This window comes from Dendrobates tinctorius, unplaced genomic scaffold, assembly GCF_039654945.1.
Source record: "Dendrobates tinctorius isolate UK_male_01 unplaced genomic scaffold, ASM3965494v1 ptg000501l, whole genome shotgun sequence".
Classification (NCBI taxonomy): Eukaryota; Metazoa; Chordata; class Amphibia; order Anura; family Dendrobatidae; genus Dendrobates; species Dendrobates tinctorius.
Window position 1 is genome coordinate 748757 of NW_027362160.1, and position 139435 is coordinate 888191.

Genomic DNA, 139435 nt, shown 5'->3' on the forward strand with positions numbered 1-139435 from the left:
CTGTGGTTAGTTATAACATAATATAATTACCCTCCATCCCATAGTCCCGTGCCCATATACCCATCATACATAGCCTCCATCCCATAGTCCCGTGCCCATATACCCATCATACATAGCCTCCATCCCATAGTCCCATGCCCATATACCCATCACACATCCTCCATCCCATACTCCAGTGCCCATATACCCATCATACATATCCTCCATCTCATAGTCCCATGCCCATATACCCATCATACATCCTCCATCCCATAGTCCAGTGCCCATATACCCATCATACATCCTTCATCCCAAATTCCCGTGCCCATATACCTATCATACATATCCTACATCCTGTTACCACGGCTGGTCAGGAGACAAATCTCCAGGAGTGGACCCTCTGGACCGTGGCACCGTGGGGACCCGGGCGAGCTGCCAGATGGAGCCAACCCCTATATAGGGATCATTAGGAGCAGGCCCAGGGGTTCGGGTACCACGGTAGCCGGTACCGAGAGGGGCGGCTCAGGACGGACTGGAGTAGGACTGAAGGACTGGAGTGTGGATAGCAGGGTGGAGCAGGAACATCGGAGGCAGGACTGGAGTAGGACTGAAGGACTGGAGTGTGGATAGCAGGATGGAGCAAGAACACCGGAGACAGGACTGGAGTATAGATAGCTGGACCCACGGAGCACCGGACTGCGGGGCTACTGCAGGGACCATGGAAGGCAGGACTGCGAGGCTACTGCAGGAATCACTGAAGACAGGACTGCGAGACTGCAGAGAGCACACGAGGAAGCAGGGCCCAGTGTGCTAACAAACACAATGATCAGGCGCCTCCCTCGCTCTGGGGAACGGCCTGATATGGCCCTGTCAGGTCTGCCATTGGTCCGTAGGTGCCTCCAGGTCAGGGCATTGCCAAAGCACAAGTAGCAGGAGGGAGGCACTGCCTATGGCGCATGCGCATTGCATGCAGAAACCCCGTCGGCCGCCAACCTGTCAGAAGGGACCGCCGTGGCTGTCGGGCGGCGTGGGAGCGGAGGCCGGGTGAGTATGCGGTGGCGGCGTGACAGTACCCCCTCCCCTAAGCCGCCCTCCCCTGAGATTAGCAAAAAATCTCTTGATACAGGGAGCATGGATATTCTCCCGAGGTTCCCAGGATCTCTCCTCAGGACCGAAGCCCTTCCAGTCAATAAGAAAGAGTCCTACCTCTAACCCTCTTCATGGCGATGATGTCCTCCACCTCAAAGACATCATCAGCACCAACCGGCTGAGAACCAGGATCAGACACGGAATGGAAGCGATTCAGTACCACAGGTTTCAGGAGAGAGACGTGGAAGGTGTTCGGGACCCCGAGCGAAGCAGGCAACCTCAATTTGTAGGCGACGTCATTGATACGTCCAATAATTTCTAACGGACCGATGTAGCATGGACCCAACTTGTAAGAAGGCAGTTTCAACAGGATAAATTTGGACGAGAGCCAGACTTTGTCCCCGATACGATACGGTGGGGAATCCAATCTCTTCTTGTCGGCATAATTATTCATCCAATCAGCGGCCCTCTTGAGTGACGTGTTGGTCTCAGCCCTGATCTTGGAAAATTCAGAGGACAAGGCGTTGGCCGCGGGTACCTCGGAGGCAGGGGTTATCGGAAGGGGAACACTAGGATGTCTGCCAAACACAATGAAAAACGGAGACTTGGCCGAGGACTCGCCAGCATGGTTGTTATAGGTGAACTCTGCCCAGGGGAGTAAGTCAACCCAGTCGTTCTGGTGGGCGTTGGAGAAATGACGAAGGTACCCAGTCAGCGTCTGGTTGGTACGCTCCACCTGACCGTTGGACTGTGGATGGTGGTAGGCAGAGGAGAAGTCGAGGGAAACGTTCAGGAGCTTACAAAGTGCCCGCCAGAACTTGGAGGTGAACTGAACCCCTCGGTCAGACACAATGCGTTGAGGTAGTCCATGGAGTCTGAAGATCTGATGGATGAAAACTTTGGCCAACTCAGGAGCCGAGGGGAGACCGGGCAGTGGGACAAAGTGGGCCATCTTGGAGAAACGATCCACCACCACCAAGATGACTGTACAGCCAGAAGAATGGGGTAGGTTGGTGATGAAATCCATGGCAATGTTTTCTCAAGGAACCGCAGGGATGGGCAACGGAAGCAACAAGCCAGACGGAGGTCGTCATGGCACCTTGTTTTTTGCACAGGAGGGACAAGAGGCCACGAAATCGAGCACATCTTGGCGAAGCGTGGGCCACCAGTAGTGACGCGTGATAAGGGCAAGGGTCTTCTTAGTTCTGGCATGGCCGGCCAGTCTGGAGGAGTGCCTCCATAGAAGGACCTTTAGCTTGAGTTTCTCAGGCACAAGAGTCTTGCCAGGAGGTGGCGGAAGCCAGTTCACTGGAGCCACTGTGATGATTCTAGTGGGGTCAATGATATGCGAAGGTTCCTCCACTGTTTCGTGTGGCTGGAAGACCCTGGACAGAGCGTCGGCTTTGGTATTCTTGTTGCCGGGGCGGAAACGGAGCTCGAAGTCAAATCGGGCAAAAAAATAAGGACCATCTAGCCTGACGAGGGTTTAGTCTCTGGGCAGACTAGAGATAGGCCAAATTCTTGTGATCCGAGAAGATTACAAAGGGATGGACAGCCCACTCCAGGAGATGACGCCATTCCTCTAAGGCCAACTTTATGGCCAGGAGTTCCCGGTCACCAATCGAGCAGTTACACTTGGATAGAGAGAAAGCCTTAGAGAAGAAGCCAAAGGGGTGCAGACGACCGGAGGCGGCTTTCTGGGACAATACTGCCCCGGCACCTGTCGATGAAGCGTCCACTTCGAGTACAAAGGGTCGATTGCTCTCGGGACGATGCAGCACCGGGGCCGTGGAGAAAGCCTGTTTTAGGGTCTGAAAGGCCTCCTCCACCTCAGGAGTCCAATCATTGGGAGTGGTCCCTGTAACGCGTTCTACCAAGCTGGGGTACCTCTTTCAGTACCACCCCGTGTTTTCGGAGGTCCGCTCTGCGTTGGCTGGAGTCTGAATGAATGACGCTGGCTGGAATTCCTTTGTTACATGGGCGCATATAAAAGATCACTGCTTCTCCACGTATTTCCAGTCTGACAACACTTTACTCACAGGACACAGAATATATCACACAGATACAGAGGGCCGGCCAATAGAAAAGCGGCAGGCCAGACATACATTACAAATGCCGCAGGTGGCCGGAGCCTGCCGATGTTTACTGTGGGAATTACAAAGGTGGGGGGAGGGCGGACAAAAGGAGAATATCGTGTCCCCTCTGCCCAGGGTCGCAGCCTGTGAACTGATGCATTAGGGACATGCATCTCACATGGAACCTATTATACATACATATAACTGCACAACATATTCTGGGTGCTGAGTGGTTCTGTAACACGTAACAGTCCCTTTACGGGTGAGAGCAGAAATAGGTCTGGTTATTGCGGAAAAGTGAGAGATGAATTGCCGGTAATAATTGGCGAATCCGAGAAACCGTTGTATCGCCCTTACTCTGATGGGGTGAGGCCATTTGAGAATGGAAGTCAACTTCTCGGGATCCATCCTTAACCCAGCGTCGGAGATAATGTATCCCAGAAACGGCAGAGAGGTCTGTTCAAAGAGTTATTTCTCTATCTTAGCATACAGGCTATTCTCCCGAAGACGCTGTAACGCCAGGCCGACACTCTTCCTGTGGGACGAGAGATCCGGAGAGAAGACGAGGATGTCGTCCAAGTACACGACCACGCAGGAGTACAAGAGGTCCCAGAAGATCTTGTTGACGAACTCTTGAAACACCGCAGGAGCATTGCAGAGACCAAAGGGCATGACCAGGTTCTCGTAATGGCCGTCTTCCACTCGTCACCTGCGCGGATACGGACCAGATTATAGGCTCCCCTGAGGTCTAGCTTGGAGAAGACCCGAGCCCCTCTGAGGCGGTGAAACCGCTCCGGAATGAGTGGAAGAGGGTACCTGTTCTTGATGGTAATCTCTTTCAAGCCCCTATAGTCAATGCACGGCCGTAGAGATCCGTCCTTTTTCTTGATGAAGTAAAACCCGGCTCCCGCGGGCGAGGAGGATTTCCGTATAAAGCCTTTGGCGAGGTTCTCCCGGACGTACTCGGACATGGCTACGGTCTCTGAGGGAGACAGGGGGTAGATTCTGCCCCTTGGGGGGGGTTGAACCGGGACTAGTTCAATTGGGCAGTCAAAAGGCCGGTGTGGAGGAAGAACCTCTGCTTCCTTCTTATCAAAGACATCAGCGTAGGAACTGTAGGCTGAAGAAAGGCCCGGAAGATCTGGAGGTGGCCGAGGAGCGTCCGCTAGACGGACAGGAATCAGACAGCGAGCTTGGCACGGGTGCCCCCAGTGGAGTATTTCCCCTGAAGACCAGTCAAGAACAGGCTGATGAGTCCTTAACCATGGAAGACCGAGTAGAATCCCATGGGAGAGCTTGGGCAGAACGTAAAAGGCTATCTTCTCTCGATGTAAGGCTCCGACTTGCAACTCCACTTCCTCAGTGACCAAGGTGACGGTCTCCTGTAGCGGTTTGCCATCCACTGTGGCAATCAGGCGAGGATTACATAGGGTAACCACGGGAATCTGGTATTTGTCCACATCTTCACTCCGGATGAAGTTACCTGCCGAGCCCGAATCCACATAGGCCACCTCAGACCCACGTCTCTCCCCTGAAACCAAAACAACATATATGGTAATAGGTGGTTGAGAGGAATCATTAGCACCTAGGGAGGCCTCTCTTACCTGACCAAGGTGGAGGAGTTTCCCTGTTTCTCAGGACACGTACGGACAAAGTGTGACGAGCCTCCGCAATAGAGGCATAGACCTTGTGCCCGCCTCTCTCTCCGACGCAACTCGGCCAACTAGAGGCGATCTACCTGCGTGGATTCGACCGAGGAGGGAGATGAGGACCCGACAGGATGGGGACTGACAGACCGGATGGACAACGAAACTGGCCTGGTGGACCTCCTGTCTCTAGCTGACTCCCGGGAACGCTCCTGGAAGCGTAGGTCAATGCGGGTGGCCAGGGAGATAAGGTCCTCCAAGGTGGTCGGGGTATCCCGACCTGCGAGTTCATCCTTTATTCTGCTCGAAAGGCAGCGCCAGAATGCCCCTACCAAAGCCGCGTTGTTCCAGCCGAACTCAGAGGTGAGAGTGCGAAAGCGGATCGTGTAATGCCCGACCATGAGCGAACCCTGATGTAGGTTAAAAAGAGACTCAGAGAGGCTAACCGACCCGGCCTGTCGAAAACCCTGCGAAAAGTATCCCAGAAGACCGGAAGACTCGAGACAACGGGATCGTCACGTACCCAGAGAGGATTCAGCCAAGACAGGGCCTCTCCCTCCAGATAGGACATAATGAAGGCCACTTTGGCCCGGTCAGAGGGATATTGCTGAGGCAACCATTCAAAATGAAGGCTACACTGATTTAAGAACCCCCTGCAGAGTTTTGGATCACCAGTAAACCACGGCGGCTTGGCGAGGCGGGGTGCCGAGAGAGCTGTAGACACGGGGGAGGAGTCGGAATCGCGGCGGCAGACTGGAGGACCGACAAGCGGCTATCAAAGGAGGCCATGTAACTCAGAATATGGGCTTGAGTATCTCGTTGCTGACCCAGCTCCTGTTGAAGACTGACAAGTTGAGTGGCATTTCCAGGATCAGCCACCTGCAGGCCCGACAAACGGGTGTCCGTAGACTTCATGACGGACATGATGCGTCCCTGATTCTCCCGCAAAAAGAGAAACTCCTTTTGGGTAGCAGCAGTAGTACCGGCGGAGTCCATGGCCTGATTGTACTGTTACCACGGCTGGACAGGACACAAATCTCCAGGAGTGGACCCTCTGGACCGTGGCACCGAGGGGCCCCGGGCGAGCTGCCAGGTGGAGCCGACCCCTATACAGGGATCGTTGGGAGCAGGCCCAGGAGTTTGGGTACCACGATAGCCGGTACCGACAGGGGCGGCTCAGGACGGACTGGAGTAGGAGTGCGAGACTGAAGCGTGGACAATAGAGCGGGATCACTGGAGACTGGACCGGAGTAGAACTGCAGGACTGGAGCATAGACAGCAGGACTGGAGTAGGACTGGAGTGTGGATAGCAGGATGAAGCAGGAACACCGGAGGAAGGACTGGAGTAGGACTGAAGGACTGGAGTGTGGATAGCAGGATGAAGCAGGAACACCGGAGGCAGGACTGGAGTAGGACTGAAGGACTGGAGTGTGGATAGCAGGATGGAGCAGGAGCACCGGAGGCAGGACTGGAGAAGGACTGGAGTGTGGATAGCAGGGTGGAGCAGGAACTCTGGAGGCAGAACTGGAGTAGGACTGAAGTACTGGAGTGTGGATAGCAGGAACACCGGAGACAAGACCGGAGTATAGATAGCTGGACCCACGGAGCACCGTACTGCAGGGCTACTGCAGGGAACACGGAAGGCAGGGCAGTGAGGCTACTGCAGGAATCACTGAAGACAGGACTGCGAGACTGCAGAGACTGCAGAGAGCACACGAGGAAGCAGGGCCCAGTGTGCTAGCAAACACAACGATCAGGCGCCTCCCTCAGGGGAACGGCCTGATATGGCCCTGTCAGGTCTGTCATTGGTCCATAGGTGCTTCCAGGTCAGGGCATTGCCGGAGCACAAGTAACAGGAGGGAGGCGCGGCCTATGACGCATGCGCATTTCATGCAGAGACCTCGTCGGCCGCGAGCCTGTCAAAAGGGACCGCCGTGGCTGTCGGGCGGCAGCGGTGTGGGAGCGGAGGCCGAGTGACACATCCCATAGTCCAGTGCCTATATACCCATCACAAAGCCTCCATCCCATAGTCCTGTGCCCATATACCAATCATACATATCCTCCATCCCATAGTCCAGTGCCCATATACCCATCACACAGCCTCCACCCCATAGTCCAGTGCCCATATACCCATGATACATCCTCCATCCCATAGTCCCGTGCCCATTATACCTATCATACATCCTTCATCCCATAGTCCCGTGCCCAAATACCTATCATATCCTCCATCCCATAGTCCCGTGCCCATATACCCATCATACATATCCTCCATCCCATAGTCCCGTGCTCATATACCCATCATACATATTCTCCATCCCATAGTCCCGTGCCCATATACCCATCATACATCCTTCATCCTATAGTCCCGTGCCCATATACCTATCATACATCCTTCATCCTATAGTCCCGTGCCCATATACCTATCATATCCTCCATCCCATAGTCCTGTGCCCATATACCCATCATACATATCCTCCATGCCATAGTCCCGTGCCCATATACCCATCATACATCCTTCAACCTATAGTCCCGTGCCCATATACCCGTCATACATATCCTCCATCCCATAGTCCCGTGCCCAAATGCCCATCATACATCCTCCATCCCATAGTCCCGTGCCCATAGACACATCATATATATCCTCCATTGCGTAGTCCAGTGCCCATAGACCCATCACACAGCCTCCATCCCATAGTCCAGTGCCCATATACCCATCATACATCCTCCATCCCATAGTCCCGTGCCCATAGACACATCATACATATCCTCCATTGCATAGTCCAGTGCCCATAGACCCATCACACAGCCTCCATCCCATAGTCGAGTGCCCATATACCCATCATACATTCTCCATCCCATAGTCTCGTGCCCATATAGCTATCATACATATCCTCCATCCCATAGTCCCATCATACATATCCTCCATCCCATAGTCCAGTGCCCATATACCCATCATACATATCCTCCATCCCATAGTCCCGTGCCCATATACCCATCATACATATCCACCATCCCATAGTCCCGTGCCCATATACCCATCATACATATCCTCCATCCCATAGTCCAGTGCCCATATACCCATCACACATATCCTCCATCCCATAGTCCAGTTCCCATATACCCATCATACATATCCTCCATCCCATAGTCCCGTGCCCATATACCCATCACACATATCCTCCATCCCATAGTCCAGTTCCCATATACCCATCATACATATCCTCCATCCCATAGTCCAGTTCCCATGTACCCATCATACAGTCATGGCCAAAAGTTTTGAGAATGACCCAAATATTATATTTTCACATGATCTGCTGGCCTCTGGTTTTTATGTGTTTGTCAGATGTTTTTATCACATACAGAAATATAATTGCAACAATATTATGAGTAACAAAAGGTTATATTGACAGTTAGAATGAGTTAATGCAGCAAGTCAATATTTGCAGTGTTGACCCTTCTTCTTCAGGACCTCAGCAATTCTCCCTGGCATGCTCTCAATCAACTTCTGGATCAAATCCTGACTGATAGCAGTCCATTCTTGCAAAATCAATGCTTTTAGTTTGTCTGAATTTGAAGGTTTTTGTTTGTCCACCCGTCTCTTGATGATTGACCACAAGTTCTCAATGGGATTAAGATCTGGGGAGTTTCCAGGCCATGGTCCCAAAATCTCTATGTTTTGTTCCCTGAGCCATTTAGTTATCACCTTTGCTTTATGGCAAGGTGCTCCATCATGTTGAAAAAGACATTGTTGATCGCCAAACTGCTCTTGGACGGTTGGGAGAAGTTGCTCTCGGAGGACATTCTGGTACCATTCTTTATTCATGGCTGTGTTTTTAGGCAAGACTGAGAGAGAGCCCATTCCCTTGGCTGAGAAGCAACCCCACACATGAATGGTTTCAGGATGCTTGACAGTTGGCATGAGACAAGACTGGTGGTAGCGCTCACCTCGTCTTTTCCGAATAAGCCGTTTTCCAGATGTCCCAAACAATCGAAAAGGGGATTCATCAGAGAAAATGACTTTACTCCAGTCCTCAGCAGTCCACTCCCTGTACCTCTTGCAGAATATCAGTCTGTCCATGATGTTTTTTCTGGAGAGAAGTGGCTTCTTTGCTGCCCTCCTTGAGACCAGGCCTTGATCCAAGAGTCTCCGCCTCACAGTGCGTGCAGATGCACTCACACCTGCCTGCTGCCATTCCTGAGCAAGCTCTGCACTGCTGGTAGCCCGATCCCGCAGCTGAAACACTTCTAAGAGACGGTCCTGGCGCTTGCTGGTCTTTCTTGGGCGCCCTGGAGCCTTTTTGGCAACAAGGGAACCTCTCTCCTTGAAGTTCTTGATGATGCGATAGATTGTTGACTGAGGTGCAATCTTTCTAGCTGCGATACTGTTCCCTGTTAGGCCATTTTTGTGCAGTGCAATGATGACTGCACGTGTTTCTTTAGAGATAACCATGGTTAACAGAAGAGAAACAATGATGCCAAGCACCAGCCTCCTTTTAAAGTGTCCAGTGGTGTCATTCTTACTTAATCATGACAGATTCATCTCCAGCCCTGTCCTCATCAACACCCACACCTGTGTTAATGGAGCAATCACTGAAACGATGTTAGCTGGTCCTTTTAAGGCAGGGCTGCAATGATGTTGAAATTTGTTTTGGGGGATAAAGTTCATTTTCTAGGCAAATATTGACTTTGCAAGTAATTGCTGTTAAGCTGATCACTCTTTATAACATTCTGGAGAATATGCAAATTGCCATTAGAAAAAATGAAGCAGTAGACTTTGTAAAAATTAATATTTGTGTCATTCTCAAAACTTTTGGCCATGACTGTACATTCTCCATCCCATAGTCCCGTGCCATATACCGATCATACATATCCTCCATCCCATAGTCCCGTGTCCATATACCGATCATACATATCCTCCATCCCATAGTCCCATCATACATATCCTCCATCCCATAGTCCAGTGCCCATATACCCATCATACATATCCTCCATCCCATAGTACCGTGCCCATATACCCATCACACAGCCTCCATCCCATAGTCCAGTGCCCATATACCCATCATACATTCTCCATCCCATAGTCCCGTGCCCATATACCGATCATACATATCCTCCATCCCATAGTCCCGTGTCCATATACCGATCATACATATCCTCCATCCCATAGTCCCATGCCCATATACACATTATACATATCCTCCATCCCATAGTCCCGTGCCCATAGACACATCATACATATCCTCCATCGCATAGTCCAGTGCCCATAGACCCATCACACATATCCTCCATCCCATAGTCCAGTTCCCATATACCCATCACACAGCCTCCATCCCATAGTCCAGTGCCCATATACCCATCATACATATCCTCCATCCCATAGTCCAGTGCCCATATACCCATCACAGCCTCCATCCCATAGTCTCGTGCCCATATACCTATCATATCCTCCATCCCATTGTCCCGTGCCCATATACCCATCATACATATCCTCCATCCCATAGTCCCGTGCCCATATACCCATCATACATCCTTCAACCTATAGTCCTGTGCCCATATACCCATCACACATCCTCCATCCCATAGTCCCGTGCCCATATACCCATCATATATCCTCCATCCCATAGTCCCGTGCCCATATACCCATCATACATATCCTCCATCCCATAGTCCCGTGCCCATATTCCCATCATACATAATCTCCAACCCATAGTCCCGTGCCCATAGACACATCATACATATCCTCCATCGCATAGTCCAGTGCCCATATACCCATCACACAGCCTCCATCCCATAGTCCAGTGCCCATATACCCATCATACATTCTCCATCCCATAGTCTCGTGCCCATATAGCTATCATACATATCCTCCATCCCATAGTCCAATCATACATAGCCTCCATCCCATAGTAAAGTGCCCATAGACCCATCATACATATCCTCCATCCCATAGTCCCGTGCCCATAGACCCATCATACATATCCTCCATCCCATAGTCCAGTGCCCATATACCCATCATACATATCCTCCATCCCATAGTACCATGCCCATAGACACATCATACACATCCTCCATCCCATAGTCCAGTGCCCATATACCCATCACACAGCCTCCATCCCATAGTCCAGTGCCCATATACCCATCATACATTCTCCATCCCATAGTCCCGTGCCCATATACCAATCATACATATCCTCCATCCCATAGTCCCGTGTCCATATACCCATCACACAGCCTCCATCCCATAGTCTCGTGCCCATATACCTATCATATCCTCCATCCCATAGTCCCGTGCCCATATACCCATCATACATATCCTCCATCCCATAGTCCCGTGCCCATATACCCATCATACATCCTTCAACCTATAGTCCTGTGCCCATATACCCATCACACATCCTCCATCCCATAGTCCCGTGCCCATATACCCATCATATATCCTTCAACCTATAGTCCCGTGCCCATATACCCATCATGCATCCTTCAACCTATAGTCCTGTGCCCATATACCCATCACACATCCTCCATCCCATAGTCCCGTGCCCATATACCCATCATACATATCCTCCATCCCATAGTCCCGTGCCCATATACCCATCATACATATCCTCCATCCCATAGTCCCGTGCCCATATACCCATCATACATATCCTCCATCCCATAGTCCCATCATACATATCCTCCATCCCATAGTCCAGTGCCCATATACCCATCATACATATCCTCCATCCCATAGTACCGTGCCCATATACCCATCACACAGCCTCCATCCCATAGTCCAGTGCCCATATACCCATCATACATTCTCCATCCCATAGTCCCGTGCCCATATACCGATCATACATATCCTCCATCCCATAGTCCCGTGTCCATATACCGATCATACATATCCTCCATCCCATAGTCCCATGCCCATATACACATTATACATATCCTCCATCCCATAGTCCCGTGCCCATAGACACATCATACATATCCTCCATCGCATAGTCCAGTGCCCATAGACCCATCACACATATCCTCCATCCCATAGTCCAGTTCCCATATACCCATCACACAGCCTCCATCCCATAGTCCAGTGCCCATATACCCATCATACATATCCTCCATCCCATAGTCCAGTGCCCATATACCCATCACACAGCCTCCATCCCATAGTCTCGTGCCCATATACCTATCATATCCTCCATCCCATTGTCCCGTGCCCATATACCCATCATACATATCCTCCATCCCATAGTCCCGTGCCCATATACCCATCATACATCCTTCAACCTATAGTCCTGTGCCCATATACCCATCACACATCCTCCATCCCATAGTCCCGTGCCCATATACCCATCATATATCCTTCAACCTATAGTCCCGTGCCCATATACCCATCATGCATCCTTCAACCTATAGTCCTGTGCCCATATACCCATCACACATCCTCCATCCCATAGTCCCGTGCCCATATACCCATCATACATATCCTCCATCCCATAGTCTAGTGCCCATATACCCATCATACATATCCTCCATCCCATAGTCTAGTGCCCATATTCCCATCATACATATCCTCCATCCCATAGTCCCGTGCCCATATACCCATCATACATATCCTCCATCCCATAGTCCCGTGCCCATATACCCATCATACATATTCTCCATCCCATAGTCCCGTGCCCATATACCCATCATACATATTCTCCATCCCATAGTCTAGTGCCCATATACCCATCATACATATTCTCCATCCCATAGTCTAGTGCCCATATTCCCATCATACATATCCTCCATCCCATAGTCCCGTGCCCATATTCCCATCATACATAATCTCCATCCCATAGTCCCGTGCCCATATATCATATATCCTCCATCCCATAGTCCAGTGCCCATATACCCATCATACATATCCTCCATCCCATAGTCCCGTGCCCATATACCCATCATACATATCCTCCATCCCATAGTCCCGTGCCCATATACCCATCATACATCCTCCATCCCATAGTCCAGTGCCCATATACCCATCATACATTCTCCATCCCATAGTCTCGTGCCCATATAGCTATCATACATATCCTCCATCCCATAGTCCAATCATACATATCCTCCATCCCATAGACCCATCATACATCCTCTATCCCATATACCCATTATGACACCATCATCACCATGGCAACCGTTATGACATAACCGTCACCATTGCAACCTACTACGACATCATCGTCGCCATGACAACGATTATGATATCATAATGAGGGGCGGGGCTTGATACATATACATACACTCATTTAGAATATTTCACTTTAAAACTATGTGTACTGGATTTAGAACATTTCTCTATGTAAAGCTCCTGTTATTAGCGCCCTGCATTCGGATGCTCGGTGTCAAAAATCGGATTGTACTCGCTTAAAAAACGCATGACACTCACGACACTCGTCCGACTCTCCTGCATCAAAATCAGACCAATTTTTAAATCGCTAGTGTGTCTCCAGCCTCACAGTGTATGTAATGATGGTGTGAGATCAGACGCCCAAGGTCATTTAACCCCTTAGAAACATCAGTTACTGGTTCAGATCTGTGACTATCGGCTGTCTGCCCACCTTGATGCCAGTTCTGATGCCCAGGCCCCGTCTGCTCCAGGCTGGAGGCTCCGGGCTGTGATGTGCGGCTCCTGTTCTATATGTCTGCACTGTGAGAGCAGTGGCCCAATGTCATTTAACCCTTTCTTCAACGCTCGTTAATGCCCATTTTTGTGCCTGTTATATAGTTTTTGTAGCTGTTTTTAAATGTATTCACATCAGCGCTCCTCGCTGCATTGAATGTTATTATTGTGAGGATTATTTTTTGTTGTTAAATCTATAAAAAACAGGAAAAAACTGACGATTAAGAAACCAACTTTAGCCTCATTTGCACAACACAAGAGCAGCAGCTAGAGGGCGCTGGCGGTATGAGCCCTCCTCTACCTCCTCGTCTTCTTCGCTGCCCATCTGGAGACATCACCAAGCTCAGTGAGCAAGGCCGAAAAAAGCCCTGTCTCCCTCCAGTTCACCCTATATTCCGTCAGAATAAATCCCCAGATCTCCGTCCTTCTAAAGAACCTAATCACTGTAAGATACAATATTGTTACGCTCCAGGAAGACATCCAGGCCTCTTTTGATCCCCTCAGCTGAGTTCGCCATCACCACCTCCTCAGGCAGGGAATTCCAGATTCTCACTGCCCTAACAGTAAAGAATCCTCTTCTGTGTTGGTGGAGAAACCTTTTCTCCTCCAGACGCAGAGAATGCCCCCTGGTGAACGTCACCTTCCTTGGTATAAACAGATCCTCGGAGAGATATTTGTATTGTCCCCTTATATACTTATACATGGTTATTAGATCGCCCCTCAGTCGTCTTTTTCCTAGACTAAATAATCCTAATTTTGCTAATCTCTCTGGGTATTGTAGTTCCCCCATCCCCTTTATTAATTTTGTTGCCCTCCTTTGTACCAGCTCTAGTTCCATCATATCCTTCCTGAGCACCGGTGCCCAGAACTGTACACAGTCCTCCATGTGCGGTCTAACCAGAGATTTGTACAGAGGCAGTATAATGCTCTCATCATGTGTATCCAGACCTCTTTTAATGCCCCCATGATCCTATTTGCCTTGGCAGCCGCTGCCTGGCACTGGCTGCTCCAGGTAAGTTTATCATTAACTAGGATCCCCAAGTCCTTCCCCATGTCAGATTTACCCAGTGGTTTCCCGTTCAGTGTGTAATGGTGATATTGATTCCTTCTTCCCATGTGTATAACCTTACATTTATCATTGGTAAACCCCATCTGCCACCTTTCGGCCCAAGTTTCCATCTTATCCAGCTCCATCTGTAGCAGAATACTATCTTCTCTTGTACTGACGGCATTACATAGTTTTGTATCATCTGCAAATATCGATATTTTACTGTGTAAACCTTCTACCAGATTGTTAATAAATATGTTGAAGAGAAGAGGTCCCAACACCGACCCCTACGGTCCCCACTGGTCACAGCGGCCCAGTTAGAGAATATACCATTTATAACCCCCCTCTGCTTTCTATCACTCAGCCAGTTACCCATTTACACACATTTTCCCCCTGACCCGGCATTCTCAGTTTGTGTACCAACCTCTTGTGTGGCACGGGATCAAACGCTTTGGAAAAATCAAGATCTACCACGTCCAATGACTCACCTTGGTCCAGTCTATAGCTTACCTCTTCATAAAAACTGATTAGATTGGTGACCGGAGCGATTCCTCATAAACCCATGCTGATATGGCGTTACACAGTTATTCTCAGTGAGATAATCCAGAATAACATCCCTCAGAAACCCTTCACATATCTCACCAACAAAAGAGGTTAGACTTACTGGCCTATAATTTCCAGGTCACTTTTAGAGCAATTTTTGAATATTGGTACCACATTTGCTATGTGCCAGTCCTGTGGAACAGACCCCGTCGCTATAGAGTCTCTAAATATAAGAAATAATGGTTTGTCTATTCCATTCCTTAGTTCTCTTAGTACTCGTGGGTGTATGCCATCCGGACCCGGAGATGTATCTATTGTAATCTTATGTAGCCGGTTTCGCCCCTCTTCTTGGGTTAGATTGGTGACCCCTAATATCGGGTTTTCTTTGTCTCTCGGCATTTCAGTTTCCACCGTGAAGACCGTGGAGAAGATGTGTAATATATTCGCTTTTTCCTCGTTATCTACAACCGTTCTTCCCTCACAGTTTTATAAGGCTCCTACACTGTCACTTATGATTCTCTTACTATAGATATAGGTGAAGAACAGCTTGGGATTAGTGTTACTCTCCTTTGTGCTTCTCTGTTTCCTTTTTGGCAGCTGTAAATAGTTTTTTAGATAAAGTATTTTCCCCCCTATAGTTGTTAGATCCTCAGCGGGGCCGTCCTGCTTTAGTAGTAAATGCTTTCTTGTTTCTGGTAATTGCCCTCTTACTTCTTTGTTTGGCCACATTAGGTTTTTCCTATTTCTTGTCCTTTCATTCCCACAAGGTATAAACCGCTTACAGCGTCTATTTAGGATGTTCTTACACATTTCACATTTATTTTCTGTATTCTTATTTCTGAGGACATTGTCCCAGTCACCAGATTGAGGACATCTCTAAACTGGTCACACTTTGCCTTCCTAAGGTTCAGTGTTTCTGTGACTCCCTGACAAGTCCCCCTAGCGAAACACAAGTGACACTGTACAATATTGTGGTCGCTATTTCCTGCAGATCTGTTACTCTGTCAGGTCTGTTAGATAGTATTAGGTGTAAAGTGCTGCTCCTCTGGTCGGATTCTGCACCAATTGTGAAGGATAATTATTCTTGGTTATTAGCAGAAACCTGTCGCCTTTATGGGTTTCGCAGGTCTCTGTTCCCAGTTTATATCCGGGTAGTTAAAGATCCCCATAACAAGGACCTCATTATTGGCTGCAGCTTCATCTAGCTGGGGCCTTTCTGAGAACACATTTCACACCTTCTGACTCTTCTAAGAGAGATGCCAATTGCAGCTTGACACTATCTATCTATGAGAAAGGTTACCCCAAGAGTTTTCAGAGAAAATAATGTTTTCATTGGTAGAGTCGCCATGGTCCAGTCACAAACCAGCAATTAGAATATTAACATGAGGCTGGCCTAGAAATCGGATCTCTATGTCAAATCTATAAATTAGGCCTTTATACAAAGAAAGATTTTCACAGTAAGGGGCGTCTAGGCTGATGTGTTCCAGCTCATATTCCCCCCCCCCCCTCACGGACAGAATACCAGAATGCAAAGTTCGATATATCTAAGTTTTCTACTTTATTTTATCTCTGTTTTGCATATTTGTATGTCACTTTTTATTTCCATATTTTTATATCTTTTTATTGTAAGCTCTGCACCATTTCTATTAAAGCTTAAAACGTTAATAAGTCTGAACCTTGTTGCTGTAATGAATCCACAGCCTTAGAGTGTGCGCTCCTGGTGATTGGCGGACAGTAGTAGTATTTTGCTATACTGTAAGGAGAGGCTTTGCCGGCTGCTCCGGGTCCCAATTCTTCTCTCCCTGTGGGGGTCTTGGCTGGGACAAGTGGTGCGGCTCCTGGACTGGTGAACATTGTGTTTTCTCTTGCAGACACCCCCAGCTCGGCTCATGGATCGTGTCCACACAGCAGAGACGGGACAGACTAACGGACAGAAGGGAGCCTGCACCTCCATTGTACACGGCAGATGTTCCCTGACCACCTCTGTAGGACAAGGAGCTGAGGATGTCACAGTTCAGGCCTGTAATGTTTCCCACCAGGGTGACCCCACAATGCAGAGACCACCAGCCTTCTTTCATCGCCCACAATCCTCCAGGCACATGGCCGGCTCGGAGTTCTGCACCAGTTATGACCACAACTCCCAGGAGTCCTGGAGATGTCTGTTATTCTGTTATTCTTTGTTAGAAAATAATTTCCTGAGCATAGATTTATTCCGTGACTTCAGATCTGTTGTGTTCCTACGGAGCAATTCCACTGGCGGGGCGGCAAAAGAGTGCGAGCGGCCACGCGATGGCATGCGGTCCCCAATGAATAAGGTCACTGAGAAGCTTGAGGGATCATTAGCGTCCAAAGTGGCCGTCACTTTCTGATACAGCACTGTAAGAAAGAAAGTTCTGTGAGCAGTAGGAAAAGGATGCACAAATCACCGAGAAGAAGGCCGGGAAATCGCCGACGATCTCCAGTGCTGGAGAGGACGGGAAATGAGTGATGTCGCTGCTGATCTCTAGTGGTGGACAGTTTCTATATCTCACCTGAGCTGAAGGACTGTGACCTCCTCCTGGTGGTGGCGTTATTCTCAGGGTCGGCGTCATCAGACATCACGAATCCTCCTGGCACATAATGACACTTTAGTGTGGGAACTTCTATTAACAAACAGAGTTGAAACATTTCCTGCATTGTTATATCCCAGTATTGTTTGTTCCCAGTATCAATGCGCACACGGCACTCGTTCCCAGTATGGGCGCGCACGACGCCAGCTCCCATTATCGTCACAAACACAATGCCAGTTTCAGCACGCACAGTATGGGACTTGCACTACGCCAGGTTCAGGTATGGGCGCGAGCCCAATGTCAGCTCCCAGTGTCGGCATATTTATGACGCCAGTTCCCAGCATTGGCGAGTGTAGTATAGCAGTTCCCAGTATGGGCGTGCACGACATCCGCTCCCGGTATCGGAGAGTGCATGACGCCAGCACCCAGTATAGGCACGATCAGAATGACAGTTCCCAATATGGGCAACTGCACAATGCCAGCATCGGTGCACGCATGACGCCGGCTCCTTGTATCGGCGTGTGTACGACACCAGTTCCCAGTATTAGTGCGTGCAGGACGCCATTTCCTAGTATTAGTGAGCGCAGTATGACAGTTCCCAGTGTTGGTCACGTGGACGTCGCCAGTTCCCTGTATCGGCCTGTGCTCTATGCCATTTCCCAGTATCAGAGGGTACACTTGGTCAGTTACCAGTATCGGCGAGCGCAATATGACAGTAACCAGTATCGGCACCTGCAAGATGCCAGTTCCCATTATCGCCAAGAGCAGTATGACAGTTCCCAGTATCAGTATGCGCAGGATGCCAGCTCCCACTATTGGTGGGTGCACGATGCTAGCTCCCAGTATCAGCACGTGCATGACGCCAGTTCCCAGTATCGGCGCGCTCAGCATTACAGTTCCAAGTATAGGGCATGCACGACACCAGCTATCAATGTTGGCATGCGCACGATGCTAGCTCCCAGTATCGGCGAGTGCATGACGCCAGTTCCCAATATCCTGTGAGCGCAGTATGACGCCAGTTTCCAATATCTGTGAGCGCAGTATGACAGATCTCAGTATCAGCGCGTGCATGACGCCAGTTCCCAGTATCGGCGCGCTCAACATTACAGTTCCAAGTATATGGCATTCACGACACCAACTCTCAATGTTGGCATGCGCATGATGCTAGCTCTCAGTATCGGCGAGTGCATGACGCCAGTTCCCAATATCCTGTGAGCGCAGTATGACAGTTCCCAGTATCGGCAGGCGCATGACGCCAGTTTCCAATATTGGTGAGCGCAATATGACAGTTCCCGGTATCGGCACGTGCATGACGCTGGTTCCCAGTATCGGCGCACGCGATGTTCCATTTCTTTGACCGTGTACCTGCTGTATAATTTTCTCTGGGTGTTCGGACTCTCTTCCTATGATACATGGAAACTCAATGATCACAGCCACCCCATCATCTCGAACAGAAAATATCAGGGTATTTCACTATTAAAATATAGAAAACTACAAGGCTAGCTCCTCCACGATCTCTAGGGAAGAGTCCGGGCTCCTCCCTGCATCGCTTCATTCATCCGATGTTGTTGCCATGAGTTCTGCTTCTATTGTGTCATGGTTTGCTGGTGAGTGGGTTGGGTGTGTTAAGGGTTAACCCGGATGGCCTCCTTTTGGTTTTCTGTGAGGCTTTTTATAGCCTCATTGTGGGACCATCCTTTGTTGGTTATACTTTGACCCTTGGCTGAGTGTGGTGACCCCTATGTGCCTGTGTTCTAACGTGTTTGTACGGTTCTGTCCCCCATTGTGAGATTACCTTTTGATTCTGAACTGTGTATCTGCTTCTCTGGTTTTCTGACTCCTGCTACGTCCCTGACTATTCCTGATTAGCCTGCTCCTTGTGTACTGACCTCGGCTTGTCTCGGATTTCGTCTCCCTCTGGTGCCCCGTCCTTTCCCTAGTGTCCGGTGGCCCCCTTTCGCCTCTCCTCCGCTCCAGGGTCCCTGTAGCATCCTGCCCTCATCTCCAGCAGCAGGATGCTAAGCCCCACCCCCCGTGGTCACGTGACTGCAGGTCCTGTCAGTACACTCACCACCAGGAGTTCTGCTCACTCCAGTCCTGCTGTATTGCTGTCATCTTGCCCAGCTCCCGGATGCTGTAAGTACAGCTGTCACTGTAACGTCCGTCTGCGGTTCTGGGCTGCAGCCAGACAACACCCTGAGAAACACTGACACCCTGTACCCCTATACAGGGATCTGGATTTACAACAGAGCCCAGGAGGTAGCTGTCTGAATATGAGCAGCAGCCAGAGCAGGACGGTCGTCAGGGAAGTACAAAAACGGCAGGCAATAGCAGAGTCAAATTCAGGTCAAGGTCAGAGTCAAAAACCAGGAGGGCAGCAGAGGTACAGAATCATTAGGAAGTAGCAGAGTCAGAATATCCAGGCCAAGGTCACAAACCAGGAGAGTAGCATAAGTACAGAATCGTCAGGCAAAAGAGGGGTCAGAAATCCAGGCTGAGGTCAGAGTCAAACAGAAATCAGGAACAGGCTAGATGGTGATGCAGTAACCTCTTGACGACTGACAGAGGGGCGGAGCCTGCGCCCACCAGATGCCTGCGCAGGAGCCACTTCTCTGTCACCACCATAACTCACGGGCAAACCACGGTGCCTCCCAGTGGCCGAGGCAGGAACAGCCGTCCCCGAGTCTGTCGGCGAAGTGGCGGTCTGGCGCCTCCTAGTGGCTGCGACCGGAACAGCAGGCCCCAAATCTGACGGAGACGTGACAGTACCCCCCCTTCCAAGTGGGGCCTCCGGACCCTCAAAACCTGGTAGTGCCTTGGCATGGATGTCCCTCGCAGGGACCCAGGACCTCTCCTCCGGGCCGTAGCCCCTCCAGTGTACCAGATACTGTACGGACCCTCTTACAAGGCGGGAGTCAAGGACACCCTGGACTTCATATTCCAAGGACCCTCCGACTGAAACGGGAGGAGGCGGGGACGGGACAGGGTGAATTGGGGAGCGATACAACTTGAGGAGAGACTTGTGGAAGACATTGGGTAATTTGAAAGACTGAGGGAGTTTTAAACGGAAGGCCACCGGGTTAATCACCTCTATAATCTCGTATGGACCAATAAATCTGGGACCCAGTTTGACAGATGGTACTTTAAGCTTGATGTTTTTGGTGGAGAGCCAAACCTTGTCTCCAACTCCCAGGTGCGGTCCTTTGGATCGCCGTTTGTTCGCTGCCGAGGTCTGTCTAACCTGGGCCCCTTTCAAGTTCGAGTTTACCTCAGACCAAATGGTTTTTAAACGATGTATATTTTTCTCTACTCCAGGAAGCTCCGACATTCTGGCCGAGAATGAGCCAAAGCGCGGATGCAGCCCGTAGTTGCAGAAAAAGGGGGTAGACTTAATGGAGTCCTGATACTGATTATTTAGGGCAAACTCGGCTAGTGGTAGATGTTCTGCCCAATCGGACTGGTGGTCTGAGACGTAGCAGCGAAGGTATTGCTCCAGAGCCTGGTTGACACGTTCGGTTTGACCATTGGTTTCAGGATGGTAAGCCGAGGAAAAAGATAGCTCAATACCAATGCGTTTACAGAACGCCCTCCAGAACTTTGACACGAATTGGGTACCCCTGTCAGACACAATATTGACCGGGGCACCGTGTAAACGTACCACATGTACAATGAACAGTTTACTCAGCGTTTCTGAGTTAGGTAACCCCGACAGGGGGACAAAATGACATTGTTTACTGAACCTGTCCACCACCACCCAGATACACGTTTTTCCATCTGAGGACGACAGGTCCGTAATGAAGTCCATGGAGATGTGGGTCCATGGACTCTCGGGGATGGTCAAGGACTGGAGCCAGCCGGCAGGGCGATTATGGGAGGACTTGGCGCGGGCACAGACCTCACATGCTAAAACATATTCTTTACAGTCCTTAACCACCGTCGGCCACCAAAAATTCCTAGTTATCAATCTGGTGGTATTATTGAGACCAGGATGGCCTGCCAAGACAGAGTCATGTGATTCTCTAAGCAGTTGTAGGCGTAACGCAGGTGGAACGAACAATTTGTTGGGTGGCGTAATGTCAGGGGCTTGTTCTGGGGATTTACGGATCTCCTCCAGAAGGTCCAAAGACACTGCAGACACAACGATTCCAGTGGCCAATATCGGAACTGGTTCACAGTCCTCAGCTTGTGAGGGGCAAAAACTGCGAGAGAGGGCATCGGCCCTCACATTTTTTGTACCAGGGCGGAAGGGGATTATAAAATTAAACCTAGAGAAAAACAATGCCCACCTTGCTTGTCTAGGATTTAACCTTTTTGCTGATTCCAGGTATGTCAGGTTCTTATGATCGGTAATTACTGTGATCTTGTGTTTGGCGCCCTCGAGGAAGTGACGCCATTCCTTGAAGGCCCATTTAATTGCCAATAGTTCCCGATTCCCTATATCATAGTTTTTCTCCGTGGAAGAGAATTTGCGGGAAAAAAACGCACATGGGCGAAGCTGAGTGAGAGATGTAGTGCCTTGTGATAGCACTGCTCCCACTCCGACTTCAGAGGCATCCACCTCCACAATAAATGGACGGTCCAGATCCGGCTGAACCAAAACCGGGTTGGCCACAAGGCACTCTTTTAACGTAGAAAACGCCTGAATTGCCTCAGGATTCCAATTGGCCACCACGTCCGCCCCTTTCCGGGTCAGATCCATGAGTGGCTTGGCAATCTCTGAGAAACCTCTAATAAACTTGCGGTAATAATTAGCAAACCCCAAAAATCGCTGCAGCGCTTTCAGCGATTTGGGTTGCACCCAAGCCTCAATAGGCTGGAATACGGCAGGTGCGTTACTGAGTCCGAACGGCATTACCAGGTACTCAAAATGGCCAAGGGGTGTATTAAAGGCCGTTTTCCACTCATCTCCCTTTCTTATGTGGACCAGATTGTATGCCCCCCGGAGGTCAAGTTTAGTAAACCAACGGGCTCCTGTTAGCTGATTAAAAAGATCAGGGATGAGTGGAAGCGGATACTGGTTCTTTATAGTGATTGCATTCAACTCCCGATAATCAATGCAGGGTCTGAGACCACCATCCTTCTTTTCCACAAAGAAGAATCCGGCCCCAACTGGAGAAATGGACGGTCTGATAAACCCTTTTCTTAGGCTATCTGCAATATAGTCATTCATGGCCTGACGCTCTGTGCCAGAGAGATTAAATATTCTTCCCTTAGGGAGACGGGCATCCGGAATCAGATCAATAGGGCAATCATACTCTCTGTGAGGGGGTAGCTTCTCAGATTGTACAATAGAAAAGACATCCTCAAAATCTCTGAAAGCAAACGGTATGTGGGAGGTTTTAACCTTAACTTGGTTTACTGCTAGGGATATGCAATTTTCCTGACACTGTGGGCTCCAGCGTACAACGTCACCCAAGTGCCAGTCGATGACAGGATTGTGCTGGCGTAGCCATGGCATACCCAGAATAACTGCAGAGGATAAATTGTCTATCACAAAAAATGACACCAGCTCAGTGTGTAAGGCTCCCACAGACATGGCAACCTTGGCAGTAACAAACTTAACCCCCTCCTGAATAATGGATGTGCCATTAATAGACGTGGTTTTAATAGGGGCGTTAAGTTTTAGCAGTGTTACACCCAGATTCCTAGCAGTCAAAGAATCCATAAAATTTCCTTCAGAGCCACTATCCACATACGCGTTTAAACACAGCGATTTCTGACCACATGAAACTGAGATAGGTAATAAAACTTTAGCCGCATCTGCAGGCAATACCTGAGCCTCTGGGCAACCATAGCCAGAGTAGTTGCCCAGAGCATGGATCTCTGACGTGCAGCTCTCTCCCTGAGGACTCCAGACTGCAGCATGCTGGTGCAGGAAAATGAGAGTGATCTTCCAGGCTGTGCAATGCAACAGGTGCTCAGGCCAAAAATCAGCTCAATCAGAAGAAGGAAAAAAAAAGTTCAGGGAGACTGCTTTTGTATATGTTGGGTATATACACAAGAAGCAGTTAATTTTATGGCCGGATATAATGTAACGTCCGTCTGCGGTTCTGGGCTGCAGCCAGGCAACACCCCGAGAAACACTGATACCCTTTACCCCTATACAGGGACCTGGATTTACAACAGAGCCCAGGAGGTAGCTGTCTGAATAGGAGCAGCGGCCAGAGCAGGACGGTCGTCAGAGTGAAGTACAAAAACGGCAGGCAATAGCAGAGTCAAATTCAGGCCAAGGTCAGAGTCAAAAACCAGGAGGGCAGCAGAGGTACAGAATCGTTAGGCCTCTTTCACACATCAGGTTTTCGCCGTCAGGCGCGATCCGGCGCTTTTGACAGAAACCAGATCCGGCGAAATGCAATGCCGGATCCGGTTTCCCCCCCATTGACTTGCATTTGCGCCGGATCGCGCCGGATGGCCATGCGTTTCATCCGGTTTTCGCCGGATCCGGCAATGTGTCGCAATGTGTCGCGATCCGGCGTCTGGAAAAAACGTCTACTGTAACGTTTTTTGTCTCCGGCGAAAAAGCCGGACACGCCGGATCCGGCGCGTCCGGCTTTTTCACACATTGAAAGCCTATGAGCGCCGCAATGCGCCGGATCCGGTTTTTTTGGTCTGAGCATGCTCAGTAGCTCTGCCCACAGGAGATATATAAAAGCAAGACAATGGGACCCTCAGCCACACCCAACATGCCACCCAAGACAGCAACCAGGCGCAGGAGAAGGCAGCAGACATCTGCAGCAGCAGCACCATCAGCAACACCCCAAATGGAGCAGCATGCTGAACGGGAGGGGAGTCCAGAAGCAGATGAGAGACGGTAATTATCAAATCCCCCATTCCTCCAAACTAGGGCCATGGAATATCAAGATATTCATTGGCCCTTTGTTTCTCTTTATTCAACAGCCGCCAAAGAGATGCAGCAGCAGCACCATCAGCAACACCCCAAATGGAGCAGCATGCTGAACGGGAGGGGAGTCCAGAAGCAGATGAGAGACGGTAATTATCAAATCCCCCATTCCTCCAAACTAGGGCCATGGAATATCAAGATATTCATTGGCCCTTTGTTTCTCTTTATTCAACAGCCGCCAAAGAGATGCAGCAGCAGCAGAAATGGCAGCAGAAATGGCATCACTGGCAGCAGCAATACCCACAGCCATGGAGTCTGGCCATCAACAGGACAGCACATCTTCTTCTGGGAGCCCTCCCGCGCATCGTCAGCGTTTGACGGTAAGTTTTTATTTCCAAAATCCATCATCTCTGTAATATATGTCTATTCATTGCCTTTTATTTCAAAACAGGAATCACAAGATGAAGAGGAGCTCCCAGAAGAAGAAGGAAGGGGTGGACAGACGCTTGGAGTGGGCTCACAATTCGTAAGTTTTTTGCATCAAACGCAGAAACACAACATCACGCTACACACAACACATAGAAAACAATGTTCTGCAGACCACACACAGCAAACAAATGCCTACATCCAAAGACATAACATTTTTTGTTTTCTTCTCTAGTCTTCCCAATCTGGTGCTCGGCCAAGAGGTCCTCGCAGTGCCTCCCAGGGTCGTCGGCGACAGCAACGCGGCGGTCACCAGCGTGTAAGTATAAATATTTTTGCTTTGTTTTTTGGCACTTTTTGTTTCATTTCTTTTGTGGAGGCTAATTATGTTATTTTTGTCTTTTTCTTTAACAGCCTTCACAGCGTGCTCCCGACTCTGACGGTGAGGATGGAGGGATTGATGTGGACCGCCTCATCGATCTCGTCAGAGAAAGGGAGCCGCTCTGGAATATGGCTGACCGCCGCCACGCTGACCTGATCATTACCCGACGACTCTGGGAGGAAATCTGTTCTCTCCTTGTGGGCCGCTGGGAGGACCTCGAAGCTCGGGACCAGATTAAAGAGCGTAAGTATATACAGTACCGGTTGCTTGATGTAAACCAGTGTTTCCCGAACTCCAGTCCTCGTGGTCCCCACGGATCATGTGTTCAGGATTTCTATTTACTATTGAAATCCTGAAAACATGACCCCTGGGGACCATGAGGACTGGAGTTTGTGAAACACTGATGTTGTATACTAACCACTCCTTTCTCGTTTCAGGGAACAGAATTGTGAATCGGTGGCGGTCTGTGAGGGATCGTTTCAAGAAGGAGTTCAATAAAGAGATGCGGGCCCCGAGTGGATCTGGAGGACGCAGGAGCAAGTACAAGTACGCACAAGCCCTGTCGTTCCTCCGGGAAACAATGCTCACCAGAAGGTAAATATTACACACCACATGTGAAAAAGATGTAACTTTTTTTTTTCAGCCAGGGCCATACCATGTCAGTATTTTAATTGTTTTTTTTTCTCTTTATTCCACAGCACGGTGAGCAGCACTCGGGAGCCTGCACGATTGGACCCTTCTGAGGGGATCCCTGAGGAGACCGGCACCGAGGGACACTTCGACCGCCCCGGTACATCTGCACCTTCCCTGCCTTCCCACACATTCGACCCATCTGTCCCATCCACCAGCACAGGAGCATCGTGGCCGCCTACATTACATGAAGCTGCTGGTGAGGAGATCGCTTTCCCTTTACCCCACCCTTCTGCCCCTGCCGCCTCTAGTACACCTGCGGGTACTGGGCGGCAGCGGCAGAGGGGTCAGGAAAAGAGTTATGCGCAAGAGTTATTGCATCTGAATGCATCTTTCCAGAACTGTCTCAAAGTCTTGTCAGAGCAAATCTCCGCAGGCTTTCAGCAGATCAACTCCAGCATTCTGGAGGTGAAGACACTTCTGCAAACCATGCATTCAGAAGCAAGATCTTCGCCAAACCACACCTTTTTCAGGTCTGTTGTGGAGCGCATGGAAACGCTCTCTCCTGCCCAGCAGATGCATGTAATGCATTCGTGCCACGGTGCTCTACAGCAGGTTACCTCCCAACCTCCACCTCCCACCACTGTAGTTCCTCCACCTGCACCCCCTCCAGCCACTTTCCATCCTCCCCCTCCTATTACATCTGCACCCCCTCCAGCCACTTTTCATCCTCCCCCTCCTACTACATACCAGCAACCTCACCAGTACCAGCAACCTTCCCAGTACCAGCAACCTCCCCAGTACCAGTCATCTCCCCACTTCCAGCAACCTGCCCCGTACCAAACTCCTTCCCCGTACCAAACTCCTTCCCCGTACCAAACTCCTTCCCCATACAACTTTCCATCAACATCATCTGCTCCTACAGTCCCTGCCCAACCCTCCACTCCACCACCCACCACCTCTTCTGCTTCCCACATGTCCACCCATTCTGTAGCTTTTTCCACACCTTCACCTCTAACTGTTCCTTCCCCACCACGATCCCAGTCCTCTCTCCACACACCCAGTGTCGAAGTGTCCCGCAGCCCCTCCAGCAGTATTTCCACCCCACAATACACAGATTTGTAATGTGTGTTTTTTAATAAAAATGCCCATTGGGTTTAAAACCTTTATTAAAAAAGTTTTTTGCACTTTAAAAACATTTTACAAAAAAAAAAAAAAATTTTAAATAAAAGTTAAATTATCGTTTCACAATGGTTGTCTGTCTTTTCTTTCTGCGGCGAAATATGTTTAAAAAAAAGGTTAAATACAGGGTATTTCAAAGGTAAAAAGGTATTCAAAACCAGGTATATAACTGTGGGTAAATTTTAGCTTTTTGCCACAGTTGTGTTCCTGGTTGTGTTTGAAGCAAAGTATTTCACCGAAAAAGTTGTGTTTATTGTTGGTGATTTCCTAACAATGTACACAACTTTTGTTAAAAGGTGAAATACTTTGCATAAAACACAACCAGGTACACACCTGTGGCCTAAAGCTAAAAATAGAGACCATGACAAGATAGCCAACTTTGGTTGGCAAAGGTATATACTGTTGGTACAGAAGGTACACAAGTTTGGTTAGGGCACAAATCTTTCACACTCTGTCATCCTGCCAGTGTACGCTGCCTTGAGGGGCCACAAGGGTCAATTTTAAAAACCGGATCCGGCGTAATCCGTCGAAAAAACGGATAGAAAAACGGATGAACCGGATGAGACGGATCCGGTTTTGTCTGTCAAGAACAAGACGGATCCGGCAGAAAACCGGATCCGGCACATCAGGTTTTACAAAACATTTGCCGGATCCGGCATTCCGGCACGACGCCGGATCGCGCCTGACGCCGAAAACCTGATGTGTGAAAGTAGCCTTAGGAAGTAGCAGAGTCAGAATATCCAGGCCAAGGTCACAAACCAGGAGAGTAGCAGAAGTACAGAATCGTCAGGCAAAAGAGGGGTCAGAAATCCAGGCTGAGGTCAGAGTCAAACAGAAATCAATCACAGGGGAACCAAGAATATATCCGGCGGCTTGCAAGACCAGTCCCAAGGTATTTGAGGGATCAGGTCATCCCTCACAGGTTCCTGGACTGGTGATGTCATTAGGGCCGCCCCCAGGACCAGGCCAGACGGTGATGCAGTAACCCCCTGACGACTGACAGAGGGGTGGAGCCTGCACCCACCAGATGCCTGCGCAGGAGCCACTTCTCTGTCACCACCATAACTCACGGGCAAACCACGATGCCTCCCAGTGGCCAAGGCAGGAACAGCCGTCCCCGAGTCTGACGGTGAAGTGGCGGTCCGGCGCCTCCTAGTGGCCATGACCGGAACAGCAGGCCCCGAATCTAACGGTGACGTGACAGACCGGCGCCTCCTAGTGGCTAAAGCTGGGACCATAGGCCCTGAGTCTGACGGCGATGTAATAGAACCACGGCGCCTCCCAGTGGCCGAGGCAGGAACAGCCGTCCCTGAGTCTGTCGGCGAAGTGGCGGTCCGGCGCCTCCTAGTGGCTGCGACCGGAACAGCAGGCCCCAAATCTGACGGAGATGTGACAGCCACAGGCCGTCTGAGGCTCCGGGCTCTCACTGTCAGGGCTGCTGAAACCACTGGTAAGTGCCCACCTGGCCGGTTCTCCTGATACATTTGTGCAGTCGCAGCCAAAAATTTTGAAACTGACAAAAATGTGGATATCTATCAAGTTTGCTGCTCCAGGTTTTGCAGGTGCAATTTACAATAGTTTTGCAGTTCATCTGATAATTCTTCATAATAATCTCCAGTAGAGATGGGCGAACCCGAACAGTAAAGTTCGGCATCCGTACCAAATACCTACTGTTCAGGCACCGACACCGACCAGGGACTTCACCAGGAAGTCGGTGTTAGGCCAGAGTCACACTTAACGTATGAAAAATCAGTCCGATTTTCTCGGATGCGAGTCGCACAAATGTTCTCCGTATGGTCATCCGTGTGTAATGTGTTTGCAATGCGATGAAGCAATTTTCTCGCACCTATGTATCCGTATGACATGCGTATGGCTTTACATTTCTCACGGATTTTCCTCATTGAATTTAATGGCTCAATGGGATGAAATGAGGAAAATGTGTGCGTATTTCTCGCAAGTCACACAGATGGTCCGTGTGGTGTCCGAGTTTTTCTCGCACCCATAGACTTGCATTGGATAGTTATGGACGATTTACGCGTACAATTAACAGTGGTCAGAATGCTATGCGATGTTATATCTTATAGCACTCATCCGTACTAAATGCAAGTGTGACCCCGGCCTTAGCTAAAATGCGGCGACCTAGGTGAGATCCCCGCTAGCACCGTGTGAAAAACTCTCACGCTGCTAGCAGGGATTTCATCAAGGTCCCCGCAGCTCAGCCCGGATGGGAATGGAGCCTCAGTGACCAGACATCTCTGGCTTGGCTTTCAAGTGAATGGGGATCCAGTTACCGTTCTGGTACCCAAACCCAAACTTTTTGTAACTGTTCGGCCAAACCCACCGGACCTGCACATCCAGGTGTCCGCCCATTTCTAATCTTCAGTTAATGCAAACTAGTTCCTTCCTATGAAAATGGACGCAAGAAGAAAAAAAAAACATTTCCACAGATTTTCATTCTTGCCACAAAGTGACCTGATTAAATCATTTCTGTGATCTTCTCGTTAGCTCGGGAAAAAAAGTTTTAGCAAGGACAAGGCGGCTGCGATCATGGTGATTGAATGAGCGCAGGCTGATGGCTTTATAATGTGGCATTGCAGTCTTGTCTCTGGAGATCACAGGGCAGTCAACGTTACTTTGTTTCAATAGGGCTTTACAGGCCAGGACATTGACGTTCTTGATAATCTATAAAAATAGTTGGTTTATGGGCAATCGTGCAAGCAGCAAAGTGAGGATCAGTTAATGTAAAGAAGAATTCAGGACACCCAAGAAAGTCTAGCAAGTGTCAGGACCGCCTCATAAAGAAAAGTCTGCTGTGGGCTTGGTTCAGCCCCAGTGCAGAGCTTGCTCAGGAGAGGCAGCAGGCAGGTGTCAGTGCATCTGCATACTGGGAGGTGGATGGATGTCAAGAAGGACCGCAAAGAAGCCACTTGTCTCTAAGAAAAACCTCAAAGACAGACTGACATTCTGCAAATAGTTCAGGGATCGGACTGCAGAGGACGGTGGTGAAGTTATTTCTCTGGTGAAGCCCATTCAGGCTGTTTGGGACATCAGGAAGACGCTGCCATCAGTCCTATGTCTGCCTGCAGTAAAGCCACCTGAGATCACTCGTGTGGGGGCTTCTCATGCATAGTGGGGCTCACTGTGTGGGTGGGAAATTCTCATCCATGGAGAAGCACAGTCATGATGTATGGGGGGGGTTCTCATCCTTGTAGGGGGTCACTCACAATTTGCCTAAGATCAACACCACAAAAAGAACTAGATCTAATCCTTCTCCAAGAAAAACTACTCCCATCATCCAGAGCAATCTTGTGATGACACTTCTTCCCCATGTTGGAGACCAGGTCACAAGGTAAAAGTGAGAACTAAGTGGCTAAATGAATAATACATTGAGATTTTGGGTCCTCGGCCAGTAACTCTTCAGATCTCCGTCCAGTGAACACCTGCGGTCAGTCCTCAAAAGGTAACAAAGAAAAACCCAGAATTTGTGATAACTCTGAGCTCTGATGCGACCAGAACGGGGGCGGCCATCAGTCAGAATCTGCCCAGAAGCTGATATCTAGCTGCAGGGGGAAGGGCAGAAATGTGGAGGGTAAGGGGTCGGGGTCTGGAGGATAAGGGGTCGGGGTCTGGAGGATAAGGGGCCGGAGTCTGGAGGATAAGGGGCCAGGGTCTGGAGGATAAGGGTCCGGAGTCTGAAGGATAAGGGGTCGGGATCTGGAGGAAAAGGGGCCGGGGTCTGGAGGATAAGGGGTCGGGGTCTGGAGGATAAGGGGCCGGGGTCTGGAGGATAAGGGGTCGGGGTCTGGAGGATAAGGGGCCGGAGTCTGGAGGATAAGGGGCCAGGGTCTGGAGGATAAGAGTCCGGAGTCTGAAGGATAAGGGGTCGGGAAACCAGGGGAAGAGTCTTGAGGAGGTCATTTGCATATTCCCAGTGCCTTCTGGGATAAGTGAAGAGTCTCCGCGAGCTCAACGATCACTGGGTTTTGGCCGTTGCAGCTGAAAAGAGGAAATCGGAGAAACCAGGGGAAGAGTCTTGAGGAGGTCATTTGCATATTCCCAGTGCCTTCTGGGAGAAGTGAAGAGTCTCCGCGAGCTCAACGATCACTGGGTTTTGGCCGTTGCAGCTGAAAAGAGGAAATCGGAGAAACCAGGGGAAGAGTCTTGAGGAGGTCATTTGCATATTCCCAGTGCCTTCTGGGATAAGTGAAGAGTCTCCGCGAGCTCAACGATCACTGGGTTTTGGCCGTTGCAGCTGAAAAGAGGAAATCGGAGAAACCAGGGGAAGAGTCTTGAGGAGGTCATTTGCATATTCCCAGTGCCTTCTGGGATAAGTGAAGAGTCTCCGCGAGCTCAACGATCACTGGGTTTTGGCCGTTGCAGCTGAAAAGAGGAAATCGGAGAAACCAGGGGAAGAGTCTTGAGGAGGTCATTTGCATATTCCCAGTGCCTTCTGGGATAAGTGAAGAGTCTCCGCGAGCTCAACGATCACTGGGTTTTGGCCGTTGCAGCTGAAAAGAGGAAATCGGAGAAACCAGGGGAAGAGTCTTGAGGAGGTCATTTGCATATTCCCAGTGCCTTCTGGGATAAGTGAAGAGTCTCCGCGAGCTCAACGATCACTGGGTTTTGGCCGTTGCAGCTGAAAAGAGGAAATCGGAGAAACCAGGGGAAGAGTCTTGAGGAGGTCATTTGCATATTCCCAGTGCCTTCTGGGATAAGTGAAGAGTCTCCGCGAGCTCAACGATCACTGGGTTTTGGCCGTTGCAGCTGAAAAGAGGAAATCGGAGAAACCAGGGGAAGAGTCTTGAGGAGGTCATTTGCATATTCCCAGTGCCTTCTGGGATAAGTGAAGAGTCTCCGCGAGCTCAACGATCACTGGGTTTTGGCCGTTGCAGCTGAAAAGAGGAAATCGGAGAAACCAGGGGAAGAGTCTTGAGGAGATCATTTGCATATTCCCAGTGCCTTCTGGGATAAGTGAAGAGTCTCCGCGAGCTCAACGATCACTGGGTTTTGGCCGTTGCAGCTGAAAAGAGGAAATCGGAGAAACCAGGGGGAAGAGTCTTGAGGAGGTCATTTGCACATTTGCATATTCCCAGTGCCTTCTGGGATAAGTGAAGAGTCTCCGCGAGCTCAACGATCACTGGGTTTTGGCCGTTGCAGCTGAAAAGAGGAAATCGGAGAAACCAGGGGAAGAGTCTTGAGGAGGTCATTTGCATATTCCCAGTGCCTTCTGGGATAAGTGAAGAGTCTCCGCGAGCTCAACGATCACTGGGTTTTGGCCGTTGCAGCTGAAAAGAGGAAATCGGAGAAACCAGGGGAAGAGTCTTGAGGAGGTCATTTGCATATTCCCAGTGCCTTCTGGGATAAGTGAAGAGTCTCCGCGAGCTCAACGATCACTGGGTTTTGGCCGTTGCAGCTGAAAAGAGGAAATCGGAGAAACCAGGGGAAGAGTCTTGAGGAGGTCATTTGCATATTCCCAGTGCCTTCTGGGATAAGTGAAGAGTCTCCGCGAGCTCAACGATCACTGGGTTTTGGCCGTTGCAGCTGAAAAGAGGAAATCGGAGAAACCAGGGGAAGAGTCTTGAGGAGATCATTTGCATATTCCCAGTGCCTTCTGGGATAAGTGAAGAGTCTCCGCGAGCTCAACGATCACTGGGTTTTGGCCGTTGCAGCTGAAAAGAGGAAATCGGAGAAACCAGGGGAAGAGTCTTGAGGAGATCATTTGCATATTCCCAGTGCCTTCTGGGATAAGTGAAGAGTCTCCGCGAGCTCAACGATCACTGGGTTTTGGCCATTGCAGCTGAAAAGAGGAAATCGGAGAAACCAGGGGAAGAGTCTTGAGGAGGTCATTTGCATATTCCCAGTGCCTTCTGGGATAAGTGAAGAGTCTCCGCGAGCTCAACGATCACTGGGTTTTGGCCGTTGCAGCTGAAAAGAGGAAATCGGAGAAACCAGGGGAAGAGTCTTGAGGAGATCATTTGCATATTCCCAGTGCCTTCTGGGATAAGTGAAGAGTCTCCGCGAGCTCAACGATCACTGGGTTTTGGCCGTTGCAGCTGAAAAGAGGAAATCGGAGAAACCGCGCGCCGACATCTTAAGAAATCTCAAGATGGAAGAGGCCAGGAGCCATTTGGTGAGCTGCATTTCTTGCTACATGTTCACAGATTTACCAGTGGAAAAGCCAAACTTCACATGCCACAAATGCAAGCTTGTGTCCCTGTTGGAGGAAAAGTTGCAAAATCTCGAAGAGAGGTTGGCTACGTTGAAGATCATTAAGGAAGGTGAAGAGTTCTTGGACAGAGCAGAATTATCTCTTCATGTTACAGAAAGAGAAGAAATTCGAAGTGCACCTGAAGAAACAGAGGAATGGAGACATGTGACCCAGAGAAGCAGGAGGATCAGGAGGCAGTCAGCACCCATACTGCTCAGAAACCAGTACCAGGCTCTCACGCAGGAAAACGATGAAGAAATACATCAGGATAAGACTTTGCCAACAAACAGCAACCTTGTACGCCTTCAGAGTCCTCCTGGATGGAGAAAGAAAAATGTTGTGAAGAAGAAACGGAGAGTGGTGGTCATGGGGGATTCCCTGCTGAGAGGAACAGAGGCCGCTATCTGCAGACCGGATATAAGAGAAATGTGCTGTCTTCCAGGTGCAAAAATTAAAGATGTGTCTGACAGGATATCAGGACTCTTCAGACCTACAGATGACTACCCATTCCTGCTACTACATGTGGGGACAAATGACACCGCAAGAAATGACCTGGAAACCATCTGCAGAGACTTTGAAGACTTAGGCAAGAAAGTGAAAGAACTGGGAGCGCAGGTGGTCTTCTCTTCCATCCTCCCAGTGGATGGCCATGGAACAAGGAGGTGGAATAAGATTCTGCAGGTGAACAACTGGCTACGTCGATGGTGCCATCAGCAACGATTTGGATTTCTGGATCACGGAGTGAACTACTTATACGATGGACTACTTGCTAGAGATGGGGTGCACCTTACGAAGACTGGAAAACATGTATTTGGAAGTCGTCTTGCTACACTTGTAAGGAGAGCTTTAAACTAGAACAACATGGGAAGGGAAGCAAAAGACCAGAAAAAGCCATACACCTGACAAATGCTACTGAGAACTCTGCTATTAGAAGTGGAAAGGAAGAACAAAGACGAAAGAATCTAATTAAAAAAAATATTGGAGAAAGAGAAACCAATCACAAACTAAAATGTTTCTATACTAATGCACAAAGCATGGGCAACAAACAAGGAGAATTGGAACTACTAACACAGGAAAAGAAATATGATGTCATTGGAATCACTGAAACTTGGTGGGACAATACACATGATTGGAATACAAGACTAGAAGGATACAACTTATTTGCAAGAAACAGACTTGATAAACGAGGAGGAGGTGTCGCATTGTATGTTAGAAACGCGTATATCTGCACAGAGATTGAAGCTTCAGAGACTGGGAGTTCTGTGGAAACTGTTTGGGTAAGAATACAAGGACAGAACAATGGAAAGGACACCATTGTAGGTATTTACTACAGGCCGCCTGTGCAAGCTGAAGATATGGATGAACTCTTTATGCATCAAATGGCCAAGTTCTCCAAAAAATATGACATAGTTGTCATGGGAGATTTCAACTATCCAGACATTTGTTGGGAATCTCTCTCAGGCAAAACTAACAGGTCAAGGAAATTCTTATCCTCTCTTGCTGACAACTTTATCTTCCAAAAGGTAAAGGAGAAAACAAGGGGAACTGCTACCTTGGATCTAATCCTTATAAACAGGGAGGAAATGGTTGAGGAAGTAAAAGTGGATGGGACCCTAGGAGGTAGCGACCATGCTATTTTAGAATTTTGGATAACTAGAGGCGGAAGACCTGTGAAGACTCAGACGTCAAGGTTAGATTTCAGAAAGGCAGATTTTAAGGGATTCAGAAAGAGAATTGGAGGGATCCAATGGCTGGATATCCTTAAAGACAAAAATGTCCAGGAAGGATGGAAATCTTGAAAAATGAAATTCTCAAAGCACAGTTGTTAACAATTCCGAAAAGAGGGAAGAATAGGAAGCATTTAAGGAAACCAGGATGGATGAACACAGAACTTAAGCACATGCTAAAAAGGAAGAAAAAAATGTTTATAAAATGGAAAGAGGGAGGCATATCTAAAGAAGAATATAATGCTGTCTGCAGAACCTGCAGGGCACAAATCAGATTAGCTAAAGCTGAAAATGAATTGAGGCTTGCAAGAGATGTCAAAAGCAATAGTAAAGGATTTTGGGGATATGTCAAAAGTAAAAGAAAAGTCAAAGATGCTATAGGATTTTTACAGGATGAAAATGATGAAATGGTAAGACAGGATGTTGAGAAGGCTGAACTTTTAAATTCCTATTTTGCATCTGTTTTCTCTCAGAAAGGAAATGTAACATCAACTGCTATTCACTGTCCTATTAAGGGAATAGAAGAATCCAGGATATCTATAAACAGAAAGATAGTGAGGAAACACTTAGCTAACCTAAATGTATTCAAGTCTCCAGGTCCAGATGAATTACACCCCAGAGTACTGAAGGAGATAGCAGAAGAAATTTTTGAACCCCTCTCCATAATCTTTGAAAATTCTTGGAGAACAGGAGAAGTGCCAGAAGACTGGAGAAGAGCAAATGTTGTTCCTATCTTCAAAAAGGGGAAGAAGGTGGACCCAGGCAACTATAGGCCGGTGAGTCTGACTTCTATACCAGGAAAGATCTTTGAACAAATTATTAAACAACATGTATGTCAATACCTGGATAAGAATGAAGTGATTAAACAGAGTCAGCATGGGTTTGTAACTAATAAGTCATGTCAGACTAATTTAATTTCCTTCTATGATGGTATTACTGATTGGGTGGATCAAGGAAATGCTGCAGATATAGTATATCTTGACTTCAGCAAAGCATTTGACAAAGTCTCTCATACAATCCTTATTGAAAAAATGACTAAGTATGGAATGGACAAGGCAACTGTTAGGTGGATTCATAACTGGCTTAGTGATCGGACCCAAAGAGTGGTCGTAAATGGCTGCACATCCAGTTGGAAGAATGTCTCAGGTGGGGTACCACAGGGCTCTGTCCTGGGCCCTGTATTGTTCAACATCTTTAGCAACGATTTAGATGAAGGAATTGAGGGTAAACTGATTAAATTTGCTGATGACACAAAGCTAGGAGGGATAGCTAATACTAGAGAAGAGAGAGAGAGGATTCAAAAAGATTTAAATAAATTGGAGAAGTGGGCAGCAACTAACAGAATGGTTTTTAACAGGGAGAAATGCAAAGTACTACATCTGGGCAATAAAAATGAAAAAAAGCATATATAGAATGGGAGGAATAGGGCTAAGTGACAGCACATGTGAAAAAGACTTGGGTATACTAATAGATCGCAGACTGAATATGAGTCAACAGTGTGATGCAGCAGCAAAAAAGGCAAATGCAATTCTAGGATGTATTAACAGAAGCATACAGTCTAGATCACGTGAAGTAATTATTTCCCTCTACTCCTCTTTGGTCAGACCTCATCTGGAATATTGTGTCCAGTTTTGGGCACCACATTTTAAAAATGACATCAACAAACTGGAGCAAGTTCAGAAAAGAGCGACCAGAATGGTGACCGGTCTGCAAACCCTGTCTTATGAGGAAAGGTTGCAGGATTTGGGAATGTTTAGTTTGCAAAAGAGAAGACTGAGAGGAGACTTAATAGCTGTCTACAAATATCTAAAGGGCTGTCACATTGTAGAAGGATCGACTTTATTCTCATTTGCACAAGGAAAGACTAGAAGCAATGGGATGAAACTGAATGGGAGGAGACACAGATTAGATATTAGAAAAAACTTTTTGGCAGTTAGAGTGATCAATGAGTGGAACAGGCTGCCACGAGAAGTGGTGAGTTCTCCTTCAATGGAAGTCTTCAAACAGAGGCTGGACAGACATCTAACTGGGATGATTTAGCGAATCCTGCTTTGAGCAGGGGGTTGGACCAGATGGCCCAGGAGGTCCCTTCCAACTCTACGATTCTATGATTCTATGATTCTATGGATCTGGAGGAAAAGGGGCCGGGGTCTGGAGGATAAGGGGTCGGGATCTGGAGGATAAGGGGCCAGAGTGTGAAGAATATGTATGTCCACATTCAAAACTTTATATTAAATGTACCAGAAAAATGGGAAAAATTACAAGTGTGGTGAAACTGTGAAGAAGGTGCAATTCTGCCATTTTTGGGGTTTTTTCCGTCACCGCTTCCATTCCCACAGTCTCCCGGTCAGGACTATCACAGTAATACCAAACTGGTAGATTTTTTGTTTTCATGGAAGTGGAGAAGAAAAACACTGAGAAACCTAAACAGTATTTATTGGGGGGTTTTGTCCCCATTTTCCAAGACTTGTAACATTTTTATCTTTCAGTCACATTCGCGGGGTGACAGCTTAATTTCCGTGTGATAAGTTGACCTATTGATTCCAATTTGGGGAAGAAACCTTTTCATGTGCCTTTGTTGCTATTTTTTTCTGGAGCAGTGGTGACAGAAAAAAAGCAATTGTAGCATTTTGATATTCGTCTCCTTATGGCGTTTACCAATCAGGCTGATTATTATTATTTATTTCTATAGCACCATTGGTTCCATGGTGCTGCACATGAGAAGGGGTTACATACAGATTACAGATATCACTTACAGTATACTAACAATCACAGACTGATACAGAGGGGAGAGAGGACCCGGATTCATTTTATATTTTGATAGGTTGGACTTGGCAATACCAAAACTGATAGTTTTTTTAAAGAGCATGACAGCAGCGTTTACATGGTTAATGACAGCAGCCGGCGCTCTACTCTTATACATAGATAGCAACTCGCTATTGTTTCCTCTCCACAAGCAATCACGTACATGTATGGAATATTGAGCTAAGGGGTCAAAGCAGAGCTGTCCAGTCCGCACATCTCGTCTGGACAATTAGCTTCCAAATGGGGTTTTATATTCTGCGCATGAGACTAAAGAAGTTAAAGCCAACTAGCTTTCCCCTGTTCCCTGATACAAGCCAGCGGGCAGAACCAAGGGTCAGGTAGGAGCTGCTGCTTGATATTGTATTCACAAGAATTAAGGAGTTAAAACATCTAAACCAATTACACAAAAAACAAATGACTAATTGTTCGGCAGCACTGCGCAATGTCTGGTTGTTATCCAAGGTAAAATCATGGCAGGATTTTTGCCAGTGATCACTTGTGAAACTAATGGTCTTTGCAGGACTGATAGCAGCAGCATCAGAGGATACATACAGCAACGCTGGGAGTGTGACAGTGAGCGAAGATACAGGCGATGTGGATTCTGCTCTAAATATCACACATGCAGTAACATTGTTTTTATCCGTGTTTACTTTGAAGGATGCTGGAGAGCTTTATGGAACTACGCCTTGCTCTGTTCTCACTGCTGTCCTTATGGTGAAGAGATCTTGCTGAAATAATGATAAAAGTGTCTCACCAGCTGTCACATTCGCAGTCTTCTTCCAGTGTGGTGGTTTGGCTACTTGAGCTAGATCTGTGGCTTGTGCTGGTATAGACTGGCATAGATCCGGCATCAATGACCTAAAGAATTGACAAACTATTTAGACTCATGAATGTCCTAAAACACTCAAACGATACTACTAACCTCCAACTAAAGAAAAAGAAGGAAACAATGGAAAAGAAACCCGAGGAGACAACAGTAGAGAGACACAAGAGGCACCGGAGGAAACAAAAGAAGAGACAAGAGGACACAACACAAGAGCCAAAGAAGAAGGAGAGCACACAAGAGCCAAAGAAGAAGGAGAGCACACAAGAGCCTGAGGAGGGCACACAAGAGCCCAAGAAGGAGCGCACACAAGAGCCCGAGAAGGAGAGCACACAAGAGCCCGAGAAGAAGGAGAGCACACAAGAGCCCGAAAAGGAGAGCCACAAGAGCCCGAGAAGGAGAGCACACAAGAGCCCAAGAAGGAGAGCACACAAGAGCCCGAGAAGGAGAGCACACAAGAGCCCAAGAAGGAGAGCACACAAGAGCCCGAAAAAGTAGAGCCACAAGAGCCCTAGAAGGAGAGCACACAAGAGCCCAAGCAAAAGGAGAGCACACAAGAACCCAATAAGAAGGAGAGCACAGAAGAGCCCAAGAAGGAGTGCACACAAGAGTCAAAGAAGGAGAGAACACAAGAGCCCAAGAAGAAGGAGAGCACACAAGAGGCCGAGAAGGAGAGCACACAAGAGCCTGAGGAGGGCACACAAGAGCCCAAGAAGAAGCGCACACAAGAGCCCGAGAAGGAGAGCACACAAGAGCCCGAGAAGGAGAGCACACAAGAGCCTGAGAAGGAGAGCACACAAGAGCCCGAGAAGGAGAGCACACAAGAGCCCGAGAAGAAGGAGAGCACACAAGAGCCCGAAAAGGAGAGCCACAAGAGCCCGAAAAGGAGAGCCACAAGAGCCCGAGAAGGAGAGCACACAAAAGCCCGAGAAGGAGAGCACACAAGAGCCTGAGAAGGAGAGCACACAAGAGCCTGAGAAGGAGAGCACACAAGAGCCTGAGAAGGAGAGCACACAAGAGCCCGAGAAGAAGGAGAGCACACAAGAGCCCGAAAAGGAGAGCCACAAGAGCCCGAAAAGGAGAGCCACAAGAGCCCGAAAAGGAGAGCCACAAGAGCCCTAGAAGGAGAGCACACAAGAGCCCGAGAAGGAGAGCACACAAGAGCCCGAGAAGGAGAGCACACAAGAGCCTGAAAAGGAGAGCCACAAGAGCCCGAAAAGGAGAGCCACAAGAGCCCTAGAAGGAGAGCACACAAGAGCCCTAGAAAAAGGAGAGCACACAAGAACCCAATAAGAAGGAGAGCACAGAAGAGCCCAAGAAGGAGTGCACACAAGAGTCAAAGAAGGAGAGCACACAAGAGCCCAAGAAGAAGGAGAGCACACAAGAGCCAAATAAGAAGGAGACCACACAAGAGAAAAGGAAGACATCACAAAACAAAAAGGAGACAATACGAGACAAAGACATTGACAATCGAAGAAGAGGTAACCGAAAAAAATAATATCAAAGTGGAAACAGAAGAGACAAAGAGAGTTCACCGCAGTTCGAATTCACCAGAGTGAAATTCTGCCGGTGGACTCACCTCTCACCAGAGGGTGGTCACCGCAGTTCAGCCCGGCTGGGAATGCAGCCTCAGTGACCTGCAATAACCTCTGACATCACCACTAGTCACTGACACTGCGCTCACAACAGCTCATTCACCAGTGGTTCTCAGCCTGGACGGTCACATCTTGGCACCGTCCAGGTTGAAGACTATTAATTCCCAGACATGGATATCGGCGTGGGACAGAACAACAGATAGGTGAGGGATATTATTGTTTTTTTATTTTTGTTTTATTACAGGAGAACGAGGGCTTTAGGTGAGTATATATGTTTGTTATGTTGTGTGTTGTATTTCTTATAAAGGACTTTATTCTGGCTGTGTCTTTATTTACCATACAACTATAGGATTAGTAATGGATGGGAGTCTTATAGACGTCTCTCCGTTACTATGCCGCGCGCTTGATGTCACCAGACAATACAAAGGTGACATCAACCCCATAAATATTACCCCACTTGCCACCGCTACTGGGCAAGTGGGAAGAGCTGAGCAAAGTGCCAGAATTGGCACATCTAATAGATGTGCTTTGTTGGGGCGACTGCGGGCTGCTATTTTTAGGCTCGGGTGGTGTCAATATCAATGTTCCCTTACCAGCCTGAGAATACCAGCCCCCAGATGTCTGCTTTAGCAAGGCTGGTTGTCAAAATTGGGAGGAACCCACGCCGTTTTTTTAAATTATTTAAATTTAAAAAACAACGTGGGGACCCCTCTATTCTTGATAACCAGCCTTGCTGAAGCTGACTACAGAGGATTGCAGCCCCCAGCTGTTGGCTTTACCTGGCTGGTTATCAAAAATACAGGGAAACCTACAGCGTTTTTTAAATTTATTTAGAGTTCAGACGCTGGCTGATAAATACTCATATTAGTCACCACCTGCCCTCGCTGCTATTATCAGCAGCAGGCATCAGCTCATGGGATCAGTAGTCCCATCTGTCATGATCCAGGATGGGGTTTGTCTTTGGCCCGTCCTGGTCAGACAGGGGTTAATTGTTTCTGCCTCTCTCTGGCAGAGGGCGGCTATTTAATGCTCACTTGACCTAGGTCCGGTGTCAGTTATACTCCTGCCCTCGGCTGAGTTAGTTGACCTTGTGCATACGTGTGCCTTGTGCCTGATATCTTGCTTGCTTGTTTGGTTTTGATCCGGTTCTGTCCCTGTTACGAGTTCTGACTGTCCCTCTTGTACTGCGCTACCTCTCTGTGTATGACCCTCTGCCTGTGACTTGACTATTCTCTGCCCTTCCCTCTGGTACCGCACAGCCCTCTCTGTGTATGACCCTCGCTTGTCTGACCTGCGTTTTCCTCTCCTCTACAACAGTTGCCCTGCAGTAGGTACATTACATCATCTGCAGCAGTAAGACGCTAAGCCCCGCCCCCTGCAGTCACATGTTCGCAGGTCCTGGGACTCCTTACTATTTTCTGTGCCGCAGGTCCTGTCTGCTACTATTTAAGGCTTCAGATAAAGTGGTTGAGGTGACCCGCAAACCGGATTATACATCTGGTAGTGATTTTTTATCGTCGGCCGAGAGCGAGGCCGACACCGGACCAGAAGGGGCTGTCGCAAACGGCCAGGTGTTAACAAGGAGCACTCGATACAGGGGACGCAGACCCCCGCAATACAATCAGTACAGGAATTTTTGCAAATAGAGGAACAAGATACCTTGGGGGATGGAACTTTGGATATACAGGTACAGGATAATCTGTTACAAATTATTAATTTGTCGCAGTATAAACTTTCACCTATTGAAATTTCTGCACTACAGAGGGGTTTGACTTTTGCCCCTGTTAAGGCAATTGACAAGTTTACCTTGGTTAAGGACCTTTATATTTATTTATAGTTTTTGCAGGCATTTGGTTCTCCAGGTATTACATAACAAACCACGGATGGTAGATGGCTTGGATCAGACGGACCGACAAGTTTTGCAGGATTTATTGGACCTCTTACAGGAAGACTCAAATACGGGTAAAAATCGCTTTCCCTTCAGAAATAAATCAGTGGTGGCTCCACCATTTGTGTTGGTTCCAGCCATTAGGGTATTTTTTGAACTTGTTAACTTTTTGGCTATTCCCACTAAGTCTAGACAATTGGATAATCTGCATGCTGGTGAAAGATCAGCCCTTGCCAGCCTCAGATCTAATAAATCATTTGTGATCAAGGAGGCTGACAAGGGTGGGAATGTGGTATTGTGGCCACATGAGGTATATCGGGAAGAGGCACACCGTCAACTGGACAACATTCGATTTTATAAAAAGTTACCATCTGATCCAACTGGACCCTTTTCGGTCAAGTTTAGAAAGTTACTGGATAGGGCATTGGAGTTGGGTATTATCAATAAAAAGGAAATGGAATTCTTGTGGGTTGAATATCCTATTACACCTACCTTTTATGCCCAAGGTCCACAAGGATCTGGTGAGACCTCCGGGTCGGCCTATAGTGGCTAGTATAGGTAGCTTGTGTGAAAAAGCATCAATTTATGTGGACTAATTTCTTCAGTCCACGGTTAAGGACTTACCATCTTATATACAGGATACCTCCCACTTTATAAGGAAGTGTCGGGATGTTGATTTACCGTCTGAGGCTTTATTAGTCACTTGCGATGTTGAATCGCTATACTCGAATATTGATCACTCAGATGGCATAAGACCGGTTCTGCACTTTCTTGATCAGGTGACGCAGTCTGACAGAATGCATGACTCATTTGTTATTGACTTGCTTGAGTTCATCATGAAGCATAATTTTTTCATCTTCGATAGGTCTTACTATATTCAGACGTCAGGTGTGGTGATGGGGGCCAGATGTGCTCCGGCCCTGGCAAATCGTTTCTTAGGCTGGTGGGAGGCAACTCGGGTTTACTCTACAGAATGGTTTAGAGACAAAGTGCGGCATTGGTCGCGTTTTATCGACGATATTTTTTTCATTTGGATTGGAACAAAGGCGGAATGCTGTGCTTTCATTGAACTATTGAATTCTAACCCGCATAATATTGTACTTACTTACTCGATGTCTTTTCTTTCAGTCACCTTTTTGGATCTGGTGGTCTCAAATGAGAATGGTGGTATATCTACGAGACTGTTTCGAAAACCAACAGCCACGAACAGTCTATTAGACTATACGAGTTTCCACCCAGCCCATGCTAGAAATGGAGTCCCCACTGGACAATTTTTAAGAATAAGAAGAAATTGCACCTCGGATGAGGAGTTCCATGAGGAGGCTTTAGGTTTAACGAAATGTTTCAAAAAGAGGAATTATCCCCGGAGAAGTATCTCGCGGGCATATCAAAGGGCAAATGGGTGTACGCAGGATTCCGTGTTGGTGACACGTGAAAAGACCAGGGAATCAAAACCCCAGTTTATTACACAATATAACAACCAATGGTCACAGGTGAGAGAAGTGCTTGGTAGACATTGGGGTATAGTTACAACTGATCTGCAGACATCTAGTATCGTGTCCGAGCAGCCATGCATTACAACTAGAAGGGCCCCGAATTTTAGAGATCTCCTGACGAGGAGTCATTATATGAGACCAACAATTGGGTTGGACCGGGGGAACAAGCTCAGGGGTTCTTTTGCATGTGGGAATTGTACTGTTTGTCCCCACATGCACCCCACTAGGGACTATTTTACTAATCCAGGGGGTGGTGTTAGGCATAGGTTGATGTCATATATCAATTGTAAGACCAGTTGTGTGGTTTATGAATTGATTTGTCCTTGTAATCAGGTCTACATTGGCCAAACGTCTCAGGAATTGCGCCGAAGGATACAGAAACATTTTTCGACAATTAAATTGGCACGCACGGATCAAGCCAAAGGCAAAGTCTTGACATCTGTGGCAGCTCATTTTCTGACCCACCACGCTGGTAAAGTTAATAATGCTAGGGTGGTGGGATTAGAGAAGATATCAATTTCTAATAGGGGGGTTCCCCTAAAAAATTATTATTACAAATAGAGTCCCGATGGATTTTCAGTTTGAATTCTTTGGCCCCTAGGGGGTTAAATGAAGAGCTGTTGTTCACAGGTTTTATGGGTTGATTGCTTATATTGTGTTGTTTCCATCTTTTTTCCTTTAGGCAGTCAATTCTTTTGGGATCATTGTGTTGTGAGTTCATTTTTCCCTTCACCATTGATGTCTGATGAACTCCCTCCTCTGGTGAAGGAAGGTGGTGAGGCTGATTACCAAACACCTGGGCAGCTAGATGATGACTGGGTGGCTGGAATTGAGGACTGGATATAAGGCTGCCGACGCCCTTCTTCCTGGCTGGTGATTTTCCTACTGGATTCTTGGAGACCAGTCTGATTCCTGCGTCTCAAAGCTAAGTTTTTCTGCTCTGCTTTGTACTCTTCAGTTTTGTTTTTGTTTTGCCTTGTTTTTTGGGAGTTCTGCCATCCCCGGCCAGGGGTGAGCTGAATTCCATTTTCGTCTCTGATCTGTTGATCTTTTGCTCTGTCTTCAGAATATACCTGAGTGCTGATATAGTCTTTTTGAAGTCTAGCGACTTCAGGGCCTGTTTTTCCTATCAGTCGGTTGGCTCATTTTGATAGGGTTTTTGCGGATGGCAGACAGCAGCTTTCCTGTCCTGTCCTATGTAGTTAGCTTGGGCCCCATCATTTGCTCAACCTATCTTTCTATCTGTGTTAGTGTTTTCATCTTGCTTCACCGTCATTATATGTTGGGGGCTGCCCATTGCTTTGGGGTCTGCTCTGGGGCAGTTTAATTTTTCCCCTTTCTGTCTTTAGGCGATGTAGCTCTCCGGCTGTGATCGAGGGGTCTAGGGCACCGTAGGAACCCCCGACGGCTACTGCTAGTTGTTGTGGATAGGTTCAGGGGTCTGCAATCCGATAGCTGCCAACCTCTCTGGTTTTTCTGGACTTAGCTGGCATTTTGTTTTTTCCTCCTTCGGTGACTCATCACAACAGAATCACCAGCCATACCGCAGATCCTAGGGTACTCAATAGCAGGAGAGAATTGTAAAAAAAAAAAAAAAAAAAGGAAAGGAGAAAAAAAAAAGTGTCAGAATTTTTTTTTTTTTTGTGTGCATATTTTTTCCTCTATATCTCTGAGGCCGTAGGGGGAATTTTTCTCTCAATGGAGATGAAGCAATTGTCTGTTCATGTGGAGCAGCTCGCTGCTGAAGTGCGGGGAATTTCCGCCTCTCTTGCTCATTCACATGCTGCTGAACCAAAGATTCCTACTCCTGATGTGTTTTTTTGGGGATCGGTCTAAATTCTTGAATTTCAAGAATAATTGTAAATTATTTTTTGCCTTGAAGCCTAACTCGTCGGGGAACTCCGCACAGCAGGTTAAAATTGTCATCTCTTTGCTGCGCGGCGATCCCCAGGATTGGGCGTTTTCTTTGAAACCTGATGATCCTATTCTGAATAATGTGAACGCATTTTTTCAAGCCTTGGGGTTGTTGTATGATGAACCTAATGCTATTGATCAGGCTGAAAAGACCCTGTTGGCATTAAGCCAGGGTCGGGATTCGGCAGAGTTGTACTGTAAAGAATTCCAAAAGTGGGCGGTCCTACTACCTGGAATGATGGTGCCTTGGCAGCCCTCTTTCGGAAGGGTTTGTCAGAAACTGTAAAAGATACTATGGTGGGATTTCCTGTTCCCTCTGGTCTTGACGAATCTATGTCATTAGCCATTCAGGTGGATCGGCGTTTACGTGAACGCAAAACTACACGAGAGTTGTTGCCACCGGTTGAACAGACGTCTGAACCTATGCAATGTGATAGAGTTTTGTCTAAGACGCAACGTCAGGAGTTCAGAAGGCGTAATAAGCTGTGTTTTTTTGTGGAGATGCCTCGCATATTATTTCTGTCTGCCCTAAACGAGAGAAACGTTGTGCTCACACGTTTTCTGTGGGTGGTGTTCAACCTAAGTTTCTTCTGGCAATTACTCTGATCTGCTCCCTGTCCACATTTTCCGCCAAGGCTTTTGTGGATTCAGGAGCAGCTCTGAACCTGATGGACTTGGATTTTGCTAAACGTTGTGGATTTCCTATGACACCTCTGTGGACGCCTATCCCTTTGAGGGGTATTGATGCTAATCCTTTGGCGAAGAATAAACCTCAGTTTTGGACCCAGGTGGTAATGCGGGTCGCCCCAGACCATCAAGAAAATTGCAGATTTTTGGTGTGGCATAATTTGCATGATACCATTGTTCTGGGGTTTCCCTGGTTGCAAATCCATAATCCAGTTCTGGATTGGAAATCTTTGTCTGTGGTGAGTTGGGGTTGTCGGTGTGCCCTTAGTGATGCTCCTGTTTTCTCCACCTCTCCCCAGTCGCATGATGTTCCTGACTATTTGGCGGACTTTTTTGATGTATTTAGTGAGAATGAGTCTGCGTCTTTGCCTCCTCATAGGGGTTATGACTGTGCAATTGAGCTGAACCCGGGGTGTAAATTCCCCAAGGGTCGGCTTTTCAATTTATCTGTACCCGAGCACGAGGCTATGCGATCCTATATTAAGGAGGCATTGGAGAAGGGTCATACTAGACCATCCTCTTCACCCTTAGGTGCTGGGTTTTTTTTCGTGGCTAAAAAGGATGGTTCATTAAGGCCTTGTATTGACTATCGTGCCCTCAACAAAATTACTGTTAAATATCAGTATCCGTTACCCCTGATTTCTGATCTAGTCTCCAGAGTTAAAGGTGCTTGCTGGTTTACCAAGCTTGACCTCAGGGGGCGTATAATCTTATTCGCATTAAGCATGGGGATGAATGGAAGACGGCGTTTAATACTCCGGAGGGACATTTTGAGTACCTGGTGATGCCTTTTGGGCTCACTAATGCCCCTTCTGTCTTCCAGTGCTTCATGAACGATATATTCCGAGACTTTGTGGATAAATTTTTGATTATCTATCTGGATGATATTTTGATCTTCTCCAAGAATTGGGACTCTCATGTGGAACATGTTCGGACTGTGTTCCGGATTTTGAGGGAGAATTCCCTGTATGTCAAGGGATCGAAATGCCTTTTTGGGGTACAGAGGGTTTCATTTTTGGGATTTATTTTGTCTCCGTCAACTATTGAAATGGACCCGGCCAAGGTACAGGCCATTTATGATTGGGTTCAGCCCACTTCTTTGAAGACCCTCCAGAAGTTTTTGGGTTTTGCTAATTTTTATCGGAAATTTATAGCTAATTTTTCTGGTATTGCCAAGCCATTGACGGATTTGACTAGGAAGGGTGCTGATGTGCTGAATTGGTCTCCGGAGGCTGTTTCTTCCTTTCAGGAGCTGAAGCGAAGTTTCACTTCTGCTCCGGTTTTGCGGCAACCTGATGTCTCACTCCCGTTTCAGGTGGAGGTGGACGCTTCTGAGATTGGTGCAGGAGCGGTGTTGTCCCAAAAAGATCCTGTGACATCTAAAATGAATCCTTGTGCTTTCTTTTCCCGAAAGTTCTCCCCATCCGAACGTAACTATGATTTGGGGAATCGGGAACTGTTGGCCATGAAATGGGCATTTGAGGAGTGGAGACATTGGTTGGAGGGAGCCAAACACCAAGTCGTGGTCCTTACTGACCACAAGAATTTGATTTACCTGGAGTCGGCCAAGCGCTTGAATCCTAGACAGGCTAGGTGGGCCTTGTTTTTCACACGTTTTGATTTTGTGGTCTCTTTTCTTCCGGGCACTAAGAATGTCAAGGCAGACGCCCTCTCTAGGAGTTTCCTTGCTGATTCTCCTGTTGTGACTAAGCCTGCTACCATCTTAGGTGAAGGGGTAGTTCTTTCTGCCATCTCGCCCGATTTGAGACGTGCTCTGGAAGAGTTTCAGGAGGACAAACCTGAGCGTTGCCCCAGTGGAAAGCTGTATGTTCCTGACCAGTGGAGGAAGAGAGTGATGTCTGAAGTTCATTGCTCTGCATTGGCTGGTCATCCAGGTATTTTTGGTACTAGAGATCTGGTGAGTCGGTCTTTTTGGTGGCCCGCCTTGTCTCGTGATGTCAGGAATTTTGTGCAGTCCTGTGGGACTTGCTCCCGGTCTAAACCTTGTTCTCGCTCTAGTGGCTTGTTGATGCCTTTGCCGGTGCCCAGGAGGCCATGGACCCATATTTCAATGGATTTTATCTCTGATATGCCTGTCTCTCAGAGAATGACTGTTATTTGGGTGATTTGTGATAGATTCTCTAAGATGGTCCATCTTGTACCACTCCCTAAGTTGCCATCTTCCCCTGAGTTGGTGCCCCTGTTTTTGCAACAGGTGGTTCGCTTGCACGGGATTCCTGAGAACATTGTATCTGACAGAGGAGTTCAGTTTGTGTCTAGATTTTGGAGGACTTTCTGTTCCAAGCTGGGAATTCAGTTGTCCTTCTCCTCTGCGTTTCACCCTCAGACCAATGGGCAGACGGAGAGAACAAACCAGACTTTGGAGTCGTATTTGAGATGTTTTATTTCTGCCGATCAGGATGATTGGGTCTCATTTTTGCCCTTAGCCGAATTTGCTTTAAATAATAACGCTAGTTCTGCCACTTTGATGTCACCTTTTTTTTGTAACTTTGGTTTTCACCCTCGATTTTCTTCAGGGCAGGTGGAGCCTTCTGCCTGCCCAGGTGTTGACACTGTGGTGGAGAGAATGCACCAGATCTGGGACCAAGTAGTGGATAAGTTGTCTCTCTCCCAGGAAAAGGCCCAGCGGTTTTCCAACCGGCGTAGGACCGTTGGTCCCCAGTTTAAGGTGGGTGATATGGTTTGGTTGTCATCAAAAAATATCGCTATGAAGGTGGCTTCTCCTAAGTTTAAGCCTAGATTTATTGGACCTTACAAGATTTTGGAGATTATTAATCCGGTCTCTTTTCGGTTGGCTCTTCCTGTCACATTTAAAATTCATAATGTGTTTCATAAGTCCTTGTTGAAGAGGTTTGTTGAACCTGTTGTTCCGGGGGTTGCACCTCCAGACCCTGTATTGGTTGAAGGTAACATGGAATATGAGGTAGAGAAGATACTGGATTCCCGTCTGGCTAGACGCAGACTCCAGTATTTGGTTAAGTGGAAGGGTTATGGTCAGGAGGATAATTCCTGGGTCTCTGCCTCTGATATTCATGCCGAAAGATTGGTGCGTGCCTTTCATCGGGCTCACCCGGATCGCCCTGGTGGCATGGATGAGGGTTCGGTGACCCCTCCTCAAGGGGGAGGTACTGTTGTGAGTTCATTTTTCCCATGCATTTGTCTTTATTAGTGCTCCTTTTTGGTAGACATCTTGTTCCCTCTGTTGTAGTGGACATACTGGAGTGGGACAGCTATTAAGTAGGTCCTGGCATTATTGGCCAACTATGGTTGCTACTGTGTTTAGATAGATGGGTATCTTATATGCCCTCTGTCTATACACAAGTAGTATGACCTTGTTCACATAGCCCTAATTATTGTGCGCCTTTCCTTTTCCTTTATTCACCTCTCCCCCTTTTTTTTTTCTCTTCCCCTTCCTTTTGTTCGGAGTGTCTTGATGTGAATAGCCTTTTGGCATTTGCAGTATTTTGGGCCTTTCTTTTGCTGCGATATACCTTGTCATATATTTTCACTTTATTGAGGGCTCTTTTTCATGAGCGTCTTGATCATTGGTTATGATATCGCATAGCAGGGTGAAGTTTGTATATTTGTTGTGTCCTGTGTTCCTATCCATCCCCATGTGTAATGTGTATTGTATTATATGGTGTCTATGTCCGGTCTGTGTGTGTTCCAGTGTTCCCGGGAGTGGCGCGCGCGTTTATTTATGTACTAGCAGTAGCTCACGCTGGTGGTGGCTTCATGCGCGTAGGTCTGATGCGCCTCAGACATGCTAGCCTGCGTTCCACTGGGCGCAGGCGCGGTGAAGCTGGGATTCTTGGCCCTTAAGGGCTTCTATAATACATGCGCGCTGCGGTGAGACTGCCAGTGTGTATTCACTGGGCGCTTATACTGTGCATGTGCGGATGCTATGGGCCCTGTTCACATGACCGGGACGCCGGTTTATACACTTTCTGCCTATACTGACTCTTAGAGGGTATGTACACAGAGTGTGGTAACGCCCTGACTGACTTCTGCAAGGTATTTAAGGTTTCCTGGATCACTCTGTGTCACTTCCCCTGACGAAGCCGTACAGGTTACGGCGATACGCGTGGGGTAATGGTCCTGGGTATGGCATCCGTGTATCTTTATTTCCACTGCGACTATTGATTGTCTTGGTGGCAGTTTTAGATACTGTTTTGCCTTTCTACGTGTCCTGGCGCCACTGACATGTGGAGTTTACTTCTCTTTCCCCTTCTCTTTGCTATCTGGGCTTATTAGGGTCCTAGCATGAAAACTATATAACATGGATTTGTGTTTGTGGTTGCTTTATTATGGGCTGGGCTTTGTTTAGGGTTATTTAGTCCTCATGAGCCTGGGAATAGGGAGGTATACTGCTATAGTGTCGCTGGATTATGTGCTCACATTATATGTACTTATACGTATGACACTTTTGTATTGATATGCATTTTAGGTACCATGGATGCCATAGTTTTGTGATTTTATCATGTTTTTATTGTGTATAACTCTTTTGTATCAATAAAAATTACTTATTTTAGTCACTTTAATTGGTGCAGTGTGCGCTTTTTTTGCAGTGGTGCTTTTTCTTTTCCTTTTTCTATTGTCATTATTCCACTGCAGCGGCACCTGGCCATATCACTGATGTTGCTATCATGCACAGCTGAGTGCGCCCACAATTGTATCTTGCATTTTGCAGGTCCTGTCTGCTTGAATCATCACTACAGTATTGGTCCCTGCGCTCTCCCATAGTGGGGGTAAGTCACCCTGCTCGGCGTGGCAGTTTGCTGACGCTGACAGGGTCCTGACATTATAAATGACCCATACCATTTTTTTTTCACTGCTCTCCTTCTCCTGTGTGTGTGTTGGATCCTATGCACGCTCTTTCTGAGCAGGTAAAGCACCTGACTCAGATGTCTCAGAAACTCCTGGGGGAACAACTAGTCCTGGCTCAGTCTCAGCAGCTGATCGCTGACACTGTGCAGGGGGGCTTTTTTATCGGGGGCTCGGGATGTTACATTAGTTTCCCCTGAGTCTCCGGTTAAGTTACCGGATACCTTTTTGTTATGAATGAGTCACCGAGGAGGAAAAAACAAAAAGCAAGCTAAGACCAGAAAACCGGAGAGGTTGGAAACTAGCGGACTGCAGACCCCTGATCCTATTCACAACAACTAGCAGTAGCCGTGGAGCGTACCTACTGTGGTCCTAGACGTTACGGCCGGAGAACTAAATAAGCCTAAAGAAAGAAAGGGAAAATCTAAACTGCCCCAGAGCAGACCCCAAAGCAATAGACAGCCCCAACATGTATTGTCGGTGAAACAAGATGAAAACACTAACACAGACAGAAAGATAGGCTGAGCAAACGATGGGGCCCACACTAACTAGAAAGGACAGGAAAGAAAAGCTGCTGTCTGCAATCACACAAAAAACCCTGCCAAAAAGAATGTTCAACACGTCTGATAGAAAAAGGCCCTGAAGTCGCTAGACTTCAATTCCCTATATCAGCACTCAGGTATATTCTGAAGACAGAGCAAAAGAGATCAACTGATCAGAGACAAAATGGGGATTCAGCCCAGTCCCAGCCAGGGCTGGCTGAACACAAAAACTAAGTAAACCAGACAAAAACTCATATGAACAATAGCAGAGAAAACTTAGCTTTAGGGAGGCAGGAACCAAACTGGAAACCAGAAGCCACAGTCAGGAAAACTCAACAGTAAGAAACTAGGGAGTCGGCTGCCTTAAATCCAATCAGAAACTCCTGATGTCCAATCACAGTCCTCTTCTTCAGGTGGCCGGTCTCTGCCATTTAGATCAGCTTCATTACCTCCCTTCACCAACAGAGGGAGTCCAGATAGAGAACTCACTACTCCTCTGTCAGCACAGCCAGCTCCATAACCCTCACCAGAAGCCAGAGGCAAACCCGAAAATGAGCTCATGACACCTTTTCTGGAGATAAAAAGGAATTTAAAGTTTTCAAGGAGGGCTGTAAGCTTTTTTTTTTTTCATTGAGACCACACTCTTCTGGGGATGAAAGTCAGAGAGTGGGGGTCATTATGTCTCTGTTAAGGGGAGCCCCCCAAGCTTGGGCTTTCTCCCTTCCGACTACGGCCCCTGAGCGTATGAATGTGGATGCATTTTTTGAGGCCCTGGGGCATATTTATGATGAGCCTGATCGGATGCGTATGGCTGAGGACATGGTGATGAGTGTGTGTCAGGGGAAGCACTCAGCCGAGTGGTTTTGCTCAGAGTTCAGACGCTGGGCTGCTGAGGTCTGCTGGAATGATGCCGCCCTCCAGGGCTGGTTCCGTAGAGGCCTGTCTGAACGTCTGAAGGATGCCTTGGCTCTCCATCCTTCGCCTGATTCCCTGGAGGAGACTATGACACAGGCCATCCAAATGGATCGGAGGCTACGGGCGAGGGGAGTGATGCAGATTGACACCCCGTTATTCTCCCAAGGAAGGGGAGCCAGTCCTACATTGGAAACCATGGAGATGGGAACCATCGACCTCAAGGAGAAAGAAAGGAGACAACGGTGCTTGGAAAATGCTGTTTTCACTGTGGCGATTCTGGACATTGGAAAAAGGATTGCCCCTCCTGTCCACTGACCAGCAAGCGACTGAGCCCGGGTGATTGTCGTGGAGGTCACCCAGGCTCTCAGGTACCTTTTTATCCATTTTCAAAAATGTTGTTGCAAGTGGAACTTTGTTGTGGGAGTGTCTCCACATCCACTTCTGCCTTCGTGGATCATCATTGAACTTTATTCACTCTGACTTGGTGTCCAGGTGTAAGTTAGGTAGAGTTAGGCTGGAGACTCCTATCCATGTTGTTGCCATTGACAAAACACCACTGGCTAAGAATGACATCATATTTCTTACAGAGGAGTTTCTCCTTAAAGTGAGCTCCTTGCTCCAGGAACATATTTCATGCTTTGTTATGGACAACCTGCCTGCGGGACTGGTGTTGGGGTTCCCCTGGTTACAATTACATAATCCTGTGATTAATTGGGAATCTCGGGACATTGTTAAATGGGGTCCCTATTGTTCTGAAAGATGTCTTGATACTGTGTCTGTCGTCCGTTGGACTGGAAGGTATTCCGGAGTACCTAAAGGACTATATGAACGTTGTCTCCGAAAAAGAGGCTGAAGTTTTACCACCACACCGCCCATTTGATTGTGCCATTGACCTGGTTCCAGGTGCTAAATTGCCCAAGGCCAGCTTGTATAACCTTTCGGGTCCCGAGCGGGCTGCTATGAAGGAATACATTTCCGAGAGTCTCCGTAAGGGGCACATTCGTCCTTCTGTCTCTCCCGTGGCGGCGGGGTTCTTTTTCATAAAGAAAAAAAGACGGTGGTTTGCGCTCATGCCTCGATTTTCGTGAGTTAAACAAGATAACTGTGAGGAATACGTATCCCCTTCCACTTATTCCTGATTTATACAACCAGTTGTCCGGAGGTAAGTGGTTTTCAAAATTAGATCTACGGGGAGCGCATAACCTTATCCGAGTCCGGGAAGAAGATGAGTGGAAAACTGCTTTTCTCACTACTGAAGGGTTGTTTGAGAATTTGGTCATGCCTTTCGGTCTAACCAATGATCCAGCGGTCTTCCAAAATTTAATTAATCATGTGTTCTCTGATTTTATTGGACGTTTTATGGTTGTGTATTTGTTTGACATACTGATCTACTCACCTGATAAACAGACTCACATTGGACACGTTCGGGCAGTTCTCCAAAGGCTTCGGGAGAACTGTCTCTTTGCTAAACTAGAGAAATGTTTATTTTTTGTTCAGGAACTGTCTTTTCTGGGATTCATTGTGTCTGCTGAGGGGTATCACATGGATCCCAATAAGGTGCATGCCATTGTCGATTGGGTTCAACCTTGTGATTTGAAGGCTCTGCAGCGTTTCCTAGGATTCGCCAATTATTATCGCAAATTTATAAGGGGGTACTCACAGGTGGTTAAACCCCTCACAGACATGACTCAAAAGGGGGCCGATATCAAGAATTGGTCAGCCGCAGCGATAGCGGCGTTTCTGTTTTTAAAAAAATGTTTCATGTCTGCTCCGGTTCTTATTCAACCGGACCCGTCTGAACCATTTATTGTTGAGGTGGACGCCTCAGAGGTGGGGGTGGGGGAGATATTGTCCCAGGTATCCGCCACTTTAACTAATTTGAGACCCTGCGCCTTTTTCTCGAAGAAGTTCTCCCCTTCGGAGAGAAACTATGATGTTGGGAATCGAGAACTTCTGGCCGTGAAGTTGGCCTTTGAAGAATGGAAGCATTTTTTGGAGGGGGCTGTCCATCCTATAACGGTAATTACAGACCACAAGAACCAAGCTTACATTAAGGCTGAGTTCACACGTGGCGTTTTTTCGCGTTTCCGCGGCGGTTTTAACCGCGTGATTTTGCCGCGAAAACGCGAAAAATAAGCATCCCATGCATTCCTATGGGATTCCGTAATGCTGTGCTAATGCTGCGGTTTTTACCGCGGCGGAATCGCTTTGCGGTAAAAACCGCAGCATGCTCATTAATTTGCGGAATCGCGGCGATCCCGCACCCATAGGAATGCATTGTTCCGCTTGCTTCCCGCATGTGGCTGTCACGCAGTCTAGATCCAGTGTCCCCCCCAGAACCTCCATTCTTCCGCCCGGAGTGGTGGTGGCAGGTATTTCTAATGTGTTGGAATGGGAGATTCGGGAAGCCCAGTCTCTTGCACCTCCTGCTAAGCCGGTGGATAAATTTTTCGTACCAGCTCAATTTCGCCTCAAGGTCCTCCGGGAGTTCCACGACTCAGTTCTGGGTGGACATCAAGGGATCTCGGCTACCCGGAAGGCCATCGCTAGAATATTTTGGTGGTCTTCTTTAGCCTCTGATGTTGGGGAATATGTGTCTGCTTGTGATGTTTGTGCCCGTGCGAAAACCCCCCATAACCGGCCGGGGAATTGGTAACACTGCCAATTCCTGAGAGACCATGGACTCATTTGTGTCAGAGACACCGCACTGAACTTGCTCACTGAGCCAGTGTGTATGTCCAGAGTAAAGCGAAAGCGTGCTCAAAGCTACCTGTGGAGCGGGCAGCAACCGAATAAATGCGTACTTCAGAGCCGCAGGACCTGAAGCATGTGACTGCTAGAGGCGTGGCCTAAACTCCACAGAGCTAGGAGCTGCAAGACAATTCCTAGCAGAGTAACTGCAAGACAAAGTTACCCAGGGGCATAGACAGTGAGAATAGTCAGGACGTAGCCAATGAGTCACACACAGAGATAGCTGCAAGGTACCAAAGGGGGCGAGCAGAGAGTAGTCAGGTCACAGGCAATGAGTCATACACAGATAATAACGCAGTACAAAATCAACAGGCAAACTCACAACAGGAAACAGAGCCGGGTCAGGACCATATAAACAAGCTATAGCAACGAACAGGCACACAGAGGTCAGCACACTCGGCCAAAGGCAAAAGTATAACTGGCAGGGATTGAAGCTACCCAGGGGTTTCTGAAGCTCTCCCAGAACCAGAAAGAGGCCACAATCATTAACCCCAAGTGTGCAGGTCAAAACCTGCACAGAGCTCCAGACATTAACCCCCGGTGTGCAGCTCAAAAACCTGCACTGGGATCATGACAGTACCCCCTCTCAACGGGGGGCCTCTGGACCCCCAGGCTTCCCCGGGTACTTGGCATGGAACGCCTGAACCAGGCGATCTGCATGTACCGAGCGAGCAGGGACCCATGAGCGCTCTTCTGGTCCATATCCCTTCCAGTGGACCAGGTACTGCAAAGAGCGGCGCACCCGCCGAGAGTCCACAATATGTCCGACCTCATCCTCCAATTGACCCTCCACCAGCACTGGAGGAACAACAGTCTCAGAGTTCTCTTTGACAGATCCTGCTGGTTTCAACAGAGACTTATGGAACACATTAGATATTTTTAAGGAGGCGGGGAGACGCAACCTATATGCCACTGGGTTGACTATCTCCATAATCTCGTACGGACCAATGAACTTTGGTCCCAACTTAACTGATGGTACCTTTAAGTTGATGTTACGCGTGGAGAGCCAAACCTTCTCTCCCACCTGAAACATGTCTCCCGAGGCTCTCTTTTTGTCCGCAAAATATTTGTATCTCCCCTGGGCCCGAGAGATATTACGCCGGACTTCAGCCCAGAGGTTTTTTAACCGTTGAACGGACCCCTCTGCTCCTGGACAACCGGAATCCACCCGAGAAAACTCCCCAAAATGCGGATTAAAGCCATAGTTAATCAGGAATGGGGACATGTTGGTGGACTGACTCACCCGGTTGTTAAAAGCGAATTCAGTCAACGGTAACGCATCACACCAATCCTCCTGTCTGGCGGAGGTCAGACACCTGAGAATTTGTTCCAGGGATTGATTGGTGCGTTCTGTCTGACCATTACTCCCCGGGTGATATGCCGACGAGAAGGAGAGTGAGATGCCCAATTTCATACAGAACGCCCTCCAAAATTTGGCCACAAACTGCACACCTCTGTCAGACACAACATTCAGGGGTACCCCATGCAATCGGACCACATGCTGCACAAACAACCTTGACAATGTTTCTGCTGAAGGTAATGCTGCCAAGGGAATGAAATGGGCCTGTTTAGAAAACCTATCCACCACCACCAAGATCACGGTATTGCCCCTGGAAGGTGGAAGGCCGGTAATAAAATCCATGGAAAGATGATTCCATGGCCTATCAGGAATCGGTAAAGGTATGAGTTCCCTAGCCGGTCGGTTATGCGAGCTTTTGGAACGGGCACACATGCCACAAGCAGAAACAAATTCCTTGACATCGGACCTTAATGAAGGCCACCAAAAACCCCTGGCTACTGCCTCTCTAGTGGCCGTGATACCTGGATGAGCACTCAGCCTAGAATCATGAAACTCCTGCAGAAGTCTAGGCCGCAATGAATCTGGAACAAACAGTTTATCGCTTGGCCTGGTTGCCGGAGCTACGGCCTGAGCCCTTAGGATTTCTTGTTCCAACTCAGTTGAGACCCCCGCCACTACCACCCCTGGGGGAAGAATGGAGGACGGCGGCTCAGGGGGAGACACTGGATCAAAACTTCTGGACAGGGCATCCGCTTTAACATTTTTGGACCCCGGTCGAAAAGTAATTGAGAACTGAAATCGTGAAAAAAAAAAGTGACCAACGGGCCTGTCTAGGAGTAAGCCTCTTAGCAGATTCAAGGTATGCCAAATTTTTGTGATCCGTGACAACCGTGATAGGGTGAGCCGCCCCTTCCAAAAAGTGCCTCCATTCCTCAAACGCCAGCTTGACCGCAAGAAGTTCTCTATTGCCTACATCATAGTTTTTCTCAGCTGAAGAGAACTTCTTGGAGAAGAAGGCACAGGGTTTGATATTGGTAAGGGTGGCCGGACCCTGGGACAGCACAGCCCCCACCCCCACTTCAGAAGCATCCACCTCCACAATGAATGGTTTGGACGGGTCAGGTTGCACCAACACCGGGGCAGACATAAAACATTTCTTAATCGCTGAGAAGGATTCCTTTAGCGAGTACAGATCAATTTGTTACATCAGCTCCCTTCTGGGTAAGATCCGTGAGTGGTTTAACCACTTGTGAGAAACCTTTAATGAATCTCCGGTAATAGTTCGCAAATCCTAACAAGCGCTGGAGACCCTTGAGATCTCGAGGCTGAACCCAGTCAGCGATCGCCAGCACCTTCTTAGGATCCATACGAAACCCCTCACAGGACACAATCAACCCCAAAAAAGACAGCTCCTGTACAAAAAACGAACATTTTTCCAATTTGGCGAACAATTGGTTCTCCCTGAGTCTCTGGAGAACTGTCTTTAGATGTTGCAAGTGAGATTGACTGTCCGGGGAATACACCAAAATATCATCCAAATAAATAATAACAAAACGACCTATCAGATCAGAAAACACAACATTGATGAAATTTTGGAAAATAGCGGGTGCATTAGTTAACCCAAATGGCATTACCAGGTTCTCAAAGAGTCCTTCTGATGTGAGGAATGCCGTTTTCCACTCGTCCCCTTCCCGAACCCTTATCAGATTATAGGCCCCCCGCAGATCTAACTTGGAGAACCATTGGGCCCCAGCTAACTGGTTACATAAGTCTGGGATGAGGGGAAGCGGGTAAGAGTTCCTAACCGTTATCTTGTTCAGTTCCCGAAAGTCGAGGCACGGCCGCAAACCACCATTTTTTTTCTTCACAAAGAAGAACCCTGCTGCCACAGGTGACACAGAAGGCCTGATATGCCCTTTGCGGAGACTCTCAGCTATGTACTCCTTCATGGCTTGGCGCTCAGGCTCAGACAAATTGAACAATCGAGCCTTAGGTAACTTGGCTCCGGGTACTAAATCAATGGCACAATCACAGGGTCTATGTGGTGGCAGCACCTCAGCCTCACTTTCGAAAAAAACGTCTTCGAAATCTTTCAGGTACTCCGGAATACCTTCCAGATCGACAGACGACACAGACACGGATTTAACAGCGTTAACAAGATGTCCCCGGTTACCACATTTACTATTGCATCCCCATTGAGTGATTTCCCCTGTAACCCAATCAATGGTAGGATTATGGCGTTGAAGTCAAGGCATCCCCAGTACCAGTCCTGCAGGCAAGTTATCTAGCACCAGACAACTTAGTTTCTCCACATGAGTGGAACCCACTTTTAGAGAAAAAAGTTCAGACCTGCAACAGATACCGTCTTGGGTAAGAGGAGATGAGTCAATTGCCACAGTTTTAACAGGATCGTGAAGCCTATCTTATTAAGAGTCATAACCTTGGTATCAATCAGGTTCACAGCCGCACCGCAGTCAATAAAAGCAGTAGTCTGAACAGGACCATAACCAAGTTCCAGTTCCACCTGCAGCACCATTTTTGCACATGAGGAAAATTGTACCTGAAGGTCTGGGTAGCCTCCTCGATTACTACCCAGACCTAGTCGTTTCCCGCCATCTTGGAGGATGACGGACAGGAGGGGCAGTCCTTCTTCCAATGTCCAGATTTCCCACAATAGAAGCACAACTGCTTTTCCCGGCGGCGTCTTCTTTCCTTCTCCTCACAGGTGACAGCGCTCACCTCCATAGCCATAGGAAAAGTCCGGGTCTCATCTCCACTGAAGAATAAGGGCGTTTCCCGTTGCATAATGCCTCTAGCCCGCAGCCTGCGATCCATGCGAACCGCTTGGACCATGGCATCCTCCAGGGAGTCAGGCGGAGGATGAAGTGCCAAAGCATCCTTCAGACGTTCACACAGGCCTCTGTGGAACAGCCCCCGAAGGGCGGCATCACTCCAGGAAATCTCCGCTGCCCAACGTCTGAATTCAGTACAGAACCATTCGGCTGAGTGCTCCCTCTGACAGACACTCATCACTTTGTCCTCAGCCAACCGCACTCTATCAGGCTCATCATAAATAAGCCCTAAGGCTTCAAAAATGCATCCACAGACATTCTCTCAGGGGCAGAAGAGGAAAGCGAGAATGCCCAGGCTTGTGGGGACCCCCTAAGCAGGGAAATCACCACCCCCACCCTCTGTTTCTCATCCCCAGAGGAGCGAGGTCTCAAAGAAAAAAAAGCTTACAGCCCTCCTTAAATGCCCTGAAATCATCCTTGTTACCAGAAAATATATCTGGTAATTTAACCGGGGATTCAGGTGGGACTAAAATGACATCTCTATTCCCCACCTGCTGGAAGCCTGCAGAAAGTACCCCCCTGAACTGAGTCCTCAACCCGCCGTTGGGACTGGGCCAGAGATTGGTGTTCCAAACTAAGCTTCTGCAGTGACTGAGTCAAGCTTTTCACCTGCTCAGATAAGGCACACATTGGGTCCATGCTGCAGAAGTGAGGAGAGAAAAAAAATTTGTAGGCCAGTTATAATGTCAGAGACACTGCACTGAGCTTGCTCACTGAGCCAGTGCGCGTGTCCTGAGTAAAGCGAAAGCGCGCTCAAAGCTACCTGTGGAGCGGGCAGCAGCCGAGTAGATGCGTACTTCAGAGCCGCAGGACCTGAAGCACGTGACTGCTGGGGGCGTGGCCTAAACTCCACAGAGCTAGGAGCTGCACGAGAACTCCTAGCAGAGTAACTGCGAGACAAAGTTACCAAGGGGCATGGACAGTGAGAATAGTCAGGACGTAGTCAATGAGTCATACACAGAGATAGTTGCAAGGTACAAGAGGGGCGAGCAGAGAGGAGTCAGATCCCAGGCAATGAGTCATACACAGAGAGGGTAGCGCAGTACAGAATCAACATGCAAACTCACAACGGGAAACAGAACCGGGTCAGAAGCATATAAACAAGCTATAGCAACAAACAGGCACACAGGGGTCAGCACACTCGGCTAAAGGCAGAAGTATAACTGGCAGGGATTGAAGCTACCCAGGGGTTTATGAAGCTCTCCCAGAACCAGAAAGAGGCCACAATCATTAACCCCAAGTGTGCAGGTCAAAACCTGCACAGAGCTCCAGACATTAACCCCCGGTGTGCAGCTCAAAAACCTGCACTGGGATCATGACAATTTGTCCATAGATTTCATCACCAACCTTCCCCCCTCCAAGAGTAATACCGTTGTTTGGGTTGTGGTGGACAGGTTTAGTAAGCAGGCACATTTTGTACCCTTGGCGGCTCTACCTAATACGGAAACGTTGTCCAGATTGTTTGTTGAGCATGTGGTGCGGTTGCATTGTGTCACGCTCACGCCTTGGCTGAATGGCGCGAGCCGGGGGTTTGTGGCCCCACTGGACCACAAACCAGACTACCCTGGAAGGGGCGTGACTACGACAGCTACCTCGGTCTTCACTGGAGCCTCTGATGGTGAGGTCAGGCTTGTGCGGCAGATAGCTGTCGGGTGCCACTCCAGGGTGGTGTCTGGCTGTGGCTGCTGGTCCCACTCGGGGACAAGTCACTTTGACAGAGGCTATAGACAGGCAGGTAGACACGACAGGCACGGCTGAGACACAGGGCAGGCGGGCACGGCTTGGAGACACAGGACAGGCGGGCACAGCTTGGAGACACAGGACAGGCGGGCACGGCTTGGAGACACAGGACAGGCGGGCACGGCTTGGAGACACAGGACAGGCGGGCACGACTTGGAGACACAGGACAGGCGGGCACGGCTTGGAGACACAGGACAGGCGGGCACGGCTTGGAGACACAGGACAGATTGGCGTGGTATGAGATGGAGCAGGTAGGGACCTGTTCACACAGCAGGTGTAGGCAGGAGTAAGTGGTGTATGCTGGAACAGGATCTGGACCTGTTCACACAGGAGGTGCAGGTATGGATATAGGCAGGAAGGAGTGGAATATGAAGGAACAGGTTTGGACCTGTTCACACAGGAGGTGCAGGCAGGCAGAGCCGCAGGAGTGCGGAGCAGGCAGAGCCGCAGGATTGCGGAGCAGGCAGAGCCGCAGGAGTGCGGAGCAGGCAGAGCCGCAGGAGTGCGGAGCAGGCAGAGCCGCAGGAGTGCGGAACAGGCAGAGCCGCAGGAGTGCGGAACAGGCAGAGCCGCAGGAGTGCGGAGCAGGCAGAGCGGCTAGGGAGCCGTGCAGACAGAGCGGCTAGGGTGCAGATGCACAGATAAAGCTGCGAGGGTGCAGATGCACAAATAAAGCTGCGAGGGTGCAGATGTACAGATAAAGCTGCGAGGGTGCAGATGCACAGATAAAGCTGCGAGGGTGCAGATGCACAGATAAAGCTGCGAGGGTGCAGATGCACAGACAGGGAGGACACAAGGAAAGACACGGCAGAGAAGGAACCACAAACAAGGAGACTGACAGACAGAGGTAAGACCGAGTTCAGACAGAGACACCGGGACAAAGACACAGGGGCCAGGATATTCTGCCTCCTGGCAGGCAGACAAGGTACAATGCGAGACAAAGAGTATTCCTACAGAGAAGGAGATACACCGAACAGGGCCTGGCTTCCTCAGCAGCAAGATACTAACTGAGTATAGACATTGCACAGGCAATGATTCAGTGGGAGTGGCGAAACTAAATAGTCAAGGGCTCCAGGTGATTGGTAAGGGACATATTACACAGGTGCACCCTGACTGCATAAGAACCAGAGAGTTCAGGCGCCGCCCCCCTATACACACACAGTCTGGAAACATGGAGAGCAGAGGCACAGAGCTGGCAACAGACAGAATTCACAGTATGGCTTGAAGCAGAAAGTAAGTTGGTGTGCGGGGGATGGGAGGCCATGCAGAGATGCCAGCAGGGTTGTTACAGTACCCCCCCTTTACGGCCCCTCTTCCTCAAGCCTGCCAGAATGACCAGAAGAAGGAGTACGGGACCACACACAGTCCAGGTTGACACGACATTCTTCAGGTAGGGTGCAATACGTGTGCCATCTGGAATCACTGAGTGCCAAGTTTCTTGGTGCCCATCAGTTTCCAACACAGAGGGTACAAGGACTTCTTCCTCCTGATTGGCAGAAGGCAGGGACCTGGAAGCTTCAGACTTGACCCCTACATCAGCCGGCCAGCTAGAAACAGAAGACACCTTCACTGAGTCCAACTTCAGCCCAACATGCCAGAAAAATTGGACCTCCTCCTCCCGGTTGCTGAGAAACAGAGATACGTAGGTCACTGTTCCAACCTCTTCACCCACCTGCCAAATGGAAGCTGGAGGCATACATACAGGGAGCCACTTCAGCCTGTTACCCTGAAAAAACTGGACTACATCCTCCTGGTTAGATGATGAGTGAAGCTCTGTCTTGGGACCTTCACCCCTTGGCCACAGGGGAGCTGAAAGCATACACTCTGGATCCATCTTGGGTGCTCTTGGGAGCAGAACACTGGTATAGTCGCTGGGGATGTGTGAGGAGACTGAGACCGCCTCCCCCCTCTTCAGAGGCATCCTCACACCTTGACTCGGCGACTAGCAAACCAGGCGAAGAAGACGACTTTGCTGACTGAATGCGACGCAAGGGAACCAGACACCTCTTGTCACTTGGTTGTTTCAAGTGTGGCGCCTTGCTGGGTCTCCAAACATAAATGGGCATCAGGATCTCTGGTTCAGAATGACCCATGGGCATACCAGACAGCCAATGGAAGACTAACTTCTTCGTATACAAAGCTACGACCTGGAGCTGTAGTTGTCCTTGCAGGACTAGACTCTTCTCCAATAGGGCTCGGCCACCTCGAGACAATGCCCACGCTGCCTTCGGGAGCTGTATGACAGAGACCACACACTGACTCTGTAAGACTGGCGACTTAAATACACCAAAGCTCCCTGAAGGCAGAGAAACAGTTAAAGAGTTTAATGGAGAGGGAGTACTCTCGCCAGGGGCAGCCTCTTCTACTGGCCCAGGGTTCTGGAGTACAGGCTTCACAGGGCAGAGGCCAGATTCCGGCTGCAACTTGGCCCGCTTCTTCTTTTTAGACCTCTTGGATCTTGCAAGGGAGGCCGCATCGGCAGACTGTGGAACAGGTGATGGCTGGACGGTCATAGGTGGTTGAGATGTTTCACCCACAGGTTCCTCTTGTCTAGTCTGTCTCTGGAAGCTTGGAGGGGAAGACTTTTCAGGAGCAACTGGTCGAGGCTCATCAAAGACTTTACGGAAGGCCACCAGGAAGGCCCCCAGGCTCAAGACGACAGGGTCCCCTGCTTCCCAAAGGGGACAGATCCACATCAAGGCATCACCAGCTAGGTAGGACATTATCTATCCCACCTTGACCCGGTCAGAGGGGAAACAAGCTGCATTCTGCAGGATGTAGTGCAGGCATTTCTTCAGGAACCCTTGGCACTCTTTGGGGTCCCCATAGAACCTAGGCAGGTCTGCTGGGTTGTGCTCTTCATAGGCCAGGAGCTGATTGTAGAGAGCATTGGAGATGATGATTGGTTCAGAGGTCTCCACAATCGGAACCTCGCAGGATGGAACAAATTCCTCTGGTTGCTCATACTGGCAGGGAGAAAGTTCATCATGCTCCGCAAGCGGAAGGACATGGGACTCAGCGGGGACCATGGCCTGTGCAAACTGTCACGCTCGCGCCTTGGCTGAATGGCGCGAGCCGGGGGTTTGTGGCCCCACTGGACCACAAACCAGACTACCCTGGAAGGGGCGTGACTACGACAGCTACCTCGGTCTTCACTGGAGCCTCTGATGGTGAGGTCAGGCTTGTGCGGCAGATAGCTGTCGGGTGCCACTCCAGGATGGTGTCTGGCTGTGGCTGCTGGTCCCACTCGGGGACAAGTCACTTTGACAGAGGCTATAGACAGGCAGGCAGGTAGACACGATAGGCACGGCTGAGACACAGGGCAGGCGGGCACGGCTTGGAGACACAGGACAGGCGGGCACGGCTTGGAGACACAGGACAGGCGGGCACAGCTTGGAGACACAGGACAGGCGGGCACAGCTTGGAGACACAGGACAGGCGGGCACGGCTTGGAGACACAGGACAGGCGGGCACGGCTTAGAGACACAGGACAGGCGGGCACGGCTTGAAGACACAGGACAGGCGGGCACGGCTTGGAGACACAGGACAGATTGGCGTGGTATGAGAAGGAGCAGGTAGGGACCTGTTCACACAGCAGGTGTAGGCAGGAGGAAGTGGTGTATGCTGGAACAGGATCTGGACCTGTTCACACAGGAGGTGCAGGTATGGATATAGGCAGGAAGGAGTGGAATATGAAGGAACAGGTTTGGACCTGTTCACACAGGAGGTGCAGGCAGGCAGAGCCGCAGGAGTGCGGAGCAGGCAGAGCCGCAGGAGTGCGGAACAGGCAGAGCCGCAGGAGTGCGGAGCAGGCAGAGCGGCTAGGGAGCCGTGCAGACAGAGGGCTAGGGTGCAGATGCACAGATAAAGCTGCGAGGGTGCAGATGCACAGATAAAGCTGCGAGGGTGCAGATGCACAGATAAAGCTGCGAGGGTGCAGATGCACAGATAAAACTGCGAGGGTGCAGATGCACAGATAAAACTGCGAGGGTGCAGATGCACAGATAAAACTGCGAGGGTGCAGATGCACAGATAAAGCTGCGAGGGTGCAGATGCACAGATAAAGCTGCGAGGGTGCAGATGCACAGATAAAGCTGCGAGGGTGCAGATGCACAGATAAAGCTGCGAGGGTGCAGATGCACAGATAAAGCTGCGAGGGTGCAGATGCACAGACAGGGAGGACACAAGGAAAGACACGGCAGAGAAGGAACCACAAACAAGGAGACTGACAGACAGAGGTAAGACCAAGTTCAGACAGAGACACCGGGACAAAGACACAGGGACCAGGATATTCTGCCTCCTGGCAGGCGGACAGAGAACAGGCAAGGCACTGGGAACAAGACTCAAGGGCCAGGATATTCTGCCTCCTGGCAGGCGGACAAGGTACAAAGCGAGACAGAGTATTCCTACAGAGAAGGAGATACACCGAACAGGGCCTGGCTTCCTCAGCAGCAAGATACTAACTGAGTATAGACATTGCACAGGCAATGATTCAGTGGGAGTGGCAAAACTAAATAGTCAAGGGCTCCAGGTGATTGGTAAGGGACATATTACACAGGTGCCCCCTGACTGCATAAGAACCAGAGAGTTCAGGCGCCACCCCCCTATACACAGTCTGGAAACATGGAGAGCAGAGGCACAGAGCTGGCAACAGACAGAATTCACAGCTTGGCTTGAAGCAGAAAGTAAGTTGGTGTGCGGGGGATGAGAGGCCATGCAGTGATGCCAGCAGGGTTGTTACACATTGGGTACCCTTGAATGTGGTGTCTGATAGGGGAGTACAATTTTTTCCAGATTTTGGAGGGCATTTTTTTGTAAGAGGTTGGGTATTGGTCTGTCCTTTTCATCCGCTTACCATCCAGAGACTAATGGGCAGACTGAGCGGACCAATCAGTCTCTGGAGCAAATTCTGCGTTGCTTGACCTCAGCCCGACAGGATGATTGGTGTACTGCGTTACCTTTGGCCGAGTTTGCGTTTAACAACTGCATTAACCAGTCTACGGGTACATCTCCCTTTTTCTGCAACTATGGGTTTCATCCTCATTTTGGAGAGTTTTTCCGTTTGGACTCTGGGTGTCCTGGGGCGGATGAGACTATCCAGCGGTTGGGGGAGGTATGGCGGGAGGTCCAGAGTAACATTACGAAGGCCCAGGATAAATATAAGTTTTTTGCAGACAAAAACAGTCCGTGGGGCCGGTGTTCCAGGTTGGGGATAAGGTATGGTTATCGACCAAGGCTCAAGGTCCCCTCTGCGAAGCTTGGACCTAAATTTATTGGTCCCTATGAAATTACCTAAGCAGTGAACCCGGTGGCTTTTCGGTTGCGTCTCCCGCCATCTCTACGGATCCCCAATGTTTTGCATAGGGCCCTTTTGAAACCTGTGGGGTCCTGTGGGGAGGGATCAGTGTCTTCTCCGCCACCGGTTTTGGTAGACGGGCAGTCTGAGTACAAGGTGGAACGAATTGTTGACTCTAGGTTGGTACGTCATGCCCTTCAATATCTTGTACATTGGAAAGGCTATGGTCCTGAAGACCGGTTGTGGGTTCCTGCTTGATCGGTCCATGCAGATCGGTTGGTCCGGGCCTTTCACGCCAAGTATCCTGAGAGACCTGGGGGTCCAGTGGCCCCCCCGTCGAGAGGAGGGTACTGTCATGATGCAGTATGGGGTTTGTCTTTGGCCCATCCTGGTCAGACAGGGGTTAATTGTTTCTGCCTCTCTCTGGCAGAGGGCGGCTATTTAATGCTCACTCAACCTAGGTCCGGTGTCAGTTATTCTCCTGCCCTCGGCTGAGTTAGTTGACCTCTTGTGTACGTGTGCCTTGTGCCTGATAACTTGTTGCTTGTTTGGTTTTGATCCGGTTCTGTCCCTGTTACGAGTTCTGCCTGCCCCTCTTGTACTGCGCTACCTCTCTGTGTACGACCCTCTCCCTGTGACTTGACTATTCTCTGCTCGTCCCTCTGGTAGCGCACAGCCCTCTCCGTGTACGACCTCTGCATGTCTGACCTGCGTTTTCCTCTACTACAGTTTCCCTGCAGTAAGTACATTACATCTGCAGCAGTAGGACGCTAAGCCCCGCCCCCTGCAGTCACACGATCGTAGGTTCTGGGACTCCTTACTATTTTCAGTGCCGCAGGTCCTGTCTGCTTGAACTTTCACTACAGTATTGGACCCGGCGCTCTCCCATAGTGTGGGTAAGTCACCCTGCTCTGCGTGGCAGTTTGTCGACGCTGACAGGGTCCTGACATTAGAGTCCTGACACCATCTGCCTGTGCCAGTGACCAGAGGTAAACTTTTTACCTCCGATTACAGCTGCGAGCCCATGCTGTCATTTGTCAGCATGGGAACCGCAGCTGTCTGGTGGTAATGATTTTACCACCGATCAGAAGCAATGTTTGCCGCACTGTCATGTGCCAAACCCAAACAGTAACATGGACTTCCTAGTGAAGTCCGTGTTCGGTGTCCATGCTCAAACAGTAGGTGTTCGGTACGGACACCGAACTTTACTGTTCGAGTTCGCCCATCTCTATCTGTGGCATGTGAGAGAAAACTAGAGGAAAGCCAGGCAAACACGGGGAGAACATACAAACTACTTGCAGCCGTTTTTCGTGATGAGATTTGAACCCAGGACCCCAGTGCTGCAAATCAACGGTGCTAACCACTGAGCCATCATACAGTGCTAACCACTGAGCCACCTTGCTGCTCTATGTATAGTACAGTGCTCACAAATGAGCCACAATACTGCCCTATATATGGCAGTGCTAACCACTGAGCTACCATGCCGGTCTCCATACAGTACAGTGCTAACCACTGAGCTACCATGCCGGTCTCCATACAGTACAGTGCTAACCACTGAGCTACCATGCCGGTCTCCATACAGTACAGTGCTAACCACTGAGCCACAATACTGCCCTATATGTGGCAGTGCTAACCACTGAGCTACCATGCCGGTCTCCATACAGTACAGTGCTAACCACTGAGCTACCATGCCGGTCTCCATAGAGTACAGTGCTAACCACTGAGCTACCATGCCGGTCTCCATACAGTACAGTGCTAACCACTGAGCTACCATGCCGGTCTCCATACAGTACAGTGCTAACCACTGAGCTACCATGCCGGTCTCCATACAGTACAGTGCTAACCACTGAGCTACCATGCCGGTCTCCATACAGTACAGTGCTAACCACTGAGCTACCATGCCGGTCTCCATACAGTACAGTGCTAACCACTGAGCTACCATGCCGGTCTCCATACAGTACAGTGCTAACCACTGAGCTACCATGCCGGTCTCCATACAGTACAGTGCTAACCACTGAGCTACCATGCCGGTCTCCATACAGTACAGTGCTAACCACTGAGCTACCATGCCGGTCTCCATACAGTACAGTGCTAACCACTGAGTCACCATGCTGCGCTATATAAAGTACAGTGCTAACCACTGAGCCACCATACTGCCTCATGCTATCCACTGAGCACCTGTGCTGCCTTTGAAGGAAACAAAAGATATATATATAGGGGAGAAACACAAGACAGTATAGGAAACAGGAGACAATGGAAAAGACAGATGAGGCAACAAGAAAATATCAAAAGATGCAGTAGAAGAGACAGAAGATTGTGTAGACAAGGGGAAATGGAGGAGACAAGAAAATAAAAAATAGGCAATAAGAAAATACAGTGGAGACAGGAGAAGAAATAATAGATGATACACCATTGTAAATACACCCCTGTCATCTGTATCTCCCCCACCTCACTGTAGAGTGTAAGCTCTCACCAGCAGGGGCGGCTGATTGTGCTTTAATTGTTGTATTGTTAACGTTGTTACTTATGACTTGTGTTTTGAAACTGTTAATCTGTAAAGCGCTGCGGAATATGTTGGCGCTATATAAATAAAGATTATTATTATTATTAGAAGAAGAAAATGAAGGACACAACACATGAGACAACGGACACTGGAGGGGACAATGGTAGAAAGAGTAGACAACATGAAATATAGTGAAGGAGAAAAGAAAGGAAGAAACAATAGGAGAGACTGGAGTGACAAGAAGAATAAAAAAAAGAAGAGGAGACAAGTGTATAGAGGAAAGTAGAGGCAATGGAAGAAGAGACAGCAAGAAACGAGGAAAGGAAACTGAAGACAAAAAAATGGAAAAAACAATGTAAGAAAAGAGGCAATACAATGATGACAGTGGAGCAAACGGGAAAGACAATGGAAGACAAGAAAACGAGAAGATGAATGAAGTGGCAGAAAATAGTGGACACAATGGAAGAGACAGAAGAAAAAAAGGTGGAGGCAATAGAAGAAACAGGAGGTAACAAAATAGTGGAGGAAACAACAGAAAAAGCAAAGAAGGAGACTAGAAAAGACAAAAGGAGTTGGAAAAAGGAAACAGAAGAGACCAAGGTGGAAACAATAGCAAAGACAAAAGCACAGACAGAAGAGACAAGAAAAGAAACAATAGATGAGAGGAAACAATGAAAGACAGAGACAAAGGAAAAGACACAGGAGGAGACAGGAGACAGTAAAGTAAACAACAGAACCAACAAAGGAGGAGGCAGAGGAAGAAACAAACCAGGAAGAAGAAACTGAGTAGAAGACAACAGACAGGAAAGGCAATGGACGAGACAATGGAAGAACAAGGGAAGAGACAATGAAAGAGAAAAGGGAGGAGACAGAAGAATAGACAAAAGAATAGACAAATGAGGAAACAATGGAAAAGTCAAAGGAAGATACAATGGAGACAACGGAAGAGACAAAAGAAAAGATAAAAAAAAGATATAGAAAGAGACAACAGAGGAGACAATGTAAGAGACAACAAAGATGACAATAGAAGAGATATCAGTAAAGAAAACGGAAGAGACAATGGAAGGGACAAAGGGAGAGACAAAGACGTCAACAGAAGATACATCGGAAGAGACAAAGGAAAAAACTAAGGAAGAGACTACGGAAAAAACACAGCAGGAGACAATGGAAGAGACAAAGGAGAAAGAGACAATGGATGAGATAAAGGAGACCCCAACAGAACAGACAAAAGCGGAGGCAAAGGAGACAATGGAAGAGACAAAGGAGGAACAAAGGAGGAGACAACAGAAAAACACAAAGCAAGAGACAATGGAAGAGACAAAGGAAACAATCGAAGCGAAAATGGAAGCGAAAGAGCAGGAGGAGACAACAGAAAAGACAAAAGCGGAGACAATGAAAAAGACAAAGGAGGAAACAGAAAAGACAAAGGAGGAAACAGAAGAGACAAAAGAGGAAATAATGGAAAAAAACAAAAGGAGGAGACATCAGAAGAGAAAAAAGAGGAAGCAAAGGAAGAGAAAAGGGAAAAAACAAAGGAGAAGACAAAGGAGTAAATAATGAAAGAGACATAGGCAGAAACAATGGGAATGGGCACCACCTGATGAAGACAGAGGTTACCCGTCGAAACGCGTAGTGGAACTTAATAAAGAAGAAAACCTTTCAAGCTTCTCCCTTTCCTTTGCGCTCCCCTGCAATCTAGTTACCCTGCTTCCCATGTTTTTATCCTATCTAGAGGCACCCGACAGAAGCAGCATCGGATTACATCTACCAGCACCCTGAGACCTGTCAGCCTGGCGCTCCATATATCTGTCTCACTCTGACTAAGGGTACCGTTACACCTAGCGATGTACCAGCGATCCCGACCAGCGATATGACGCGGTCAGGATCGCTGGTGCATCGTTAGTGGTCGCTAGTGAGCTGCCACACAGGCAGATCTCACCAGCGACATCGCTGGGGATGGGGATCGCTACTTACCTGTCACACCAGGCGATCCTGCGTCCTCCCGTCCGGCTCCACGCGTCGCTCGTCATCACAGCAGGAAGCGCCGCAGGAAGTGGCCGACGAGGAATGGTCCAGCAGCTTCTCGCGCGATCAGCGATAACCAGCGGGGGAGCCGGTCGGAGGTAAGTATCACATGCAGCGATATCGCTAGCAATATCGCTGTAACGTCACAAAATCGGTGACTTTACAGCGATATTGCTAGCGATATCGCAGTGTGTAACGGGGGCTTAATTCATATAGGCAGAAACAATGGAAGAGACAAAGTAGGAAACAAGGGAAGAGACAATGGAAGAGACAAAAGAGGAAATAATGGAAAAAAAACAAAAGAGGAGACAATGAAGAGACAAAAAAGGAAACAACGGAAGAGAAAACAAAGAAAACAAAGCAAGAGACAAAGTAGTAAGGAACGGAAGAAACAATTGAGGAGAGAAAGAGGGAAGCAATGGAAAAGACAAAAGAGGAAACAACGGAGGAGATAAACAAGGATACAATGGAAGAGAAAAAAGGAAACAAAGGAAGAGAAAAAGGAGCATACAATGGGCGAGACAAAGGAGCTAAAGTAAGAGAAAACAAGAGAAAAAGGAGGAAACAACATAAGAGATAAAAGGAGGAGACAACATAACAGACAAAGAAGGAGACAAAAGAAGAGAAAGGAAGAGACAATGGAAGCGAAAGAGCACGAGATAAAGCAGGAGACAACAGAAGAAACAAGGGAGGGAAAAAATGGAAGAGAAAAAAAAAAAAGAGGTGACAACGGGCGAGACAAAGGAGCAGACAACGAGCGAGACAAAGGAGCAGACAACGGGCGAGTCAAAGGAGCCGACAATGGGCAAGACAAAGGAGGAGACAAGAGAAAAAGGAGGAGACAATGGAGTAGACAAAGGAGGAGACAATGGAAGAGGCAACGGAGCAGACATGGGAGGAAAAAAACAGAAGGGGAAAAGGAGGAAACAACGGAAGAGACAAAAAAAGAAAACAAAGCAAGAGACAAAGTAGTATGGACCGGAAGAAACAATTGAGGAGAGAAAGAGGGAAGCAATGGAAAAGACAAAAGAGGAAACAACGGAGGAGATAAACAAGGATACAATGGAAGAGAAAAAAGGAAACAAAGGAAGAGAAAAAGGAGCATACAATGGGCGAGACAAAGGAGCTAAAGTAAGAGAAAACAAGAGAAAAAGGAGGAAACAACATAAGAGATAAAAGGAGGAGACAACATAAGAGACAAAGAAGGAGACAAAAGAAGAGAAAGGAAGAGACAATGGAAGCGAAAGAGAACGAGATAAAGCAGGAGACAACAGAAGAAACAAGGGAGGGAAAAAATGGAAGAGAAAAAAAAGAGGTGACAACAGGCGAGACAAAGGAGCAGACAACGAGCGAGACAAAGGAGCAGACAACGGGCGAGACAAAGGAGCAGACAACGGGCGAGTCAAAGGAGCCGACAATGGGCAAGACAAAGGAGGAGACAAGAGAAAAAGGCGGAGACAATGGAGTAGACAAAGGAGGAGACAATGGAAGAGGCAACGGAGCAGACATGGGAGGAAAAAACAGAAGAGGAAAAGGAGGAAACAACGGAAGAGACAAAAAAAGAGGAGACAATGAAAGAGAAAGAAGGAAACAACGGAGGAGACAAAGAAGGAGAATGGAAGAGACAACAGAAGGAACAAAAGAGACAACGGAAGAGACAAGGGAGAAAAAAACGGATGAGGCAACGGAAGAGGAAAAAGAGGAAACAATGGAAGAGACAAGGGAGGAAAAAATGGAAGAGGAAAAGGAGGAAACAACGGAAGAAAAAAAGGAGTGTCACGTACCCGTTTCTCAGCACATGACATGGGGTTGCGCCTGCAAGGGTTATTCTATCTCCTCTCACTCAGTCCAGCATTCAACCTCTGTCCTATACTGCAATGGGAGCCTAAATCACACCCCGACACATACATGCTGCCACCACTCACCGAACACACGGGCGATGAGTCCCGGAGATACTACTACTCCTATGTGCCAATCAACAGGAGCGCACACTCTAAGGCTAAGGATTCTTTAGAGTATACAAGGTTCAAACTTAATGAAGTTGTAAGCTTTAATAAAAAAGGTGCAGTGCTCACAATAAAAGGATATAAAAATTATGGAAATAAAGAGTGACATACAAATATGCAAAATAGTGATAAAAATAAAAGGGAGAAATTTACAGAAATATCTAAACTTTGCAGTCTGGTACTCTGTTCCTTGAGGGAGGGAGGAATATGAAACGGATCACATCAGCTTCGCTGCCCTAATCTGTGAACAACTTTCTTTGTGTATGGGCCTAATTTATAGATTTAACCTGGAGACCAGATTTCTGGAGCAGCCTCTCATGTTACTATTCTAATTCCTGGTTTGTGACTGGACCATGGCTACTTTACCAATGAATACATTATTTTCCTCTGAACACTCTTTGGGTAACCTTTCTTTCTCAGAGTAAATATAACGTGTCAGGCAGCAATTTGGTGTCTCCCTTCACAGGCACCAGAATGTGTGAAATGTCTCCAATTCTGTGACTTCCCAGGAAGGGCCCCTGGGGTCTAAAACTGCCTTTTCTCAGGATAACATATGACATCACCTTTGTGAGACATGCCACCTAAGGAGAGATACAAGGTAACTGCTGGCCATACATCATCTACAAATACATATTTCCACTATAAGGAGGAAACAATGGAAGAGACAAAGGAAGAAACAATGTAGGAGACAATGGAAGAGACAAAGGAGAAGAATGGAATCGACAACAGAAGAAACAAAAGAGGAGACAAGGGAGGAAAAGATGGAAGCGGCAACGGAAGAGGCAATGGAAGAGAAAAAAGAGGAGACAACGGGAGACATCGGAAGAGACAATGGAAGAGAAAAGGGAAAAGACACCGAAGGAGAAAACAATGAAAGAAAAAAACAGAGGAAACAAAGGAGGAGACAACAAAAGGCAAAGGAGAGACAAAGGTAAAGAAAGGAGAAAATGGAAGGAACATGAGCAGAGAATATGAAGATAGTAGAGGAAACAGATGTAAGAAAGGAGTCATGAAAACAGACAAATGAGACAACGAGAGAGACAGGAAACAACAATAAAGTGAAGGTGAGAAAATGGAAGTGAAGAGGAATAGATGACAACAGGAGATAAGGAAATGTGTAAAATACAGAAAGTGCAATGTAGAAACAGGGAATAACGGGGAGTAAATCACAGAATAGACGTTAGCCATAGGGGAGGCAACAGAAGAGAAAAATGACAACAGGAGACATGAGTCAATGAAGGGTGCAAATGAGAAGCGGGAGAATGATGGAGACTTTGCTGAAACTTTAGGGTTTCCATAGCCTTAGACAATAAAGACTGACCCGTATCATCTTACCCAGACATGATTCTTGAGGACGTCTCGGAGGCTGGCGCTGCATCTCTGAGGAGGTCTGAGGCCTCCATCCCTGTGGTAACAAGATACTGAGTAGCAGAACTTCCATATCTGCCCAATCCACAATGACAGCTGCCAGTCATGGCCGACGGCACTCACCTGAGTTATGGCGCAGTTTTATCACCCATTGATGGAGGGAATCCGGGATTGGAGCACGAAAAAGATATTCAGAACCGTCCATTAATCTGTAGAATATAGAGACAAGTGGAGATGATGAACAGTGTGTATGTGTACAGAGTATATATTGTATGTACCGTCACATACGGGGTGAGGGCCGTGTACAGAGTATATACTGTATGTACCGTCACATACGGGGTGAGGGCCGTGTACAGAGTATATACTGTATGTACCGTCACATACGGGGTGAGGGCCGTGTACAGGGTATATACTGTATGTACCGTCACATCCGGGGTGAGGGCCGTGTACAGAGCCTATACTGTATGTAACGTCACATAAGGGTGAGGGCCGTGTACAGAGTATATACTGTATGTACCGTCACATACAGGGTGAGGGCCGTGTACAGAGTATATACTGTATGTACCGTCACATCCGGGGTGAGGGCCGTGTACAGAGTATATACTGTATGTACCGTCACATCCGGGGTGAGGGCCGTGTACAGAGTATATACTGTATGTACCGTCACATACAGGGTGAGGGTCGTAGACAGAGTATATACTGTATGTACCGTCACATACGGGGTGAGGGCCGTGTACAGAGTATATACTGTATGTACCGTCACATACGGGGTGAGGGCCGTGTACAGAGTATATACTGTATGTACCGTCACATACGGGGTGAGGGCCGTATACAGAGTATATACTGTATGTAACGTCACATACGGGGTGAGGGCCGTGTACAGAGTATATACTGTATGTACCGTCACATACAGGGTGAGGGCCGTATACAGAGTATATACTGTATGTACCGTCACATACGGGGTGAGGGCCGTATACAGAGGATATACTGTATGTACCGTCACATACGGGGTGAGGGCCGTGTACAGAGTATATACTGTATGTACCGTCACATACGGGGTGAGGGCCGTGTACAGAGCCTATACTGTATGTAACGTCACATACGGGGTGAGGGCCGTGTACAGAGTATATACTGTATGTACCGTCACATACAGGGTGAGGGCCGTGTACAGAGTATATACTGTATGTACCGTCACATACAGGGTGAGGGTCGTATACAGAGTATATACTGTATGTACCGTCACATACGGGGTGAGGGCCGTATACAGAGTATATACTGTATGTACCGTCACATACGGGGTGAGGGCCGTGTACAGAGTATATACTGTATGTACCGTCACATACGGGGTGAGGGCCGTATACAGAGGATATACTGTATGTACCGTCACATATGGGGTGAGGGCCGTGTACAGAGCCTATACTGTATGCACCGTCACATCCGGAGTGAGGGCCGTGTACAGAGTATATACTGTATGTACCGTCACATACGGGGTGAGGGCCGTATACAGAGTATATACTGTATGTACCGTCACATACGGGGTGAGGGCCGTATACAGGGTATATACTGTATGTACCGTCACATAAGGGTGAGGGCCGTGTACAGAGTATATACTGTATGTACCGTCACATACGGGGTGAGGGCCGTGTACAGAGTATATACTGTATGTACCATCACATACGGGGTGAGGGCCGTATACAGAGTATATACTGTATGTACCGTCACATACGGGGTGAGGGCCGTATACAGGGTATATACTGTATGTACCGTCACATACGGGGTGAGGGCCGTATACAGAGTATATACTGTATGTACCGTCACATACGGGGTGAGGGCCATGTACAGAGTATATACTGTATGCACCGTCACATACGGGGTGAGGGCCGTGTACAGAGTATATACTGTATGTACCGTCACATACGGGGTGAGGGCCGTGTACAGAGTATATACTGTATGTACCGTCACATACGGGGTGAGGGCCGTATACAGGGTATATACTGTATGTAACGTCACATACGGGGTGAGGGCCGTGTACAGAGTATATACTGTATGTACCGTCACATACGGGGTGAGGGCCGTGTACAGAGCCTATACTGTATGTAACGTCACATACGGGGTGAGGGCCGTGTACAGAGTATATACTGTATGTACCGTCACATACAGGGTGAGGGCCGTGTACAGAGTATATACTGTATGTACCGTCACATACAGGGTGAGGGTCGTATACAGAGTATATACTGTATGTACCGTCACATACGGGGTGAGGGCCGTGTACAGAGTATATACTGTATGTACCGTCACATACGGGGTGAGGGCCGTGTACAGAGTATATACTGTATGTACCGTCACATACGGGGTGAGGGCCGTATACAGAGGATATACTGTATGTACCGTCACATATGGGGTGAGGGTCGTATACAGAGTATATACTGTATGTACCGTCACATACAGGGTGAGGGCCGTGTACAGAGCCTATACTGTATGTAACGTCACATAAGGGTGAGGGCCGTGTACAGAGTATATACTGTATGTACCGTCACATACGGGGTGAGGGCCGTGTACAGAGTATATACTGTATGTACCATCACATACGGGGTGAGGGCCGTATACAGAGTATATACTGTATGTACCGTCACATACGGGGTGAGGGCCGTATACAGGGTATATACTGTATGTACCGTCACATACGGGGTGAGGGCCGTATACAGAGTATATACTGTATGTACCGTCACATACGGGGTGAGGGCCGTGTACAGAGTATATACTGTATGCACCGTCACATACGGGGTGAGGGCCGTGTACAGAGTATATACTGTATGTACCGTCACATCCGGGGTGAGGGCCGTGTACAGAGTATATACTGTATGCACCGTCACATACGGGGTGAGGGCCGTGTACAGAGTATATACTGTATGTACCGTCACATACGGGGTGAGGTCCGTGTACAGAGTATATACTGTATGTACCATCACATACGGGGTAAGGGTCGTATACAGAGTATATACTGTATGTACCGTCACATACGGGGTGAGGGCCATATACAGGGTATATACTGTATGTACCGTCACATCCGGGGTGAGGGCCGTGTACAGAGTATATACTGTATGTACCGTCACATCCGGGGTGAGGGCCGTATACAGAGTATATACTGTATGTACCGTCACATCCGGGGTGAGGGCCGTGTACAGAGTATATACTGTATGTACCGTCACATCCGGGGTGAGGGCCGTATACAGAGTATATACTGTATGTACCGTCACATCCGGGGTGAGGGCCGTGTACAGAGTATATACTGTATGTACCGTCACATCCAGGGTGAGGGCCGTATACAGAGTATATACTGTATGTACCGTCACATACGGGGTGAGGGCCGTGTACAGAGTATATACTGTATGTACCGTCACATCCGGGGTGAGGGCCGTGTACAGAGTATATACTGTATGTACCGTCACATCCGGGGTGAGGGCCGTGTACAGAATATATACTGTATGTACCGTCACATCCGGGGTGAGGGTCGTATATAGAGTATATACTGTATGCACCGTCACATACGGGGTGAGGGCCGTGTACAGAGTATATACTGTATGTACCGTCACATCCGGGGTGAGGGCCGTGTACAGAGTATATACTGTATGTACCGTTACATACGGGGTGAGGGCCGTATACAGAGTATATACTGTATGCACCGTCACATACGGGGTGAGGGCCGTATACAGAGTATATACTGTATGTACCGTCACATCCGGGGTGAGGACCGTGTACAGAGTATATACTGTATGTACCGTCACATACGGGGTGAGGGCCGTGTACAGAGTATATACTGTATGTACCGTCACATACGGGGTGAGGGCCGTATACAGAGTATATACTGTATGTACCGTTACATACGGGGTGAGGGCCGTAAACAGAGTATATACTGTATGCACCGTCACATACGGGGTGAGGGCTGTATACAGAGTATATACTGTATGTACCGTCACATACGGGGTGAGGGCCGTATACAGAGTATATACTGTATGTACCGTCACATACGGGGTGAGGGCTGTATACAGAGTATATACTGTATGTACCGTCACATACGGGGTGAGGGTTGTATATAGAGTATATACCGTATGTACCGTCAGATACGGGATGAGGGCCGTGTACATAGTATATACTGTATGTACCGTCACATACGGGGTGAGGGTCGTGTACAGAGTATATACTGTATGTACCGTCACATCCGGAGTGAGGGTCATATACAGAGTATATACTGTACTAGCTGAAGAGCCCGGCGCTGCCCGGGCATAGTAGCTAACTGTGGTTAGTTATAGAAATTATAATTATCCTCCATCCCATAGTCCAGTGCCCATATACCCATCATACATATCCTCCATCCCATAGTCCCGTGCCCATATACCCATCATACATATCCTCCATCCCATAGTCCCGTGCCCATATACCCATCATACATATCCTCCATCCCATAGTCCCATGCCCATATACCCATCATACATATCCTCCATCCCATAGTCCCGTGCCCATATACCCATCATACATATCCTCCATCCCATAGTCCCGTGCCCATATACCCATCATACATATCCTCCATCCCATAGTCCCATGCCCATATACCCATCATACATATCCATGATCCCATAGCCCCGTGCCCATATACCCATCATACATATCCTCCATCCCATAGTCCCGTGCCCATATACCCATCATACATATCCTCCATCCCATAGTCCCGTGCCCATATACCCATCATACATATCCTCCATCCCATAGTCCCATGCCCATATACCCATCATACATATCCATGATCCCATAGTCCCGTGCCCATATACCCATCATACATATCCTCCATCCCATAGTCCCATGCCCATATACCCATCATACATATCCATGATCCCATAGTCCTGTGCCCATATACCCATCATACATATCCTCCATCCCATAGTCCCATGCCCATATACCCATCATACATATCCATGATCCCATAGTCCTGTGCCCATATACCCATCACACATCCTCCATCCCATAGTCCCGTGCCCATATACCTGTCAAAGATATGCTCCATCCCTTAGTCCCGTGCCCATATACATATCCGCCATCCCATAGTCCCATGCCCATATACCCGTCATACATATCCTCCATCCCATAGTCCAGTGCCCATATACCCATCATACATATCCTCCATCCCATAGTCCCATGCCCATATACCCGTCATACATATCCTCCATCCCATAGTCCAGTGCCCATATACCCATCATACATATCCTCCATCTCATAGTCCCGTGCCCATATACCCATCATACATATCCTCCATCCCATAGTCCCGTGCCCATATACCCATCATACATATCCACCATCCCATAGTCCAGTGCCCATATACCCATCATACATATCCACCATCCCATAGTCCAGTGTCCATATACCCATCATACATATCCTCCATCTCATAGTCCCGTGCCCATATACCCATCATACATATCCTCCATCCCATAGTCCAGTGCCCATATACCCATCATACATATCCACCATCCCATAGTCCAGTGCCCATATACCCATCATACATATCCTCTATCTCATAGTCCCGTGCCCATATACCCATCATACATATCCTCCATCCCATAGTCCAGTGCCCATATACCCATCATACATATCCACCATCCCATAGTCCAGTGCCCATATACCCATCATACATATCCTCCATCCGATAGTCCTGTGCCCATATACCCATCATACATATCCACCATCCCATAGTCCAGTGCCCATATACCCGTCATACATATCCTCCATCTCATAGTCCCGTGCCCATATACCCATCATACATATTCTCCATCCCATAGTCCCGTGCCCATATACCCATCATACATATCCACCATCCCATAGTCCAGTGCCCATATACCCATCATACATATCCTCCATCCGATAGTCCTGTGCCCATATACCCATCATACATATCCACCATCCCATAGTCCAGTGCCCATATACCCATCATACATATCCTCCATCTCATAGTCCCGTGCCCATATACCCATCATACATATCCTCCATCCCATAGTCCAGTGCCCATATACCCATCATACATATCCACCATCCCATAGTCCAGTGCCCATATACCCATCATACATATCCTCCATCCGATAGTCCTGTGCCCATATACCCATCATACATATCCACCATCCCATAGTCCAGTGCCCATATACCCATCATACATATCCTCCATCCGATAGTCCTGTGCCCATATACCCATCATACATATCCACCATCCCATAGTCCAGTGCCCATATACCAGTCATACATATCCTCCATCCCATAGTCCCGTGGCCATATACCCATCATACATATCCTCCATCCCATAGTCCCATGCCCATATACCCATCATACATATCCTCCATCCCATAGTCCCGTGGCCATATACCCATCATACATATCCTCCATGCCATAGTCCTGTGCCCATATACCCATCATACATATCCACCATCCCATAGTCCAGTGCCCATATACCCATCATACATATCCTCCATCCCATAGTCCCGTGGCCATATACCCATCATACATATCCTCCATCCCATAGTCCCATGCCCATATACCCATCATACATATCCTCCATCCCATAGTCCCGTGGCCATATACCCATCATACATATCCTCCATGCCATAGTCCTGTGCCCATATACCCATCATACATATCCACCATCCCATAGTCCCATGCCCATATACCCATCATACATATCCTCCATCCCATAGTCCCGTGGCCATATACCCATCATACATATCCTCCATGCCATAGTCCCATGCCCATATACCCATCATACATATCCTCCATCCCATAGTCCAGTGCCCATATACCCATCATACATCCTCCATCCCATAGTCCCATGCCCATATATCCATCATACATATCCTCCATCCAATAGTCCCGTGCCCATATACCCGTCATACATATCCTCCATCCCATAGGCCCGTGCCCATATACCCGTCATACCTATCCTCCATCCCATAGTCCAGTGCCCATATACCCATCATACATATCCTCCATCCTATAATCCAGTGCCCATATACCCATCATACATATCCTCCATCCCATAGTCGAGTGCCCATATACCCATCATACATATCCGCCATCCCATAGTCCCATGCCCATATACCCATCATACATATCCTCCATCCCATAGTCCCATGCCCATATACCCATCATACATATCCACGATCCCATAGTCCCGTGCCCATATACCCATCATACATATCCTCCATCCCACAGGCCCGTGCCCGTATACCCATCATACATATCCTCCATCCCATAGTCCCGTGCCCATATACCCATCATACATATCCTCCATCCCATAGGCCCGTGCCCGTATACCCATCATACATATCCTCCATCCCATAGTCCCGTGCCCATATACCCATCATACACATCCTCCATCCCATAGTCCCGTGCCCATATACCCATCATACATATCCTCCATCCCATAGTCCCATGCCCATATACCCATCATACATATCCACGATCCCATAGTCCCGTGCCCATATACCCATCATACATATCCTCCATCCCATAGGCCCGTGCCCGTATACCCATCATACATATCCTCCATCCCATAGTCCCGTGCCCATATACCCATCATACATATCCTCCATCCCATAGTCCCGTGCCCATATACCCATCATACATATCCGCCATCCCATAGTCCCGTGCCCATATACCCATCATACATATCCTCCATCCCATAGTCCCATGCCCATATACCCATCATACATATCCGCCATCCCATAGTCCCGTGCCCATATACCCATCATACATATCCTCCATCCCATAGTCCCGTGCCCATATACCCATCATACATATCCGCCATCCCATAGTCCCGTGCCCATATACCCATCATACATATCCTCCATCCCATAGTCCCATGCCCATATACCCATCATACATATCCTCCATCCCATAGTCCCGTGCCCATATACCCATCATACATATCCTCCATCCCATAGTCCCGTGCCCATATACCCATCATACATATCCGCCATCCCATAGTCCCGTGCCCATATACCCATCATACATATCCTCCATCCCATAGTCCCATGCCCATATACCCATCATACATATCCGCCATCCCATAGTCCCGTGCCCATATACCCATCATACATATCCGCCATCCCATAGTCCCGTGCCCATATACCCATCATACATATCCTCCATCCCATAGTCCAGTGCCCATATACCCATCATACATATCCGCCATCCCATAGTCCCATGCCCATATACCCATCATACATATCCGCCATCCCATAGTCCCGTGCCCATATACCCATCATACATATCCTCCATCCCATAGTCCCATGCCCATATACCCATCATACATATCCGCCATCCCATAGTCCCGTGCCCATATACCCATCATACATATCCGCCATCCCATAGTCCCGTGCCCATATACCCATCATACATATCCTCCATCCCATAGTCCAGTGCCCATATACCCATCATACATATCCGCCATCCCATAGTCCCATGCCCATATACCCATCACACATATCCGCCATCCCATAGTCCCGTGCCCATATACCCATCATACATATCCTCCATCCCATAGTCCAGTGCCCATATACCCATCATACATATCCGCCATCCCATAGTCCCATGCCCATATACCCATCACACATATCCGCCATCCCATAGTCCCGTGCCCATATACCCATCATACATATCCGCCATCCCATAGTCCCGTGCCCATATACCCATCATACATATCCGCCATCCCATAGTCCCGTGCCCATATACCCATCATACATATCCGCCATCCCATAGTCCCGTGCCCATATACCCATCATACATATCCGCCATCCCATAGTCCCGTGCCCATATACCCATCATACATATCCGCCATCCCATAGTCCCATGCCCATATACCCATCACACATATCCGCCATCCCATAGTCCCGTGCCCATATACCCATCATACATATCCTCCATCCCATAGTCCCGTGCCCATATACCCATCATACATATCCGCCATCCCATAGTCCCGTGCCCATATACCCATCATACATATCCTCCATCCCATAGTCCAGTGCCCATATACCCATCATACATATCCGCCATCCCATAGTCCCATGCCCATATACCCATCACACATATCCGCCATCCCATAGTCCCGTGCCCATATACCCATCATACATATCCTCCATCCCATAGTCCCGTGCCCATATACCCATCATACATATCCGCCATCCCATAGTCCCGTGCCCATATACCCATCATACATATCCGCCATCCCATAGTCCCATGCCCATATACCCATCACACATATCCGCCATCCCATAGTCCCGTGCCCATATACCCATCATACATATCCTCCATCCCATAGTCCCGTGCCCATATACCCATCATACATATCCGCCATCCCATAGTCCCGTGCCCATATACCCATCATACATATCCTCCATCCCATAGTCCAGTGCCCATATACCCATCATACATATCCGCCATCCCATAGTCCCGTGCCCATATACCCATCATACATATCCTCCATCCCATAGTCCAGTGCCCATATACCCATCACACATCCTCCATCTCATAGTCAACCATTATGGCATCATAATGAGCGGCGGCGGGGCTTGCAACCTTTGATGACATCAGTGTCGCCATGGCAACCATTGTGACATCATAATGAGGGGCGGGGCTTGGCGCGCACACACTGCTTCCCCAGTATGTAGATAGGGGCAAAATTGTTTGGTGAATTGGAACGCGCGGGGTTAAAATTTCGCCTCACAACATAGCTTAGGACGCTCTCAGGGTCCAGACGTGTGACTGTGCCAAATTTTGTGGCTGTAGCTGCGACGGTGCGGATGCCTATCCCAGACATACAAACAAACATACACACTTTGAGCTTTATATTTTAGATGTACCGTCACATCCGGGGTGAGGGTCGAATACAGAGTATATACTGTATGTACCGTCACATACAGGGTGAGGGTCGTATACAGAGTATATACTGTATGTACCGTCACATACAGGGTGAGGGCCGTGTACAGAGTATATACTGTATGTACCGTCACATACGGGGTGAGGGCCGTGTACAGAGTATATATTGTATGCACCGTCACATACGGGGTGAGGGTTGTATACAGAGTATATACTGTATGTACCGTCACATCCGGGGTGAGGGTCGAATACAGAGTATATACTGTATGTACCGTCACATCCGGGGTGAGGGTCGTATACAGAGTATATACTGTATGTACCGTCACATACAGGGTGAGGGTCGTATACAGAGTATATACTGTATGTACCGTCACATACAGGGTGAGGGTCGTATACAGAGTATATACTGTATGTACCGTCACATCCGGGGTGAGGGTCGTATACAGAGTATATACTGTATGTACCGTCACATACAGGGTGAGGGTCGTATACAGAGTATATACTGTATGTACCGTCACATACAGGGTGAGGGTCGAATACAGGGTATATACTGTATGTACCGTCACATACAGGGTGAGGGTCGTATACAGAGTATATACTGTATGTACCGTCACATACAGGGTGAGGGTCGTATACAGAGTATATACTGTATGTACCGTCACATCCGGGGTGAGGGCCGTATACAGAGTATATACTGTATGTACCGTCACATACAGGGTGAGGGTCGTATACAGAGTATATACTGTATGTACCGTCACATACAGGGTGAGGGCCGTGTACAGAGTATATACTGTATGTACCGTCACATACGGGGTGAGGGCCGTGTACAGAGTATATATTGTATGCACCGTCACATACGGGGTGAGGGTTGTATACAGAGTATATACTGTATGTACCGTCACATCCGGGGTGAGGGTCGAATACAGAGTATATACTGTATGTACCGTCACATCCGGGGTGAGGGTCGTATACAGAGTATATACTGTATGTACCGTCACATACAGGGTGAGGGTCGTATACAGAGTATATACTGTATGTACCGTCACATCCGGGGTGAGGGCCGTATACAGAGTATATACTGTATGTACCGTCACATACAGGGTGAGGGTCGTATACAGAGTATATACTGTATGTACCGTCACATACAGGGTGAGGGTCGTATACAGAGTATATACTGTATGTACCGTCACATCCGGGGTGAGGGTCGAATACAGAGTATATACTGTATGTACCGTCACATCCGGGGTGAGGGCCGTGTACAGAGTATATACTGTATGTACCGTCACATCCGGGGTGAGGGTCGTATACAGAGTATATACTGTATGTACCGTCACATACAGGGTGAGGGTCGTATACAGAGTATATACTGTATGTACCGTCACATCCGGGGTGAGGGTCGTATACAGAGTATATACTGTATGTACCGTCACATACAGGGTGAGGGTCGTATACAGAGTATATACTGTATGTACCGTCACATCCGGGGTGAGGGCCGTATACAGAGTATATACTGTATGTACCGTCACATACAGGGTGAGGGTCGTATACAGAGTATATACTGTATGTACCGTCACATACAGGGTGAGGGTCGTATACAGAGTATATACTGTATGTACCGTCACATCCGGGGTGAGGGTCGAATACAGAGTATATACTGTATGTACCGTCACATCCGGGGTGAGGGCCGTGTACAGAGTATATACTGTATGTACCGTCACATCCGGGGTGAGGGTCGTATACAGAGTATATACTGTATGTACCGTCACATCCGGGGTGAGGGTCGTATACAGAGTATATACTGTATGTACCGTCACATCCGGGGTGAGGGTCGTATACAGAGTATATACTGTATGTACCGTCACATACGGGGTGTGGGCCGTGTACAGAGTATATACTGTATGTACCGTCACATACAGGGTGAGGGCCGTATACAGAGTATATACTGTATGTACCGTCACATACGGGGTGAGGGCCGTATACAGGGTATATACTGTATGTACCGTCACATACAGGGTGAGGGTCGTATACAGAGTATATACTGTATGTACCGTCACATACAGGGTGAGGGTCGTATACAGAGAATATACTGTATGTACCGTCACATACAGGGTGAGGGTCGTATACAGAGTATATACTGTATGTACCGTCACATACGGGGTGAGGGCCGTGTACAGAGTATATACTGTATGTACCGTCACATCCGGGGTGAGGGTCGTATACAGAGTATATACTGTATGTACCGTCACATACAGGGTGAGGGTCGTATACAGAGTATATACTGTATGTACCGTCACATACAGGGTGAGGGTCGTATACAGAGTATATACTGTATGTACCGTCACATACGGGGTGAGGGCCATATACAGAGTATATACTGTATGTACCGTCACATACAGGGTGAGGGTCATATACAGAGTATATACTGTATGTACCGTCACATCCGGGGTGAGGGTCATATACAGAGTATATATTGTATGTACCGTCACATACGGGGTGAGGGTCATATACAGAGTATATATTGTATGTACCGTCACATACGGGGTGAGGGCCGTATACAGGGTATATACTGTATGTACCGTCACATCCGGGGTGAGGGCCGTATACAGGGTATATACTGTATGTACCGTCACATACGGGGTGTGGGCCGTGTACAGAGTATATACTGTATGTACTGTCACATACAGGGTGAGGGCCGTATACAGAGTATATACTGTATGTACCGTCACATACGGGGTGAGGGCCGTGTACAGGGTATATACTGTATGTACAGTCACATACGGGGTGAGGGTCGTATACAGGGTATATACTGTATGTACCGTCACATCCGGGGTGAGGGCCGTATACAGGGTATATACTGTATGTACCGTCACATACGGGGTGTGGGCCGTGTACAGAGTATATACTGTATGTACTGTCACATACAGGGTGAGGGCCGTATACAGAGTATATACTGTATGTACCGTCACATACGGGGTGAGGGTGAGGGCCGTGTACAGGGTATATACTGTATGTACCGTCACATCCGGAGTGAGGGCCGTGTACAGAGTATATACTGTATGTACCGTCACATCCGGGGTGAGGGCCGTGTACAGAGTATATACTGTATGTACCGTCACATACGGGGTGAGGGCCGAATACAGGGTATATACTGTATGTACCGTCACATCCGGAGTGAGGGCCGTGTACAGAGTATATACTGTATGTACCGTCACATACAGGGTGAGGGCCGTGTACAGAGTATATACTGTATGCACCGTCACATACGGAGTGAGGGCCGTATACAGAGTATATACTGTATGTACCGTCACATCCGGGGTGAGGGCCGTATACAGGGTATATACTGTATGTACCGTCACATACGGGGTGAGGGCCGTATACAGGGTATATACTGTATGTACCATCACATCCGGGGTGAGGGCCGTGTACAGAGTATATACTGTATGTACCGTCACATACGGGGTGAGGGTCATATACAGAGTATATACTGTATGTACCGTCACATACGGGGTGAGGGCCGTATACAGGGTATATACTGTATGTACCATCACATACGGGGTGAGGGCCGTATACAGAGTATATACTGTATGTACCGTCACATACGGGGTGAGGTTCATATACAGAGTATATACTGTATGTACCGTCACATACGGGGTGAGGGTCATATACAGAGTATATACTGTATGTACCGTCACATCCGGGGTGAGGGCCGTATACAGGGTATATACTGTATGTACCGTCACATACGGGGTGAGGGCCGTATACAGGGTATATACTGTATGTACCATCACATACGGGGTGAGGGCCGTATACAGAGTATATACTGTATGTACCGTCACATACGGGGTGAGGGTCATATACAGAGTATATACTGTATGTACCGTCACATACGGGGTGAGGGCCGTATACAGGGTATATACTGTATGTACCATCACATCCGGGGTGAGGGCCGTATACAGGGTATATACTGTATGTACCGTCACATACGGGGTGAGGGCCATATACAGGGTATATACTGTATGTACCGTCACATACGGGGTGAGGGTCGTATACAGAGTATATACTGTATGTACCGTCACATCCGGGGTGAGGGCCATATACAGAGTATATACTGTATGTACCGTCACATACGGGGTGAGGGCCATATACAGGGTATATACTGTATGTACCGTCACATACGGGGTGAGGGCCATATACAGAGTATATACTGTATGTACCGTCACATACGGGGTGAGGGTCGTATACAGGGTATATACTGTATGTACCGTCACATCCGGGGTGAGGGCCGTATACAGGGTATATACTGTATGTACCGTCACATCCGGGGTGAGGGCCGTGTACAGGGTATATACTGTATGTACCGTCACATCCGGGGTGAGGGCCGTATACAAGTATATACTGTATGTACCGTCACATCCGGGGTGAGGGCCGTGTACAGGGTATATATTCTATGTACCGTCACATCCGGGGTGAGGGCCGTATACAGAGTATATACTGTATGTACCGTCACATACGGGGTGAGGGTCGTATACAGGGTATATACTGTATGTACCGTCACATCCGGAGTGAGGGTCGTATACAGAGTATATACCGTATGTACCGTCACATACGGGGTGAGGGCCGTGTACAGAGTATATACTGTATGTACCGTCACATACGGGGTGAGGGCCGTATACAGAGTATATACTGTATGCACCGTCACATACGGGGTGAGGGTCGTATATAGAGTATATACCGTATGTACCGTCAGATACGGGATGAGGGCCGTATACAGAGTATATACTGTATGTACCGTCACATCCGGGGTGAGGGCCGTGTACAGAGTATATACTGTATGTACCGTCACATCCGGGGTGAGGGCCGTGTACAGAGTATATACTGTATGTACCGTCACATCCGGGGTGAGGGCCGTGTACAGAGTATATACTGTATGTACCGTCACATCCGGGGTGAGGGCCGTGTACAGAGTATATACTGTATGTACCGTCACATCCGGGGTGAGGGTCGTATACAGAGTATATACTGTATGTACCGTCACATCCGGGGTGAGGGCCGTGTACAGAGTATATACTGTATGTACCGTCACATCCGGGGTGAGGGCCGTATACAGGGTATATACTGTGCCGGAGGCTTCTCGCAGGAGCCTTTCCTTTGTGGAGTGTCCAACTCCGGCTTCACCGGCTGATGTCGGACCTGTCTGGTTCCTGTTCACTCCTCATCCTCTCGCTTTTTAATGCCGGAGCGGATTACTTTGGGAGCCAGACAATGTCAGACGCTCTGCACTCACCGCAGTCGGAAGCAGTTGTCTCTCTTGGTGTAGTCTGATTCCGGGGTGCAGACCGCTCCGGTGAGATGTAAGGGGGAGGCAGACTCAGAACTCTATGGGGTGTGAAACATGATGCATTACCCCCTGGACAGGATGCAGTGTGACACCTGCATCCCCCAAACTCTTGGTTATATCATACATGGGGGGCTTCTGTAGGTCACACTCACCTTAGTGGAATATTTGTGGTCATGGTAGACCCAGAGGGTCCTCCTCACCAGGACAGCGTAAAACGTCCCCCACGTGCGGCTGGAGGCCTGGGGGCAAGAAGACCGAGTGATGACAGCGACGGCAAAACTATGATCGATTGAAACCTCTATCAACTACAACAGACATCAGGGCAAAGGTTCAGGCCCCATCCACCGCAAAGGATCGAGCCCCACCCACCGCAGAAAAGGCTCATGCATCGCCCACCGTGGCAAAGGCTCGAGCCACACCAACCGCAGAAAAGGCTCATGCATCGCCCTCCATGGCAAAGGCTCGAGCCACACCAACCGCAGAAAAGGCTCATGCATCGCCCACCGTGGCAAAGGCTCGAGCCCCACCAACTGCAGAAAAGGCTCATGCATCGCCCTCCATGGCAAAGGCTTGAGCCCCACCAACCGCAGAAAAGGCTCATGCATCGCCCACCGTGGCAAAGGCTTGAGCCCCACCAACCGCAGAAAAGGCTCATGCATCGCCCACCGTGGCAAAGGCGCCAGCCCCACCAACCGCAGGAAAGGCTCATGCATCGCCCACCGTGGCAAAGGCGCCAGCCCCACCAACCGCAGAAAAGGCTCATGCATCGCCCACCGTGGCAAAGGCTTGAGCCCCACCAACCGCAGAAAAGGCTCATGCATCGCCCACCGTGGCAAAGGCACCAGCCCCACCAACCGCAGAAAAGGCTCATGCATTGTCCACCGTGGCAAAGGCTTGAGCCCCACCAACCGCAGAAAAGGCTCATGCATCGCCCACCGTGGCAAAGGCTTGAGCCCCACCAACCGCAGAAAAGGCTCATGCATCGCCCACCGTGGCAAAGGCGCCAGCCCCACCAACCGCAGAAAAGGCTCATGCATCGCCCACCGTGGCAAAGGCTTGAGCCCCACCAACCGCAGAAAAGGCTCATGCATTGTCCACCGTGGCAAAGGCTTGAGCCCCACCAACCGCAGAAAAGGCTCATGCATCGCCCACCGTGGCAAAGGCGCCAGCCCCACCAACCGCAGAAAAGGCTCATGCATCGCCCACCGTGGCAAAGGCTTGAGCCCAACCCACCGTTGCAAAGGCTCAAGCCCCACCAACCGCAGAAAAGGCTCATGCATCGCCCACCGCGGCAAAGGCTTGAGCCCCACCTACCACAGAAAAGGCTCATGCATCGCCCACCGTGGCAAAGGCGTGAGCTCCACCAACCACAGAAAAGGCTCATGCATCGCCCACCGTGGCAAAGGCTCAGGCACCATCCACCACAACAAATACTAGGGCACCGCCCACTGTGTCAACCTCTCGGGCACCACCAACTGCAACAAATGCTCGAGCACCACCGCCTGCAACAAATACTCAGGCACTGCCGACTGCAACAAATGCTAGGACACCGCCCACCGTATCAAAGACTCGGGCACCGCCAACGTGCCCAAATGCTAGGGCACCGCCCACCATGTCAAAGTCTCGAGCACCACCGACTGCAACAAATGCTCAGGCACCGTCCACCGTGGCAAAGGCTCATATATCGACCACCACAGCAGAGGCTCAGGCACCGTCCACCGCAGAAAATGCTCGGGCACCGTCCAGCACGACAAAGGCTCGTGCACGGCCACAGCGACAAAGGCTCGGGCATTGCACAATGTGACAAAGGCTCAGGCATTGCCCACCAAAGGCACAGACACCATCCACTGTGACCGGGAGACTCAGGTGCAACCCACTGTGACAGAAATGTCAAATACCGCCCATTTCAACAGAAAGCCTCCTGGAATCTGCCTGACTCCATACCTTTCCTCATCATTCAATATTCCACTTACCTTACGACCCCCGACCTGTAGGACCGGCTTCCTTTCCAAGGGTCCCTCCATCAGGTGAAATTCCAGTTTCCGGTTCATCTATAACAGCAAAAAAAACTAAAACTAAGAACACCCAGGATACAAGTAGTTAACTAAATATATCCAAGATACAGGAGGAAGAACTAAATACCAGCGGATAACCTAATATACCCAGGATACATGCGGAGGATTCCGATACCAGCGGGAAACCCAATATACCCAGGATACAGGCAGAGGATTCCTATACCAGCGGAAATCCAATATACCCAGGATACAGCCAGAGGATTCCGATACCAGCGGAAACCCAATATACCCAGGATACAGGCGGAGGATTCCGATACCAGCAGAAACCCAATATACCCAGGATACAGCCGGAGGATTCCGATACCAGCGGAAACCCAATATACCCAGGATACAGGCGGAGGATTCCGATACCAGCAGAAACCCAATATACCCAGAATAACAGGCGGAGGATTCCGATACCAGCAGAAACCCAATATACCCAGAATACAAGCGGAGGATCCCAATACCAGCGGGAAACCCAATATACACAGGATACAGGTGGAGGATTCCGATACCAGCGGAAACCCAATATACCCAGGATACAGGCGGAGGATTCCGCTACCAGTGGAAACCCAATATACTCAGGATACAGGCGGAGGATTCCTAAACCAGCGGAAACCCAATATACCCAGGATACAGGCGTAGGATTCCTATACCAGCGGAAACCCAATATACCCAGGATACAGGCGGAGGATTCCGATATCAGCGGAAACCCAATATACTCAGGATACAGGCGGAGGATTCCGATACCAGCGGAAACCCAATATACCCAGGATACAGGCGTAGGATTCCAATACCAGCGGAAACCAAATATACTCAGGATACAGGCGGAGGATTCCGATACCAGCGAGAAACCCAATATACCCAGGATACAGGCGGAGGATTTTGATACCAACGGGAAACCCAATATATCCAGGATACAGGAGGAGGATTCCGATACCAGCGGGAAACCCAATATACCCAGCATACAGGCGGAGTACCCAGATACCGGTAGATAATCAAGTATACCCAGGATACAGGCATAGGATTTCGATACCAGCGGGAAACCCAATATACCCAGCATACAGGCGGAGGATTTCGATACCAATGGGAAACCCAATATACCCAGGATACAGGAGGAGGATTCCGATACCAGCGGGAAACCCAATATACCCAGCATACAGGCAGAGGATTCCAATACCAGCAGGAAACTCAATATACCCAGGGTACAGGCGGAGTACCCAGATACCGGTAGATAATCAAGTATACCCAGGATACAGGCATAGGATTCCGATAGCAACGGGAAACCCAATATACCCAGGATACAGGCAGAGGATTCCGATACCAGCAGGAAACCCAATATACCCAGGATACAGGCTTAGGATTCCGATACCAGCGGAAACTCAATATACCCAGGATACAGGCGGAGGATTCCGATACCAGCGGAAACCCAATATACCCAGGATACAGGCGGAGGATTCCGATACCAGCGGAAACCCAATATACCCAGGATACAGGCGGAGGACCCAGATACCGGTAGATAATCAAGTATACCCAGGATACAGGCGTAGGATTCCGATAGCAGCGGGAAACCCAATATACCCAGCATACAGGCGGAGGATTTCAATACCAACGGGGAAACCCAATATACCCAGGATACAGGAGGAGGATTCCGATATCAGCGGAAACCCAATATACCCAGGATACAGGCAGGAAACCTAATATATCCAGGACACAGGCGAAGGATTCCGATATCAGCGGATAACCGACTATACCCAGGATACAGGCGCAGGATTCTGATACCAGTGGGAAACTCAATATATCCAGGATACAGGCGGAGGATTTTGATACCAACGGGAAACCCAATATATCCAGGATACAGGAGGAGGATTCCGATACCAGCGGGAAACCCAATATACCCAGCATACAGGCGGAGTACCCAGATACCGGTAGATAATCAAGTATACCCAGGATACAGGCATAGGATTTCGATACCAGCGGGAAACCCAATATACCCAGCATACAGGCGGAGGATTTCGATACCAATGGGAAACCCAATATACCCAGGATACAGGAGGAGGATTCCGATACCAGCGGGAAACCCAATATACCCAGCATACAGGCAGAGGATTCCAATACCAGCAGGAAACTCAATATACCCAGGGTACAGGCGGAGTACCCAGATACCGGTAGATAATCAAGTATACCCAGGATACAGGCATAGGATTCCGATAGCAACGGGAAACCCAATATACCCAGGATACAGGCAGAGGATTCCGATACCAGCAGGAAACCCAATATACCCAGGATACAGGCTTAGGATTCCGATACCAGCGGAAACTCAATATACCCAGGATACAGGCGGAGGATTCCGATACCAGCGGAAACCCAATATACCCAGGATACAGGCGGAGGATTCCGATACCAGCGGAAACCCAATATACCCAGGATACAGGCGGAGGACCCAGATACCGGTAGATAATCAAGTATACCCAGGATACAGGCGTAGGATTCCGATAGCAGCGGGAAACCCAATATACCCAGCATACAGGCGGAGGATTTCAATACCAACGGGGAAACCCAATATACCCAGGATACAGGAGGAGGATTCCGATATCAGCGGAAACCCAATATACCCAGGATACAGGCAGGAAACCTAATATATCCAGGACACAGGCGAAGGATTCCGATATCAGCGGATAACCGACTATACCCAGGATACAGGCGCAGGATTCTGATACCAGTGGGAAACTCAATATACCCAGGATACAGGTAGAAGACCCTGATACCAGAGGGAAACTAAATATATTCAGGATACAGGCGGAGAACCTCAATATCAGCAGGCAACCAAATATACCTAGGATACCGGCAGAGGATCCCAATATCAGCGGATAACCTAATATACCCAGGAAACAGGAGGTGAATCCCGATAAAAGCAGACAACTTAATATACCTAGAATACAGGCGTGGGTTCCCAGGTACCGGCAGAAAACCAAACATACGTAGGATACAGGCTGGGGAACCAAATACCGGCGGATAAATTAATATACCCAGGAAACAAAGGATTCCGATGCTGACAAGCAGCTGATTTTACCCAGGATACAGGCAGAACTACTCAATAACAGCAGGCAACCTAATATACCTAGGATACAGGAGGAGGATCCAGATACCGGCAGACAACCGAATATTCCCAGGATACAGGCAGACGATCCAGATACCAATGGATAACCTAATATATATCCAGGAAACAGGAGGAGGATCCCGATACCAGCGGATAACCTAATATACCTAGGAAACAGGCGGAGGATCCCGATACCAGCGGATAACCTAATATACCTAGGAAACAGGCGGAGGATCCCGATACCAGCGGATAACCTAATATACCTAGGAAACAGGCGGAGGATCCCGATACCAGCGGATAACCTAATATACCTAGGAAACAGGCGGAGGATCCCGATACCCGCTGTGAGGCAGGACTGTGGAGACCCTTGTGTCTTAAACAGTGCCTTCCCCCCCCCTTCCCACCAATCCCGTAATGAAAACTCAGCCAGACCTAGATGGGTTGAACAGGTCGGTCACAGTTTATTAATTACGAAAGAAGAGAAAGGCAATTACATTTCGTAACGGGCGGCTCATAGCTGAGATCCTGTCTGCGATCGACAGGCGATTTGGCCAACGAGCGGTTTCGAAACTTCCAGGTGTCCACCGCAGGAAAAGGAAGTTACTGAAACGGGCACCTGGATTTAACCCCTGTAGGTGTGGCCGTAGCAACATCCTCATTAAGAGCCATTGGACGGCAGGGCATCCCAATTAGTGCCTCACCGAGGGGAGTGGTGCGAAGGAAGGGGGATTGGGCACTGACAGTATTTTATTGTCCTTAGAATCATAGAATCATAGAATCGCAGAGTTGGAAGGGACCTCCTGGGCCATCTGGTCCAACCCCCTGCACAAAGCAGGATTCGCTAAATCATCCCAGTCAGATGTCTGTCCAGCCTCTGTTTGAAGACATCCATTGAAGGAGAACTCACCACTTCTCGTGGCAGCCTGTTCCACTCATTGATCACTCTAACTGTCAAAAAGTTTTTTCTAATATCTAATCTGTGTCTCCTCCCATTCAGTTTCATCCCATTGCTTCTAGTCTTTCCTTGTGCAAATGAGAATAAAGTTGATCCTTCTACAATGTGACAGCCCTTTAGATATTTGTATACAGCTATTAAGTCTCCTCGCAGTCTTCTCTTTTGCAAACTAAACATTCCCAAATCCTGCAACCTTTCCTCATAAGACAGGGTTTGCAGACCGGTCACCATTCTGGTCGCTCTTTTCTGAACTTGCTCCAGTTTGTTGATGTCTTTTTTAAAATGTGGTGCCCAAAACTGGACACAATATTCCAGATGAGGTCTGACCAAAGAGGAGTAGAGGGAAATAATGACTTCACGTGATCTAGACTGTATGCTTCTGTTAATACATCCTAGAATTGCATTTGCCTTTTTTGCTGCTGCATCACACTGTTGACTCATATTCAGTCTGTGATCTATTAGTATACCCAAGTCTTTTTCACATGTGCTGTTGCTTAGCCCTATTCCTCCCATTCTGTATATGCTTTTTTCATTTTTATTGCCCAGATGTAGTACTTTGCATTTTTCCCTGTTAAAAACCATTCTGTTAGTTGCTGCCCACTTCTCCAGTTTATTTATATCTTTTTGAATCCTCTCTCTCTCTTCTCTAGTATTAGCTATCCCTCCTAGCTTTGTGTCATCAGCAAATTTAATCAGTTTACCCTCAATTCCTTCATCTAAATCGTTGATAAAGATGTTGAACAATACAGGGCCCAGGACAGAGCCCTGTGGTACCCCACTTGAGACATTCTTCCAGCTGGATGTGCAGCCATTTACGACCACTCTTTGGGTACGATCACTAAGCCAGTTATGAATCCACCTAACAGTTGCCTTGTCCATTCCATACTTAGTCATTTTTTCAATAAGGATTGTATGAGATACTTTGTCAAATGCTTTGCTGAAGTCAAGATAAACTATATCTACAGCATTTCCCTGATCCACCCAATCAGTGATTCCATCATAGAAGGAAATTAAGTTAGTCTGACATGACTTATTAGTTACAAACCCATGCTGACTCTGTTTAATCACTTCATTCTTATCCAGGTACTGACATACATGTTGTTTAATAATTTGTTCAAAGATCTTTCCTGGTATAGAAGTCAGACTCACCGGCCTATAGTTGCCTGGGTCCACCTTCTTCCCCTTTTTGAAGATAGGAACAACATTTGCTCTTCTCCAGTCTTCTGGGACTTCTCCTGTTCTCCAAGAATTTTCAAAGATTATGGAGAGGGGTTCAAAAATTTCTTCTGCTATCTCCTTCAGTACTCTGGGGTGTAATTCATCTGGACCTGGAGACTTGAATACATTTAGGTTAGCTAAGTGTTTCCTCACTATATTTCTGTTTATAGATATCCTGGATTCTTCTATTCCCTTAATAGGACAGTGAAGAACAGTTGATGTTACATTTCCTTTCTGAGAGAAAACAGATGCAAAATAGGAATTTAAAAGTTCGGCCTTCTCAACATCCTGTCTTACCATTTCATCATTTTCATCCTGTAAAAATCCTATAGCATCTTTGACTTTTCTTTTACTTTTGACATATCCCCAAAATCCTTTATTATTGCTTTTGACATCTCTTGCAAGCCTCAATTCATTGTCAGCTTTACTAACCTGATTTGTGCCCTGCAGGTTCTGCAGACAGCATTATATTCTTCTTTAGATATGCCTCCCTCTTTCCATTTTATGAACATTTTTTTCTTCCTTTTCAGCATGTGCTTAAGTTCTGTGTTCATCTATCCTGGCTTCCTTAAATGCTTCCTATTCTTCCCTCTTTTCGGAATTGTTAACAATTGTGCTTTGAGAATTTCATTTTTCAAGATTTCCCATCCTTCCTGGACATTTTTGTCTTTAAGGATATCCTTAGTCATATGAGCTCCCCAGTCAGAGGCACGTTCCTTATGCAGTACCGTGCCTGCCATTATGGGTATCCTATATGAGGGTCGTTTTGTGTCCCCTAGGATGTGTATTGAAACATGCTGAACCCGCTGGAGAACATTGTGATTACTGCCACAGCTGTGGTTACAACACAACATAAAAATAAGTGTGGACTGGTTCAAGCTATTTAACCAAGTCAGATTTAGGAAAACATGGACTTTTATTTTAGAGAGATTTGTAGGAAGCTAGTGTGATGGATCGGTCTCTCCAATTTGGGTCTTGCAAGTGGCCCATGTCCACGATTCACAATTAATCCTGCAGGTAATGGTTTGCTGTGTCAGTGTTGGTTTTGAAGCAGCAGAGCAGGAGTCTCTGTATATGCATGGCTGTGCATGTTAAAGGTCACCCGGCAGGGAGCATGGCTGTGCACGTCAAAGGTCACCCGGCAGAGAGCATGGATGTGCACGTCAAAGGTCACCCGGCAGAGAGCATGGCTGTGCACGTCAAAGGTCACCTGGCAGAGAGCATGGCTGTGCACGTCAAAGATCACCCGGCAGAGAGCATGGCTGTGCATGTCAAAGGTCACCCGGCAGAGAGCATGGCTGTGCACGTCAAAGGTCACCCGGCAGAGAGCATGGCTGTGCACGTCAAAGGTCACCCGGCAGAGAGCATGGCTGTGCACGTCAAAGGTCACCCGGCAGAGAGCATGGCTGTGCACGTCAAAGGTCCCCCGACAGAGAGCATGGCTGTGCACGTCAAAGGTCACCCGGCAGAGAGCATGGCTGTGCATGTGAAAGGTCACCCGGCAGAGAGCATGGCTGTGCACGTCAAAGGTCACCCGGCAGAGAGCATGGCTGTGCATGTGAAAGGTCACCCGGCAGAGAGCATGGCTGTGCACGTCAAAGGTCACCCGGCTGAGAGCATGGCTGTGCACGTCAAAGGTCACCCGGCTGAGAGCATGGCTGTGCACGTCAAAGGTCACCCGGCAGAGGCTCTTGAACTCAGGGATCCTAGTGACACTCGTCCATGAGTCATTGATCTCGGGGGTAGAACACACTAGATGAAAAATCATGCTAATCTGTATATATGGGGAACTCCTGGAGTATCTGACAGCGGAGGTTTCCTTTTCCACCCTGTGCGGGGACATTACATGTGTAGTTGGGTTAGTGAAGACCCCTTTCTTATGAGACTATTTTGGGAAGAGACTTGCCCCTGTTCTGGTCCCTATAGGAGAGTAAAACTAACCCTACCAAGGTATAGGATTGAACGTGAAGATCCCGAGTCAGGGATACCTGCCGCAGAGGTCTTGGCAGGAGAGGTTTCAATCCTGGAGCTGGAAGTGTCCCGGGGGACTTTTGGAAGAGCTCAACTCCAGCATCTCACACTGTCCTGGGCACGGGATAGGGCGATAGAGATAAATGGGGTGATTCAGCAACTGGGGGCAGAGGCATTTTTTCATCATAGTTGCTATACCCGGTTGACAGAATCCAGGATGAATTCATTGAAAAGCTGGCAGTGGTTCAATCGTGCCGCCAAACAGTGCTCAAGATGGCCCATAAGCACATGCTGAGTAGCCATCTAGGAGTTAAAAAGACACAGGAGCGTATTCTGGAAAGGTTCTTTTTGCCCAGCATGTATGCCGAGGTTCAGAGGTTTTGTGAGTCTTGCTCTGAGTGTCAGTACTGCACCCACCGCACGTTTCCATGTTCCATGCCATGTTCTGCCGCCTTGAGCTACCTAAGGAGATCCTTACGAATCAGGGGACTCCTGGTATGTCCAAGGTGATAAAGGAGTTGTGTAAACTGCTAGAGATAAAACAATTTTTCTCATCAGTGTACCATACACAGACTGATGGTCTATTGGAGAGATTTAACGAAACCCTAAAATCTATGCTAATGAAAGTGGTTTCTAAGGATGGGAGGGATTGGGACTTGTTACTACCCTATTTAATGTTTGTCATCCAGGAGATACCGCAGTCTTCAATGGGATTCTCTCCATTTGAGCTGTTATACAGCAGACATCCCCGGGGCCTGCTGGATGTAGCCAAAGTGACGTGGGAACAGGAGCCTACTCCACATAACTAGTGGATGTCCTGGCAGCGCAAAGCCAAGCATATAATAGGAAGGCCACAGTGTGATCCTTTAAAGAAGAGATCGGGTGTTAGTCTTAGTGCCCACCGCCGAAAGTAAGCTCATAGCCATGTGGCAAAGGCCTGGAAAAGGTTGGAGAGGTGAAATACAGGGTACACCAGCCCATGAAGAGGAAACCCGAACAACTGGATCACGTAGGTGTGCTAAAGGCATGGAAAGACAGGGAATGTGTTAGCACCACGCCGGCTTCCCGGCGTGTCAGTTCACTCACCCGCGCTGCAGTTGGTTCCTCTCTATCTCATGCTCCCAGCAGCACTTCCAGCTGGGCCTCTGGCCATGTTTTAAGGGCGCGCGCCCACCCTCGTAAAGGATCAGTGCGTGCACTTGCTATTTCCTCCCCAGTCAATGGTTTGGAGGCATTATGTATATATTGCTTCCTCTCCACTGGGGAGGTGCCTGAGCAACCTTCCTGTTTCAGTCTATGTTGTGTAAGGTTGCAAACCAGTGCAAGTCCTGCCTGTTATACTCTGAAGCAAATCCTGCCTGCTGCACTCGTGACGCAAATCCTGCCTGTTATACTCTGAAGCAAATCCTGCCTGCTGCACTCTGAAGCAAATCCTGCCTGCTGCTCATCGGGAGCCAGGTCTAACCTCACTATCAGAGGCTCTAGTGAATAGTGAAGTGATCGCTTAGGCTACTTTCACACTTCGCACCCATAGACTATAATGGGTGGTTGGGTGAAAAAAAAACCCACATTGCGTGCGCATGCGTTTTTTTGGGACAAGTCGGACGCACAAAAAATGCAACAGGATGCATTTTGTGCGCCCGAGCGCACACTACAAAAAAACGCATGCGCATACAAATGCGTACAAACGCATGTGTATGCGCACCCATGTAAAGTATAGGAAGAAAAAACGCATGCTTTTTTTGCGCAAAAAAAAAACCGCAAGTGTGAAACCAGCCTTAGTCACGCCCCTCCAGGCTCTCCGTGGTTCGTGCCACAGGGTTTCCACAAACCACGACCGTGATAGAATGTATGGCTACAGATGCGTCTCTGGCCGTATTATCTGAGAAGCTCCAACACCAACCCAGGAGGAAGCCGAGAGAGAGGCAAAGATGAGCAATGTTCTCTCTAAACAGCAGCGATGGGAGGCTCGGAAACTGGTGCAGCTGAATATGGATGTAGTCTGAGAACCACCCGGCCATACATCTGTGATCCGACATGACATTGTCTTCGAGCATCCGGCAAGGGTACGAATGAAACCATTCCGTGTGCCAGGAGCCCGGATGAAAGCCATCGCCGGCGAGGAAAGACAAATGCTCCACCAGGGAGTAATTGAGGAGTACCAGAGTGAGTGGGCTAGTCCCATTGTGCCGATTCCAAAGCTGGACGGATTGTAGCTGTTCTGTAAAGATTTCTGTAAATTAAATGAGGTGTCAAATGCTCCGGGTGGACGAGCTGACTGAGTGACTAGGGCAGGCCAATATTTCACCACACTCAATCTCACCACAGGTTACTGGCAGGTCTCACTTGCAGTCGCCCACGGAAATAGATGAAATAAGGACGCTACGACTGTGAACCGGATGATAAAAGTCTGAATTTATTTCGTAAGTTGGCAAAGACATTTATAAGTTGAACTTTATTGGGTCATTGCCTCATGGTCATGAAAGCATCTGCCTTATACCAGACAACCTAATAAACCCAGGATACAGGCGGAGGACACAGATATCAGCGGATAGCCTAATATACCCAGGACACAGGCGGAGGTCACTGATACCAGTGGATAAACTAATATACCCAGGATACAGGCAGAGGTCACTGATACCAGCGGATAACCTAATATACCCAGGATACAGGAGGAGGTCACTGATACCAGCGGGCAACCTAATATACCCAGGATACAGGCAGAGGTCACTGATACCAGCGGGCAACCAAATATACCCAGGATACAGGCGGAGGTCACTGATACCAGCGGGCAACCAAATATACCCAGGATACAGGCAGAGGTCACTGATACCAGCGGGCAACCAAATATACCCAGGATACAGGCAGAGGTCACTGATACCAGCGGGCAACCTAATAAACCCAGGATACAGGCGGAGGACACAGATATCAGCGGATAGCCTAATATACCCAGGATACAGGCAGAGGTCACTGACACCAGCGAGCAACCTAATATACTCAGGATACAGGCGGATGACCCCCATACCAGCGGGCAACCTAATATACCCAGGATATAGGCAGATGACCCTGATACCAGCAAGCAACCAAATATACCCAGGATACAGGCAGATGACCCCTATACCATCAAGCAACCAAATATACCCAGGATACAGGCGGAGGTCACTGATACCAGCGGATAACCTAATATACCCAGGATACCAGCGGAAAACCTAATATACCCAGGATACAGGCGGAGGTCACTGATACCAGCGGATAACCTAATATACCCAGGATACAGGCGGAGGTCACTGATACCAGCGGATAACCTAATATACCCAGGATACAGGCAGATGACCCCCGATACCAGCGGATAACCTAATATACCCAGAATACAGGCGGAGGACACTGATACCAGCGGATAACCTAATATACCCAGGATACAGGCGAATGACCCCCGATACCAGCGGATAACCTAATATACCCAGGATACAGGCGGATGACCCCTATACCAGCAAGCAACCAAATATACCCAGGATACAGGCGTTTGACCCCCGATACCAGCGGATAACCTAATGTACCCCGGATACAGGCTGAGGTCACTGATACCAGCGGAAAACCTAATATACCCAGGATAAAGGCGGAGGTCACTGGTACCTGCGGATAAACTAATATACCCAGGATACAGGCGGAGGTCACTGATACCTGCGGATAAACTAATATACCCAGGATACAGGCGGAGGTCACTGATACCAGCGGGCAACCTAATATACCCAGGATACAGGCGGAGGTCACTGATACCAGCGGGCAACCTAATATACCCAAGATACAGGCAGAGGTCACTGATACCAGCGGGCAACCAAATATACCCAGGATACAGGTGGAGGTCACTGATACCACCGGGCAACCAAATATACCCAGGATACAGGCAGAGGTCACTGATACCAGCAGGCAACCTAATAAACCCAGGATACAGGCGGAGGACACAGATATCAGCGGATAGCCTAATATACCCAGGATACAGGCAGAGGTCACTGATACCAGCGGGCAACCTAATATACCCAGGATACAGGCGGATGACCCCGATACCAGCGGGCAACCTAATATACCCAGGATATAGGCAGATGACCCCGATACCAGCAAGCAACCAAATATACCCAGGATACAGGCAGATGACCCCTATACCATCAAGCAACCAAATATACCCAGGATACAGGCGGAGGTCACTGATACCAGCGGATAACCTAATATACCCAGGATACCAGCGGAAAACCTAATATACCCAGGATACAGGCGGAGTTCACTGATACCAGCGGATAACCTAATATACCCAGGATACAGGCAGATGACCCCCGATACCAGCGGATAACCTAATATACCCAGTGTGACGAACAGCCCACCGCCGTTCGTCCAAATACGGGCGACACTAACGGGGGTCCCGCTGCCACCAAAACGCGACGGACAGCGGACCCTGTGTCACCACTATGTCACAATCCCACCACTGACACCGGTGTATCAGCGGACGGAGGGGCGTGACACAATGCCGGCACACGGCTATCACAGGCGCAGTGGGGCTTATCTTAGTTATCCCAACACTGGCACCATGTGACCAAAAATATCCAGCAAGCTAATCTCGCTCTACAATTTGCCGCAGGGGGAGTTTAATTTGGATGCCCCACCACTGCTATCAATCTTCCAAGTACTGCGGGGATTTATGTATATCCCACTTTCTCAGTTCCACTTTGGAACTCGCAGCTCTCCGGCGCCCCCCTTACCCTCAGGTCAGTCAGGGAACTGCACCTAGGATAATTAGTCGCCGGACGGGCTGCCTGTTGTGAACCGGCAATTAGGCTTCTGCAGTAAGGGAATTATCAGCTGTGGCCGCAGCCCCTCATTCAGCTATATAAGACCCTTCTAGACTGCCAGCAAGCCGCAATAGCCGTGCACAACGTGCTGCCACCAGTCACGCTTACTTAATTCACAGTGTTAAATTAAGAGGGTCCGTGGCAAACCCCTTGAATTAGTAGCGATTATCTATCAAAGGCGTATAGTTCGAGTCTTAGAGCATAGAGACAGATCTAAATAATTATTTCATTTATTTTCCGAAAGAGGACAGTGATTACAGATAAAAGTTGCTATAAAATTGAGACATAAAATATGTACAGTACAGGTATAAAATAAAAGTGGAGAAAACAAAGAGAGTACACTCACAGTTCCATATTGTTCCTTAGGCAGACCATGCGGCTAAGGTGGGTGGAGGCGGAGCTGCACTTCTCCGCTCATCTGGGGATCTTTCTAACACGACGACTTGAGCTGTTCTGCTCTGGTTTTGTCCAGGAAATGCTTTGTAGACTTGCTATGTGACATCACAGAGAGATGCATGCTGGGTTAATCCCACCTCTCTCCTTTGGATGTAGAATTACACTAGAAAACTTATACTAATCATAACTCCGTGGGGGCAGCCCGCACAGACACATATAGGGCATCATTGGTTGTGATTTGTTGAGTACAATAATTCAAGACCAAATATGCAGTAGTTCTGATACACCGTTTAGCTGGAACACATATCTCAGGTTCTGAAAGGATTACGCTTCGCCAGAACCACGGCAGCGACGCTGTGACCGTCCGGATTACAAAAATGTGACTTTCATATCTCTAGGGTATTTGGTTCTTATGGTATAGTCTCTCATAGTTTTATTCGTTTCAAACAAAGAAGTTTTTCCCGCTCTGAAGAGGAGAGAAGGAAACAAATGGTTGTAGCAGCAGGGGGGTCTCCTATTACTAGTGCGAACACAGGCTGTAGAGGAGGGGGGGTGGCACTGCTCTGTGTGTGTGTGAAGGGAGGAGGGATGAAGCTGCAGAGCTAGCAGCCTGGATTGTCATATCTGCCGGATCTTTCTGGAAAGTTACAACAGAAAACATCATATTTTGTGGACAAAACCCCATACCTCACAGACATTGTACATCACACCCAGGATACAGGCGGAGGACACTGATACCAGCGGATAACCTAATATACCCAGGATACAGGCGAATGACCCCCGATACCAGTGGATAACCTAATATACCCAGGATACAGGCGGATGACCCCTATACCAGCAAGCAACCAAATATACCCAGGATACAGGCGTTTGACCCCCCGATACCAGCGGATAACCTAATATACCCAGGATGCAGGCAGATGACCCCTATACCATCAAGCAACCAAATATACCCAGGATACAGGCGGAGGTCACTGATACCAGCGGATAACCTAACATACCCAGGATACCAGCGGAAAACCTAATATACCCAGGATACAGGCGGAGGTCACTGATACCAGCGGATAACCTAATATACCCAGGATACAGGCGGAGGTCACTGATACCAGCGGATAACCTAATATACCCAGGATACAGGCGGAGGTCACTGATACCAGCGGATAACCAAATATACCCAGGATACAGGCGGATGACCCCGATACCAGCAGATAACCTAATATACCCAGGATACAGACAGATGACCCCTATACCAGCAAGCAACCAAATATACCCAGGATACAGGCGTTAGACCCCCGATACCAGCAGATAACCTAATGTACCCCGGATACAGGCGGAGGTCACTGATACCAGCGGAAAACCTAATATACCCAGGATACAGGTGGAGGACACTGATACCAGCGGATAACCTAATATACCCAGGATACAGGCGGATGACGCCCGATACCAGCAAGCAACCTAATATACCCAGGATACAGGCGGAGGACACTGATACCAGCGGATAACCTAATATACCCAGGGTACAGGCAGATGACCCCTATACCAGCAAGCAACCAAATATACCCAGGATACAGGCAGAGGTCACTGATACCAGCGGAAAACCTAATATACCCAGGATACAGGTGAGGTCACTAGGGATGAGCGACTTTGCCTTTTTTAGGGTCGAGTCGGGTTTCATGAAACCCGACTTTCTCAAAAGTCGAGTCGAACGAAATCGGCCGACTATCGTGAAAAGTCGGACGTCCGACCGAAACACGAAACCCAATGCAAGTCAATGGGGAAGCAAAGTCGGCAGGGAGTGGAGGACAGGAAACACACCTACATGCCAGACCGCTTTTTTAAAGTGCGCAAAAACTCTCTCTCTCTCGATCGACGCAGCACAAAAAAAAAAGTCACGTGCAAGCATTCTGTGAAATCCGACTTTGGCGCTCGGGTCGCCGACCGCATGTCCGACTTTTGCGAAAGTCATCGACTTTTGAATCTGACCGACCTGTTTCGCTCAACTCTAGAGGTCACTGATACCAGCAGATAACCTAATATACCCAGGATACAGGCGGATGACCCCGATACCAGCGTGCAACCAAATATACCTAGGATACAGGCGAGGTCACTGATACCAGCGGACAACCAAAAATACCCAGGATACAGGTGAGGTCACTGATACGGCAGATAACCTAATATACCCTGGACACTGGCGGAGGACACTGATACCAGCGGGCAACCAAATATACCCAGGATACAGGTGGAGGACACAGATACCAGTGGGCAACCTAATATACCCAGGATACTGGCGGAGGTCACTGATACCAGCGGATAACCTATGTAGTGCACAGTGCAAAAATGAGGCAAACGTGTTTAATGTCCAAAACTCACAGTCCATAACCAAGACCTGTTGCCGTGGGTGACTGCAACACCATGTAATGCTAAAGGGTTTCAGGCGCTCACTTCTCTTGGCTCTATGTTGACTTCACACAAGCCGGCTGTTGCAGAGCCACCTTCTGCTTGCAAAACAAACACTGACACACTCAAACCCTTTACTGCAGGGTTTTTAAATGGAATCTGTGGCCATGGGCCACTTGTAAGACCCGGCCTGGGGGGAGCTAGGTGCCCCACTACCATCCTGTAGTTCGCTCCAAAAAAAAAAAAAAGCCCATACCGGGTTTTCTTAAATCTGCCTTGGACAAACAGCTTGTCCAAGACCAAAATTATTTTTCTTTTGCACCGCAATCACAGTTATGCCTGTGACTGCAATGCACTGCCGCAGCCTCAATACACTTCTGTGTGCATCCTAGGGGATACATATCGCCCCTCACATTTAATACCTGTCACTGCCTCACACCTAATATACCCAGGATACAGCGGGAGGTCACAGATACCAGTGGGTAACCTAATATACCCAGGATACAAGTGGGGGACACATACCAGAGGATAATATAAAATACCAAGGATACAGGCGGATCACCCAGATACCAGCAGGCAACCGAATATTCTTAGGATATAGAGAGAGGATCCAGATACCGATGGAGAACCTAATATACCCAGGACACAGGCAGAGGATCCCAATGCTGGCAGACAACCTAATACACCCAGAATACAGGTGGATGACACCGATACCAGCGGGCAACCTAATATACCCAGGATACAGGTGGACGACACAGATACCAGCGGGCAACCTAACATACCCAGGATACAGAGGGAGGGCACAGATACCAGCGGGCAACCTAATATGCCCAGGATACAGGCGGACGACACAGATACCAGCGGGCAACCTAATATACCCAGGATACAGGTGGAGGACACTGATACCAGCGGGCAACCTAATATACCCAGGATACAGGAGGAGGACACAGATACCAGCGGGCAACCTAATATACCCAGGATACAGGCGGAGGACACAGATACCAGCGGGCAACCTAATATACCCAGGATACAGGTGAAGGACACAGATACCAGCGGGCAACCTAATATACCCAGGATACAGGTGAAGGACACAGATACCAGCGGGCAACCTAATATACCCAGGAAACAGGTGAAGGACACAGATACCAGCGGGCAACCTAATATACCCAGGATACAGGTGAAGGACACAGATACCAGCGGGCAACCTAATATACCCAGGATACAGGAGGAGGACACAGATACCAGCGGGCAACCTAATATACCCAGGATACAGGTGGAGGACACAGATACCAGCGGGCAACCTAATATACCCAGGATACAGGAGGAGGACACAGATACCAGTGGGCAACCTAATATACCCAGGATACAGGTGAAGGACACAGATACCAGCGGGCAACCTAATATACCCAGGAAGCAGGCGGAGGACACAGATACCAGCGGGCATCCTAATATACCCAGGAAACAGGTGGAGGACACAGATACCAGCGGGCAACCTAATATACCCAGGAAGCAGGTGGAGGACACAGATACCAGCGGGCAACCTAATATACCCAGGAAACAGGTGGAGGACACAGATACCAGCGGGCAACCTAATATACCCAGGAAACAGGCGGAGGACACAGATACCAGCGGGCAACCTAATATACCCAGGATAAAGGCGGAAGACACAGATACCAGCGGGCAACCTAATATACCCAGGATAAAGGCGGAGGACAGATACCAGCGGGCAACCTAATATACCCAGGAAACAGGTGGAGGACACAGATACCAGCGGGCAACCTAATATATCCAGGAAACAGGCGGAGGACACAGATACCAGCGGGCAACCTAATATACCCAGGATAAAGGCGGAGGACACAGATACCAGCGGGAAACCAAATATACTACTATATGCCAATCACCAGGAGCCCACACTCTAAGGCTGTGGATTCTTTAGAGCATACAAGGTTCAAACTTATCAAACTTTTAAGCTTTAATAGAAAAGGTGCAGCGCTTACAATAAAAGGATATACAAATATGAAAATAGAAAGTGACATACAAATATGCAAAACAGTTATAAAAGGGAGAAAACTTACAGAAATATCTAAACTTTGCAATCTGTTGTTCTGCTTCCTGAGGGAGGAAGTATGAAAACAGATCACACCAGCTTGGCTGCCCTCAATCTGTGAACAACTTTCTTTGTGTATGGCCTGATTTATAGGCTTAGCCTGGAGATCAGATTTCTGGACCCGTCTTTCATGTTAATATTCTAATTCCTGGTTTGTGACTGGACCATGGCTACTTTACCAATGAATACATTATTTTTCTAAATGCTCTGTGTCTTACTCTTTCTTTCCCATAGTACATAGAAAGTGTCAGGCTGGAACTAGGTCCCATTTGGTGTCTTCCTTCAAAAGCATCAGCGGTGTGAAATGGTTCTAATGCTGTGTGTTCTCAGGAAGGCGCCCTGGGGTCTGAGACCCTGCAACCAGAAAAGCTACCTGTTCTCAAGATAGGCTATGACCTTTGTGAAGAGCTGCAGCCTAAGAACAAATGCTAATTTACTGTCGGTCATACATCCATACATATACATATTTTCACTACACCCAATATACACGCGGAGGTTACAGATACCAGCAGGCAACCTAATATACCCAGGATACTGGCGAAGAACCAAGATACCGGGGCACAACCTAATCTACCCAGGATACAGGTGGATGAGCTAATATACCTAGGATACAGGAGGAAGACCCCTATACCAGCGGATACCCCAAGATCAATATATATTGTATTGTGCTCAAAATATAGAAAGAGGAAATATATAAACACCCAGAAAACCTATTATACCCAGGATGCAGGTGGAGGAGCTAATACCTTCTCACCCATGGATTTGCTCTCTACAGTCTCCGGTAGCGGGGTCTGTGCACTTATTCTTGATTTGCTCATGTCCTCTGGATACCAATTTGCCGGGGTGCGGATTGCGCACTCACTCTTCCCCCTCCAGGTATTGGGCCTTTTCTCTGTTGCTAATTGCTAACATCTCCTTAGGGCAGCACGGTGGCTCAGTGGAGTCCTGGGTTCAAATCCCACGAAGGACAACATCTGCAAGGAGTTTGTATGTTCTCCCCGTGTTTGTGTGGGTTTCCTCCGGGTACTCCGGTTTCCTCCCACACTCCAAAGACATACTGATAGGGAATATAGATTGTGAGCCCCACCGGGGACAGTGATGAAAATGTGTGCAAACTGTAAAGCGCTGCGGAATATGTTAGCGCTATATAAAAATAAAGATTATTATTATTATTATTATCTCCTGGTAGAGGATGGCAGAGTGAATGTGGCCACCAGTATGTTTGGTTCAGTTCCCGCCAATACTTGGCTATATGGTTCTCTAGGAGAGTCATGCTTCTCTGGAGATAGACCATCCCCCACCATCCCTTTTGTTGAAATGTGGTGAGATGCCTGTACTGGGAACATTACTGGAACTTTCTTGGCATTATTCCAGATGCCTTCCAACTCCTCCTCATCAATTTCCAAGAACTCATGGTCTGGATGGAGAACTTCTGGAAGTGAACCGGTCTTCGTGAATATTCCTTTATCAGGTGAGGTCTCTCTGAGATTGTAGGGGTCACTTGGGTTGCAGTGGGTTTCATGGATAGGGAGGACACAATTGCAGGAACAGATTGATGCTCCCTGTCCATCACCATAATGCTTCTTCACACAGTACTGATCTACCACCTTGTCTACGTTCCTCCAAAAGAAAAAAGATGTTCCTGTTGTCTCCTGAAGGATTGGAGTTGAGGTGGCAAATGTTTCTGCAGTCTCCTGAAGGATTGGAGATGAGGTAGTAAATGTTCCTGCAGTCTCATGAAGGATAAGAGATGCAGTGGTAAATGTTCCTGCAGTCTCATAAAGGACTGGAGATGAGGGGGTAGATGTTCCTCCCGTCTCCAGAAGGACTGGCGATGAGGTGGTAAATGTCCCTCCAGTCTTATGAAAAATTGGAGCTGAGACGCTAGATGTTCCTCCCATCTTATGAAGGACTGCAGATGACAACGTGGTAGCTCCTCCACTATAATATGGGGAATCTGAGACATCACAGTTTGATGAATCAGCTCCCACAATCATGGGTGAATTCATGGTTTCTTCCTGTGAGTCCCAGTCAAGGTGTTGCAAGACAAGAGGAGAAAGTCTGCCTATCTCAAAGTTATCAATGAAGTCCTCCAACTCCCGAGAGTTCTGTGCACTGACTGTGGTCTTCCCATACCCAAGAATGTTCTGCCTACAATATCCAGAGCTACTAGTGATGGCATCTAGCCATAACCTGGTGCCCGACCAGTGAGTGTCTTCTTTCTCCTTCAACTCATTGGCTGTAGGCTCTGGCTCTTCTTCAGAGTTTACGTTTTGGACATTGGAAGAGTCATCCACAGATATCACTGTAATTGGGTCCTGGATATTTTTCAACATGTTTGTCTCCTTGGAGATCTGTAAGGTCAGGATTCTCCCTATAGTAAGATGTGGGCAAGAGTGAAGACTTTTCAGGGCCCATGTCTTTGAACCAGATCCACATATAGGATCAATGTCCTTGCTCAGCGGGTTTTTTACATAGTTCTCCTGCTTTGGAGGCCATGTAGAGATCTGATATTTTGGTATGTCTTTGGTGTTGGGTTTTGGATCTGAGCAAAGCCCCATAATTCCTTCTATTGTACATCTGTGAGCTTTCTCCTTCCTCAGGAGACTACTGAACAATGCATTCGATGTACTCTTAGGTAAACCACCAGAAGAATGCTCAAATGTGGGAAATGAGGAGTTGCATGCAGATGAACAAGCGATCTTGGAATCTCTCGGCACAGTCAGACTTTTGTACATAGTTTTTGTTTCTTCCTTTGTGTTCAAGTAAGTGCTGACCTGAAGATGAAGGAAACAGAGACAGACCTGAGAATGTAAGACACACGAGGCTAAGTAACCAAGGGACGGGAAATCTATCTGAATGAATATATCTGAGTGATGAATATATCTGAACCAGGAGGTGCCGGGCGAGATATGCGAGCCTGGACCAGGAGGTGCCGGGCGAGACATGTGGGCCTGGACCAGGAGGTGCCGGGCGAGACGTTAGCCTGGGCCAGGAGGTGCCGGGCGAGACATGTGGGCCTGGACCAGGAGGTGCCTGGCGAGACATGTGGGCCTGGACCAGGAGGTGCCGGGCGAGACATGTGGGCCTGGGCCAGGAGGTGCCTGGCGAGACATGTGGGCCTGGGCCAGGAGGTGCCTGGCGAGACATGTGGGCCTGGGCCAGGAGGTGCCGGGCGAGACATGTGGGCCTGGGCCAGGAGGTGCCAGGCGAGACATGTGGGCCTGGGCCAGGAGGTGCCGGGCGAGACATGTGGGCCTGGGCCAGGAGGTGCCGGGCGAGACATGTGGGCCTGGGCCAGGAGGTGCCGGGCGAGACATGTGGGCCTGGGCCAGGAGGTGCCGGGCGAGACATGTGGGCCTGGACCAGGAGGTGCCGGGCGAGACATGTGGGCCTGGACCAGGAGGTGCTGGGCGAGACATGTGGGCCTGGACCAGGAGGTGCCGGGCGAGACATGTGGGCCTGGACCAGGAGGTGCCGGGCGAGACATGTGGGCCTGGACCAGGAGGTGCCGGGCGAGACATGTGGGCCTGGACCAGGAGGTGCCGGGCGAGACATGTGGGCCTGGACCAGGAGGTGCCGGGCGAGATATCTGGGTCCATTTTTTACATTACATAATAAACCATTTGATAACAATTTCCTGCACCTCATTTGTGGCTTGACCCCTTTAAGAGGCCATTTTTACCTTCTTCTCTGAAGACTTAGTAAAGGAATTTAGAAAAGTCACAGTATTCAGAGCTCAGCAGAAGACATGGCATCGGAGTTAGTACTGGAGCCCACGCAAGCATGAAAATCACAGCAAAACACAGAAGTGCGACCTTAGAGGCGCTGTCTGTAGACTGCATCACACGAGCACCTCCCCGGAACCCCACGGTCTCCACCTGTGTATCAGCTCGTGGAAAGGACGACATCCCATATGGCCGCTATTCCAGAGGACGGTTCTTGTATCACTCCAGAAAAGTCATTGTGCTCAGGAGCAAGGAAATCTGTGCGACCGCCCTGTGTGACCAGCGACAGCAGCCGTATCCGTCAGACACGGTGTACAGGTGGGCAGGAGTGACTAAGAAGGAGCATACAATATCCAACCCCATCTCCAGCTACATAGCTCCTCATGTCATCCTCCAGTCACCTCCAGAGCTGCACTCACTATTCTGCTGTTACATCATGTCTTATCCTCCAGAGCTGCAGTCACTATTCTGCTGTTACATCGTGCCTTATCCTCCAGTCACCTCCAGAGCTGCAGTCCCTATTCTGCATCCTGTGACCTGTATATGATGAGTTTCTTGTATTGGGAGATTTCCTGTCTGTTGGGGGGCAAGTGTATTAGTTGCAGTGTTAGGGGCCACGCCACAACAAGCCGTCACACGCAGAACTCTAATTGGTCGGTTACCTCGTCCACAACTGGAACTGAAACTCGTTTCTTTCTCTTCAAGCTCCCAAATGTGCCCTCTAGAAAGCCCTGACAGCGCCTCCAGAAGGACGTGTGGGGTGAGCGCAGCTGAGCAGATGGAAGAAGACAGCGTTATAGGAGGGGACAGACTGATGAGCGCGGCAGTACACAGCTTCAGTAGACAAAGGAAAAAGGACTATGCACATATGTGGGATCACCACGCATGAAATATCTGGTTAGAAAATTGTATACATTTTATTGATTGCACAAAACACCACACATTAAAAACAGTTAAAACAATCTGGACAGAGTGTAAGCCGCCGGCTGCAAGAAAATGCAAGGCACTGGTGTATAGTATACAGTCAGGCTACTAATAGAGCTCAATTTGATACAAACAAACAGAATTAGAGGCGATAAAAAAATACACAGTTGAAGTAATCTGCAATCGCTGGGCTTTATTATTGGAACCTGTAATGATTAAATACGATGTGTGGGGAGCAAAAGACAGAGAATAAGCATAAGTAATCCCTGAGGAGATCCCTGCAGTGTTTGGGAAATACCTGATTGAAAATAATACACTGACAAGGGTAACAATAATAAACCCTCACAAAATGAGTCCTGACTAGAATAAGGTCAGCTAAAGCTCCAAAAGGGGACCCCAATGGTGTATAATAGTGATGCACACCCCGATAAGGACTGCAACACTTCACCATGGAGCAGTCAGAGGTATTTCCCAAACACTGCAGGGATCTCCTCAGGGATTACTTATGCTTATTCTCTGTCTTTTGCTCCCCACACATCGTATCTAATCATTACAGGTTCCAATAATAAAGCCCAGCGATTGCAGATTACTTCAACTGTGTATTTTTTTATCGCCTCTAATTCTGTTTGTTTGTATCAAATTGAGCTCTATTAGTAGCCTGACTGTATACTATACACCAGTGCCTTGCATTTTCTTGCAGCCGGCGGCTTACACTCTGTCCAGATTGTTTTAACTGTTTTTAATGTGTGGTGTTTTGTGCAATCAATAAAATGTATACAATTTTCTAACCAGATATTTCATGCGTGGTGATCCCACATATGTGCATAGTCCTTTTTCCTCTTTTTCCTTTGTCTATTGATTCAGCTTACTTGCATGTGGTGATCCCCGCAGTAGTATATGCTTTCTGTTATAGGTTGATGGTGCCCACTCATTTGATTTTACAAAGTACGCAGCTTCAGTGCATGGGGACGCTCTCGGGCTGTGGGACTCCTGTGCGCGGGGACGCTCTCGGGCTGTGGGGCTCTGGTGCGCGGGGACGCTCTCGGGCTGTGGGGCTCTGGTGCGCGGGGACGCTCTCGGGCTGTGGGACTCCTGTGCGCGGGGACGCTCTCGGGCTGTGGGACTCCTGTGCGCGGGGACGCTCTCGGGCTGTGGGGCTCCTGTGCGCGGGGACGCTCTCGGGCTGTGGGGCTCTGGTGCGCGGGGACGCTCTCGGGCTGTGGGGCTCCTGTGCGCGGGGACGCTCTCGGGCTGTGGGACTCCTGTGCGCGGGGACGCTCTCGGGCTGTGGGACTCCTGTGCGCGGGGACGCTCTCGGGCTGTGGGGCTCCTGTGCGCGGGGACGCTCTCGGGCTGTGGGGCTCCTGTGCGCGGGGACGCTCTCGGGCTGTGGGGCTCCTGTGCGCGGGGACGCTCTCGGGCTGTGGGGCTCCTGTGCGCGGGGACGCTCTCGGGCTGTGGGGCTCCTGTGCGCGGGGACGCTCTCGGGCTGTGGGGCTCCTGTGCGCGGGGACGCTCTCGGGCTGTGGGGCTCCTGTGCGCGGGGACGCTCTCGGGCTGTGGGGCTCCTGTGCGCGGGGACTCTCTCGGGCTGTGGGGCTCCTGTGCGCGGGGACGCTCTCGGGCTGTGGGGCTCCTGTGCGCGGGGACGCTCTCGGGCTGTGGGGCTCCTGTGCGCGGGGACGCTCTCGGGCTGTGGGGCTCCTGTGCGCGGGGACGCTCTCGGGCTGTGGGGCTCCTGTGCGCGGGGACGCTCTCGGGCTGTGGGGCTCTGGTGCGCAGGGACGCTCTCGGGCTGTGGGGCTCCTGTGCGCGGGGACGCTCTCGGGCTGTGGGGCTCCTGTGCGCGGGGACGCTCTCAGGCTGTGGGGCTCCTGTGCGCGGGGACGCTCTCGGGCTGTGGGGCTCCTGTGCGCGGGGACGCTCTCGGGCTGTGGGGCTCCTGTGCGCGGGGACGCTCTCGGGCTGTGGGGCTCCTGTGCATGGAGTCTGCTACTTTTAAGTGCATGATGCCTCCTCCGCCCCAGTGACCCCCGGATCCCTGCCGGCCTCCTGTGTCTTCTCACCATAGCTTCTTCTTCCGAGGGTTTGGGGCTCATGGATCCAGTGGGCAGAATCTTGGGCTCCAGCCACAGTGGCCCCTTGGTGCACTTCCTGGGACCCTCTTCTACTGTCTGTACCCCGTCCTCCAGGTCTATGCCTGCTGGGGGCTGGAACAGTATAGGACTGAGCGCCCTCCTTCTATACCTGCGGAGTTTGGGGCCCCTGGGAGCCAGGCAGGGGGCTGCGTCCTCGTCCTCGGCACACTCAAACTCTTCTAAGGCACTGGGGCCAATGTCCTGTGGATATAGAGGGAAGAGGTCACTCACAGACACTGCCACCCCCATGATGTGAGAGACACCACTACACAGAGGCCAGCTATGCAGAGAAGCAGCAGCGTGGTGAGGTTTTCAGAACACAAAAAAAACAAAAAGAAAACTAAAAGCAATCTGCCCCTGTAATGGGCACCACGCTCCCCTGTAATGGGCACCGCGCTCCCCTGTAATGGGCACCGCGCGCCCCTGTAATGGGCACCACGCACCCCTGTAATGGGCACCTCGCACCCCTGTAATGGGCACCGCGCACCCCTGTAATGGGCACCACGCACCCCTGTAATGGGCACCACGCTCCCCTGTAATGGGCACCACGCACCCCTGTAATGGGCACCACGCTCCCCTGTAATGGGCACCACGCACCCCTGTAATGGGCACCGCGCGCCCCTGTAATGGGCACCACGCTCCCCTGTAATGGGCACCGAGCGCCCCTGTAATGGGCACCGCGCGCCCCTGTAATGGGCACCACGCTCCCCTGTAATGGGCACCGAGCGCCCCTGTAATGGGCACCACGCTCCCCTGTAATGGGCACCGCGCTCCCCTGTAATGGGCACCGCGCGCCCCTGTAATGGGCACCACGCACCCCTGTAATGGGCACCTCGCACCCCTGTAATGGGCACCGCGTTCCCCTGTAATGGGCACCGCGCACCCCTGTAATGGGCACCACGCGCCTCTGTAATGGGCACCGCGCGCCCCTGTTAATGTTGCTTTCATTGTTCTCGCAGCTCCCCTCATGGCGGGTGGTGCCTACATCCTGACTTGCTGCCAGCTCTTCCGATGTGCCTGCAGACTACATTTCCGAGGCTCCACCTGTCCCACCCTCAGGGCCGGCGCACTTTACATACAAAGCACCATCCGGAGACTCCTACACAGTCTCAGGGCTGGTTCACAGCGTCTCCGGTAGGTGTAGTGACAGCTTTCTCACCTACCGGAGTCACTGACACACTGATGAATGTGTCTCTGCAGATCTCAGCGTGTTTTCATGGACCTTGTGCAAAACTCGCTGACATGTCCGTTTTTGTGCAACAGCACGGATCACACGGATACAAGTCAATGAGTCCGTGTAAACACGCACTGCACATGGATGCTGTCCGTGTGCATTTTTAAAAGTCAAAGGGTTAACAATGACACTAATTTTTCCAATACACGTACACGGATGTCAAACGGACAGCACACAGATGTCACACAGATGTCACACGGACAGCTCCGGTACCGGAATTATCTGGACGTGTGACACCGCCCTCAGGCTGCACACAGCTGCTGCTTCCATCTACTGCGCCCTGTCCCGAGACTCCTGATCTCCACCTAGTGCGCCCTGTCCCGAGACTCCTGATCTCCACCTAGTGCGCCCTGTCCCGAGACTCCTGATCTCCACCTACTGCGCCCTGTCCCGAGACTCCTGATCTCCACCTAGTGCGCCCTGTCCCGAGACTCCTGATCTCCACCTAGTGCGCCCTGTCCCGAGACTCCTGATCTCCACCTAGTGCGCCCTGTCCCGAGACTCCTGATCTCCACCTAGTGCGCCCTGTCCCGAGACTCCTGATCTCCACCTAGTGCGCCCTGTCCCGAGACTCCTGATCTCCACCTAGTGCGCCCTGTCCCGAGACTCCTGATCTCCACCATGCTGCAGGAGCCGATGCTGAACATCACAAGGCAGTGGACGGCATATAATGATGGCAGGCGATATAACGAGAGCCAGCACTCGCGGACACTCGGCTCCATCCTCTCCGGCTAAAGGCGCACACTAATCAGATAACTTGTCCCCTACACAATGCGGATGCCGCTACCGCTCTATATAACACCACAATAGCTGTAGTTCTGGAATCAGTTACCCCTCTCACACATACCAAAGCTCGCAAAATCAACAGTCAGTCCGGCACACCAGTCTGACCAAAGAACTGAGGCGAGCTACCAGGGCTGCTGAGCGGAAATGGAGAAGATCCCACTCCAACGAGCAAGTCATCACATTCAATCAGTCCCTCACTACTTTTAAGGCCACACTCGCCACAGTTAAACAAACCTACTTCTCATCTCTCATATCCTCTCTGTCTCACAACCCTAAACAGCTATTCAATACCTTCAATTTTTTCCTCCATCCCCCAGCCACTCTTCACTTTCCCCACTCATCTCAGCTGAAGACTTTGCCTCATTTTTCAAGCAGAAGATTGATAGCATCAGAGACAGTTTTGGTCGACAACCCCCAGAGCCCTTCCTCCTAACTGCCCAGCACTCCTCCTCCAAAACCAACTTCTCCACCATTACAGAAGATCGACTCTCCACTCTAAAGTACTCTCAAATTCACATCTCACCACCTGTGCACTTGACCCGATCCCATCCCACTTCATCCCAAACCTCACCGCAGTCTTCCAACCCTAACCCATTTCTTCAACCTGTCACTAATAACTGGTGTTTCTCCCTCAAGCTTTAAACATGCCTCAATCACATCCCTCTCTTGACCCATCCTCTGTATCTAGCTATCGCCCCATATCAGTTCTCCCCTATGCCTCAAAACTACTGGAACAGCACATCCATCTTGAACTGTCCGCCCACCTCTCTTCTTGCTCCCTCTTCGACCCCTTACAATCATCAGGCTTCCGGCCACACCACTCCACTGAAATTGAACTAAGGTCACCAATGACCTTTTAACCACCAAGGCCAAGCGACACTACTCTGTCCTCCCCCTCCTGGACCTGTCCTCTGCCTTTGACACAGTGGACCATTCCCTATTACTACAGACCCTCTCATCTCTTGGTATCACAGACTTGGCCCTATCTTGGATCACGTCATACCAACAGACCGGATATTCAGCGTCTCCCACTCGCACACCACCTCCTCACTGCGCCCCCTATCCGTCGGAGTCCCGCAAGGTTCAGTCCTAGGACCCCTGCTCTTCTCCATTTACACCTTCGGCCTCGGACAGCTCATAGAATCTCATGGCTTTCAGTATCACCTCTATGCTGATGACACACAGATCTATATCTCTGGACCAGATATCACCTCCCTACTAAACAGAATCCCTCAATGTCTGTTTGCTATTTCATCCTTCTTCTCCGCTAGATTTCTAAAAATATGGACAAAACAGAATTCATCATCTTTCCCCCATCTCACTCGATCCCCTCAGCGGACCTAACAATTAAAGTAAACGGCTGCCCACTCTCCCCAGTCCCACAAGCTCGCTGCCTCGGGGTTATCCTTGACACTGATCTCTCTTTCAAACCACATATCCAAGCCCTTTCCACTTACTGCCGACTTCAACTCAAAAATATTTTGCGGATCCGTACATTCCTCAACAAAGAATCTGCAAAAACCCTAGTCCATGCCCTCATCATCTCCTGCCTTGACTACTGCAACCTCCTGCTATGTGGCCTCCCCTCTAACACTCTCGCACCCCTCCAATCTATCCTAAAACTCTGCTGCTCAACTAATCCACCTGTCTCTCCGCTATTCCCCGGCCTCTCCCCTCTGTCAATCCCTGCACTGGCTCCCCATTACCCAGAGGCTCCAGTTCAAAACCCTAACCATGACATACAAAGCCATCCACAACCTGAGTCCTCTATACATCTGTGACCTCGTCTCTTGGTACTTACCTGCACGAAACCTCCGATCCTCACAAGATCTCCTCCTGTACTCCCCTCTTATCTCCTCTTCCCACAATTGTATACAAGATTTCTCCCGTGTATACCCCCTACTCTGGAACTCTCTACCGCAACATATCAGACTCTCACCTACCATGGAAACCTTCAAAAAGAACCTGAAGACCTACCTCTTCCGACAAGCCTACCACCTGCAGTAACCACCGATCCACCAAACCGCTGCACTACCAGCTCTACCCTCGCCTACTGTATTCTCACCCATCCCTTGTAGATTGTGAGCCCTCGCGGGCAGGGTCCTCTCCTCCTGTACCAGTCATGACGTATCATTTAAGGTTACTTTACTCGTTTTTTATGTATACCCCTCCTCACATGTAAAGTGCCATGGAATAAATGGCACTATAATAATAATAAGGAGGGCAGGAAGCGAGAAACTGGAGGGCAGGAAGCAAGGAAGGTAGGAAGCGAGGATCTGGGAGGCAGAAAGCAAAGATATGGGAGGCAGGAAGCAAAGAGCTGACAGATAGGAGGGAGGAACTTGGGGGAAGGCTGCGAGGAGCTGGGAGGCAGGAAGTGAAAAGCTGGGAGGCAGGAAGCAAAGAGCCGAGAGGCAGGAAGCAAAAAGCTGACATGTAGGAGGGAGGCAGCAGAAAGCAAGGAATTGGGGGGCAGGAAGAAAAGAGCTGGGAAGTAGCAAGTGAGAAGCTGGGGGCAAGAAGCAAAGTGATGGGAAGCAAGAAGTGATGAACTGGGAGGCAGGAAGAAAAGAGCTGGGAGGCAGGAAGCAAAGAGATGGGAAGCAAAAAGTGAAACTGGGAGGCAGGAAACAAGGAGCTGAGACGCAGGAAACAAGGAGCTGAGACGCAGGAAACAAGGAGCTGAGACGCAGGAAACAAGGAGCTGGGAGACAGGAAACAAGGAGCTGGGAGACAGGAAACAAGGAGCTGGGAGGCAGGAAACAAGGAGCTGGGAGGCAGGAAACAAGGAGCTGGGAGACAGGAAACAAGGAGCTGAGACGCAGGAAACAAGGAGCTGGGAGACAGGAAACAAGGAGCTGGGAGGCAGGAAACAAGAAGCTGGGAGGCAGGAAACAAGAAGCTGGGAGACAGGAAACAAGGAGCTGAGACGCAGGAAACAAGGAGCTGGGAGACAGGAAACAAGGAGCTGGGAGGCAGGAAACAAGGAGCTGGGAGGCAGGAAACAAGGAGCTGGGAGACAGGAAACAAGGAGCTGAGACGCAGGAAACAAGGAGCTGGGAGACAGGAAACAAGGAGCTGGGAGGCAGGAAACAAGAAGCTGGGAGACAGGAAACAAGGAGCTGGGAGACAGGAAACAAGGAGCTGAGACGCAGGAAACAAGGAGCTGGGAGGCAGGAAACAAGGAGCTGGGAGGCAGGAAACAAGGAGCTGGGAGGCAGGAAACAAGGAGCTGGGAGGCAGGAAACAAGGAGCTGGGAGGCAGGAAACAAGGAGCTGAGACGAAGGAAACAAGGAGCTGGGAGGCAGGAAACAAGGAGCTGGGAGACAGGAAACAAGGAGCTGGGAGACAGGAAACAAGGAGCTGAGACGCAGGAAACAAGGAGCTGGGAGACAGGAAACAAGGAGCTGGGAGACAGGAAACAAGAAGCTGGGAGGCAGGAAACAAGAAGCTGGGAGACAGGAAACAAGGAGCTGAGACGCAGGAAACAAGGAGCTGGGAGACAGGAAACAAGGAGCTGGGAGGCAGGAAACAAGGAGCTGGGAGGCAGGAAACAAGGAGCTGGGAGACAGGAAACAAGGAGCTGAGACGCAGGAAACAAGGAGCTGGGAGACAGGAAACAAGGAGCTGGGAGGCAGGAAACAAGAAGCTGGGAGACAGGAAACAAGGAGCTGGGAGACAGGAAACAAGGAGCTGAGACGCAGGAAACAAGGAGCTGGGAGGCAGGAAACAAGGAGCTGGGAGGCAGGAAACAAGGAGCTGGGAGGCAGGAAACAAGGAGCTGGGAGGCAGGAAACAAGGAGCTGGGAGGCAGGAAACAAGGAGCTGAGACGAAGGAAACAAGGAGCTGGGAGACAGGAAACAAGGAGCTGGGAGACAGGAAACGAGCTGAGACGCAGGAAACAAGGAGCTGGGAGGCAGGAAACAAGGAGCTGGGAGACAGGAAACAAGGAGCTGGGAGACAGGAAACAAGGAGCTGGGAGACAGGAAACGAGCTGAGACGCAGGAAACAAGGAGCTGGGAGGCAGGAAACAAGGAGCTGGGAGGCAGGAAACAAGGAGCTGGGAGGCAGGAAACAAGGAGCTGAGACGCAGGAAACAAGGAGCTGGGAGACAGGAAACAAGGAGCTGGGAGGCAGGAAACAAGGAGCTGGGAGGCAGGAAACAAGGAGCTGGGAGACAGGAAACAAGGAGCTGGGAGGCAGGAAACAAGGAGCTGGGGGACAGGAAACAAGGAGGTGGGAGGCAGGAAACAAGGAGCTGGGAGGCAGGAAACAAGGAGCTGGGAGGCAGGAAACAAGGAGGTGGGAGGCAGGAAACAAGGAGCTAGGGGCACATCACAGCAGCAAATTCAGAGGTTTCCTCCCTTATGATGGGTGTTACAAGGCTGGAATAATCCATGTGCTGGTGGAATCCTTTACGACTCATATGGCATATTGGTACTTTTTTCTTTTCGTAGCAGAATAATGATATCTTCCAATAACCGCTGAGGATCCTCCACGGCGGGACAAGCAGGATGGCGCTCTGGTGCTCGGCGCAAAATCCTTTTATTACATGTGGCTATGGCGGCTGCCCCAGCGGTTACAGACCTTTTCTGCCTCCATGTTATAGGTTGTCTCCTTTATCTTCACTTTTGGCATCTGATTGCCCACAATCCTCTGCTGCTTCCAGCACCGCCACCTGATGACCAGCCCCTGCACCTCCTCCAGACGCTCCTGGACCTGTGGAGGCAGCGTGGAGTCAATCACCAGGGCACTGCGGAGAGCGCCATGGGCGCGCCAGCAGAACCCGGCAACGACTATCACTCTCACCATCTGCAGAAGGCGATGATCTTCACCAATTAACTTCCAGCCAATCCCAGCCAGCGCTTCAAATTCCTTCCGCTTTCCCCGCATCGTCCTCTCCAGCTCCTCCCTCTGCGCCGCGCTCAGGCCTCCGTCACCTTCTGACAGAACCGGACCACTGAAGACCATTGCCCACGATCTGTGCAGAGACCACCCGGAGGGGGATTACACACAAGATGGGAGGGGAGCCCACACACGAGACGGGAGCGGAGCCCACACACGAGACGGGAGCGGAGCCCACAGATGAGACAGGAGCCCACAGACGAGACGGGAGGGGAGCCCACAGACGAGACGGGAGGGGAGCCCACAGACGAGAAGGGAGGGGCGCCCACAGACGAGATGGGAGGGGAGCCCACAGACGAGACGGGAGGGGGATTACACACGAGATGGGAGGGGAGCCCACACACAAGACGGGAGCGGAGCCCACACACGAGACGGGAGCGGAGCCCACACACGAGACGGGAGCGGAGCCCACACACGAGACGGGAGCGGAGCCCACACACGAGACGGGAGCGGAGCCCACACACGAGACGGGAGGAGAGCCCACACACGAGACGGGAGGAGAGCCCACACACGAGACGGGAGGAGAGCCCACACACGAGACGGGAGGAGAGCCCACACACGAGACGGGAGCCCACACACGAGACGGGAGGAGAGCCCACACACGAGACGGGAGGAGAGCCCACACACGAGACGGGAGCGGAGCCCACACACGAGACGGGAGCGGAGCCCACACACGAGACGGGAGCGGAGCCCACACACGAGACGGGAGGGGAGCCCACAGACGAGACGGGAGGGGAGCCGACAGACGAGACGGGAGCGGAGCCCACACACGAGACGGGAGCGGAGCCCACACACGAGACGGGAGCGGAGCCCACACACGAGACGGGAGCGGAGCCCACACACGAGACGGGAGGAGAGCCCACACACGAGACGGGAGGAGAGCCCACACACGAGACGGGAGGAGAGCCCACACACGAGACGGGAGGAGAGCCCACACACGAGATGAGACGGGAGCCCACACACGAGACGGGAGGGGAGCCCACACACGAGACGGGAGGAGAGCCCACACACGAGACGGGAGCGGAGCCCACACACGAGACGGGAGGGGAGCCCACAGACGAGACGGGAGGGGAGCCCACAGACGAGACGGGAGCGGAGCCCACACACGAGACGGGAGCGGAGCCCACACACGAGACGGGAGCGGAGCCCACACACGAGACGGGAGCGGAGCCCACACACGAAACGGGAGGAGAGCCCACACACGAGACGGGGGGGAGAGCCCACACGAGATGGGAGCGGAGCCCCCACACGAGACGGGAGCCCACACACACGAGACGGGAGCGGAGCCCACACACGAGACGGGAGCGGAGCCCACACACGAGACGGGAGCGGAGCCCACACACGAGACGGGAGCGGAGCCCACACACGAGACGGGAGCGGAGCCCACACACGAGACGGGAGGGGAGCCCACACATGAGACGGGACCCCACACACACGAGACGGGAGGAGAGCCCACACACGAGACGGGAGCGGAGCCCACACACGAGACGGGAGGAGAGCCCACACACGAGACGGGAGGAGAGCCCACACACGAGACGGGAGCGGAGCCCACACACGAGACGGGAGCGGAGCCCACACACGAGACGGGACCCCACACACACGAGACGGGAGGAGAGCCCACACACGAGACGGAAGCGGAGCCCACACACGAGACGGGAGGAGAGCCCACACACGAGACGGAAGGGGAGCCCACAGACGAGACGGGAGCGGAGCCCACACACGAGACGGGAGCGGAGCCGACACACGAGACGGGAGCGGAGCCGACACACGAGACAGGAGGAGAGCCCACACACAAGACGGGAGGAGAGCCCACACACGAGACGGGAGGGGAGCCCACACACGAGACGGGAGGGGAGCCCACACACGAGACGGGAGGAGAGCCCACACACGAGACGGGAGGAGAGCCCACACACGAGACGGGAGGAGAGCCCACACACGAGATGGGAGCGGAGCCCACACACGAGATGGGAGCGGAGCCCACACACGAGACGGGACCCCACACACACGAGACGGGAGCCCACACACACGAGACGGGAGCGGAGCCCACACACGAGACGGGAGGGGAGCCCACACACGAGACGGGAGGGGAGCCCACACACGAGACGGGAGGAGAGCCCACACACGAGACGGGAGGAGAGCCCACACACGAGACGGGAGGAGAGCCCACACACGAGATGGGAGCGGAGCCCACACACGAGACGGGACCCCACACACACAAGATGGGAGCGGAGCCCACACACGAGACGGGAGCGGAGCCCACACACGAGACGGGAGCGGACCCCACACAAGAGACGGGAGCGGAGCCCACACACGAGACGGGAGCGGAGCCCACACACGAGACGGGACCCCACACACACGAGACGGGAGGAGAGCCCACACACGAGACGGGAGCGGAGCCCACACACGAGACGGGAGGAGAGCCCACACACGAGACGGGAGGAGAGCCCACACATGAGATGGGAGCGGAGCCCACACACGAGACGGGACCCCACACACACGAGACGGGAGCCCACACACACGAGACGGGAGCGGAGCCCACACACGAGAAGGGAGCCCACACACACGAGACGGGAGCGGAGCCCACACACGAGACGGGAGCGGAGCCAAACACGAGACGGGAGCGGAGCCCACACACGAGACGGGAGCGGAGCCCACACACGAGACGGGACCCCACACACACGAGACGGGAGGAGAGCCCACACACGAGACGGGAGCGGAGCCCACACACGAGACGGGAGCGGAGCCCACACACGAGACGGGACCCCACACACACGAGACGGGAGCGGAGCCCACACACGAGACAGGAGCGAAGCCCACACACGAGACAGAAGGGAAGCCCTCACACACGAGACGGAAGGGGAGCCCACACACACACGAGACGGAAGGGGAGCCCACACATGAAACGGGGAACACAGAGGAACTATAGCGGGTGGGTACACCGGCTGTTACGCTTTGGGCACATATATGACACCTGGTCACTGACTTGACGCTCAGGTAACGGAGGACGAACTCCCTCATGAGCGTCATCCTCTGCAGGCGCGTCCTGTTTTCGTGCACAAGGGTCTGCAAGTCGGTCCATGTCCTTAGTGCATCTTCGATGTTCCTGCTTACTGACAGGCTCCGAGCCGGACACAAGCACTGCAGTGCCTCTCGCTGCTTCTCTACAGCTTTCACCTCCATTTCGATTGCTCCTGATATGTCGGCCTATAGTAAAGAGAAGTTGGGTCAAGTAGTATCCACCAGGTTCAGCCAGGATCATATCTGGCCTCAGGGTCTGTATGGCTGATGACTTGGCGGCTCTGACCGCTCACCTCCATCCGCTGCTGTTGGCTGATCGCTCCCCTCAGATCCGTCAGCTCTGTCTCCGACCTCGCAGTCATGAACTCCTTCTCCGCAGCCTCCAGCTGGGAATGAACGTCACATAGTTTGGTGCAGGCAGCTGCCATCATGTGGGACACAGTGGACACCTGAAAAGCGGAGACAGGAGTCAGAGCAATGCCGGAGCAGATTCCCCACCCTTGTAAGACAGAGTGTTATGAATGAGTCACCGGAGGAGGAGAAAACAAAAATACAAGCTAAGTCCAGAAAACCGGAGAGGTTGGTAGCTATCGGATTGCAGACCCCTGATCCTATACACCACAACTAACAGTAGCCGTGGGGGGTTCCTACGGTGCCCTAGACCCCTCGTCACAGCCGGAGAACTACATAAGCCTAAAGAAGGAAAGGGGAAATCTAAACTGCCCCAGAGCAGACCCCAAAGCAATAGACAGCCCCCAACATGTATTGTCGGTGAAAAACAGATGAAAACACAAACACAGACAGAAAGACAGGCTGAGCAAACGATGGGGCCCAACTAACTAGATAGGACAAGACAGAAAAGATGCTGGCTGCAATCCGCAAAAAACCCTACCAAAAATGTCCCAACCGTCTGATAGGGAAAAAGGCCCTGAAGTCGCTAGACTTCAAAATCACTATATCAGCACTCAGGTATATTCTGAAAACAGAGCAAAGAGATCAACTGATCAGTGACAAAAATGGAATTCAGCCAGTCCCAACCAGGACTGGCTGAATACAAACACTAAGGAAACCAGACAAAATCTCATGGAATAATAGCAGGGCAAAACTTAGCTTTTAGTAGACAGGAACTAAGCTGGATGCAAGAGCTCAGAGCAGAAAGGATCACCAGCAGCCCTGCAGGGTGTCGGCTGCCTTATATCCACTCAGAAATTCCAGATGTCCAATCACACTCCGCCTGTTCAGATGACAGGTTCTTCCCATCCCAATCAATTTCACTACCTCTCTTCACCAGCAGAGGGAGTTCATCAGACATCAAAGGTGAAGGGGAGAATGAACTCACAACAACAGAGCCCCTCACCCTGCTCTCTAGTGCCTCCGCCTCTCTGGTGGCAGCCAGTGCTCGCGCTCTCTCCTTCACAGCATCGTTCAGCATGTCCACTGCTTCCTGCAGCTCCTCTAATGGGGAAAATGTCTCTGTCCTGTCTGCAGGGGGGACATCAGGGGCACCGTGTGAGGACATCTGAGCAGATAGAAGAACAGTGTTTAACACGAGCACAAAATCACCCACAGGGCGCAGACAATACACAGGCAGGTGTCCACACCACAAGGTGGTCCCAGCTCTACAGGATGCAGTCAGTCAGGACCTTGGGAAAGCTGGGGCACATACTTCACCACCCACGTCCTGCTGCCCTGACTGACCCTCCACGCTCTGCTCCCCTGAACTCGACCCCTGCTTCCTGTACCTCGCCCCGCCTGCCCTGCCCCCTGACCTTGTCCCCCACACCCTGCTCCCTTGACTGTGCCCACCCCTGCCTAAACTTCACCCTCTGCCCCTTGACAACTGACTCTGCCCCCTGACCTCTCCCCACGCCCCTCTCTCTCTACCCCTCACGCCCTGCTCCCCACTCTGCTCTCGTACCTTGCCCTGTTTCCCGTACCTTTCTCCCCCACACCCTGTTTCCTGACCTCGCACCCCTGACCTCACCCCCATGACTTCGCCCCCGCATCCTGCTTCCTGTACCTCGACCCACCGCGCCCTGCTTCCCATACCTCACCCTCGGTGTTCTGCTACCCCAGCCTCGCCCCCCGCACCCTGCTCCCTTGACAGTGACCCTCTGCTTCCCTGACTTCGCCCCCCTGTGGCCCAGACCTCGCCCCCTGCGCCCTACTCCTCTGACATCGCCTCTTGGCACCCTGCTCCCCTGACTACGCCCCCCACACCTTGCCCTGCTCCCTGCACCTTAGCCCCTGCACCCTGCTCCCCGACCTCACCTCCCATGTCCTGCTTCCTATACCTTGCTCCCCGCACTCTGCTCCCCTGACCTGACCCCTTGCGCCCTTTACTACGCTCCCCGCGCCCTTGACCTCACCTCCTGCGCCCCTGATTTCGCCCCCAACTCACTTGACCTTGCCCCTTGCGTCCCTCCCAGACCTCGCCCCCCGCGCTCCTCTCCCCTGACCTCGCCTCCTGTGCCCCTGACCTCGCCCCTTGCGCCCCTCCCAGACCTTGCCCTCCGTGCCCTGCTCCCCTAACCTCGCCCCCCCCCCGGATTTTAGACTCTCACTGTTTCTTTCTTCTTCCACTCTTCCTCCATTTGTACAACCTTCATAAATTCAGAGAGAACCAATGTGTCCCTCAGATCCGATACTCTGCTCCGGAGGGCGTCCTGCAACCCCTGACACCTGTGAAACAGGGAAACATCACCACTAACAGAATAGTGACCGCAGCTCTGGAGGTGATATAACTGATACACTTGCACTCCTTTGTGTGGTTCCTAACCTCTCCTCCACCTCCTGAACCTTCTCCTCCATCTCCTTGGCCATGGCCCATCTTTTGGCGATTCCTCGCAGACTCTGCAGAGTTGAGCCCCTCATTCGCACCTCTCTCTCCAGCAGCGACACCTTCTTCAAGTCCTTACGGATCGGCTCAGGACTTCTCATGGTTGTCGGCTCTGACAACAGAAACTCTACATCCTGCAACCACTGTGATGTACGGCTGAGCTCTCGAAGAAGGTGCCTGACCTGGGGGTGAATACAATTAGAAAGAATCTGAAAGTTATAGGCTCTGATAGGGTCGGTATATAATATATAGGCTGTGCTGGGGAGGTATATAATATATAGGCTGTGCTGGGGAGGTATATAATATATAGGCTGTGCTGGGGAGGTATATAATATATAGGCTGTGCTGGGGAGGTATATATAGGCTGTGCTGGGGAGGTATATAATATATAGGCTGTGCTGGGGAGGTATATAATATATAGGCTGTGCTGGGGAGGTATATATAAGCAGTGCTGGGGAGGTATATAATATATAGGCTGTGTTGGGGAGGTATATAATATATAGGTTGTGCTGGGGAGGTATATAATATATAGGCTCTGATAGGGTCGGTATATAATATATAGGCTGTGCTGGGGAGGTATATAATATATAGGCTGTGCTGGGGAGGTATATATAGGCAGTGCTGGGGAGGTATATAATATATAGGCTGTGCTGGGGAGGTATATAATATATAGGCTGTGCTGGGGAGGTATATATAGGCTGTGCTGGGGAGGTATATAATATATAGGCTGTGCTGGGGAGGTATATAATATATAGGCTGTGCTGGGGAGGTATATATAGGCAGTGCTGGGGAGGTATATAATATATAGGCTGTGCTGGGGAGGTATATAATATATAGGCTGTGCTGGGGAGGTATATAATATATAGGCTGTGCTGGGGAGGTATATAATATATAGGCTGTGCTGGGGAGGTATATAATATATAGGTTGTGCTGGGGAGGTATATAATATATAGGCTCTGGTAGGGTCGGTATATAATATATAGGCTGTGCTGGAGAGGTATATAATATATAGGCTGTGCTGGGGAGGTATATAATATATAGGCTGTGCTGGGGAGGTATATAACATATAGGCTCTGCTGGGGAGGTATATAATATATAGGCTCTGATAGGGTCGGTATATAATATATAGGCTGTGTTGGGGAGGTATATAATATATAGGCTGTGCTGGGGAGGTATATAATATATAGGCTGTGCTGGGGAGGTATATAATATATAGGCTGTGTTGGGGAGGTATATAATATATAGGCTGTGCTGGGGAGGTATATAATATATAGGCTGTGCTGGGGAGGTATATAATATATAGGCTGTGCTGGGGAGGTATATAATATATAGGCTCTGATAGGGTCGGTATATAATATATAGGCTCTGCTGGGGAGGTATATAATATCTATAGGCTCTAGTGGGGCGGTGTTACGTACCTGCTTCTCACCACGTGACTTGGGGTTGCGCGTGCAAGGGTTAATCTATCTCCTCTCACTCAGTCCAGCATTCAACCTCTGTCCTATGCTGCAATGGGAGCATAAATCACACCCCGACACAGACCATGCTTCACAGACGGTGGCCCGAAAGAAGTACTACCGCTACTGCTACTACCACTACCATAAGATAGGATCAGGTAATGATGGCTACAGATGCCCTAACACTCAAAGATGTACATACATATAGGTGAAGTGCTTAGTGCCAATACACATATGGGGACTAGATAAAATAGAGGTAAGCATATTCCAAAGATTCTTGTAAGTGCGCGCTAAATTATTGGAGTCTATGTCCCCCCAGTGCTACAAGTGCTTACCCAGAAAGTAAGGAGTCAGGGCACGCGCCACGCTGCCACCACCACCGCTGCCACCACTACTACTACTACTGTCTGCCATCACCAGGATCATACATTTTAAGGCTTTGGATTCTTTAGAGCATACAGGGTTCAGACCTATTCAAGTTTTAAGCTTTAATAGAAAAGGTGCAGTGCTCACAATAAAGGGATATACAAATTTGGAAATAAAAAGTGACATACAAATATGCAAAACAGTGATAAAATAAATGGGAGAAACATACAGAAATGTCTAAATTTTGCAGTCTGGTATTCTGAGGGAAGAAGTATGAAAATGGATCACATCAGTCTAGCTGCCCCTCAATCTGTGAACAACTTTCTTTGTGTAAAGGCCTAATTTTTAGGTTTAACCTGGAGATCAGATTTCTGAACCAGCCTCTCATGTTAATATTCTAATTCCTGGTTTGTGACTGGACCATGGCTACTTTACCAATGAATACATTATTTTTCTAAAGGTTCTAGTCATAGCTTTTCTTTCCCATAGTAAATAGAAACTATCAGGCTGCAAATAGGTCCCATTTGGCATCTGCCTTCAAGGCATCAGGGGTGTGAAATGTTTCCAATTCTGTGTGTTCCCAGGACAGCACCCTGGGGTCTGAGACCAGGAAGACTGCCTTTTCTCAGGATAACATATGCCATCACCTTTGTGAGACCTGCAGCATAGGACAACTGCAGGCCATACATCGCCTACAAATACATATTTCCACTAGACCTCTCTCCTTATGAACATGCATGGGGTTGAATTACAGGTCAGCTCCTGAGCTCGTATCTGGGTCCTCCTCGCCTTCGCGAGATAAGCCATCGGCGTTGCCGTGATCAAATCCTTTCTTATGTTTAATTGTAAAATCATATTGCTGTAACATCAGGCTCCATCTAAGCACTTTCCCGTTGTCCCCAAGTACTCCATTGAGCCAACTCAGTGGGTTATGATCTATTATCACGGTGAAGTTGCGCCCATAGGGGTATGGCTGCCGTTTCTGCAGAGCCCACACAATTGCCAAACATTCCTTTTCAATTGTGGCATAAGCCACTTCTCTGGGCAGAAGTTTCCTGCTTAGGTAAAAAATTGAGTGCTCCTCACCTTGCCGATTCACCAGGCTGAGAACAGCACCTAGCCCAGAAAGCACCCTCGGATCCGAGACCAGGAAAACTGCCTTTCCTCACGTTATCATATGTTATCACCTTTGTGAGACCTGCAGCCTAAGGACTGATGCTAGTTAACTGACGGCCATACATCGGCTACAAATACATATTTCCACTACAGGCAGTATATAATATATAGAGGCTCTGATGGGCCGGTATATTATACATATAGGCTCTAATGGGGCAGTATTTAATATATATAGGCTGTAGTGAAATATGTATTTGTATGGCTGTATGGCCGGCTGTTATGAATGGGTCACCGAGGAGGATAGCAGGCCCAGGCTAAGCCACAAAAAACCAGAGAGGTTGGTAACCAAGCGGATGCAGACCCCTGATCCTGTCCACACAACTAGCAGTAGCCGTGGAACGTACTTACGATGATCCTAGACGCCTCGGCACAGCCGGAGAGCTAACTAAGCCTAAAGCAAGAAAGGGGAAATCTAAACTGCCCCAGAGCAGACCCCAAAGGAATAGACAGCCCCCACACATGTATTGACGGTGAGACAAGATGAAAACACAAACACAGATAGAAAAATAGGCTGAGCAAACGATGGGGCCCACACTGACTAGACAGGACAGGAAAGGAAAGACACTGTCTGCAATCACGCAAAAAACCCTGTAAAATGTCCAACACGTCTGATGCACAAAAACACTGAAGTCAAACGATTTCGCCCACTATATCAGCACTCTGGTATATTCTGAAAGCAAAGCAAAAAGACCAATATAAAAGGGGACAAAACAAACTGGCACATGCCGTAACATATGGGCGGTGACTCAGCACAGCCCCAGCCGGAGCTGGCTGACCCGCACCAAGCAGAGATAAACAAAACCAGATCAAATGCAAACAGAATAGCAAATGAACCACTTAGCTGAACATGCAGGGAAAGAGCAGGAGACATCAGACCTCAGGAGGCACAGGAAGAAAATCATCAGCAGGGATAGAGGGAGTCAGCTGTCTTAAATCCCAATCAGAAACCCCAGATCTCCAATCGTCTTCCTCATTAATAGGTGCCAAGCCTCTGTCAATCAGATCAGCTCCACTACCTTCAGTAACCACCAGAGGGAGCCCAGAAAGAGAACTCTCAATCTGACCAGCTCCATTATCTTCAGTAATCACCAGAGGGAAACCAGAGAGAGAATTCACAACAGCCGGCAGTAAATTAGCATCTGTTCTTAGGCTGCAGTTCTTCACAAAGGTCATAACCTATGTTATCCTGAGAAAAGGCAGCCTCCCTGGTCCCAGGGTCTCAGTCTCCAGGGTATCTTCCTGAGAACGCACAGAATGGAACCACTTCACACCTCTGATACCTTTGAAGGGAGACACAAAATGGGACCTAGTTGCAGCCTGACATTCTCTATTTACTATGGGGAAAGAAAGGTTAAGACAAAGAGCATTTAGAAAAAATAATGTATTCATTGGTAAAGTAGCCATGGTCCAGTCACAAACCAGGAATTAGAATATTAACCTGAGAGGTTGGTCTAGAAATCTGATCTCCAGGCTAAGCCTATAAATTGGGCCCTCCACAAAATTGGGCAATCCACAAAAAATGACATTCACACATTGAGGGAAGTCAAGCTGATGTGATCCATTTCATATCCCCCCCAGCAAACAGAATACCAGACTGCAAGGTTTAGATATTTCTATAAGAATCCATAGCCTTAGAGTGTGTGCTCCTGGTGATTGGCAGACAGTAGCAGCAGTATTTCCAGGACTCGTCGCCCGTGTATTCGGTGAGTGGTGGCAGAGTGTATGAGCTGGGTGTGTGGGCTGTGTCGGGGTGTGATTTATGCTCCCATTGCAGCATAGGACAGAGGGTGAATGCTGGACTGAGTGAGAGGAGATAGATTAACCCTTGCAGGCGCAACCACAAATCATGTGCTGAGAAGCCTGTAACGGGGTCTACCAAGCTGGGGTACCTCTTTCAGTACCACCCCGTGTTTTCGGAGGTCCGTTCTGCGTTGGCTGGAATCTGAATGAATGACGCTGGCTGGAATTCCTTGGTTACATGGGCGCATATAAGATCACTGCTTCTCCATGTATTTCCAGTCTGACAACACTTTACTCACAGGACACAGAATATATCACACAGATACAGAGGGCAGGCCAATAGAAAAGCGGCAGGCCAGACATGCATTACAAAAGCCGCAGGTGGCCGGAGCCTGCCGATGTTTACTGTGGGAATTACAAAGGTGGGGAGAGGGCGGACAAAAGGAGAATATCGTGTCCCCTCTGCCCAGGGGCGCAGCCTTTGGGCTGATGCATTAGGGACATGCATCTCACATGGAACCTATTATACATACATATAACTGCACAACATATTCTGGGTGCTGAGTGGTTCTGTAACACGTAACAAAGCCTATCTATAGGCTCTGATGGGGCTCTATATAATATATATAGGCTCTGATGGGGAGGTATATAATATCTACAGGTGCTGATGGGGCGGTATATCATGCATATAGGCTCTGATGGGGAAGTATATAATATTTACAGGTGCTGATGTGGCAGTAATATATAGGCTCTGAATGGACAGTATATATTATCTATAGGCTCTCAGAGAGGTATATAATATCTATAGGCTCTGATGGAGAAGTACATAATATATATAATATATCAGCTCTGATGGGTCAGTATATAATATTTATAGATGTGTACGGAAGTATGTAATATCTATAGGCTCTGATGGAGTGGTGTATATCTATAGGTGATGATGGGGAGTATATAATATCTATAGGTGTTGATGGGGCGGTATACACTACACATACAACACATACTGTGCAGTGCGGCTGGAGACTCAGGCTCTCACCTCTGGGGTCTTGGGTGGCCCATGTGTCTGGTGACCGGTCTGAGGTCGGTCATTGGCTTGTGGGTCGGCGCTCTGCTCTGGGGTGACAACTGTCAGAGGGTCCACGGGATCTCCGGGGGTCGCGTGGCATCTGGAGGTTTTCCCTGTTCTTGGAGACAATATTATAGAGTCAGGATCTAAATTATAAGGATCGTGAGAAACGTCCGGGGCGAAGTCTGAGGGTCCCTGCTCCACTGTGCTGAAATCACCCCTCACCAGTCACCTCCAGAGCTGCACTCACTATTCTGCTGTTACATCGTGTCTTATCCTCCAGTCACCTCCAGAGCTGCAATCACTATTCTGCTGTTACATTGTGTCTTATTCTCCAGTCACCTCCAGAGCTGCACTCACTATTCTGTTGTTACATCGTGTCTTATCCTCCAGTCGTTTCCAGAGCTGCACTCACTATTCTGCTGTTACATCGTGTCTTATCCTCCAGAGCTGCACTCACTATTCTGTTGTTACATCGTGTCTTATCCTCCAGTCGCTTACAGAACTGCACTTACTATTCTGTTGTTACATCGTGTCTTATCCTCCAGTCTCCTCCAGAGCTGCACTCACTATTCTACTGTTACATCATCTCGTATCCTCCAGTCACCTCCAGAGCTGCAGTTACTAATCTACTGTTACATTGTGTCTCATCCTTCAGTCACCTCCAGAGCTGCAGTCACCATTCTGCTGTTACATCAGGTCTTATTCTCAAATCACCTCCAGAGCTGCGATCACCATTATGCTATTACATGGTGTTTTAGCCTCCAGAGCTGCGGTGCCAGAACGGTGCGTACTGTGATGTGGTGCATCGTGGCAGTTTTGACATTTCATTGCTCAGTATTAACCCTACGTGTACAGTGATGTGTTGCAACGCCGCCCGGAGCAGGCGCTATACCTGAGTGTGTGCTGCAGCTGTGCCCACCGCTCCTTCACCTGCCGATGCCGGTGCAGCGCTCTGGATGACAGCAGTGGGTGGAGTTTGGACACTTGAGATACGGCAACATCCAGCATCTAAAGGTGAGAAAGCCACCATGAATGCCCAAACCACCCACAGGGGCACCACTGCACGGGGACTGCAACCCTCTGTGAGGTACGACAGAGACCCATAGATTATCCAGATCCCCTCCTGACATGTGGCCTCCACCTATGGGAAAAGTACACAGTTCCCAAAGGAGCAGACCTTCTGCCAAATATAAGAAGCCACGTGTTAATGTGGCCGGGAGGAGCAGAGCTGGGACCCCCTGCTGTCTCTTGTGCAAGGCGGCCAGCATCAAAGCAAACTCTAGACCGAACGTCACTGACATCTAGAGATGAATTATGAAAGTACCGTGCATCTCAGGGTTAAGTCCAATATACCATCAGAACCCTGGGAGCCCTCCGCACGCACCCCTGAGTCTCATCTCTCTAGCGGTCCCAGATACCGAGCTATCGAGACTGGCTCTCCAGAACCACTTAGCCGACCCAAGTTTGGACTCTCTGTATCCCGTTGAGACATCAGTCGTCCCATTTGGGCCTCCCGCTAGGAAGTTATGACCCATCCTAGAAATTGGGAATTATTTCAGCTAGGAGGCCAAGGGAGGAGAATTCAGTCCAACCCAAAAGGGACGGTGGCAAATATGGGAGGGGGCAAGCTAGGGGTTAAAAGCTAGCTACACACTTTCAGTGGCGCGTCACATCACATGTGGAGACGGACCAGAAACTAAGAAGGTGCCTGTGGATGCGAGAGTTTCCATTGGCCCACATGCTATAAGACACGGTAACGTGACACACACAGCTGACTGCTATCCCCAACCTGTGCCCTCCCTTTATCTGTAGATTACTCTGTATAGATCTGTATTATCTACTGCGCCTTTCAGCAATTACAAGATCCATTAATTTTGTGCTGCTCTTTTATCTCGAAACCCGATTTCCCGCATCCGCACGTCCGGCTAGTACTTATACATAGTAACATGGTTATCAAGGCCGAAAAAAGTCCTGCCTCCCTCCAGCTCAGCCTATATTCCGTCAGAATAAATCCCCAGATCTCCGTCCTTCTAAAGAACCTAATCACTGTAAGATACAATATTGTTACGCTCCAGGAAGACATCCAGGCCTCTCTAGAACCCCTCCACTGAGTTCGCCATCATCACCTCCTCAGGCAGGGTATTCCAGATTCTCACTGCCCTAACAGTAAAGAATCCTCTTCTATGTTGGTGTTGGTGGAAAAACCTTCTCTCCTCCAGACGCAGAGAATGCCCCCTTGTGACCGTCACCTTCCTTGGTATAAACAGATCCTCGGAGAGATATTTGTATTGTCCCCTTATAGACTTATACATGGTTATTAGATCACCCCTCAGTCGTCGTTTTTCTAGACTAAATAATCCTAATTTTGCTAATCTCTCTGGGTATTGTAGTTTCCCCATCCCCTTTATAAATTTTGTTGCCCTCCTTTGTACCAGCTCTAGTTCCATTATATCCTTCCTGAGCACCGGTGCCCAAAACTGACCACAGTCCTCCATGTGCGGTGTAACCAGGGATTTGTACAGAGGCAGTATTATGCTCTCATCATGTGTATCCAGACCTCTTTTAATGCCCCCATGATCCTATTTGCCTTGGCAGCCGCTGCCTGGCACTGGCTGCTCCAGGTAAGTTTATCAGTAACTAGGATCCCCAAGTCCTTCTCCATGTCAGATTTACCCAGTGGTTTCCCGTTCAGTGTGTAATGGTGATATTGATTCCTTCTTGCTCCTTCTATACGCTACCCGGGGTTGGTTTCTGACCCGATATAAGCTTGATAACGGACCGGGCTTATATCTAATGAAGAACTGGTGGCAGCATACCGCCCTGGTGTTATTGGAGGATCCTGACAATGAAGGACCGGAGATTTATATATATATTCCCGGCCTGCATCTGGTGATATATATATACCGCCCTCACTTCAGTGTGTCCCAATAACCAGTACATGACAAGGCAGCCTCTCCGGTGGCTTCTTATCCTAGGTGCAGTTCCGACTGACCTGAGGGAAGGGGGCACCAGAGAGCGGTGACTGTGTAAGCTCCGTCACAGACTGGTGACGGCGGGGTGATATCCGTATTCCCCGGCTCTCTCGTGTGTGTCGTTTTCCTTACACCTTCCCTTACCATGATCTGGCTGGCAATATTCCTCAGATCCTGATCTCCATGCCCATCGTCTCTGCTCCTCTGCCCGGCACAGTGGCCCTGGGGGGGGGGGAAGAGAGAGGGAACAATAGTGACCCAGCTCCACGCCATCAACAGACAGAATGCAGCCCCCCAGACATGGCCCACGCCACAGCCCCCCACCCCCCCAGACGTGCAATTATCATGCAATTACCCCCAGAAGGTAAGCCAAAAGGCAGACATGACAACGGAAGCTGCTCCCCATCCGCTCACCTTCTCATCCAAGGCTCGCAGGATGGCGTCCACCTGAAGCCACAGTGTCGTCGCCTCCAGCGCCAGCTGCAAGCTCTGCTCATGTTCAAGAAGTGAGGTCTGAAGACACAGCCACCTGTCAGGACGGGAAACAGGTCAATAAGGAGACTGGAGGTTGTCGGCAAGGGAGGATGGCTGACGGGGCGAGGAGGGACGGCTGACAGGGCAAGGGGGGACGGCTGATGGGGCGAAGGCGGACGGCTGACGGGGAGAGGGGGGACGGATGATGGGGCGAGGGGGGACGGATGACGGGGCGAGGGGGGACGGATGATGGGGCGAGGGGGGACGGCTGATGGGGCGAAGGCGGACGGCTGACGGGGAGAGGGGGGACGGATGATGGGGCGAGGGGGGACGGATGACGGGGCGAGGGGGGACGGATGATGGGGCGAGGGGGGATGGATGACGGGGCGACGGCTGATGGGGCGAAGGGGGGACGGATGACGGGGCGAGGGGGGACGGATGATGGGGCGAGGGGGGACGGCTGATGGGGCGAAGGCGGACGGCTGACGGGGAGAGGGGGGACAGATGACGGGGCGAGGGGGGACGGCTGACGGGGCGAGGGGGGACGGATGATGGGGCGAGGGGGGACGGATGACGGGGCGAGGGGGGACGGATGATGGGGCGAGGGGGGACGGCTGACGGGGCGAGGGGGGACGGCTGATGGGGCGAAGGTGGACGGCTGACGGGGAGAGGGGGGACGGATGATGGGGCGAGGGGGGACGGATGACGGGGCGAGGGGGGACGGATGACGGGGCGAGGGGGGACGGATGACGGGGCGAGGGGGGACGGATGATGGGGCGAAGACGGACGGGTGACGGGGCGAGGGGGGATGGCTGACGGGGCGAGGGGGGACGGCTGACAGGGCGAGGGCGGACGGCTGACAGGGCGAGGGCGGACGGCTGACAGGGCGAGGGGGGACGGCTCACCGGGCGAGGGGGGACGGCTCACCGGGCGAGGGGGGACGGCTTACGGGGCGAGGGGGGACGGCTGACGGGGCGAAGGCGGACGGCTGACGGGGCGAGGGGGGACGGCTGACGGGGAGAGGGGGGACGGATGATGGCGGAGAATGAGCTGACAACCAACACGACTGACGCTGCAGCCCGCAAAGGTTGTCATCCAGGTTGTATCACTCCAGGTCCTGGGAAAGCTGCCTGACAACGGTAACTGACCAGACAGATCCCACTGCCCGCTGACTGAGCGGAGCTTCTCGTGGGTGGCCCAGTGATGGAGGATCCGGCTGCACGTACATGCGTTTGAGGTGTTTGTGGCGAACCAATGCAGTCTTGATCTCCGGCCGCCCCTGTTTCTCCAGCTTCTGGGCCAGCATGCTGACACTCTCCTGCAGACGGCAGTAATGGATCTGCTCCTGGAAGGGAAGCACAGGCATCGTCACTGATAAGCAGTGCCTTCTTCAGGTCACGGGAATATCCTGACCTTATTAAAGGGTCCCCGTCCCCCTGCACACAGTAACTGACCGTCAGGCGCCATGGCCGCAGCACTCACTGCTCAGCAGCAGGGCCAATAGCAGAGAGAAGACCACCTTGGGTATCAGGGACATAAAACCACAGAGGACCCTTCAACAATGGTGGACACAATCTGCACACCCGGGGGCTGAACAGAGGATGGATGACCCAGGGGGCATTGACCTTAATGCTGACCCCAGGAAGGAAGAAGCACTTGTCTGGGGAGGGGCCCCTGACCCCGGTGGGGGCACTTGTCTGGGAAGGGGACCCTGACCCCAGGGTTTTTTTCTGCAGTACACACAGTGGCCACTTACTGCAGGTAGCGGTCACTTCTAGTAGAGTGCGGTGCAGAACATACTGCCATTATTTCTGCCGCGTTTTTTCTCACCTGCCTCAGATCCAGGATTTTGCGGCTTATTTGCACCTCGTCCAGGTTCTGGTCCAGGAGGACACGGAGCGGGGGGGCCTCCTCCTGTAGAGACAGCGTATATGTATATATCTCTGGGTGAACCGAAACATGTAGACAGAAACCAATATGGAAAGCGTGGTG

At 49.6% G+C, this 139435-nt stretch overlaps 2 protein-coding genes and 1 pseudogene across 2 annotated transcripts; 2 read left to right on the forward strand and 1 right to left on the reverse strand.

Moving 5' to 3' along the window:
- Positions 1-16564: 16564 nt before the first annotated feature.
- Positions 16565-91656, reverse strand: LOC141078071 (PH and SEC7 domain-containing protein-like). Its single transcript, XM_073564897.1, has 8 exons — positions 91550-91656; positions 89729-89815; positions 89523-89614; positions 74450-74535; positions 74294-74363; positions 38535-38638; positions 17562-17639; positions 16565-17406 (listed from the first exon to the last, which is right to left on the reverse strand). Exons 1-8 carry the CDS (start codon positions 91625-91627, stop codon positions 17201-17203), a joined length of 801 nt encoding a protein of 266 aa, XP_073420998.1. The 5' UTR covers positions 91628-91656; the 3' UTR covers positions 16565-17200.
- On the forward strand, positions 38667-40853 carry LOC141078073 (uncharacterized; annotated as a pseudogene).
- On the forward strand, positions 42082-74298 carry LOC141078074 (uncharacterized). Its single transcript, XM_073564898.1, has 3 exons — positions 42082-42160; positions 70152-70477; positions 71616-74298. The coding sequence occupies exons 1-3, from the start codon at positions 42082-42084 to the stop codon at positions 71922-71924; spliced, it is 714 nt and encodes a 237-aa protein (XP_073420999.1). The 3' UTR covers positions 71925-74298.
- Positions 91657-139435: the final 47779 nt, after the last annotated feature.

Excerpts from the sequence above, each read along its gene's own strand:
- LOC141078074 (XM_073564898.1), top strand. The coding sequence starts at position 42,082 with ATGGTAGATGGCTTGGATCAGACGGACCGACAAGTTTTGCAGGATTTA. Across the intron at positions 42,161-70,151 it reads ACAGGAAGACTCAAATACGG|ACAAAAGCGGAGGCAAAGGA; the intron begins GTAAAAATCGCT and ends CCAACAGAACAG. Across the intron at positions 70,478-71,615 it reads CAAAGGAGAAGACAAAGGAG|AGCAGGAGACAACAGAAGAA; the intron begins TAAATAATGAAA and ends AGCACGAGATAA.
- LOC141078071 (XM_073564897.1), bottom strand. The coding sequence starts at position 91,627 with ATGAACCGGAAACTGGAATTTCACCTGATGGAGGGACCCTTGGAAAGG. Across the intron at positions 74,536-89,522 it reads GACAACTGCTTCCGACTGCG|ATTAATGGACGGTTCTGAAT; the intron begins GTGAGTGCAGAG and ends TATATTCTACAG. Across the intron at positions 38,639-74,293 it reads TCCTCAAGAATCATGTCTGG|GTCATTGATGCCGGATCTAT; the intron begins GTAAGATGATAC and ends TCAATTCTTTAG.